The sequence below is a fragment of the Eublepharis macularius genome, chromosome 5, assembly GCF_028583425.1.
Source record: "Eublepharis macularius isolate TG4126 chromosome 5, MPM_Emac_v1.0, whole genome shotgun sequence".
NCBI classification, from domain to species: Eukaryota; Metazoa; Chordata; class Lepidosauria; order Squamata; family Eublepharidae; genus Eublepharis; species Eublepharis macularius.
The window spans coordinates 167,068,080-167,212,258 of record NC_072794.1 but is presented as its reverse complement, the minus strand read 5'-3'; the positions used below and the strand labels follow the sequence as shown (position 1 = coordinate 167,212,258).

The 144,179-nt window shown below is 46.9% G+C and overlaps 1 protein-coding gene across 2 annotated transcripts; it reads right to left on the bottom strand.

The window, feature by feature from the left end:
- Window positions 1-74,835: 74,835 nt before the first annotated feature.
- SAMD10 (sterile alpha motif domain containing 10) lies at window positions 74,836-141,456 on the bottom strand. 2 transcript variants are annotated; one of them, XM_054981254.1, is made up of 5 exons: window positions 141,261-141,456; window positions 104,775-104,959; window positions 83,384-83,552; window positions 77,800-77,940; window positions 74,836-76,388 (listed from the first exon to the last, which is right to left on the bottom strand). In XM_054981254.1, exons 1-5 carry the CDS (start codon window positions 141,289-141,291, stop codon window positions 76,366-76,368), a joined length of 549 nt encoding a protein of 182 aa, XP_054837229.1. In that variant the 5' UTR covers window positions 141,292-141,456; the 3' UTR covers window positions 74,836-76,365. The 2 variants fall into 2 exon arrangements, with proteins under 2 accessions (XP_054837229.1, XP_054837228.1); XM_054981253.1 differs by lacking the exon at window positions 141,261-141,456 and adding an exon at window positions 140,937-141,011.
- Between the last annotated feature and the right edge of the window lie 2,723 nt (window positions 141,457-144,179).

Below are 144,179 nucleotides of genomic sequence, written 5' to 3'. Positions count from 1 at the left end.
CAGGGAGAAATACACTTGCCATTCAAGTGTCATTCGTCACTTGTAGCTTGGCCCTCAGTGTCCTCAAATGATTTCTGGTCCCACTTGAACTAGTTCCATGGATAAGAATCGCATCTGTGATAGGACTGGCAGTATGTGCCAGTATGCAGTACCAGCGCCTCTTTCCGCAGTACCAGTATCTCTTTCAGCCAGCAGGCTTAAGCCCCCAAGGTGGCAAACGTTATCCGTATCAGCCTCTCTCTCTTTTTTAAGAAAAAAAAAAGCACTGGCCAGAATGTATTAAAAATCCACTTGGGAGGGTGATACAGATCAGCGTTGCGGCAATGGAGTCGGGGGGCTTAGCTCTTTCCCAAGCAATTTCCCTGATCAAAACTGCTCCCCCTTCCATAATTGCTTTAAACCTTAGTGGGGAGAATTAGACGGGCATTTTTCCACTCCACTCTGTGACCGGCTGTTCGTCTCTGGGAGAGCAAATCCCAGGAGCACACAGGTCCAATTCAGCCTTCCCTTCTGTAATGTTTTCCTGACTTAAAGCAGGATGGCTTTACATAAGTTTCCCAGCAGGGCAGAATAAGGGCTTCCTTGGACCGGGTCAGGTCTCAAAAATGCTCTGGGGTGGAAAGATTGAGACCCCTTTCCCCTATAATCCCAATCTGAATTAGGTTCCAGTGTACCTGGGAATTACATTTTCAGAGAGCCAGGGAAGTTAGCCGTAGTTGCAAAATAGGAAAGAGTCCAGTAGCACCTTTAAGACCAACCATCTTTCTTGTAGCATAAGCTTTCGAGAACCACAGCTCTCTGACCACATCTGATGAAGAAAGCTGTGGTTCCTGAAAGCTTATGCTACAATAAAGTAATTGGTTAGTCTTAAAGGTGCTGCTGGACTCTTTCCTGTTTTCAGAGAGGAAGTCCCAGGACACGTCTGATAGAAACATATAAGATCTTATAATGGATGGATTGACCCTGAGTTTCTGGGGCCTGCCTTTGTCCTTTCCCTTATAAACACTGTGACAAGACACTATAATTGTTGTTGTGGATTTTCCGGGCTGTATAGCCGTGGTCTTGGCATTGTAGTTCCTGACGTTTCGCCAGCAGCTGTGGCTGGCATCTTCAAAGGTGTAGCATATGCAAAAGAACCTCCTCAGGATACAGTGAAGCCTCCCTCCATTCGCATTCCACACCCTGGGAAACTCTTACAGGATGACTCAGCCCAAACCCACCTTCCTGAGTAGATATAAATTACCTGCCAACTTCTTTTCCACACTGTGACACTGAGAGATCTCTGTCTTTTGGTGCTACACCTCTGAAGATGCCAGTCACAGCTGCTGGCGAAACGTCAGGAACTACAATGCCAAGACCACGGCGATACAGCCCAGAAAATCCACAACAACCATCATTCTCCGGCCGTGAAAGCCTTCGACAACACAAGACGCTATAAGACTATCCATAACATTATCTCGGGCCCTTTTAATATGCTTGCTTATAAAGGCGCATGCTCCGGGAGGCAGCCAACCCTTTATTGCTCACAATTTTATTGGGCCTTCCCTGCGAGTAGCTCAGGGCAGAATATCTGGCTCTCCTCTCCCCATTTTCGTCCTTGCAACAACTCAGTTAGAAAGGGCCAGAGAATGACTGGCCCAAGGGCACATGGTGAGCATTACAGCAGTGGCAGGATTTGAACACAGGTCTCCAAGATGACTGACACACTAACTGCTAGCTATGTTGTTCCTGATACACCTGAAAACGTAACAGCTGCATTGTGTGTGTGTGTGTGTGTGTGTCTGCGAGACAGATAAACATACCTTATCCTAGGGTTGCCATCCTCCAGGTGGGTCCTGGAGACCTCCCAGAATTAGAGCTGATCTCCAGATGACAGAGGTCAGTTCCCATGAAGAAAATGGACGTTTTGGAGGGCAGATTCTACGGCATTATACCCTACTGAAGTCCCTCCCTTCCCCAAACCCCGCCCTCTCCAGGCTCCACCCCCAAATCTCCAGAAATTTCCCAAACCAGAATTGGCAAACCTATTTTATCCTTTTGCGCTGTCTGTAGGTTTGCCAGATCCAGTTTTGGAAATTCCTGGAGATTTGGGGGGAGGAGCCTGGAGAGGGTGGGGTTTGGGGAGGGACTTCAGTGAGGTATAATGCTATAGAGTTCACCCTTCATACCAGCCATTTTCTCCAGGGGAACTGATCTCTGTGGCCTGGAGATCAGTCGTAATTCCAGGAGATCTCCAGCTACCATCTGGAGGCTGGCAACCCTATGCAACCTATACCAGGGAGATGGATTGGCTGCTCTTCCTCGTCACATGCAGACCCTGTGGCACAAGCGTGCGTTTGCGGCCGTATGACATGCACGGTGGTTCTCGGTGACGTGTTTCAAAAGGAGAGGGCAGGCAAAGCTTGTACAAATAGACCTGGAGAGCAGCCAAGCTCCAGCCCGCTGGTGGAGGGGATGTAAACTGAAATAGCATCCCATAAATTCAACCACAATTGCTATTTTCTCAAGCCACACTGAGATTGAAAGCAGGGTGGGAGGAAGCGAGGGAGGGGGGTCTTTGAAGAGGTGAACTTTGCCAAGAACAGTCAAGTCGGAACAGCTGCCGCTGGGAATGGCAGAAGCAGGGAGGGGGTGGGGAGAGAAAGCAAGGAGGAAAACTTTGCAGGGGGAAAGCTGAAGGGGGAAAGGAAGTTCCCAAGGCTGCCATGGCGCAACTGCATGTTCCACACGTTTGCTGGCCCTTCGAAAAGTGGGGAAGTGAGATCATCGGCGCATGCATGCGTCGTGAACACCATGTTTTGGCCTGGGACAGCTTGTACCATAATAAATCAGTCTTCCAGGTGCCACAGATTTCCTTCTTGTTTTTGCCACACCAGCCCCGTAGGGCCACCCTTTTAAAGGGAATAGGCTATGGGGAATTCGCAGCGGCAAAGCAAACAAAATGAGAGATCCTGAAAACCTTTTGTGCAACCCAACCGCTACAATTGTTCTGAGATCAGGAGGGTAACTTAGCATTGCTAGGTGAGGTGGCAAAGTCCCTGAATTTTGGAAGCCTCTCTCTTCCTCCCCTCCACCTAGGGACGAGAGGAACCAGCCAGTTTGCCTTTGAAATCTTTTTGGTTCTGTAGGCCAAGCTAGTAAGGTTGTCAATTCTAGGTTGGGGAAATGGGGGGTGGGGCCTGGAGATTTGGGGTGGAGCCTGGGGAGGGCGGGGTTTGGAAAGGAGAGGGTCCTCAGCAGGGTATTATGCCATAGAGTCCATCCTCAAAAGCAGCCATTTTCTCCATGGGGACTGATTGCTGTCATCTGGAAATCGGTTGTCATTCCAGGAGATCTCCAGCCACCACCTGGAGGTTGGCCATGCTGCATACTAGACTTCCTCTTGTTTTCCCTTGCTTGACCTCCTGACGGGGAAGTTAGGAGGATTTGAAGCACAAGCGCCATCTAGGAGAAATTATTTTTGCTAAACTGATGTGCCAGGTGTGCCCCGTGGCGCAGAGTGGTAAGCGGCAGTACTGCAGCCCAAGCTCTGCTCACGACCTGAGTTCGATCCCAGCGGAAGCTGGGTTCAGGTAGCCGGCTCAAGGTTGACTCAGCCTTCCATTCTTCCGAGGGCAGTAAAATGAGTACACAGTTTCCTGGGGGTAAAGTGTACATGACTGGGGAAGGCAATGGCAAACCACCCTGTAAAAGTCTGCCAAGAAAATGTCGTGATGTGACGTCCCCCCGTGGGTCAGTAATGACTCGGTCCTTGCACAGGGACCTTTATCTTTACCTAATGCTATAAAGACAGAAGTTGTTGCTAGTCTAAAAGAAAAATCCAAACACCCAGAACACAGTCCACATAATGCCTTTTATTAGGGTCTAATAAACAGCACGTAACAGTATGCATGACAGTGAAGAAAGCTGACAGGAAGAAAATTGATTCATTTGAAATGTGGTGCTGGAGGAGAGTTTTGCGGCTACCCCGGACAGCCAAAAAGACAAATAAGTGGGTACTGGATCAAATCAAGCCAGAAACCTCCCTAGAAGCTAAAATGACAAGACTAAAGCTATCGTACTTTGGTCACATCATGAGAAGACAAGATTCTCTGGAAAAGTCAGTAATGCTAGGAAAAGTGGAAGGCAGCAGAAAAAGAGGAAGACCCAAAACGAGATGGCTGGACTCAACAAAAGAAGCCACATCCTCCAGTTTGCAAGATCTGAGCAAGTCTGTTAATGATAGGACATTTTGGAGGTCTTTCATTCATAGGGTCATCATAGGTTGGAGGTGACTTGACAGCACAAAACACACAACAGTATGCAAGCTTTTGATCTCTCCTCCAGGCTCGATGTTACAAAAAAAAAATTGACAACCAAATTACCAAAGAACTGGAAGGAACTGCCATTGGCAGAAGCCATCAATCATATCCTTTCCCCTTTTCCTTTCGCCGTGTGTGCGGGTGATATGAAACCGAGAAAAGCATTTTCGCCAACCCAACACAGACTTCTTTGCTGCTGTCCCTTGACACCATCTCTTGTGCCAAATCCAGGGACACAAGAAGAGGGACTGAGAGCACACCCATTAGAAATGGTCACATTAATATATGTATGCGCGCGCCCTCAAGTTGCAAGTAATTTATGGTGACCCGAGCTTGCAAGGCAAGAGACGTTCAGAGGTGGTTGCCCGTTGACTGCCTCTGCATAGCGACCCTGGTCTTCCTTGGCAGTCTCCCATCCAAGTACTGACCAAGGCCAACCCTGCTTAGCTTCCAAGACCTGACAAAGTAATTGCACGCCCCCTTTCCTCCCAATCACATTAAAGGGCCTCTGCTAATTGCAGTCCAAAGGGCAGGAAGAAGCGGAGCAAAAGGCCTCTGTAAATCTGCAGGTCTTGCAGAGAAAGCTGCAGCTCTGCTCGGCCTGGGAAGGGGAGGAACGTTGGCCCCGAGCCCCTCTTCGCTATCGCTCTCTCCTCATCCGGCTGCCCTTCTTTCAGCTACTCCTTGCCTCCCTGAAGCAGCGTCCCCGTTTCGAGGGGAACCACACGCGATGAAAGGAAAAGGGGAAGCGAAGTGAGTGACGGCTTCTGCCCATAGCTGCTAACCTTCCAGCTCATCGGTAAACTGGTTGCTAATTTATGAATGACGAGCCTGGGCGGACGTTCCTCGTTCCAGGATAAAATAAAGCAAAGGGGGTTCGTTCTGAAAAACGGGTTCTTTCCTTCTTGTGCATTGTTATTTCTCCCATCCTTTCTGTGGTTTCCCTCTTCCCTTCTGTGGTTGCCGTTTAAGTGGTTTCCCATTCTCTTCTTTAGCCTTGTGACAAGCCCGTTAAGAGAGGCCAAAGTGAGACGGTCACCCAGTGAATGGCACTTAAACCCGTCTCCCAGGGCACTTCAGCCTTGGCATCCCTAACGTGGGGTCTGTGGGTGCCATGCTTCCCACTGACCGTTTCTGGTGCCAGCCAAGTGTTTTTAGAAAGTGGGCAGAGCCAAACACGGCTTGTGAACAGCAGGCCTTCTGGTTGACTAAAATCCAGAGAAGTTAGCTGTGATAGTCTGTAGTTGCAAAATAGTAGAGTCCAGTTGCACCTTTAAGACTAACCAACTTTATTGTAGCATAAGCTTTCGAGAGCCATAGCTCTCTTCGTCAGATGCATTGTCAGACGCATCTGACGAAGAGAGCTGTGGTTCTCGAAAGCTGACGATGCAGCTGATGAAGAGAACTGTGGTTCTCGAAAGCTGACAATGCATCTGATGAAGAGAACTGTGGTTCTCAAAAGCTGATGATGCATCTGATGAAGAGAACTGATTCTAGAAAGCTGACAATGCATCTGATGAAGAGAACTGTAGTTCTCAAAAGCTGATGATGCATCTGACAAAGAGAGCTGTTGGTTCTTGAAAGCTGACGATGTATCTGATGAAGAGAGCTGTGGTTCTCGAAAGCTTGTACTACAGTAAAGTTTGTTAGTCTTAAAGGTGCTACTGGACTTTTACTGATCGACTAAAAAATTGCTTTGGCAGGAGCTGCCACCACAGCACAAGGATATTCACTGTATGACTGAAGGGGAGCTCTGTGTATGCAAGAAAATACGTCCACTTTGAAAGACATCCTTGACAGCTTCTTCCTGGAATGCTGAAGGGTCATGGCTGGAGTTATGCACGACCTCGCTCCCTGAGATGTGTGGTTGGCTCTGCCTCCTCCAGCAGCCACTTGGTGGCAACCATTTTGTAGCTGTGCCCCTCACCGTGGGTCAGAATTCCAAAAGTGCCCACAGGCTTTAAAAGGTTGGGGACCTCTGCTCTAACCACTACGCACACAGACTCTTGTAAATGGCAAGTGGCTTATTCCGATCTCGAGGTGTCTGTGGGTGAGACCTGATGGCGACTGGAGTAAACGCAGGCATACAAACATAGCAACAATAATAGGAGTCTGGTAACCCGCATTCTCGGCTCGTGGGCTTTCTGGAGGCATCTGGGAGAAACACCCTGTTGGTCTAGACGAAACGTGGACGAATCGAGCATGGCTTTTCTTATGCTCTGATGAACGCATGCTCAATCCCTGTTTATCTGCCTTTCCACATTCCTCCCAGGCATTTTGTAGCCTGCAATTCAGTTTAGACTGTAAGCTTCTTGAGGCAGGGACCTTGCTGTGTTTCATGTTTCATTATGCCGCATGTGAATTCATGGTGCCACATACGAAACCGTAAAAAACAAAGACGCGAATATCGGAGCAAAACCAAAATCCTGTTCCAATTCCAAATTGAGCAGCTCACGTGTAACATTTTGGATGTCACTTCTCTAAAACCTGTTTTTAAATGTGACTTTCTGAGCATCAAGGTTTAGGGTGCAATTGAGGCCATAAAGTTCGCTTATCTGAAAATTTTGCACCAAGTTGTTTTAAGCTCTGGTCCAAAAGAAAGAGACGTACCAACAGGAAGCCTGTCTCTTTCTATAATGGGGTTCAAAACTGCCTGACAGAGACATTTTTGGTTGGAGGAATGGTCTAGGGGCAAAGGATTACACACACCCCTTTCCCCAGTCAAGCATTGACACTTCAACATCTTAAATATTTCATACTGTGAAATATCAGCATATTTGTAGGCATCCAAGATGGCTGAGAGTCTTTTAAACCAGCCCACGCAAACAGGTAACTAGGTTAAAGCCCCCAATTTGCATTTGCTGAATGTCTGGATTCGCATTTGCAATACACCAGTGCCTAGTTGTGCTCAGGAAAGAAAACAACAACAGTATTTTATTGCTGTTTCTGGCATCCCTTGGAAAACATCTTAATAGCCCTACCTCAAGGGAGGGAGGGATTTCTGTTGAGGATTTGTGTATTTTCAACTAATGTGGTATTTTTTTTACTTGCCTATGTGGAAATGTGTGTTAAAATTCAAGCAGAAAATAGAAAAAAAATAAAACTCAAAATACAACCCCCACACAGAGAGATTATGTTCTACTATGCATTCAAAGTAACCCTAAACATGCTGGTTCTGGGATACCTTAGAACAGAGTTGTCAATCGCAGATACCGCAAATGGCCAGAGTGATGTGAAGGACATTTCCTTTAGACCTCGGAGAGCTGCTTCTAGCCAGAGTTGACAAGATTGACCTTGAAGAGACCAGTAGGCCGACACAAGAGCCCCTTCCGCACTGGGGACCAGGAGTGTGCACCTGAAAACAATCTGGAATAACTCGAATCCCGAAGCGGCAAGCTGCTTCGAGATTCAGGTATTTAAACCGTTTCGGTATGCTCCGAAGCTCGGTATGCACACTGAAGCTCAAAGCAGCATTTGGTATAGTCCTGGTATAGTCCTTCAGAGCTCCAAACCAGCACTTTGAATTGGGCCCAGAGAAACAAAGTGGTAGCCAATCTAGATTTTTAAAAATGGGGATGGCAGGCTGTTGATAACTGACCCAGTTGCAGGGGAGGGGGGGAAGGCTGCTGCATTTCTGAACCACTTGGAGCCCCCAAACTGTTTTCAAAATCAGCCCCTCTTACAGTGAAAGAAGCTTGTTGGGGGAAACTTTTTTTTTACCTCTGTTTGGCAATTACAAAATTTCCTAACAAAGCTGAAAAACCAGCCAAAGCAGGAAAACATGCAGAGATTTGCCTTTCTTGTTGTACACCTGGTTCTGGACCCCCAAAGCTGTAAACCTGTTCCTATAAGGGGAGTGCTACCCCATGCTGAGCAAGCTGCGTCCCATTCCCCAATCTGCACCTGGAAGAATTTAGTCTTATATGGATTGAACTTCAGTTTATTGGCTCTAGTTCCAGCCATGGCTGCATTTAAGGACTGTCTCACCTGACCCAGGAGACACAGAGTTGTGTGTAGGGCTGCCAATCCTGACTTGGGAAATTTCTGAAGATTTGGGAAGTGGGATGTAGGGAGGCCAAGATATGTGGGGAGAGGGAGGTCAGCAGGGATGTAACGCCATAGGGTCCGCTCTCCAAAGCTGCCATTTCCTCCATGGTCATAGATCCAGAGGAGTTAACCGTGTTAGTTTGTAGTTGCAAAACAGTATAGAGTCCAGTAGCACCTTTAAGACTAACCGGCTTTATTGTAGCATGAGCTTTCGAGAACCACAGCTCTCTTCTGCATCTGATGAAGAGAGCTGTGGTTCTCAAAAGCTTATGCTACAATAAAGTTGGTTAGTCTTAAAGGTGCTACTGGACTCTTTACTGATTGATTAAAAAGTTGATTAGTCTTAAAGGTGCTACTGGATTCTTTACTAGTTCCTCCATGGAAACTGATCTCTGGCGTCTGGAGATCAGGTGTAATACTGAGAGAACTCCAGGCCCTGCAAAGATTTTGGTAATCCTAGTTAGGGTTTCATTTACCCGGTTGGAGCAAGGGAACTCCTGCCTCCACCCCCTCCTCCCATTGCCCACCTTTGCTTTAGTGAGCAGCAGAGGAAAAATGTGGGAGCTTCCCCAGATCTCATGACATCCTTTCCCACCGTGTAACAGGATGTGACATCAGCATGTCATCAGCCACTCTAGTGTTCACTCAAAAACCATAGTTTTGAATGAATGCTACAGCAATTGGCAACATGATGACATCACTTCTGGTTCCGCAGCTGAAAATGATGTCATGATGTCAGAGGATGCTCTTCTGGTAAGTCTCAATCTCCCAGAGTCTCCCAGAAATTGCCAGCCAAGGGCTTGCTTCCCTAATCCTAGTTGTGTCATCAGCAGGGCTTTTTTTCTGAGAAAAGAGGTGGTGGAACTCAGTGGTGGAACTCAGGACCGCACAATGACGTCACTTTGGGTCAGCTGCAACAAGGCGAGAGTTTTTTAAAGTTTAAATCGCCCTCGGTGAAAATGGTCACATGGCCGGTGGCCCCGCCCCCTGATCTCCAGACAGAGGGGGGTTTAGATTGACCTCCGTGCCAGTGGTGCAGAAGGCAATCTCAGCTCCCCTCTGTCTGGAGATCAGGGGGCGGGGCCACCAGCCATGTGACCATTTTCAAGAGGTGCCAGAACTCTGTTCCGCCGCGTTCCAGCTGGAAAAAAGCCCTGGTCATCAGTATTTGAAGAAGGGTATCTGAAGAATCTCTTGAAAGCTTATATTCTATAAATCTTTTTAGTCTCTAAAGTGCCACTGGGTTCATATCAGTATACTGGTGACACCATGATACATTTTAAAAAATATTAAATGGAATTTTAAAACAATCTTTCCCTGGAGCTTGCATAAACATGCAACCTTAGGAAAACAGCTGAGATTTTTACGAGTGTCATCCTCTTCAGTCATGAAAGAGGTAAATTGTTTGTGTTTACTTAGAGACAACTAGTTTGCGTGAGACCAGTTAGATGTCCAGTTGTTCTTCCTGCCAGAGTAAAAGAGAAGTTGCATGCTTAATGAACAAAACTAGGATTGATTATTGGCTGACCAGTTTTACTGGGGGGCAACTGACATTCTTTCCTTTTCTCAGGACGCCATTGCTCTCCAGTTAGTTAGACCATTACCTTTAGATCATTGGGATGTAATGATATAGGAACTAAGATAGGTATTCTTTATTTTATCTCCAATGTACCCTATTTCTCCCTGTATGTAGTAAAGATTTATTCTAGAAGCTAAAACACACGCATCTGTGATTCTTTATCTGCGGTGCATATTCTACTCTGCAACAATATTTGTCCAACTAAAATTCATCCCTTCTCGCCTTGGAAAATGTGCACACCTGGACACAATAGTTTGGTGAGGGTGCCAAGAATGGGCTCTTTGGGGTCTCTCACCTCTTCCATATAAAAATACGGTCCCCCTAACTTCCAGTAGAGTCAGCAGGGAATATATTAAACCAGTTTAAAGTCTATCTTGTAGATGTGCCCCCTTTGGAGTTCTGGAAGGAAAAAAATCCCGATGAAACAATGTCATCCAACATCTCGCAGTTCTGTGCTTGTGGCCCAGCGGCCCCGAAGTGTTTCTGCAAAGTAGACCGTGGTGTATCCTTTGAAGTGCAACATCTGCTTGCAAAAGCAAATAGGTGTTAAAAACACTTTGGGAACCTGCTTTCAAAGCCTAACTGCTCCTCTCCTATTATCCTATTTGGTAAGCAGGTAGTTGTACAGTGAATAATTCTCAAATGCATGTTAATACCCAACAGGCTGTGAACAAAACCCTTTCTAAGCCATTAACTTTGTTAGAACAGAATAGAATTTGGATTTATAAGGAGGCTTTTGCTTCTCTCAAGGCCCGTTGCCAAGTGGTGCTCAGTACAGAGCAGTTTTCTATCAGCAAAAAGGAAGATAATTTGGGCGAGTAGCTAGACCAGTAAGAATCAGCTTTGGAACAAGAGAGGTGCTGTATGCTAGGGTTGCCAGCCTCCAGGTAGCGGCTGGAGATCTCCAAGAATTACAACTAATCTCCAGCCCATAGAGATCTGTTCCCCTGGAGAAAATGGATATATAATATAGAGATTAATATAATACTCCTGAACACAAACCAACTAGTATGTTGTAGAAGTAAACTGACTGAGCTATACCAATTCAGATCGCAAACAGGGGCTAGCAGAATGAAACGATTTCCATTTAAAAGGTATTTTCTGTCCGTACATTTCTCTTTGACCTAGGTTTGCCAACCTCCAGGTGGTGGCTGGAGATCTCCCAGAATTACAACTGATCTCCAGGCCATAGAGATCTGTTACCCTGGAGAAAATGGCTGCTTTGGAAGGTGGACTCTATGGCATTATACCTTGCTGATATCTTACCCCTCCCCAGACCTCGTCCTCTCCAGGCTCCACTCCCCCCCAAATCTCCAGGAATTTCCCAACCTGGAGCTGGCAACCTTATGTCCCTTTGATAGCTAATAATCACATTTAGCATTTCTGTAGTGCTTGCAAGAGACAAAGACCATTAAGGTTCTGTAATCCTTAGAACAACCCTGCGAAGTAGATCAGCAAACAACTGCTCTGAAATTTGCATGGGGCGGGGGGGGGGGGGAGTGAGTCTGAGCAATAGTATCTTATCATGAAAAGCAAACACTGAGTTCATGGAAAGGGCAATGTTCAGATTAGGAATATCCAAGTTTGGAGAAGCCCAAAACAGGGACTTTAAATAACAGCCAGGCATGGTAGCTCATTGGATTGGGCCCAGGGGAGGGGTGGTTGAAGGATTTAGCCCTTTCACTCCCAGTCCCTCCCCACGGTTTTGCAAATAGAAACCAGGCTTCCTACATTTATAGTTGAGGTTGCCAACTCCAGGTTGGGAAATTCCTGGAGGTTTGGGGGTGAAACCTGGAGAGGGCAGGGTCTGGAGAAGGGAGGGAACTCAGCAAAGATGAGATGCCGTAGTGTACCCATTGGAGCTGCCGTTTCCCCCTGGGGAACTGATCCCTGTAGCTTGGAGATGGATTGGAACACTGGGAGACTCCAGGCACTACCTGGAGGTTGGCAACCCCAAGCACATTTCTTTTTTTTCTTTTAAAACAATGAACGACTGGGCTGGGAGGGGCATGGCTTTGATTAATGCAACTGTGCAGATACGAAAGGGCTTTTAAAGTTCTAAACAGCCATGGGAGTCCATGCAAACCCCCCTCCCCAAACAAGAACAAAATCTGTTGGCTGTAATAAAACAGATTTTGATGTATTTACGTTATTTATACTCTGCCTTTCTCACTGGGACACCAGTTGGATGACACAGAGTAAATCGATACAGTCAGCATGTTGGGATATCCAGTAAGTTTATGCAACAGGACTGAGATCCTGAGAAGTTAGCAGTTAGTCTGGAGTAGCAAAAAAGAGTTCAGTAGCACCCTTAAGACTAACCAACTTTATTGTAGCATACGCTTTTGAGATCCACAGCTCTCTTTGTCAGATGCATGCATGCAGTTAGTCTTAAAGGTGCTACTGGACTCTTTACCAGGGGTCATTTCGTAGAAAAATAGCTGGAGGAACTCATTAGCACAATGAATTAGCATAACTCATTAGCATATGCCACACCCCTTGACATCACCAGAAGTGGTTTATTAGCATAACTGATTTGCATATGCCACACACCCTGACATCACCCATCCTGGCTGTTTTGGACCCAATCCTGGCCATTCAGGGCCAAAATTGGGCCCAAAATGGCAAAAAGGGGCTGAAAATGGCCAAAAAGGGAACCAAAATGGTTAGGATCAGACCGCTACTGAGTGGGAGAGTGATCCACCACCCGTCAGAGGCCTGATCTGGGCCGTTTTGGCCCCAATCCAGGCTGAAACGGGCCCAAAATGGCCAAGAGTCAGGTGGGTGGGGCCACCTGACATGATGTAACCTCTTTGGGGAACTGCCGGAACTGCGTTCCTGTGCGTTCCCCCTCGAAATGAGCCCTGCTCTTTATTGTTTTGCAATAGGACTGGATTGCAGAAATCGGAAAGCAGAATTGAAACGGCTGATCTCTGACGATTCCCCTGAAGAAAATGGCGGCTTCAGAGGGTGGATTGTACAGCATCACGTCCCTGCTGAGTTCCCCAGTTCTTGTGAAAGGGGTCAAGCCCCTCTGCCCCCTTAGGGGCGCCAATCCCATCCAAAATAGCAGAGTGCAGTAGCACCTTTCAGACCAACCAACTTTATTGTAGCATAAGCTTTCGAGAGCCACAGCTCTCTTCGTCAGATGCATCTTTACTATTTTGCTACTCTTTACTCTTACTCTTTACTATTTCGCTACTACAGACTAACACAGCTAACTCGTCTGGATTTAATCCCATCGAAGGCTTGGTGCAAATGCAATTTGCTTCGAAGGCTAAGGGAAGGGCGGCACCCTCTTCCATGTAGGGCTGCCAACCTCCAGGCAGGGCCTGGAGATCTCACTGAATTACAACTGATCGCCAAACTACAGAGGTGAGTTCCCCTGGAGAAAACGGCTGTTCGGGGGTTACACTCTACAGCATGGTCCCCAGCTAAGGTCCCTGCGCCCCCCCAGGCTCCAGCCCCAAATCTCCAAGAATTTTCCAACCCAGAGTTGGCAACCCATCCTGTCTGACTAACCAGCCACTCTGCTTTTCACTTTCCTGTCTTGTTTCTCCGATGGCGCCAACTGCAGTGCAGCCCCTTCCAAGGGCTTTTTATGCCTCTTCCTTCCCACTCAGCAGAGTTGCCAGCTCTGGGGTGGGAAATTCCTGGAGATCTGGGGGCGGAGCTTGGGGAGGGCAGGTGTAGGTATAAGGGAGTGACCTCCGCAGGTACCACGCCGTAGAGTTTAATAGGAGATGTTATGGGCTGAATCTTCTGCATGGAGAGCAGGGGCTTTCCCCCTGAGCTACCAAAACAGATTGCTTTCTTTCCTCTAGCTAGGGTTGCCAACTTCAGGTTGAGAAATTCCTGGAGATTTGGGGGTGGAGCCTGGGGAGGGTGGGATTTGGGGAGAGGAAGGACTTCAGTGGGGTATAATGCCACAGTCCACCCTCCAAAGCAGCCATTTGCTCCAGGTGGATCAAGATGGGTAGCCGTGTTAATCTGTCTGTAGCAGTACAAAAGCCCTGTCAGTCTGGAGACCAGCTGCAATAATTCCAGGAGATCTCCAGCCACCACCTGGAGGTTCAAGATTCGACTCCAGCCGCATCTTAAAGTTCCCCTGGAGGAAATGGCTGCTGCAGAGGGGAGATCAACTAAATTCCCAGGGAATGCGCTTTCGAGAGTCAGAGCTCTCTTCCTCAGATACGAAAGGAGCTGTCTATAAATCCTGGAAATCTAGTAGAGTCCAATAGCACCTTTAAGACTAACCAATTTATTGTAGCATAAGCTTTCGAGAACCACAGATCTCTTAATCAGATGCAACTTTATTGTAGCATAAGCGTTCGAGAACCACAGCTCTCTTCGTCAGCTGCAGCTGTGATTCTCAAACGCTTATCCTACAATATAGTGGGCTTGTCTGAAAGGTGCTACTGGACTCTTTTTACTATTTTGTAACTACAGGCTAACACAGCTAACTGCTCTGGATCTATGACCCGGGAAATCTAGCTAGTCTTTGCGGTGCTAATGGACCCGAATCTTGCTCTTCTACTACACATCTCCAACCCCCTGGAGGTTTGCAACCCGACTTCCCAGAGAAAGCTGCCTTGAAGCTCCCGGGGGACGTGAATCCTAATGGTTAGCTCCGCTGGAGCGGGCTTTCCTTTCTTGCAGTCCCCCGAGCGACCACCCGAGCGCCGGCACGCGTCTGCTGGGGCGATGACTTATGGCCAGCGGAGGAGCGAGGAGGCGCGGCCGGCCGGCCCCGCCGCGGCTAATTGCCGGGAAACGGACGGCCTGCCTCCCTCCGGCCCATGAATCAAGCCCCGCCGCGGTGGATGAATGGCGCGCCCGGCCCCCTCTGCCAGCCGGCTTGGGGCGTAAATCAAGCGCCGACGGCTGCAAAGCGGGGAGGGAAGGGCCGCCCGCTAATCAAGACGGATGGGGCCGTAAAGAGCCCCTGCAGCTAGCCGGGAAACGCGCCAGGGGAGGCCCCTGAGCGGTTGCCAGACTCCCGGCGGGGGCATGCGATCTCCCGGAACTGCAACTCCTCTCCAGGCCGGAGAGATCAAATCCCCTGGAGGAAATATTTACTTTGGAAGGTGGACTTGGTGGTTGCCAGCTCCTGGTGGGGAAATTCCTTGAGATTTGGGGCGGGTGGAGCCTGGAGAGGGGCGGGGGTTTGGGAGGGAGAGGGCCTTCACCTGGCTATAAAGCCATAGAGTCCACCTTCCAAGACAGCCATTTTCTCCAGGGGAACTGAGCTCGGTCACCCGGAGATCAATTGTGATTCCAGGCGATCTCCAGCCACCACCTGGAGGCTGGCAACCCAAAGTCTCTTCCCCCATAGAGTTGCCAGCCTCCCGCTAGCTTCAATTTCAGGAGGGCCTGTAGTAGAAGAGCAAGGTTCCGATCCAGTAGCACCTTAAAGCCCAGATAGATTTCCAGGATATGGGATCTCCTGGAATGGCAACTGATCTCTCCAGGCCAGAGAGATTAGATCCCTGCTGGAAATGGCTGCTTAGGAGGGTGGACTGGGTGGTAAATAGCATCACTTAATGAATCACAACCCATCAGGCCTCTATTAAGGGGACAGGACATTTTTTCCCTCCATGTATTTAGCATCCCTACTGCTTTGTGAGAATCAAGCTGTAAAAGTGGGCTTTAGGCCTTGAACACCTATGCTAGAATAAGAGGTGGTTAGTCTAAAAATACGAACCTTGAGAGCCAAGCAAATGAACATTCCAGTTCCCCTGAACACCTTGTTACAGATTTTAAAGTAACCATACTTCAACAAAAAAAGTTTTAAAGGAGACTCCCCTGTGAAATAGTGAGTTGCAATTCCCTTGAGAGACAGTGTGGGGCAGAGGTTAGAGCAGGGGTTTTTTTCAGGGGGAATGCGGGGGAACGGAGTTCCGGAACCTCTTGAAAATGGTCACATGGCTGGTGGCCCCGCCCCCTGGTCTCCAGACAGAGGGGAGTTTAGACTGCCCTCTGCGCCATGGCGCGGAAGGCAATCTCAACTCCCCTCTGCCTGGAGATCAGGGGGCGGGGCCACCAGCCATGTGACCATTTTCTCCGAGGGCAACCGACTGAGTTCCACCACCTTTTTTCCCAGAAAAAAAGCCCTGTGTTAGAGCGTCAGACCAAGATCTGGGAGACCCAGGTTCGAATCCCCACTCTGCCATGGAAACTAACTGGTGCCCTTGTACCACTCACACACTCAGCCTAACCAACATTACAGGACTGTTGTGAAGAAAGGTGAACTATGTAAACCACTTTGGGTCCCCACTGAAGAAGATAAATTTGCAAATTTGACCTTATCAAGCAGAATAAAGTCAGGCAGTAGCTAGCTCATTACAGTATCTTTCTGTAATGTACAGGAGTCATCTTGCTTTGCCAATCTAACCCTAGTCTGGAATGAGCGGCACGGAGGGCAATCTAAACTCCCCTCTGTCTGGAGATCAGGGGGTGGGGCCACCAGCCATGTGACCATTTTCAAGAGGTTCCGGAACTCCGTTCCCCCGCGTTCCCCCTGAAAAAAAGCTCTGATCTTAATGAAATAGATTTAGGGTTTTCTATTGGGCAACCTGTTTATTGGGGGGGGGCAATTAAGTGATGTTATATACTGAGGTTTTATTGCTCTTGTCTCACTCAGTTGCCTTTCTAGCAAGATGTAGTCAGTTTAGCAATTTATTATTTTCCTCCTATGTAACCCTATTTTTATTCTTTAGTAAAGTATTCTTACAGAGCTATACAGGAGTGTGTGTCTATTCTCGTTCATTCCAATGCGCAATCTTTGCATTAACTCTGTTAATTTCCGACACGAAATTAACTGGAGCTGTAAGGGACTGAATTTGGGACCGTCTTAGCATGTAAAGCAGATCTCTAAGCCGTGGCTCCCTCCTCCTCTCCTCTCCCACATTTCTTCTTCCTGCTCTCAGGACATTCATTTTACCACTTCACGCATCCGACAAAAGTGGACACAACTCCTCAAAACAGTTGATGCCACGATAAAATCATTAGCATCCAAGGTGTGAAAAGATTCCATGCTAGTTTCACTACAACCTTTCTGGAATGTTGTCTCCAAAGTCCATGTTTGGATTGCTATTTTGGCTTAGAACTGCAACCCAAATATGTTTAGTCCAAATACAAGAAAAACACCTTTTCACCTCTAGTATGTTGCACTTTCACCTGCTCCCTGAATTTGAGGAGACTCTTTTGTGGCAGTCTGGTTGACAAACAAATGGATTTGTGATGACTGTTTAGACAGAACCAAAGGACACAAACATAAAGGTCTTGCAGTCTGGGGCTGAATCATTCCGTAAACTGATTTTGTAAAGATTAACCGGTCCCAGAGCGGGAGCCCAGGCTAATCTATTGAAGCAATAATTCTAAAGGGTCTGGCAGCACTTAAAGCAGGGAGGAATCCATCAGAATGTCTGCACAGGCCAAATCAACTGAGGGGCAAATCTTGTGAAAGTATGACATCACCAGACATGACATCATCAGGCCTGGCCCATTCATTTGGCAGTCCTTGGCTTCTAAGAAATGAGATCAAGCTCACTTCCGTAGATAAATTGCAGTTTCCTGTAATCTCAATTTGTTTCAGGGTTGCACTGGAAAAGGAGAAAGGATTTAACCTTGGGTGCTTTGTATATACTAATAGCAATCATAAAACTATAGACTAATAGTCATATAGACTATAGTCATAGTCTATAGTCATATAGACTATAGACTATAGTCATAGAACTATAGACTAATCATAGAACTATAGAACTGTATACTAATAGCAATCATAATTATTATCATTATTGTTTTAGTGAAAGTTGAAGAATTCCCACTTTTAATTTCAGGGTTTTACTAACTTGCATTCTTTTTATGAGCTAACTGAAATGAAATCCTGCTATCAAGTAATAGTTGACTTATGGCGCCCCCTGGTGGGGTGTTCATGGTAAGAGAACTAACAGAGGCGGTTTGCCATTGCCTGCCTCTGCAACCCTGGTCTTCGTTAGGTCTCCCATCCAATTAGTAACCAAGGTCAACCCTGCTTAGCTTTCAAGATCTGTTGAGATCGGGCTTGCCTGGGCTATTCAGGTCAGGGTATGAACTAACTATGTAAAATTATTAAAGTGGAAAATAAAGTTTGTGTCTGAAAGCTTTTAATATCAGGTCTGTTACCTTTTTTTTTGTATAAAGAAGAGAAAAAGGGGAAACCAACCATTAAAAAACCCTTCCAAATGTTAGAGCGAGTGTTAAACAACACTGCGGAATTAAACGCCGAGCTGGTCAGAGAGGCAAAAAGCTTTATTTGAGGAAGTTACATACTTGAGGGAAAGGGGAGAGAGAGATCCTTGCTATCTGACTACATCTTGCAGAGAGAGAGAAGAAGTGTGGCAGGAGAGAGAAGAAGCAGGATATTGCCCTGTTTAGCCCAATAGGAGACAAGACAAGGAAATGACCCCCAGGAAACAAGAGAGGTGCTACTCTCACTGTCCTAACTAAGTGATCCTTGCTGCCCCCTGCATGGTAGGCTCTTCTTACTTCTTGCTGCTGCAGTACACCAGACATTGTTATTTCTAACACCAAAATCATCACAGAATCACAGGGTTGGAAGGGATCTCTAGGGTTATCTAGTCTAACCCCCGATGCCTGGAATTTTGTCAGCTTCATTTATCTGGGGGCATAGATGGTACAATAACAACATTTGATTTATATACCGCCCTTCAGGACAACTTAATGCCCACTAAGAGTGGTTTACTAAGTATGTCATTATTGTCCCTACAATCACCCTGTGAGGTGGGTGGGACTGAGAGAGCTCTGAGAGAGCTGTGACTGACCCAAGATCACCCAGTTGGCTTCATGCGGAGGAGTGGGGTATCAAACCTGGCTCTCCAGATTAGAGTCCTGCCGCTCTTAACCACTACACCAAACTGGCGAGAGATGTTGGTGCAGGGAACCAAAAATCCAGATGACAAGACACCATGATAGAAACTAAATATTGGGCATTAGGCTGTTCTTGAATGGAAAGTACCTCCCACCCCTAATTTACTAACTTGGCTAATGCTAAGGCAGAACAAGTTCTGGGATTTGGAAGGTGGTGTGTGCAATCGTTGGAAGTTGCCTGCGGTAAGTGGAGACCACAATTTGTTGCATTGAGTCAGCATTTGTGAAGGTTGTCAGAGCAGGTCGAAGTCCTCCCCAGAGGATGCGGAGATGCAGAAATCTCCAAATCAGGGTCTCACACGGATTGCCACCTTTTTAATGGAAGGCATTAGCCTTGCTTCAGTACATTTCAATTAAGGAACCTCACCTACATTCGATGCCAATTAACTGGCCCTCGGCATCTAATGAACATGGCATTACAGATCTATTGGGTTACAGCTCTCTTGCTGCAGCAGCCCTTCTGATAGTTCTTTAAAATGGTTCTAAATTCTGTCTGGCAAAATACCCTTGCCAGGTTTCATGTTTTGCCACCGAGAGATGAAAAATAAAATCTACAAATCTCAGCTTCTCAACCGGGGAGTACGGCATCAGGACACGCCATTCTCAACTTTTGAGCGCAACAACCTTTTTAGAAAGATGTAAGACCATAAGAAAATCCCTGCTGGACCAGGGATCCGGTATGAACATTAACCAAGCAGATGTCCAAGAATGCCCACAAAGCCACATCTCTGCTGCTGCCCCTCCCCCACAGCAGGCATTCAAAGAAAACACTGCCTGTGCCCATGAAAATCCTGTTCAGTCATGGCTAGTGGCCATTGGTGGAGTTTTTTCTCCATAAATGTTTCTAATCCACTTTTAAAACCGACTGAGCGAGCGGCCATCACTCCATCCTGTGGCAGTGAGTACCACAAGTCAGTTATGTGTTATGTAAAGAGATCTTTCCTTTTACTGTTCCTGAACCTACCACCCAGCAGTTTAATTGGATGCCTCTGTGTTCTAAGGACTGAAAAGCCCCAGTGTCTTTATCCCTTCCTCCTGGGGAAGGAGTTCCAACCTGTTGAGCATTTTCTCTTAGAAGATTCTCCCCCCTGCCTCAAGTGTTGATATCAGCCACTGATAGGGTTGCCAACTGCCTGGAGGGCGGAAAATGTCCAGTCTTTTTAGTAGAGGCTTAACGGGACATTCTTTACAAGGTTGTTGCAGTAATACAGATTGAAGCACATTGCGCTAAGCAATACTAAGCAATACACATGTATTCTAAGTGAACTTCTGCACTTTGTATGAACTGTCTCTGTGTTTTTTTGTAACTAACACAGGTGTGCTTTCATCTTTGACAGCCAATTAAAAATAGTGGAATAGTAGATGAATGTTCTCCAATCGCAGAATGGACCAATGGTGATCTACCAACTTAACTCTTTCTGTCATTTCTCAGAGATTTATAGTTTTGTTTTGCAAGTTGGGTATAACATCACTTTTTGGCTAATTAGAACATTACTCTGTCACCAAGGGGGAGATACCTCCTACGGAGACTAGAAGAAGATATCCAAATAATTCATACAATATTTATATCAAAAAGTGCAAGAGTTCTTAGTGCAATTTAAAAAGTGCATGTAAATTACAATATAGTGATGAGGGTACTCAGGGGTCATTTCATAGAAAAAGTGTTGCAGGAACTCATTAGCATAACTGATTTGCATATGCCACGCCCATTGCCATCACCAGAAGTGTGTCATTAGCATAACTGATTTGCATATGCCACACCCCCTGACCTCACCTACCCTGGCTGTTTCAGACCCAACAGTGCCGAAATTGGGCCCAAAATGGCAAAAAGGGGCTGAAAATGGCTGAAAAGGAGCCCCAAATGGTCAGAACTGGGCTGCTGCTGGGCGGGGAGAGTGATCCACCACTCATAAGAGGCCGGATTCTGGCCATTTTGGGACCAATCCTGACTGTTAAAGCCCAATCCTGGCCATTTTGGGCCCAATCCAGGCCAAAATGGGTCCCAAATGGCCAAAAATCAGGTGGGCGGAGCCACCTGACATGCGACCTCGTTGGAGAACTACTGGAACTGCGTTCCTGTGCGTTCCCCCTCAAAATGAGCCCTGAGGGTACTTAACATATCACAACATTCAAAAATCATATCGTTTCTTTCTGGTTGTCTCTCTCCTTAACAGGCTAGTCAGACTAGTTCTTTGTTGTCCAACCTGATGCAGGGTAAGTCCACAGTAACGATGCAGTCCGCTTGCAGAAGTGAAGACTTAGCAATGAGATTTCCTCAAATGGAAAGTAATCCCAATGGAAGAGCTGGCAAGAAGTTGACAGTTGGCAACGGGCTTGCTAGCTAATTGACCTGCCCGTTTCGGGAATCTTTATCATTGGCCCATAATACTATTCTCTTTCATTAATACAAACATTCATGTGCTCCATTGGTAGAAATGGGTAGAAATCTGAAGATCTACAATTCAGGCTGGGTGTGACATGCTATGAGCAGATACTCATGCCAGAGCCACACTGGCTGGGGTTGCCGACAGGGCTGGAGAAAATTATCCTGTCCCTTTTGTAAAGGCTTGGTGTGTGGAAATGGGGCGGCTGAAGTTTTTCATGGTATAACATCATCTTGCAACAGAGTATATATACCCATGTCTTCACTAAGGGGTCACACCCAGTCTGGATTTATTTATTATTGATTGATTGATTGATTTGAGTTATACCCAGCCCTCCCCACAAATGGGCTCAGGGTGGCTAACGACATTCATAAAACACAGCGAATTAATCACAAAAACATGAAATCAATAATAATCTTTAAAAAGTCATTAAAATAGTCCAGGCGCAGGCTATTTAAATAAATATTTGGGAGTCTGTATATGGGCATAGTAGATGGTTGAGGACAGCCCCAGAAAAAGTGGTGGTCTTAGATGGAAGAAGGGGGACACCCGCTGGCACTCAGCCAAAGGCCCGGCAGAACAGCTCCATTTTACAGGCCCCATGAAACTGTAACAGGTCCCACAGGGCCCGGATTGCGCACTCCACCTCTTTCATGACTTTTGCAACTGCTTTACATTTACGTGGCCCTCACTCCCTGCACCCTCTCCCCCCTCCCCTTACCACTTCAAGGATCAGGAAATCCTTAGTGTCTAAGTGAATGGTTTTATTGTACCACTGAGAATTTTAAAGTTTATACTATTGTATCATGAATGATTTTACCCAGGTATTGTGAATGGTTGTATTGGTGTTTTATTTTCTTCTGTGGTACCTTTTATTGGTGTTTTTGTAAATTGCTGGTCATTGACCGTGGAAAATAAACTACTACTACTACTACTACCACTTATATATCTCTGGCCAGTTTCTTCATACCCTCCATGCATCTGACGAAGAGAGCTGTGGCTCTCGAAAGCTCATGCTGCAATAAAGTTGGTTAGTCTTACAGGTGCTACTGAACTCTTTAGTATTCATTCTTGAGTACTGGCTTTTTTGTTGTTGCTATTTTTGTTTTATTTGGGAGGGGAGGATAATTTTAGTTTTAAAGGAGGGTGAGTTTTCTCAAAAGATTTTCACTGTTATTTTAAGTGTGACATTATTGCCCGTGAGCGCTTGTTGAAAGGCCAGTCAATGAACAGAATAAAATACAATAACACTTTCATCGTTTTTACGTCCCAAAATGTGTCTGAGAGAAAGCACCAGTGTTTCTTGCCGAGATATATAGTCTGTGTGAATGAAACTCTCGGACTGCTGGTCAGTGATGTGAATGAGAGATTCTGTGAATTTGTCAGGGCAAAGCAGAAGAGCTGTTTCTGTGTGTGGATTCTATTCCGCTCGTCCCCGAGCATCAGCTTAATTAACAAGATAAAAAGAAGGACCTCTGAGGGAATCTTAATTATTTTATCAACCTAGCTCCAATGGCAACAGATCTATTCCGGTCGCTGTTCTAAGTTCATTAGCAATGAACTGAGATTGATCAGATCAGACTGTGTTTGTTAAAGGTATCCAAAGTTTGGATCCATTCATGTGTTGTGCATAAAGTTTTGATTGGGAAACATGATAATTACTGCGCTGGGACCTTGATAATAATAACAACAACAGCATTCAATTTATATACTGCCCTTCAGGACAACTTAATGCTCACTTAGAGTGGTTTACAAAGAATGTTATTATTATCCCCACAACAAACACCCTGTGAGCTGGATGGAGTTGTGAGAGCTCTGAGAGAGCTGTGGCTGACCCAAGGTCACCCAGCTGGCTTCAAGCGGAGGAGTGGGGAATCAAACCTGGCTCTCCAGATTAGAGTCCTGCCGCTCTTAAGTGACTGTCCCAAGGTCATCCAGCTGGCTTCAAGTGGAGGAGTGGGGAATCAAACCTGGCTCTCCAGATTAGAGTCCTGCTGCTCTTAAGTGACTGACTCAAGGTCACCCAGCTGGCTTCAAGTGGAGGAGAGGGGAATCAAACCTGGCTCTCCAGATTAGAGTCCTGCCGTTCTTAAGTGACTGACCCAAGGTCACCCAGCTCGCTTCAAGTGGAGGAGTGGGGGATCAAACCTGGCTCTCCAGATTAGAGTCCTGCTGCTCTTAAGTGACTGACTCAAGGTCACCCAGCTGGCTTCAAGGGGAGGAGTGGGGAATCAAACCTGGCTCTCCAGATTGGAGTCCTGCCGTTCTTAAGTGACTGTCCCAAGGTCACCTAGCTGGCTTCAAGCGGAGGAGTGGGGAATCAAACCTGGCTCTCCAGATTAGAGTCCTGCTGTTCTTAAGTGACTGACCCAAGGTCACCCAGCTGGCTTCAAGCGGAGGAGTGGGGAATCAAACCTGGCTCTCCAGATTAGAGTCCTGCCGTTCTTAAGTGACTGACCCAAGGTCACCCAGCTGGCTTCAAGCGGAGGAGTGGGGAATCAAACCTGGCTCTCCAGATTAGAGTCCTGCCGTTCTTAACCACCACACCAAACTGTCTCATCTTGATTCGACAAAAAAACCTGCATTTGCCTTAATGACCTGATGTTTTCTTCTTTAATTTTTTTAACTTCTCTAAACAATATATGGGATACAGAAAAAAAAGGAGAATCAGGAATACCCATTACACCAAGGGAAGACAGAGATACCCACTACATAGATTATTTAGAATACAACAACCATATATCATTTGAATATACTATTCAAGTTTATAACAACCATTCTCTGAGACATTTCCTCTCTCTCTTTTACTGTCTCACTATTAAATCAAATATTAAAAATATTATCCAATCCAATCCTAGCCATTTAATCGTGTCCGATCCTTGGCTACTCTGTAGATCGTATCCCTCCAGGCCTTTCTGTCTCTTACTGCTTCTTTCAATTCCTTCATGTTCAGTCCAGTGTCTTTCATGATGGTATCCAGCCAGCGGGTTCTTGGTCTTCCTCTCTTCCTCATTCCACTCACCATTCCTAGCATCATTGATGTTTCTAGCGAGTTGGCCCGCATTACGTGCCCGAAATAGCTGAGCTTCTGCTTTGCAATCTTCCCCTCCAGAGACATGTCAGGTTTTATGCGTTCCAAGACAGCTTGGAAATATTATATTTCCAAATATTATATTATATATTATATTTCCAAATATATTCCACAAATATTATAGTGTACTATAAAGTATTTAACAATATTTGCTGTTGTACTTTTCTCAGGCAAGAAGAAAAAAATGGGAGGTGGTGGCTTCAAAGATAGCACAAACAAGGAAGTCCAAGAAGCCACAAACACAATGATACGACTTTATTGGGTCTATACCTTCAGAACCCACGTTAAAGGCACCATGTACAAACAAAAAGCCAGTGAGTCAATACAAATAAAGCTCCTGGCTGGAGTTGGCAACGGGCTGGCCGGCTGAGGCTTTAATCCCGTTTCACACTACTTGCTTCCTCAAAAGCCACCTACAACCTAATTGTATAAAACGTATTATGATCTGTACGTTTTTAATACTAGCAATAATACGCTATAATACACCAAAGTATGCTAACTATGCTATATTAAAAAGGTAAAGCACTGTGCAGGCACTGAGTCATTACTGACCCATGGAGGGAAGTCACATCATGACGTTTTCTTGGCAGACTTTTTACGGGGTGGTTTGCCATTGCCTTCCCCAGTCATCTACACTTTACCCCCAGGAAACTGGGTACTCATTTTCCCGACCTCGGTGATGGATGAGTGCAAATAATGCAGCGGAATTATGCTGTGCTGATTAAAGAGCAAAAAGTTTTATTTGAGGAAGTTTCATACTTGATAGTAAAGAGGAAAGAGAGAGATCCTTGCTATCTGACTACATCTTGCAGAGAGAGATAAGAAGTGTGGCAGGAGAGAGAAGAAGCAGGATATTGCCCTGTTTAGCCCAATAGGAGACAAGACAAGGAGATGACCCCCAGGAAACAAGAGAGGTGCTACTCTCACTGTCCTAACTAAGTGATCCTTACTGCCCCCTGCATGGTAGGCTCTTCTTCCTTCTTACTGCTGTTGTACACCAGACATTGCTGTTTCCAACACTCGGAAGGATGGAAGGCTGAGTCAACCTTGAGCCGGCTACCTGAACCCGGCTTCCACCAGGATCGAACTCAGGTCGCGAGCAGAGCTTGGGCTGCAGTACTGCCGCTTACCACTCTGCGCCACGAGGCTCTTTTATTATATTAGTCAAATTAAATAATATATGTTCCGATAGAACAGTTTGGAAAATTTGAGACTTAAAAATTATAATATTTCTATAACCTCTGTTAATCTGAGCTCCTGATGTTTTCTGATCACCTGGAAATCTCTCACCACTTCCCTTTGGGTTCAGATTTGCAGTTACAATTGATAAAAATTAGAGTTTGGAACTGTGAATTGGCTGAAGGTGGGGCACAGGGGCTCTTTCTCAAAAACAGGATTAGTTGACGTGCTGTCTACAGCAGGAGCGTCTGCTTGCGTCCAATACTTCCTGCTTGCATATTTTACAAGAAAACAAATATTACATAGACACCATATGTCTCTAATGCTCTGCCATCCAAAGAAAACACAAACCAGTTGTGCTACTGATGGACTTCCTTACCCCTTAGAAAATAGGAAGTGTAGACAAAAGTTTCCTTCCATGTTTGCAATTGCAACGCTTACTGACAGGTAACAAGAAGACTCTACAGTCTATAGGTTCTTTCTGTGACTTACTTGAAAGAAAGCTGAACAGTTAGGCAGGCAGTGTGTGTGTAAGTTACGTGCCGTCAAGTCGCCTCCGACCCATGGGGACCCTATGAAAGAAAGATCTCCAAAATGTCCTATCATTAACAGACTTGCTCCGATCTTGCAAACTGGAGGATGTGGCTTCCTTTATTGAGTCAAGCCATCTCTTTTCCTGCTGCCATCCACTTTTCCTAGCATTATTGACTTTTCCAGAGAATCTTGTCTTCTCATGATGTGACCAAAGTACGATAGCCTTAGTTTTGTCATTTTAGCTTCTAGGGAGAATTCAGGCTTGATGTGATCTAGTACCCCACTTATTTGTCTTTTTGGCTGTCCATGGTATCCGCAAAACTCTCCTCCAGCAACACATTTCAAATGAATCCATTTTCTTCCTGTCGGCTTTCGTTACTGTCCAACTTTCCCTTCCATACATAGTAATGGGGAATACCATCGTTTGGATTACCTTGATCTTGATTTTATTGGGGTGCAATTGTCATTCCAGAACGGACACAGGTCGCCATCGCAGTTCAGCTGTTGCTTTTAGTCCCTCAGGATGAAGAGATGTAGAAGCTGTTAGCTATTCTTTATTTTCTAACCAATGTAACCCTTTAACCAAATATGTAGTAAACTCCTTTTTTTAAAGCTAAAACAAACACACACATGTCTGTGCTACTTATTTCTGCTGCGCAACTTAACTCTGCAACCACTACTTTCCAACAAAATCACTATTCATATCTGCCTCTCTCCGTTTGCACCACCATGACAGCTTTGCTTATCTGAGCAGGGCCTTCTGCAGATGTCACCCCTCAAACAGGCAAGATCAACAGCCACCAGTACACATGTGGTTCTCGAAAGCTTATGCTACAAATAAGTTGGTTAGTCTTAAAGGTGCTACTGGATTCTTTACTATCTTCCAAGTAAATGGTTAATTATCAGCTTGGGGGGAGGGTGGCTTTTAAAAACTTCATAACAAGCTAAGCCACTGATTATTTTTTCCATTTTGTTATGATCATGATTCTGTAACCATGATATTTTGATAAGTCAATAAATAAACGAAATTGTGACCAGTGATTTGAGCTTTCTACAGGGTAAAAAAGAAAAGACAGCGTGTCCCCCTTTTAGCTGCTAATTAACTGTTTGTTCGTGACAGTCCCAAGAGAAATGGCTGGAGAGAACAGAAAGTAATTAATTAGGATAATCACAAAGGTATGAAAGGAAAAATAAAGAGAGATCAGGGCTTTTGCTAGAGGATATTTACTTCTGAGTAGTTATATCCTAGGCTCTTGCTCTTGGTGGAAAATTTTTTAAGGGCAATATTGCACTATGGTTGTTTCCACATATACTTATAGGGACAACCCACTCATGGAACGCTGGTGGCTTTTCTCCAGGAATCCAGACGTCCCTGTTTGCAAAACGGTTGCAGGCTGTTTGGTTTCCATTTTTTGGCACCTTTTCCGGGACTGTGGGAAAGTGCGGTCCCAGAAAAGGCACCGACCGAACGGCCTGCAACCGTTTTGCAAACGGAGACGTCTGGATTCCTGGGGGAAAGGCGCCCGAGTTCTGTGAGTGGGCCGTCCCTATAAGGAAGTGTGGAAACGGCTTAAGGCCGCATCTGCGCATGGATTCCCTCCCCCCATGTGGAAAAGAGGAGGCTGTTGCATTAAAGGGGGAACATTCACATGACATTCTGCCCATTCTGAGCACAATTCACAGATCTCCCCTTTAAAGAGGATTCAAAATGAACTTGCGTTAATCTGGATCAAAGGAAAATCTGCAGAACAGCTGCAAAGAGCATCCATGTGCATACATTTGTGTTGAATGCTTGTAACGCCTCTATGTTTGTTTTCTATTGTGATCTGAATTCCTGTTATCTTTGTCTCCACAACTCTACCATCACAATAAGCTTGAAAACCAAAGGTCACTATGAGTGATTCCGCATACATTGGATAATGCACTTCCAATCCTCTTTATAGATCATTTGGAACAGGTTTTTGTGTGTGCGGAACAAAAAAATGCACCTCAGACGATTGATAAAGTGCCTTGAAAGTACATTATCCAACGTGTGCGGAATCAGCTTGTGTCCCAAAGTACTGGCCATCTTCAGCACGCTTCAGCTTGATTTGCTCTCCTTGTTCTTTGTGATATAAGGGTGGTCGCTCAGATTTTCTACCCAACATGGACTTTTGTAGGAATTTTGATTAGCAGAGTAGATTATTGCACATTAGAACATAACAAGAACAGACTCCCATTTTTAGCTCTAGAAAAAAACTTTATTAAAAGGTTACATTGGTGAGAAAATAAAGAATAGCTAACTAACTGGCTTCTACATCTTGAAGGTAAGACTTCGCTTACTTGGAGTAAGTCTTAGACCTTCTGTTAGATTTACAGTCTCAGACAATGAACAAAGAGCAATAAAACCTTAGTATGTATTGCTAGCTAATTGCCCCTCCAATAAACTGTTTTCCCAATAGTAAATCCTAGATCTTCTTCATTAAGCATAAAGACTCCTCTTTCTATGGTCAGTTTGGTGTAGTGGTTAAGAGTGGTGGGACTCTAATATGGAGAACCACTTTTGATTCCCCACTGGTGACCTTGGGTCAGTCACAGCTCTCTCAGAGCTCTCTCAGCCCCACCCACCTCACAGGGTGATTGTTGCGGGGATAATAATAACATACTTTGTAAATTGCTCTGAGTGGGTGTTAAGTTGTCCTGTAGGGTGGTATATAAATAAAATATTATTATTATGGTGGGAAACTTAACTCGACAGCTAAATGGTCATATGCAAACTAATTGACTGAAGAATTGACAACAACAATTTAATACTTTCGGGATGCAGCGTAGACCACTTGCTAAAATCCCAACAACTTTGGTGCTTTGATGAACCAGTTCTGGCCATCACCAACTTTGGTGCTTTGATGAACCAGTTCTGGCCATCACCAACTTTGGTGCTTCGATGAGCCAGTTCTGGCCATCACCAGCTTTGGTGCTTTGATGAGCCAGTTCTGGCCATCGCCAACTTTGGTGCTTGGATGAACCAGTTCTGGACATTGCCAACTTTGGTGCTTGGATGAACCAGTTCTGGACATCGCCAACTTTGGTGCTTGGATGAACCAGTTCTGGACATTGCCAACTTTGGTGCTTGGATGAACCAGTTCTGGCCATCACCAATGACTGGCATGACAATGCCACATCATCCTGGCTGCCAGACAGTCTCTTACAAAACACTCCACCATTTCTTGAAGAGCGTGATTAGCTTCCACTGGTGTTTTGCGTCAGTGGTTGTTAACAGACTGTCCATCACCAGTATCAGAGGAGTTAGCCGTGTTAGTCTGTAGTAGCAAAATAGTAAAGAGTCCAATAGCACCTTTAAGACTAACCGACTTTATTGTAGCATAAGCTTTGAGAACCACAGCTCTCTTCGTCAGATGCATCTGACGAAAAGAGCTGTGGTTCTCAAAAGCTTATACTACAATAAAGTTGCATCGGACGAAGAGAGCTGTTGTTCTCGAAAGTTTATGATACAATAAAATTGGCTAGTCTTAAAGGTGCTATCAGACTCTATACTATTTCATCACCAGTATGTCACCTCTTCAAGAAGCCACAGCCTTCTCGTCCCATGGTTCAAGTCTGAATGGCAACAACCGCCCTCTGTCTCGAAGCTTGCCTGCGTCAAGCCACTTTCAGCAATTTTAAAATTTATTTTGTGTGTTCATCACACGGCACTTTAAACATGCTGACAGCTCCCTCCAACCAGAGTCAATTGGACTTAAAAGTATTTAACTTGGTCTGGGTTGTGCCTTTTGATTTCAAGAAGTGTTTTTTACTTTTCTATTTTTAGATCTCAGATTTTTCCGTTACTTTATTGTTCCTTTTAAAAAACAGTCTCCATTTCATTTAGTTTGTGTATGTATGATTTTCTTTTGATGTCAGTTGTCTTAACTGTGCTGTTTAAATTTACACACCACCCTGATCATTCTGGTAAAAAGACGGTATAAAAATGTTATCAATAAAAAATTACTAATTAAATGTCTGCAGATTTTAAGCCTGAGACTTTGGTATGCTGCCGAATGTCATGATCTATACTTTGCAATCAGCTATGTGACAAGTCTCTCTATACGAGACATCTGACAAATGAAGAACATGTGTCGGGAGATGCAACGATAGCCAGGAAGGGTAGTTTAAAAAGACAGAACCAGCAGCAGGGCAAAGGTGTGTGAAGGGGCTGTGAAATGCCAGAAAGGAAACTTCAGCCCATTATAACCTTTCCATGTCCAAGCCTGGAAGGCAGCTCCAGCCCATTTCCATTCCTCTCTCCCCTCTGGTTGCGATCCCACACAGTTTTAGACTGGAGATTGACAGAGGCAAAGATGAAAATAACAAACTCTCAGGGGAGCAATCTCTGCCGGCTCTGTCTTTTAAAACTATGCTTCCCGGTGAACATTGCATCTCCCTACACTTGACAAACACATGTAGAGAAACTCTGAGACATACATTTTGGATTTGCAATGGAACTCTGGCCACGAAGGTTTTTAAAAGCCTGCACTGCCACAGGAAATGAAAATATAGCCAAGATATGGATCCTAGGAGTGAGCGCAGCTAGTGTAGCTGTTCAGAGAGAATTGAGACCGAGACGCAGGTGGGGGGGGGGGAGGAAGACCTGATCCTGATTGTAGTTTGTATTTTATAAGATCTGCCAATCTAATAGCATATGAGAAAGTTTAACTTTAAAGAATTGTATTATGAAGGGAATTCAATACTTGTAGTTGTAGTTTATGTTCTTATGTTGTTTTTTACCTTTCCCCTTGTTTCCTTTTTCCTTTTTCTGTTTGTAGTTTGGTTGTAGTCTGGATGTTAGTAATTAAAAATAAAAAATATTATAAAAAAAAGATATGGATCCTAGGTGTACATTTTGCAATAATGAATTCTAACAATGGTTAAAGTCAGTTGCAATGCAAAGACTCCTGATATCTGCTGCTCCCCAAAGGCCGAAGTTTTCCTCACGGTGTTTACAAAGCTCTGAGTCCCCCTAGACCATCCTTACGGTGCACACTGATTATATTTCCATTAATGTTTTTCCAAAGGGGTGTTTTCATTGTTCCCTGTTTTTAATCTTGCCTGCATCTGAAATCTATTAATCCAGGTTTCATTGTCTGATTTGTTTGTTTTGGGGAAGGGCCTGGAATGCTATTGGCAGAGAGGCGCTCAAGAAATAGAAGGCGATTGCTGAAACCAAAGACTTTTCTGCTAGGAATAACAGACAGCCAGTTGGAAAAAAGCGTTAGAACACTGTTTTTATATTTTATTACAGCGGCAAGAGTACTTTATGCACAAAAGTGGAAAACTACAACATTGCTTACAGTGGAGGAAATGGATAACAAGGATTTGACGACATCTGCATTTATGGATTAAGAAACATGAACAATAGAAAAAAGAGGGGGTTTGTGACCAACCTAGAATAAGTGTGACTCTAGAAATGTTATACTGGTTGCGGAGAAAATCGGAACTCAATCTGTAGTGTAATCCAGAGTTTTTTTCTTGTTTTCTTTCCTCTTTTCCTTTTAATTACATAGCTATATGTATTGTTAGTGTGTCATGTTTAGAATTGTGTGTTTTTTCTTATTCTCTGTGTTTATTGTTTATTATGTTACGGTGTACAGTTTATAGTTTATATAAAGAAAATTTTTAAGGAAAAAAAACAGAAGGCGATTGCAAGCAGGGAAGCTGTAACTGCAAGAACAACATCACTGCACATAATAATGTGGGCAGCGGGAGGCTCGTGGAGGCGAACTGGTTTTTCAGGAAGGTCAGTGACAAAGTGGCGTTGCAGGCACAAGGCTTCAGAAGGCAGCTGGTGAATAACAAGCATTGCAAAAAGACAGAATTGTTCTCCAGATGAATATGGGGTTAGCGGAATGGACGCGTGGCAATGCAAGCCAATTTCCAATTACTCTATAATGCTCTCTGGTGGCAAGTGTTTATTATCAGAAATATATTTTCTGTACATTCAGCGGCTGGGAAAGGCACAAGAAAATGCTTCATACAATGCACACTTAATGTATGAAAGCCACAGCCTTCTGGTGCCAGGGTGCAAATCGGAAGGACTTCAAGAGCCCTAAAACAGCCCCAAAACTGGAGAAAATAGTGAAGACTTGACTACTGATGAAGGTTAAAGGAGAAAGCGCCAAAGCAGGATTACAGCTGAACATCAAGAAGACAAAAGTAATGACTGTTGAGGGATTACACAATTTTAAAGTTGACAATGAGGAAATTGAAATTGTTCAAGATTTTTTATTCCTTGGCTTATCAACCAAAATGGAGATTGCAATGAAGAAATCAGAAGATTGAGACTTGGAAGGGCAGCTGTGAGGAAGCTAGAAAAGATCCTTAAAGATAAAGATGTTTCTCTGGGGACCAAGATCAAAATAATCCAAACTATGGTATTCTCCATTACTATATATGGATGTGAAAGCTGGACCGTGAAGAAAGCTGACAGGAAGAAAACCGATTCATTTGAAATGTGGTGCTGGAGGAGAGTTTTGTAGATACCATGGACAGGTAAAAAGACAAATAAGTGGGTACTAGATCAAATCAAGCCCAAATCCTCCCTAGAAGCTAAAATGACAAAACTGAGGCTATCATACTTTGGTCACATCATGAGAAGACCAGATTCTCTGGAAAAGTCAATAATGCTAGGAAAAGTGGATGGCAGTAGGAAAAGAGGAAGACCCAAAACGAGATGGCTGGACTCAACAAAAGAAGCCACATCCTCCAGTTTGCAAGATCTGAGCAAGTCTGTTAATGATAGGACGTTTTGGAGGTCTTTCTTTCATAAGGTCGCCATAGGTTGGAGACGACTTAACGGCTCATGACACACACACAACAGCTCTCTGAGTCAAAGCTTGTGCTATGTGCAGTGTGCCAGGGCAGTACCAAAAATGTCAAACCACAGTCCTAGATGTCACACTGGTCCGACTTTCAAAAAGGGAGCAGACAAAAATAGGGACCCGTCACTTCTCGAGTGGCATTTGCGAGAGTCCATTGCAATAAAGCTAAGCAGGAGTTGTGCTGTACCTGAAAGAGCAGCAAAACGTTATTGCACCAGAGGCTTTTGTAGAGGCATCATTTAGCCATCATGGGTTTCCCAAAAATGGGTGGTCTCAGTTTCAGGTGTTGGTCAGTAGTAGAAGAGCAAGAACTTTCGAGAGTCAAGGCTCCCTTCATCAGATATCTCACCAGGGCCAGGCCAGGGGCAGTCACCACTCCCTGTGAGGCAGGAAGGAGCTGTTGGTGCAAACTGGCTGCCCAAGTCCTGGATGAATGGAGCGGGAGTAGCTGTCAGTGGGAGTAGAAGGGCTGAGCTCCGGACAGGAAAGGTATGAGTGGCAGCAGCGGAGCTTGCTTGCTTTCTCTCTCTTGCTCATCTGTGTCTCCGTCCGCCCGTCATTTATAGTCCGCCTTTCTCACTGAGACTCAGGGCAGATTGCATAGTGTGAGATTAGCACAGTCAATATCAAGTGATGAAATATTGTTGAAGGCTTTCACGGCTGGAGGACGATGGTTGTTGTGGATTTTCCGGGCTGAGAGACACTGAGAGATCCCTGTCTTTTGGTGCTACACCTCTGAAGATGCCAGTCACAGCTGCTGGCGAAACGTCAGGAACTACAATGCCAAGACCACGGCTATACAGCCCGGAAAACCCACAACAACCATCAATATCAAGTGACGTTTCAGAAAACGTCCTTGATAGGGTAAACGGGTGAAGGTCTGTCTAGAGATGGGTGAAGGTCGGTTAGTTGGTTGCTGTGCCATTATCATTATGTATATATATATTTAACTGTGTAACTTTGACTGTTTTATGGTTTTAACTGGTATCAATTATTTAATGTATTTTAATTGTATATGGTTGTAATCCGCCCTGAGCCTGCTGGTGTGGGGAGGGTGGAATATAAACAAACGAACGAACGAATGAATGCAAGTTTACAAAGACATAACATTAGCAAAAATCCAATACCGAGTTGAAGAAATGCTCTAACAGAGCATAAGCAATTCGTGGACTGACATTAGACAACACAGAAGTACCCAGTAGGGTCATACTTAAAACAACAGGTAGTACATAGGAGCACATACTTAAAGCAATATCATATCATATCATATCATATCATATCATATCATATCATATCATATCATATCATATATCATATCATATCATATCATATCATATCATATCATATCATATCATATCATATCATATCATATCTTTTCAATAATATCATTTCATTAATATAATTAATATAAATTCAGATGGCAGCAATCAATAGAAGCAAACACAACTTGACACAATAAGGTGGTGGATAACCTTAGTAGGGAGAGGTTCAGATTTTATACTTCTCCATTTTTCATTTTTCAGCTGGTGGAGGCCAGGCCTGACCTCAACCATATGCCTGGCGGTATATCTCTGTCTTACAGGCCCAGCGAAATGATAACACATCCTGCCGAGCCCTGGTCTCAGTAGACAGAGAGTTCCACCGGGCTGGGGCCAGGACCGAGAATGCCCTGGCTCTGGTTGAGGCCAGGCAGGCCTCCTTGGGGCCAGGGACCACCAATAGATGTTTCTCTCCCAATCAGAGCATCCTCTGGGGCACATGTGGGGAGAGGCGGTCTCGTAGATACGCTGGTCCTAGTCCGCATAGGGCATTATAGGTTAGTACAATTTTAATTCAGGGCCAAGCTACAAGTGACGAATGACACTTGAACGGCAAGTGTATTTCTCCCTGTTCACTTGCCCTCCACTCAATCCACTTGCCGTTCAAGTGTCATTCGTCACTTGTAGCTTGGCCCTCAGTTTCCAATTTTAATAACTATTTTCTACCCAACTCACTTGCTGGTAAGCAGTTGTAACTCTGTTGCTGTTATATTGCAGGCGGTTGTAGCTCCGTTGCTGTTTAGTTGTTGGTAGAGTAGTTTTAACTCTGTTGCTGTTCAGCCTGCAAAGTTTGCGGTTAAGCGTAATAAAGTTGTTTTGAAGAAAAAAGGGGAAAAATTAACCTGATTAAGTTCCTAATGTATATCTGCTCTTAAAGGCACAGGAATAGGACCAGTTGGCAAACAACAACAACAACAACAACAACAACAACAACAACAACAACAACAACAACAACAACAACAACAACAACAACGTGGTAATTCCAGCTTCCTTTTAAGTGGTGTCCAGCATTTGGAAGAACCAGGCATTTTAAACAATCCTTTCTGCTGTTTTCCAACATTCTGGCACTGCTCTTCATTTCTAGCCTTTGCCGCTTGCCTTCAAGGGTCAACTTGCATTTATTAGCGAGATTCTGGAAATGCGTCCACCAGGGCTTGCACCACGAAGCAGCAAGGTTGAGCATTTGCCAGATTTCCAGGAGCGTGGAGAGGTGCATTTACTTGTCCACTGCCTCACGCAGGACTCTGGAGAGGGAACATAACCATTTCCGAAATCAGTAACAAATGAATAAATAAACAATTGCCCCAGAAGTCCCATCATTTCACTTTGCACAGAATACCTAAGGAAGTCAGTCGCATCAAGGGGGAAGCCTTGGTTTCCGTGTCCCACCAAGGTTGAGGCAGCTTTGGCCGAAGTTGCACCCCCTCCAAATTCATAGAATCATAGGGTGGAAGGGACCTCCAGGGTCATCTAGTCCAACCCCCTGCACAATGCAGGAAATTCACAACTACCTCCCCCTCCCCCTCAGTGACCCCTGCTCCATGCCCAGAAGATGGCAAACCACCTCCAGGATCCCTAACCAAATTGGCCAGGGGAAAATTACTACCTGACTCTAAGTGGTGATTGTCCTTACCCTGGGCATGGAAGAAGGGACCACGTGAACTAAGCCCTGATGTAACCCTTCCTGCCCTCCCTCTCATGATATGCCCAGGTTCACAGAATCAGCATTGCTGTCCGATGGCCATCTAGCCTATGCTTAAAAGCCTCCAAAGAAGGAGAGCCTGCCAGCTCCCAAGGAAGCTTTTTCCACTGAGGGACCACTCTGTCAGGAATTTCTCCCTAATCTTTAGCTGAAAACACTTTTGATTTAATTTCAACCCATTGGTTCTGTGAAAAGCTGCTGATTCGAACGTACTCTCTCGTACTGTTTTAATATACAAAAAGGAACCCAACAAACAGGGTCAAGCTGCTTGCGAACAGCCGAAAAACCTGTTGAAAAACCGGCTCCCTCCTTGCAAACAGCAAGCAGCACGCCAGCAGAACCAGCTGCATGTTCAAGCATCTCTGGTTTGGTCTTGATACACACATTACCCAAGCAAGGCGGGAAGCTTTTTAAAATAAATACAGAAACAGACCAATGAGTCCTAAACCAGATGTGCAGCCAGTAACAATTCAGACCTAAGACTTTTCCTTAAAAGTGGCCACAAGGGGCATTTGGAGAAAAGGCTGATTCCTTCCCCCATGCCATTCCCCTTACACACACATACACACCCTTCCCAGGGCTATTCATTTTGCTGAGAAGAAGTCAGAAGAAAATATGGGTGGATGAGGAGATCTATCTATTTTTAGCTAAGCAAAGCATGCAAGGAAGGAAAGCTACACTCTTCCCTTTCTGTGATTTACTTGGATGCACAAAGCTCATGTGAGGTAGAGCTTAGAGAACTGGCTTAGGATTTAAGGGATCTGAGTTCCAATGCTGCCTCAGTCCTAAAGGTGTCTTGGCAGATGCGTCCCTCTCTCCTGCTCTGCTGCTCTTTATTATCTTGTTTCAGGCATATCAGCTCACTAACCAATGCTGCAGCCTGATGGGTTGATGCTCCTCTCACATTTTTAAGCAACCTGAGGGTTGGATTTTGTCCAACTTTGTTCTAAACTCTCCAGGGCAGCAAGTCCTGTCACACAATGAGCTTCGACTGGAGTCTGGAACTGTTGCCGCTCGGAAACGTCCTGACACCTGATCTTTTGCCATCTCCTTTGAAAGAAACGGCTCTCCCTATTGCCGCCACAGCTCTTTCTCCTACCTTGAATGTTGTGAGACATGCCGTACCCTCCAATCACAGTCCAAGCCCATCAAGGGGAGCAAGCCACCTGCAGCACAATTCAGGAGGAACGAACATGCCTGGAAAGGACTGTGGGTAACCAAAGACCTCTAGATGGCATCAGAGCTGTTTGCATTCGTCTCCTTGGGTGACGACCATGAATCTCTATGTGCGAATGAGAATACAGAGAAACCCACAGCACATCCACTGACATATATTGGAAGAAAGGAGGATCTATCCCCCAGTCCCCGATCCCATGATCACACAATGCAATCCAGTGGAAAAAAAAGATGGAACGCTCAGGACTCACACAATAGAGACAGAGCAAGATTTGTGTCCAGTTGCACCTTAGAGACCAAACAGATTTCAAAAGTCAAAGCTCCCTTCGTCAGATACAGAAGAGACAGGGCCAAACTACAAGTGATGCCTGACACAGGTTGGACACTTGTCAGCTTCCCTCAAGTTTTGATGGGAAATGTAGGCGTCCTGGTCTCGCAGCTTGGCTCTCCGACTGCTGTCCAACGGACTTTTCAACTGTCACTTGTCCAACATCCACCAAGCTGCCTACATTTCCCATCAAAACTTGAGGGAAGCTGACAAGTGTCCAACCTGTGTCATTCGTCACTTGTAGCTTGGCCCACAGTCAGCGTGTATCTAGGGATTCCACAAACCTCATGGCCAGCAGGCAAGCCACGGTCAACGACAGCAGCCATCTGTAGGCAGAGCCTACATCTCCCCTCTTGCCTCTGGCAATTGTCATACGGCTCCGTGTCTATGTAGAGGATACAGTGATCTGGTTTCACCTCCTTGGTGCAACACCCATCCTGACAATCGGCTGGAAGGTGAGTAGAGGAAAACCGAGGCATCTTGAGATTGCATGTCCCAGACCCCCCCAGGGCTGTGGCAAGAAGGAAGCCTGGTGCCAATCAGCTGCTTGCCAGCCTCCAGCTGGTGACTGGAGATCTCCCAGAATTACCACTGATCTCCAGGCCACAGAGAGCAGTTCCCCTGGAGAAAATAGATCCAGAAGAGTTAGCCGTGTTAGTCTGGAGTAGCAAAATAGTAAAGGGTCCGGTAGCACCTTTAAGACTAACCAACTTTATTGTAGCATAAGCTTTCGAGAACCACAGTTCTCTTCATCAGAGAGCTTGCATCTGATGAAGAGACCTGTGGTTCTCGAAAGCTTATAAAGTTGGTTACTCTTAAAGGTGCTACTGGACTCTTCACTATCCTGGAGAAAATAGTTGCTTTGGAGGGTGGATTGTATGGAATTACACCCTGTTGAAGTCCCTTCCCTCCTCAAATCCAGGGTTTACCCTGAATGAGGGCACCCTATATAAATCAAATGTTATTATATTATTATTATTTACCCCCCCTAAATCGCCAGGAATTTCTCAGCCTGGAGCTGGTAACCCGAAGGCCAGCCCAACGGCAGCTCTGGTGTTCACTCCTCCTGTGACACGAAGAAGAGTTGGAGCTACCCAATTCCGGTCTCATGGACAGACATGAAAGGCACATGGAGATAGATACCAGTAACAATTCTCAGCTCAATAATCTTGATTTGATTTCTCGGCTTTTAATTATGTGTCTGGGGACACTGCAACCAACACAGAGAACAAGATCTAGGTGAAACCTCTCTCATAAAGATTTTGAGCCAGGGGGAAACGGAAATTAGTTCTTGAAGGCTCACTTAAAGATATACACACACTAGGCTTTTTTTCAGCTGGAACACGGTGGAACGGAGATCTGGAATCTCTGGAAAATGGTCACATGGCTGGTGGCCCCGCCCCCTGGTCTCCAGACAGAGGGGAGTTGAGATTGCCCTCCGTGCCGCTCGGTGGCGCGGAGGGCAATCTCAACTCCCCTCTGTCTGGAGATCAGGGGACGGGGCCACCAGCCACGTGACCATTTTCTCCAAGGGCAACCCACTGAGTTCCACCACCTCTTTCCCCAGAAAAAAAGCCCTGTACACACACATACACATACACACTTCACAGATGCATCTAAACGATTCACTGGACAGCTGGCACCCTGCTTGCAACTGGTGAGTAGGATATGAGCTAAACTAGTGACTGATTGAACTCGGCTCCTTTTCCCTGCTAAAAATGGCCCGCTACTTGCAAAAAGGTACTTTTACACAATACCTTTTCCATTGTGGCTGGGAAAGAAGATGGGCAGCTGGAGCTTTTCATGCCGGGGAGATAAATACATCCCCGGGTCAATAAAATCCCATAAAGCCTCTCTTTTAAAAGGACAGGCCTTTTTTTCTCTCCAGGCAATTGGCAACCCTCTTTTGAGTGCTTCCCCCACCTGTGGTTTGGAGCTGTGGCCATTTTGGTGTCTTCCACGTGGAAATCTGACTGCTGCGCTCGCATTTTAGAGGCTGCGTTGTATCTTCTTGTTCTCTTCTTCCCGGTGCAAAACGGTTGCTAAGCTCACAGCTGCCATCGAGACTTCTGTTCCATTTGCGTCTTAATTGTTTTAAAATTGATTTTTATTGTGTCTTTTAATCTGACTGGAGCTGCCTGGTGTTTGAGCTAGGATGTTTTTGTCCCCCCCCCCCCCGCCCTGTTAACGACAACCATTTCTGTAGCAACATAAAGCAACATCTCTTGACAGGATGGCATGCTTCTATGGGGGGGGGGTGCTATTCTGGTAACAATCTGTGGGGTAAAGGAAGCTGATGCAAATTGACCTGAGAGTGTGATAGGGAACCAGACTAATAATAATAATAACATTCGGTTTATATACCGCCCTTCAGGACAACTTAATGCCCACTCAGAGCGGTTTACCAAGTGTGTTGTTATTGATGTATTGTCGAAGGCTTTCACGGCCAGAGAATGATGGTTGTTGTGGGTTTTCCGGGCTGTATTGCCGTGGTCAATGCCAAGACCACGGCAATACAGCCCGGAAAACCCACAACAACCATGTGTTGTTATTATTTTATTTATTTATTCATTTATTTATGTCATTTATAGTCCACTTTTCTCACTGAGACTCTAGGTGGATTATACAGTTTGGTGTAGTGGTTAAGAGTGCGGGACTCTAATCTAGAGAGCGGGGTTTGATTCCCTGCTCATCCACTTGAAGCCAGCTGGGTGACCTTGGGTCAGTCACAGCTCTCTCAGAGCTCTCTCAGCCCCACCCACCTCACAGCGTGATTTTTGTTGTGGGGATAATAATGACATATATTGTAAACCGCTCTGAGTGGGCATTAAGTTGTCCTGAAGGGCGGTATATAAATTGAATGTTATTATTATTATATTATTATAGTGTAAGATTAATAAATTTGAAGGACATTTCCATAACAATGTCATAGGGTAAATAAATGCAAGTTTACGAAGACAGAGCATGAGCAAGAATCCAATACAGAGTTGAAGAAATGCTGAAACAGAACATAAGCAATTCTAGGGCTGACATTCGACCACATGAAGCACAAGTAGCTCATAGGAGCCCCACTCTACTGGTTTTCCGCAAACAACGAAAAACCGAATGATTCAAAATGGCTTTTTACTCAGACAGGAGGCCTGTATTGTAGGGAGGGGCTCTCAGGGCCAAGCTACACATGACGAATGACACTTGAACGGCAAGTGGATTGAGTGGAGGGCAAGTGAACAGGGAGAAAGACACTTGCCGTTCAAGTGTCATTCGTCATGTGTAGCTTGGCCCTCAGATGCTTTGCTAATGAGTTAGGGGCCATATACTTCACCACTATGTTGCCTTACATATTATCTGTTGCTTTACATACGTACTCCTATATATTACCTGTGCTTTATGTTGTCTAATGTCAGTCCTATAACTGATTATGTTCTGTTTCAGCAATTCTTCAACTCCGTATTGGATACTTGCTAAAGCTATGTCTTTGTAAACTTGTATTTATTTACCCTATGGCATGGTTTATGGAAATGTCCTTGATACTGTATGGAAATGTCCTTGCTACTGATTGTACTAATCTTACACTATGTAATCCACCTTGAGCCTCAGTGAGAAAGGTGGACTATAAACGCCATAACATACATACTACATACATACATACATAAAATAAACTTAAAACAACAGATAGTATGTAAGGCAACGTAGTGGTGACGTCTACGGTCCCTAACTCATTAGTGGACCATCTGAGAGCCCCTCCCTACAATACAAAAGCCTTTTTGAATAATTCAGTTTTGCATCATTTGGGGAAAGCTGGGAGAGTGAGGGGGGTGGGGGGGTTCTCCTGACCTCCTCAGGCAGGTCATTCCACAGGGTAGGGGCCACCACAGAGAAAGCCCATGTACGGGCTGCTGTTGATTTCACCCACATGCAGCCTGGCACATGCAAGAGACCCTATTCAGATGAGCGAAGCTGCCGTGGAAGAACATGGGGAGGGAGGCAGTCCTGTAGGTATGCCAGGCCATGGCTGTGAAGAGCTTTGCATGTAATAACCAATAACTTGAACTGAGCACGGTAGCTGATAAGTAGTTGACGGAGTGGCTGCAGGATGGGGGTGATGTTCATGCTCCGCTCCTGGTAACAGTTGCCCCTTTGCTCCGGTCTTGTGTTTACTTTCTCACTTTTTCTTGCACAGCAGAGTTATTTCATTTGGGATGTACGGGCAGGCATAGCTTTGCCATTCCTTTATTCGTTTATTTCATCTCTATCCTGCCTCTCTCCCCAGCGGGGAAGCCGCTTATATCGTTCTCCTCTTTTATCTTCATAACAACCTTGTGAGGTAGGTTAGGCGGAGAGGATGCGATTGGCCCAAGGTCACCTCGCCAGCTTCCATGGCAGAGCAGGGATTCGAACCTGGGTCTCCCAGATCCTAGTCTGACACTCTTAAGACTACACCACACGGGCAGAGTAAAAAGCGGCAGCGTCTGAAAATCTCTAATCTGTACAGTTCTTAAAGACATAGGATGCTGCCTCTCCTTTGCACCAAAGCACTTAAGTTACCACTGGAACACACCTTCTGGTCTAGCAAGAGAGACAGTGGTGTGTAGTGGTTACAGACTGGGACCCGAGAGACCCGGGTTCAGATCTCGATAAACCTATGAAAGCTGATGGGTGATTTGGGGGCCAGGCATTCTCTCTCTCAACTGACCTACTCCACAGGGTTGTTGTGGGGATAAGATGGAGGAGAGGAGAATGATTGATTGGTTACATTTATAGCCCTCCCTCCCCGCAAGCAGGCTCAGGGTGGGTTACAGCAACGGACAGAGTACAGAATTAAACAGATAAAACAGTAAAACAATAAAATCAAATCTTATATAGCAGCATACATTTCAGTATCCCAGATGGGGCGCCATTCTCCTTTCCCTGTACACCATACACAGGGGGGAAAGAGGGCGGAGGTGTGGGTTGGTAAACTCCAACTCCCCGGCACATAGGGGCAGATGGGCCATATTACCCCCCCCCCCCACCACCACCACCATACACACTAGTAGGAGACCGGCAGGGAGGCTAATTAGATGGATCCAGTGTTGGCCTCAACCATATGCCTGGTGGAACATCTCTGTCCTACAGGCCCACTGAAAAGATATAAGGTCTTGGTGGGCCCGAGTGTCTTCTGACAGAGAGTTCCACCAGGTCGGGGCCAGGACAGAAAAGGCCCTGGCCCTGGTTGGGGCCAGCCGAGCCTCCCTGGGTCCAGGGACCACCCGTAGGTGTTTACCTGCCGATCTAAGGGCTCTCCGGGGTACATATGGGGGTACTTATGTTTGCTGTCCTGAGCTTGTTGGAGGAAGGTGCCAGGCAGCTTGAAATGCTTTGCAGCCTAGGAGAAAAACTATTTTTGCTGCCCTCATCCCACCTCATCTGCAGGACAATTTTTCTCCACAACGCTGAGTACCGAACTCATAGTACGCATCCGGTTACCGGAACTTAGGGAGGATGCAAGAAAAACTTAATGTGCAATTAGGCTGCACACAGCCATGAAGCTCATATCTGACCATAGGCCAGTTGTTCCCTCCCATCCTAACCTACCTTACAGGGTTGGTGTGAGCATAAAATAAGGGAGGGAGCAGTGTTCACGCCACCCCCCTGAGCTCTTAGGTTAGAAATGTACTAGACAAATAGTACACACTCAACTCTCAGTGAAGGCCTCCCGTTTCCGTTGGTAGTAGTGGAAAGTGTTGTCAGGTCATAGCTGACTTACGGCAACCCCTGGTGGGGTTTTCAAGGCAAGAGGTGGTTTGCTATTATCTGCCTCTGCACAGAGACCCTGGTCTTTGTTGGAGGTCTCCCATCCAATTACTAACCCTGCTTAGCTCCTAAGAGCTGACGAAATTCAGCTATCCAGGTCCCCTTTTCCCTTACTGCAGTGAATACCCATTCGAAGGGAAGTCTCTAAAGCAAACAGCATGGGGGATGGGGAAAAGTTACATCCTCTTGCCCCCGGCTAAATTGGGCCTTTTCTGGCTGCTTTTAATGTTAAAAATATGTTGGGAAAGCCGATCAGGCATTTCCTCTGCAGTTGGCCTGGATAGCTAAAGTCCAAAGAATTTCAGCAACCCTGGGGGAAAGAGGCTGGTGAAAGGGTCTTGCTGCCCTCTTGTGGAACCTGAAGAATTTACACGTGCCGCAGCCCTTCATTTGCTGCCCTTTTTGCTAAATCAAAAAGAGTCCAGTAGCACCTTTAAGACTAACCAATTTTATTGTAGCATAAGCTTTCGAGAATCAAGTTCTCTTCATCAGATGCATGGTACAGAGACTGGTCAAATATAGAAGAGGAGGGGGGAGGAGAGAGAAGAGGCAGTTAGGGGGGGGAGAGGGATGTAACCAAAACATTCCTTTCCTAGTTTTGGTTACATCCCTCTCCCCCCCTAACTGCCTCTTCTCTCTCCTCCCCCCTCCTCTTCTACATTTGGCCAGTTTCTGTACTATGCATCTGACGAAGAGAACTTGATTCTCGAAAGCTTATGCTACAATAAAATTGGTTAGTCTTAAAGGTGCTACTGGACTCTTTTTGATTTTGCTACCACAGACTAACACGGCTAACTCCTCTGCATCTATGCCTTTTGCTGACTCCCGTTTCTGTTCAGTTTATACCCTCCAAGAAAATTTTCAGGTAAAGATGAAGCAGGGAGATGCACTGGGAAATGGTTCTGTGTTCACCTTGAGAAGCAATATCCTCTATGTCAAGACTCAGCTGACTGGGTCATCCTAGAAGGACACGTCACACGTTGTGAGAGACAAACTTGGGTTTGCCGCTGATTGTGTATTTAATAGGCTAGGATCTGAATTCTTGTTGAATGGATGTGTACAAGGCACCTGCTGGTCACATCTGTTCATTGTACTTCTCAAAACAAAGGTAATGTTTGAAGTTGCAGACACTCGACCCCTGTTACAACGTTTCTACAAAAGCACGTTTTCCCCTCTCTTTCCCCTATAATACTTGAACTTGCGGGTTCAAGACAGCAAGCTAATTATGACGACTTCCTTTTGGAAACTGCAGTAATTAAACTTGTTGAATTCATTGCCGTAAGAAATGAGTCTTTCTACTTGAGATACCTTTCATGAGGATGCTCAAGTAAAGGGGGATGCAATGGGAGCCAGGAAGCGTAGTTTAAAAAGACAGGCGAAGGCTCTGTCAATTTCACGTCTCTAAAGGAAGGTAGTTTTAAAAGACCGAGCCTTTGGCTTTGTCTTTTTAAACTACGCTTCCCAGCTAACATTGTATCCCCTTGTATATGCCTCGGAGGGAGCTGAGATTGGTAGGTAAACACCTACTGGTGGTCCCTGGACCCAGGGAGGCTCGACTGGCCTCAACCAGGGCCAGGGCCTTTTCAGTCCTGGCCCCGACGTGGTGGGACTCTCTGTCAGAAGACACTCGGGCCCACCAAGACCTTGTATCTTTTCGGCGGGCCTGCAAGACAGAGATGTTCCGCCAGGCATATGGTTGAGGCCAGCACTAGATTAATCTAATTCGCCTCTCTGCCGGTCTCCTGCCAGTGAGGGGGGGGCATATGGTCCATCTGCCCTCCCCATGCCTGAGGAGAGAGTTTCACCAGCCCACACCTCCACCCTTTTCTTCCCTTGTGTATGGTGGGCAGGGGAAGGGGAAGGGTGCCCCATCTGGAATGCCGAAATCTATGTTTGTACTGAGATGTATTTTATTGGTTTTATCTATTGTAATTTATTTATCAGCAATCAGTGGGTGGTTTCCCCAGCGAAATGGCCTTTGACCACAACTGCTAAATGTCATTAGTGCATTGGTTAGCCTTTGAGCGTAGTACTTTGGATTCTCAGAACAGTTTCCGGAGCAGTCCCAAGGACTGTGTAGAAGTGAAAATATTTTGTCCGAATGGTGCTTCCAAGCAGCTGACCTTGTGAACCACCAAGTATCGGAAGGCACGTCAGCCTTCAGGATCACTTATGTGTAAGGTACACAGAGGGCTCACTTGGACAAAATCCTTTTCACTTATCTGAAATTTAATTTTAGTGAAGAAAGGGCTGGACCTTGCACAGTTCATTATAGGTTTTAACCTATAGAGCCCCTGGGATGGGCGGTATATAAATTGAATAAATAATAATAAATAATAATAAACGGACTGGGAGCAGCGTACCTGAGGGACCGCCTCTCCCCATATATACTCCGGAGGGTACTGAGATGGGCAGGTAAACACCTGCGGGTGGTCCCTGGCCCCAGGAAGGCTCAACTGGCCTTGACCACGGCCAGGGCTTTTTCGGTCCTGGCCCCGACCTGGTGGAACTCTCTGTCGGAAGACACCCAAGCCCGCCGAGATCTTTCATCTTTTCGCCAGGCCTGCAAGACAGAGATGTTCCGCCAGGCATATGGTTGAGACCAACAATAAATCTATCAAATGAGTCTCCCTTCCCATCTCCTACTTACCCACCTCATGCATGAACAGCCACAAGATCCAGACCTTCACCCTTTTCATGTATGGTGAGCAGGTGAATTCCTGAAATGTTGTGTTGTGAAATTTGTGATTTTATTGTACTCCTGTATTTTACCCTTTTATTGTAACCCGCCCTGAGCCTGCTCGCAGGGCGGGTGGGCTATAAATTTCTTCTTCTTCTTCTTCTTCTTCTTCTTCTTCTTCTTCTTCTTCTTCTTCTTCTTCTTCTTCTTCTTCTTCTTCATCAGCAGCAGCAGCAGCATCATCATCGTCATCATCATCATCGACATTGCAGTTCCTGGGGATGCCAGAGTCGAAGAAAAAGAACAAGAATAAATGATTAAATATAGAGATCTGGCAATAGAAATCACCCGACTATGGAAGAAGAATGCAACAGTAGTCCCTATTGTCATCGGGGCACTTGGAAGTATCTTGAAAAACTTTGCAATTCATTTGGAAAAACTGCAGTTTTCTGTCACAACACCTACAGAACTGCAAAAGACGGTGCTACTTGGAACAGCGTACATATTACACCAATATCTGGTTGATATTTGGGTCTCCAGCGGAAACCCGTATCAGCTTAGCAAGGCCAATCAATAATATGCTTATTGCTGATTGTGTTTCGGATAATTCAAATTTTATTTATTTTATTTATTTATTTATTCAATTTATATGCCGCCCATCCCAGGGGCTCTGGGCGGTGAACAGTTAAAATTGATAAAAACAAAACTAAAATCAATATACAAATAATAAAACAAATTAACAAGGTGCAGTGGTGGGGAGAACCTTCCCCACCCCAAAGGTGGGAGGCCGACATGGCACCGCCCCCTTCAATCACCAAACGCCTGGCGGAACAGCTCTGTCTTACAGGCCCGGCGGAACGATAATATGTCCCGCTGGGCCCGGGTTTCCATTGACAGAGCGTTCCACCAGGCTGGGGCCAGGACTGAAAAAGCCCTGGCCCTGGTTGAAGCGAGGCGGGCTTCCTTAGGGCCGGGGACCACAAGTAAATATTTATTCGCTGATCGGAGCGATCTCCGGGGAACGTACAGGGATTGCTATTGTTCGAAATAATTCGAACAATAGCAATAGCAATAGCAATAGCAATAATAATTCACTTGAGAGTCCTTGTGTAAGATGTCTTGTGATGGCCATTTCATTGGCTTTAAATAGAGGTTATACAAATTCATCCAGAAAGGGCACATTGATGGCTATTAGTCATGACAAAATAGAACCTCCATGTTCAGACGCAGTAACCCTCTGGGCTAGATAAGCTATTGGTCTTTTTTTTTGAATTTTGAAAAAAATTATTTGAAAGGAAAATACAAATAACAGTAGAAAGTGCATAGAAACGTATACAAAATACAGAATGCTGAATTTAAACTACAGCAGAAAAGTATATTAAAAATGTGTGGTAACGCAAAGAAATTTTGAAATATTTCCTCTCTCCCTCTTCTGAGTTGCTTATACCTAAAAATTTCATATCAGTAATCTTTAATCAATAACCTATTTCGTAGTTACACAACATTTTTAAGGTCTCTATTTTATAAATAATCTATTTCCATATTAGCTCTTCTTAATTTTTCTTAACTTCGAGCTGCATAGTAAAAAAAAAAATCTTTCCATTTTTTCTGAAATTCCGATGTTGGTCTGTTATGCATGGAGGAAGTTAGTTCAGCCATCAATGCATATTCATACACTTTATCCATGATGACTGGTTTTATCAAGCTCAGCTGATCATATGTTCTATGTTTTCCTACAGCTGGAAGCAAATTAGGAACAAACATTGAATAGCGCCTCCTCTTCCTCCATCTCCTCCCACTCCCAAATCTGCACCCAGAACTACCTGATGGTTGTCTGTTGCACTCAAAAGATTCAATTTTTGAGTCCTTGCAGTACATAAATGCAATCAATTAATTGGTTAAAAGCCAGGCAGTCAATCTATAACGTTTTGAATTGGCTGACGGGTCCCAGCTACCCATCTCTGAGCCTGAGAGGCAAGATGGGTGGTAAAGCTGCACGAATAAATCTTGGGGTAATTGACAGTTTGCTCACAGCTGCAGCTGCTCTTTTTTTCGGGAGACTGCGGGGAGGTGGAGACCTTGAAGCGATGCATGTCCCAAAATTAGGAGTAGTGGGGTGCGGTAAACATTCTGTGCTTGTTCCACCGTGGGTGGCCCATTAAGCCTTTAAAAAAAACAAAACAGCACGAACACTACCACAAAGAACAAATAATTCTGATAATGCAATACCTACTTGTTTTCAAAGGTGCACATTTTGTTCATCTGGGTGAAGAGGGGGGTTGCTTTAAATCTAGGAAAGGGTGGGGCCAAACCTTGAATATAAGTCTAAGATGCAGCTAGCAAAAAGAGCTCAAAAACAATCAAGAAAGACAGCACTTTATTGTGTGTTATGTGCCATCAAATCACCACCAACCTATGGCAACCCTATGAAGGAAAGACCTCCAAAACTTCCTATCATTAACAGACTTGCTCAGATCCTGCAAACTGGAGGATGAGGCTTCTCTTTACTGTCTTCTCGTTTTAGATCTTCCCCTTTTCCTACTGCTTTCTATTTTTCCTAGCATTATTGACTCTTCCAGAGAATCTGGTCTTCTCACAACGTGACCAAAGTACGATCGCTTCAGTTTTGTCATTTTAGCTTCTAGGGAGAATTCAGGCTTGATTTGATCTAGTACCCCACTTATTTGTCTTTTTGGCAGTCCATGGTATCCTCAAAACTCTCCTCCAGCACCACATTTCAAATGAATCCATTTTCTCCCTGTCAGCTTTATTAAATAAGCTAAAAACAGACTCTTAACTGGAGTGCCGTTTCTTCCACCCCGAATGCATTCCTTTGAACTGAACACATGAAGTTGTTTTTTCCTGAGTCAGCCCATTGGTATATCTGTGTATTCTGACCTGCGGCAGTTCTCCACGGTTTCAAGTGGAGGTCTTTCCCGTCGCCTGCTACCTGATCCTTTTAACTGGAGGTGCCAGAGTTTGAACCCGAGACTTTCCACATGCCATGAAAACGCTCTGCCACTGAGCCACGGCCCCTCCCTTATTTGTGCTCTCTGTAGCATGGGTGCACGGGCTCAAGTCCATACTGAAATTTCCCCTTTCCCCTTGTGATAATGATAGATGTTTTGGTACTTTGATTCTAAACGCACCATGGCTTCAATAAACCGGAAGTGACGCAGAGCATATGGCATTCCATCTCAGTCTAGTACAACGTAATTATCCGTGGAAAGTTGGGTTGTGAAGCATTTCCCCCCCACATGGAGTGGAATGCTCACAGCTTCGTTACATAATCCACATTCCACCAGAACTCATGTCCAGGAATACCTTAAATTACAACAAAGCTTTCCAGGGGATAAACTTCCCTGAGTCAAAGCTCCTTATGTCTGTAAGGTGTTGCTGGAGTTGAACGTTCTTCTACTACTGCAGACTACCATGGCTACCCACCTGAAACATTCCACCATGGACTTCTTGCCATTCGTGGTGCCTTGACCCAGAGCCCCCCCCCCCACCTTCTGTGAAATACTTGCATAGTGAAAACATGCCTTGCTGGGTTTGACCAGTAGTCCATCTAGTCATAGAATCATAGAATCACAGAGTTGGAAGGGGCCATACGGACCATCTAGTCCAACCCCTGTCCAGTGAAGGACCAGCCTAAAGCATCTCTGACAAATATTCATCCAGCCTCTTCTTGAAAACTGCCAGTGAGGGGGAGCTCACCACCTCCCTAGGCAGCTGATTCCACTTTTGAACTACTCTGACCGTGAAAAAGTTCTTCCTAATATCCAGCCGGTACCTTTCTGCATGTAATTTAAGCCCATTGCTTCATGTCCTGCCCTCTGCTGCCAACTGGAACAGCTCCTTGCCCTCCTCCAAATGACAGCCTTTCAAATACTTGAAGAGAGCAATCATGTCCCCCCTCAACCTCCTCTTCGCCAAACTTAAACATTCTTAAGGCCCTCAGCCTTTCCTCGTAGGGCTCAGTCTCCAGACCCCTGATCATCCTCGTCGCTCTCCTCTGCACCCTCTCGGTTTTGTCCACATCCTTTTTGAAGTGAGGCCTCCAGAACTGCACACAATACTCCAGGTGCGGCCTGACCAAGGCAGTACGCTTGGTCACTAACCGGTTACTCTGGAGGGCCAACAGCAGGGCATAGAGCCTGAGGCCTTCCCCTGAAATTGCCTCCTGGAACTGGCATTCCGGTTAAACTGCTTCTGAATGTCAGTATGGCTAGTAGCCACTACTAGCCCTGTTCTCCATGAATCAAGCCATCTACGCCTGTGGCCATCGCTACGTCCTCTGGCAGTGAATTCCACATTTTAATCACCTGTTGAGTAGAGAGAAGGACAATACAGAACAGAGCAAAGTTTACTAACCAACTCAGAGCCAAGCTACAAGTGATGCCTGACACAGGTTGGACACTTGTCAGCTTCCCTCAAGTTTTGATGGGAAATGTAGGCGTCCTGGTTTTACAGCTTGGCTCTCCATTACAGCTGTAAGACCAGGATGCCTACATTTCCCATCAAAACTGGAGGGAAGCTGACAAGTGTCCAACCTGTGTCAGGCGTCACTTGTAGCTTGGCTCACAGTGGCCCAGCCTTGATGGCTCAAGGCAAGATCCAGGATTCAGAAAGAGAACTGGAGCCGCGGGTGAAAACCTTGAGAAGGGGCATCTCTGCAGGGACCCTGTTGTGTTCAGAGCTGTTCTCCAAGCCAAGAGGGAAAGAAAGAGGCGAAGCCACTTTCTAGCAGCCCAGGAGGGCGCTGCCCAACCCCAGCATCAGAAGATGGCAGGCTTTTGTTTTCGATGGGCAGTCTAACCCAAATGACCTGGCTGTCAGAACGTGTTTCCGGTAGACAGATGTTGTGTTCTTGTTTTCCATAGACAGCAGCACGCCAGAGTTTCAGATATCCAGTGTCTGCTGTTATCCAATTGCTGTTATCCAAACTGGGGAGCCAGTTTGGTGTAGTGGCTAAGAGCGGACTCTAATCTGGAGAGCCAGGTTTGATTCCTCACTCCTCCGCTTGAAGCCAGCTGGGTGACCTGGGGTCAGTCACAGCTCTCTCAGAGCTCTCTCAGCCCCACCCACCTCACAGAGTGTTTTGATGTGGGGATAATAATAATAATGACATACTTTGTAAACTGCTCTGAGTGGGCATTAAGTTGTCCTGAAGGTCAGTATATAAATCCAATGTTGTTATTATTATTATTATTAAATGCACCTGGCAATGTACGAATGTTGAAAATGCAGATAAAAATCTGTGTCCTAAAGTTGTGTATTGAAAGCCACAAATCATATATATATATATATTTTTTTGGACAGCTGAGCCGGTGCCAAAAGGACAAACTTTGCAGTAGAGTCTGGAAAATCAGGCGACCGAAGTCAAATCCATTTGCAAATACGTTTGTAAAAAGAAAGAAAAGCAAATGACTCAGAATAGAGAGATCGTTGTAAATACCTATTGCAAAATGCCTACAGTAATGCCTGCTGGCACGGGTGAACAATTAAGTGAACGAGGTCACATCCCAAAAGCACTCTGCACGTGCTCCGAGGTATTGTATCCTCAAGTCCAAATATGTGGGAGCAGAGATGAACTCCCTATTTTGCGGTACTGAGGCTGGTCCCGTTACAGCGGTTCTACTCAACCATGCCATGCGACATCCTCGCTGATATTTTCTGTAGTTAATATCTAGCCAGGTGAACTGACTGACTGGTCTCACCGCCCAGAAACACTCTGCATTTCTTCGGAGCTATTGTTCCCCTCGGTCCAGGCAATTGTACATTTCTGATGGCAAACACGACAAAAGAAAAAAATAACCTGCCCATCACAGAACTGACAGGTAGGTCTTTTGGTTGTGCTGAATAACAGAAACGGTTGCCAGGCAGCTAAAATGGGCAGGTGGTCGTTTTCGGTGGTTTGTTAAACAAGAACAGCTACTCTGCAGTAGGTAATTTTAACAGGTAGGGATTTGTGTGGTTTTTTTGCTATCAGTTGGCAGGTGGTTGTTTTTTGGCAGTCTGTAGAGCAAAATCAGCAACTCCACGGTAGGCAGTTTTGACAGGCTGGCATTTTCCTTGCCCCATACAAACACAAAACGCTTTCAAGTGGCTAAAATGGACTGTTTTTGCCCAACAGTGCAACAAACTGGGCAGATCTACCAAGCAGTTTTGGGAAACAAGTGTTGCATGAATGTGTATGAAAGATACACCTGCTGTTCTCGCTTTAGGTAGATGCCACCCCGAGGCCACCCTCGGTTTGCTCTGGTAGTTCAAAAATTCGTATCAGCATCCCCACACGTGTTTGCACTGACTTTTGTCGTGATCTCAGCAGCGCCATCATTTGCCATGACTTCCCTGCACTGTCTCTCTTTCCCGCTGCCTCTCTTCGCTCTCTGCCACTCGAGAATCCATTTGGGTAGCAAGAATAAACGGCTTTGCTTCTTTGCTTCCCTCGGCAGGTTTGCTGGACCACCGTTCAGAGTGTGACCTGCGACCGACTGAAGACTCAAGAGCAGGGGTGGCCAAACTGTGGCTCGGGAGCCACATGTGGCTCTTCAAGACATATTGTGTGGCTCCCAGAGGTCTCTGAGTATTGCCGTGGCCATACATTTTATTTTATTTTATTTCCCTCCCTTCCCTTCTTTCTTTCCATGTCTTTCCCTCCCACCCTTTCCTTCTTTCTTTCCATGTCTTTCCCTCCCTTTCCCTTTTTTCTTTCCTTCCTTCTTTCTTTCCATGACTTTCATATTTTCAATAAAAATGTTGGAGTTGCCGGGTCTGACTCGGAAAATATCTGGGGACTTTGGGGGTGAAGCCGAGCAAGGATGTGACATCATTTTTGTGATGTCACTTCCAGCACACTGCACCAACACCCCACCCCTTCCTGTGATGTCACTTTCAGGACATTCCCCCAAACCCGCCTCTTCATCTGAAGTCACTTCAATGCATCATGTCTTGCGGCTTTCAAATATCTGACGTTTATTCTATGTGGCTCTTACACTAAGCATGTTTGGCCACCCCTGCTCAAGAGCTTTTTACTCAGACCCACCCTCCCCCTGTTGACCTTTCAGCAGGCATTTTCCCAAGTGGCTAATTTTCACAATGGCCACTGTTGCATGCTGAAGCTTCAGCGGTACAGTTTTAGAGTCCGTTGACGGAGCAGGCCAAAGGGTCAAAATGTGTTACTTGGGGTGAGGAGTGGTGATTTGTGATCAGAAGTCCCGAACCATTTTTCTAAGACTTAAAAACAGCCATGGAAGAAGGAGAGAAACTGGATCGGGGCCATGGTTCTGGTGTGTGTGTAATTTTCCCCTGCATTGTTTCCCTGACTGAAATTGCCCTCTTAAGCCGCTGTTAGACTTCATGTTGTATTTGACCTTTCTCTGCTCTGTGGTAAATAGCAAATTCTCTCTCTCTCTCTCTCTCTCTCTCTCTCTCTCTGTGTGTGTGTGTGTGTGTGTGTGTGTGAGAGAGAGAGAGAGAGAGAGAGAGAGAGAGAGAGAGAGAGAGAGAGAGTTTCAGTGGGGGAAACAGCAGGGGATGGGGGAGACATAAATTTTCTCCCTTGGCACTTTGTCCTTGATAGAGTTTTTGCCCTTACCCCAGCTGCTTCAAAACCTTCAAAAATGTCAAGGGATCCAGTTGCAGCTCTCCTGTATCATTTGCCCCCAAGCAGGGCCAGTGCCAGAGTTTCTGGCGCCTGAGGCTGGGGGCAGTTTCAGGGCTGTTGCTGCTCCCATGCACACTGTCGGGGTGAGGCCCGTTGTCACGCAGCATGCCGTTGCGAGCCGGCCCCATTAGCGCAGCAGGCAGCTGGGATGGCACGTGGGTGGCCCCCAGTGACCTGCTATGCCTGTCCCACAACTGCCTGCTATGCCTGGCCCACAGCTGCATGCAAGCAGTGGTGGCAGCATGGGGCAACTGAGCAGACAGGCTGGGAGGCTGCCCGCTCAGACTGACCTGTGCTGCCGCCGCCAGCATACACTCCCGGCCAGGCACAGCAGCTGCGGGCCAGGCACAGCAGGAGGCCGGGGCAGTGCACGGGCGGCTTCCTAGCCCTTCCACTCAGCCGCCAGCGCTGCCACTGCTAGCTCCACGGTGCGCCCCCTGCCCCCCCTCCGGTGCCTCAGTGCGCGAGGCAGTTGCCGGCCCTGCCTCCATGGACGCGCCGGCCCTGCCCACAAGAATGGTTTGTTGCCAGTGCTTTGAGACGACAAAGCTACTGTCAGTTACTGAGAGAAAATTGGTATGAAATGTTCTCTAGACGGGACACTTCTCCCAAAGACATTGTGAGAATGAGTAAGGATTACAGTGGACACTGTTGGAAATGTCAGAGCATGGATGCAATATTCTATCATATGTGGTGGACCTGTAAAATAACACGAAAGTATTGGATAAAGATACATGAAGAGATGCAGAAGATCTTTAAACTTAGATTTGAATTCAATCCAAAAAATATGCTCTTAAATAGCCTGCCTATTAATGTTAAAGAAGAGCAGGCAGATCTTTTCCATTATATGATGACAGCAGCATTTACACAACAAACCGATAGCCGAATTTTGGGGGGAAATGGAAGGATTTCTTTGACTACTTAGGTAGAAACTAACTTTAATTAAGGCAATTCAGCATAAAGACAAGAATTAAAACAAAAAAGCCAATATAGTAGTTTGTATAGGCAAAATTAACCAAGGAGAGGGAAGGAGATGGCAAGAGAACTATTATGTAACTGTGTTTAGGTATGGCAAATTTCGAATGTATCCTTGTATTAGTTTAATGAAAGTTTAAAGGCAGTGCTGGTCCAAGTCTCTATATGTATTGTTTATATAGATTGTCAGGGGTCATTTCGTAGAAAAAGAGCTGGAGGAACTCATTAGCATAACTCATTAGCATATGCCACCCCCTTGCCATCACTGGAAGTGTCATTAGCATAACTGATTTGCATATGCCACACCCCCTGACATCACCTATCCTGGCTGTTTTGGACCCTATCTTGGCCATTCAGGGCTGAAATTGGGCCCAAAACGACAAAAAGAGGAGGAAAATGGCCAAAAAGAGGCCCAAAATGGTCAGGATCAGGCCGCTGCTGAGTGGGAGAGTGATCCACCACCTGTCAGAGGCCCGATCTAGACCGTTACAGCCCCAATCCAGGCTGAAACAGGTCCAAAATGGCTGAGAGTCAGGTAGGCAGGGCTACCTGACATGTGACCTCTTTGGGGAACTGCCAGAACTGCGTTCCGGCACGTTCCCCCTCGAAATGAGCCCTGTAGATTGTACAAGTCTCAATTCAACTGCCAACCTAGTATGTGTATACTCTTTTATTATGCACTTCCTATTTTTCACTTTCACATATTTTCTTTTTTAAATAAAATCTTTTAAACAAAAAAAAGGGAGAGATGGCAAAGCTCACCCCCTTCGGCACACGATGGGTGAAGTCCCTTTGGCCTGATTCAAAACTGGCTTAGTATTTATGAACTTTCTTGGGGACTTCATGGAGGGATTTGAGTCCGGTGGCACCTTAGAGACCAACAAGATTTTCAGGGTGTCAGATTTCAAGAGTCAGAGCTCCCTTCTTCAGAAACAAGTAGGAATGGATATCCCCAAGCCTTTATATCCCTGCCAGAAGGTGAGTGTGGTGTTACAGGGAGGGTGAAGCTTTGCTACGTCCGGGCCTTCGAAGTGTAGCAGCACATTCATTGAGAAGTGATATGATAGCTGTCTTGAACACTCAAAGGGCTGTCACATAGAAAATGGAGTGGAGTGATTTTCTGTTGCCCCAGAGGGTTGGACCAGAACTAACGGGTTAAAAGATTTTTTTGGATAAACATCAGGAAGAACCTCCTGACAATTAGAGCAGTGTTTTGCCAAGGGGCAAATTATTCTTTTGGATCTGAAGACAATATACACACAAGTGTGGAAGGAAATCAGATTTATTAACCCCTTCCAGTAAGGAGCAGGAAAGAAATAAATGCCAAAGCAACAGAGAAAAGACACAGAACTTATGTTTGCGCCCCTTCTGCTATTGGAAACCCCTGGAGATGACAGCAGGTGGACCCTGGTTCTGGCCAGTTGCACGGCGCTGACTGCAGTTCAGCTTGTACTGAGGTTCAACAGGGGAGGGGGTTTCTAAGACTTAATTAGACACTAAGTTACATAGAGCCAAGCTACAAGTGACGCCTGACACAGGTTGGACACTTGTCAGCTTCCCTCAAGTTTTGATGGGAAATGTAAGCATCCTGGTCTTACAGCTTGGCTCTCCATTTAATTGAAGTTTACAGAAACCCACACACACACACCCAGCGGAGGGGAAGGGGGGGCATCCTTCTAGGCATGTTCTCCCTCCCATAGACTGCAGCTCTGTAAACCTCAATTAAATGGAGAGCCAAGCTGCAAGACCTGGACGCCTACATTTCCCATCAAACCTTGAGGGAAGCTGACAAGTGTCCAACCTGTGTCAGGCGTCACTTGTAGCTTGGCTCCAGGTTACACCTGGTACTCTGCTTTCTGCTTCTGAGACGATGTATCAGGGCCAACTGATAAGCTGTGCCTCTGGCAAGCATCCCAGATGAAGAGTGCTCCTATCCTCCTTAAAACTCTCGTACGAGCTGCTAATCTAAACACCTCACTCCTAAATGCAATAGCAGAACACTATGATTACACAAATGGAGCTTAGAGTGAAAAACTTTAAGAGAAAAGCACTTTACAGTGGCAGAAAGAAATGTTTAGGCCCAGTCTGCAACTGGGCAGAAGATGGAGGGACTGTGGCACAACACTCGTTCTTCAAGATCCCAATATTCTTCTGCGAGGTGCCGCTAAAAGTGGTTCCTCAGTGGAACAGGCTTCCTCAGGAAGTGGTGGGCTCTCCTTCCTTGAAGACATTTAAGAAGAGGTTAGCTGGTCTCCTGACATCTCTGATGATACTATGACTCTATATGAATTTAGGAAGATTGGGAGAGGGAGGGGATGAGCCGGTGCTGGGCTCTCGTGGCTCTTTCTTACGTGCCCAGGGTAATGCCAATTGCCACTTTGGTGTCAGGAAGGAATTTTCCTCCAGGGTAGATTGGCTAGCGGCCCTGGAGGATTTTTGCCTTCCTCTAGGCATAGAGCAGGGATCAGTGGGAGAATGAGGTGAGGTAACTGAATTTCCTGCATCGTGCAAGGGGCTGGACTAGATGACCCTTGGGGACCCTTCCAGCTCTATGTTTCTATGCTTGCTTGCCTTAATCAGATCCCCAGTTCAGCCCCTGGCATCTGTCCCAAAGACCTCTGCCTGAGGCTCAGAAAAGTGTCCAAAATATGGCACAAGAGACCCAAAATCCAATGGCACAAGCAACGGAATGCAGACTCTGCCCTCTCATTCTCTGGGGCTGGGAGAGATTCATGTTGAAATGCACAAGAACTGCACTCCGCTTGGCTAGTTGGACTGAAGCCCCATTGATTTAAACTCTCCCATTGATTTTAACTCACACGTTGCAATCTGTGGTATTTTCGGGTGTTCAAGTGGGCCATGCCCAGCATTTGTTGTGAAGAGCGACGCACTTCTGGGCTCTGTTGTACTAACAAGTGGTGGTGTTTAATGTAGACCAAGTGGGAGATCAGGATTGTTAATGGTTGTTGTGGGTTTTCCGGGCTGTATTGCCGTGGTCTTGGCATTGTAGTTCCTGACGTTTCGCCAGCAGCTGTGGCTGGCATCTTCAGAGGTGTAGCACCGAAAGACAGAGATCTCTCAGTGTCTTTCGGTGCTACACCTCTGAAGATGCCAGCCACAGCTGCTGGCGAAACGTCAGGAACTACAATGCCAAGACCACGGCAATACAGCCCGGAAAACCCACAACAACCATCGTTCTCCGGCCGTGAAAGCCTTCGACAATACAGGATTGTTAATGTCTGTGGTTTGCTCTGAAACCACCAATTCAACTTCCCAACCTGAGGTTCTTCTAATAGCTGGCGTGTGAAGGTTCACTGGGCCCTGGCGCAATGCGTATTTAAAGAAATAAAATGCTGGGCACTCCGTTCATGGAAATCCCACAGAAGGGTTGCCAGCCTCCAGGCAGTGTCTGGAGATCCCCCGGAATTACAACTGGTCTCCAGGCCACAGAGATCAGTTCACCTAGAGAAAATAGCTACTTTTGGGGGTGGACTGTATGGAATGATGCCATGCCAAGGTCTTTTCCCTCCCCAAACTCCATTTTCTCCAGGTTACACCCCCGACCCAGATCTCCAGGAATTTCTCAACTTGGAGCGGGCAACCCTATCCCACAGCCATGTCTGCTTTGTCCTTATGACCCCCCCATATTACATACAAAATTGGTAGGCAGCAGCAGCAATCAGCACTAGGGTTGCCGGGCCCCCTCAACCTCCCGGCGGGGGATTGGGGTCTGGCACTTATCTGAGGGAGTGGGGGCCCCGGATTGGGGATGCTGCAGAGGGTGGGAAGCTCTCCTCCCCTGCACAGCAGCCCCAAACACGCCCGTTTTGGCCCAGATTGGGCTAGTTTCGGGCCCGTTTTGGTGCAGATCGGGCCCATTTTGAGCCGCCGCGGAGCTCAAACGGGCCTGATCCAGGCAAAAATGGGCCCTTTTTCAGCCGCTGCAGAGTGTAGGGGCGCTCCCACGCTCTGCAGAGCTTCAAGGGGGCACCGTTAGCAGTGTGGCTGCAACCTTTCCTCCTTCCCCCATCCATCACTCGCTATAAATGCGCAGTCTGTTAATAAAAATTTTTTCCTACAGCCCCGTAAAACAAAATAAACCCAGCTGAGATTTTTGCTGCTCCGTAGAGAGAAGCAGAATTAAACAATCCACCAAACCAAGACGATCAAACAATTCCAGACTGTATCGTTGCCATTTGGGGCTCTCGTGAGGGGTGGGGGTTGAGGGTGCATTTCTGGAAAAGGTCAAAAGGCAGCGGAGAATGAAATCCATATTTCAGAATCCTCGAAGGGCCGATTCAGTGTTTGTTTTCCCTTTTCTACTCAACAATGAAGATCGGGTTGTTTTCTGGAGACGAAAAACAAGGAAGTTTCCATTCAGTCATGCAAAACAATGAGATTCCCTGGCTGGGGGGAACCCACGTATGGCAATCTGTATGGTGTGGAGCCGGGGAGTCAATAAGGCCCAGGATTTGAACCAATTCTCAAAAATGTGGCTGGCTGGTTCAATTGAGGTGGGAAACGAAGGCTGCCTGGGTGGCCCTAGGGTTTCCAACCTCGAGGTGGGGGCTGGAGAGCTCCCAGAATTACAACTGATCTCCAGGCCACAGAGATCAGTTTCCCTGAGAAAATGGCTGCTTTGCAGGGTGGACTTTGTGGCATTATAACCTAATGAGGTCCCTCCCCTACCCAAACCCCGCCCTTTCCAGGCTCCACCCCCTCAAATCTTCATGAATTTCTCAAAACTGGAGCGGGCAACCCTAACTTGGACTTTTTGCCCTCTTGGGCTTGCCAAGTCACAACTAATCAGGGCTGGCGCCACCATTGAGGCAGTGAGGTGGCCGCCGTGGGCACCGGGGCGCCAGAGGGGGCACCGGAGGGGCTGCCGGGGGGCAGAGGTGTGTGCCCTGCAGCTGCTTCAAGCTGGCCAGCCCCACACCACCACCACCACTGCCACATGCCCTGGCTGGGCGCAGCAGCCGCGGGGCAGGCGCGGCAGGTGACTGGGGCAGTGTGCAGAGCACGGGCAGCCACCACGTGCCGCCCCAGCCACCCGCTGGCTAATGGGCCTGGCTTTGCCGAGTGATGACGTCATAACATGATGATGTCATCACGCAGTCTGGGGCGCGCGCACACACATTGCGTGCGCACGCACGCACGCGCATGGGGCTGGCCACGGGCACAAGAAACCCTGGTGCCGGCAGTGCAACTAATACTATGGTCATGATTGAAATCACAAATGGCAAGATTCCCCCTCACACTGAAAGGCACCCCCCAGACTGCAGGGCCCCCAGGACTCAATGAACCCCCCTTTTAGCACAGTTCTTCAAGCTGCTCTGTGCAGCTTTGTCTGGCACTGCCTAACTGGCATCTGTGGTGAGCAACGGAGCAGCAGCCCAGAGGCTCAGAGGTCAAGAGCATGAGCTGTGAGCCAGGCACCCCCCAGCTCTATGTTGGGAAATTCCTGGAGATTTAAGGGGTGGAGCCTAGGTTGGGCAAGGTTTTGGGAGGGGACTCAGTGGGGGTATAATGCCATAAAGCCCACCCTCCAAAGCAGCCATTTTCTACAGGGGAATCTCCCCCGGAGACCAGCTGTAATTCCGGGAGATCTCCAGCCACTGCCTGGAGGCTGCCAACCCTAGCATCTGCAACATCATGTGGAGAATCACAATTCCGCCCTCCTGTGCAAAGCCGTTGTGAGGTTCACACAGTCCTGTGTGTGAATGTGCAACATAAATGCCTGCATGGCCCTTTCCTGGCCTCTCATAGCCAACAAGGCCGGGAAAGGCAAGAGTTCCACAAAACAACCCTCGCCTGGCTGCCTAGAAGGATGTTTTCCGGAACTGTGTTTTAGTGGCTCCCTGGGGAAGGCCAAGCATTTGTTTCCTGGAGCCACCAGCCGTGCTGTTCTGTCACGAACAGGAGAGTAACGGCTCTCTCCCTGGGCTGAAGGGACTCCAGAAACAATGAGCTCTTTCGTGTGAGTTAAAGCCTCTTGCCAAGACAAGAGATGTGGGACAGTTTCGTCAGTACAAAATGTGTACGCAGGAGGCCACACTAGACGTTCCAGAAAATATAAGGGCCAGGTCTCTGGAGTGTTTTTTCAACACACAAACAGCAGATACGAGAGCTGGTCAGTATGGATGGAGAAATGTCTGGGGAGAGGGAGGGAAGGAGAGGTCGGAATGGTGCAGATGTATTAGTTAAGAGTCTTGGACTAGGAGAATCAGGTCTGAGTCACCACTTGGGGCTGAAACAGATAAGAGGAAGATCACGCCTCTGATTCCATCTATTAAATGCAATCTGCAGGTTCACATAGCCTCAGTTTGCCTTGGGTGTACGTGCAGGGAATGGAAAGGAGCTTTAACCCTTCAGTTTCCACTTGGTTTTGCTACTTGAACCCTTGTTAGAGTTTGAAAGAAGCCCCCCCCAAAAGGATGTTTTTAAAGGCCATGCCTTCTCACCATTAAGTAAAGAGTCCAGTAGCACCTTTTATTGTAGCATAAGCTTTTGAGAACCTCAGTTTTCTTCATCAGAAAGATCCTCGGGATCTTTCATCATTAGTGGAGTGAGGGAAGCTTGTTTAGGAGAATGGGGACATTCAAGGGTTAACCCTCCTTTCCCTTCCTGCACTGTCCCGGGAGAAATTGAGGAGGCAACGAGCTGCAATTTGCTTTGCCTAGTGGTCTAAGAGCTAAGCTACAAGAGACTAATTACATGAGGACCTGCACATGAAGGGAGTCGCAATGTTAGCCGGGAAGCTGAGTTTTAAGAGAGATCGGAAGGCTTTGTCGATTTCTTTTGGGATTTAGCAAGTGTTTACATTTCAGTCATGAAAGAGTTAAACTGTTTGTGTTAGTTAGCGAAACTTATTTGCATGTAACCCCTTGGGCCTCGAGAAAGGATTCCTGCCAGAAAAAGGGGAGTCCCTAGTCTTAATGAAGTAGAATTAGGATTCTCTATTGGGTAACCTATTTTATGGAGGGGGGGCAATTAAGTGAAGACAGGGCTTTTTTCTGGGAAAAGAGGTGGTGGAACTCAGTGGGTAGCCAGCACAGGGGGAAACTCCCGGTGGGAGGTGGTGCCCCAGATTCCATATGCGCACGCGCAAAGCGTGCACATGTTCCCGGGACTGCACAGTGACATCACTTTGGGTCAGTTGGAACAAGGGGGGAGTTTTTAAAAGTTTAAATCGCCCTCAGTGAAAATGGTCACATGGCCAGTGGCCCCGCCCCCTGATCTCCAGACAGAGGGGAGTTTAGATTGTTCTCCATGCCACGGTGCAGAGGGAGATCTGAACTCCCCTCTGTCTGGATCAGGGGGCGGGGCCACCGGCCATGTGACCATTTTCAAGAGGTGCTGGAACTCCGTTCCACTGTGTTCCAGCTGAAAAAAAGCCCTGCGTGAAGATATATACTGAAGTTTTATTGCTCTTTGTCCAGTCTCTGTCCTGAGTCTTGAGTTACCTTCTACTAGCAAAGATGTAGTCAGCTAGCAATTTGTTATTTTCTACCAATGTAACCCTATTTTTATCCTATATGTAGTGAAGCATTTTATAGAGCTAAAACTGGAATGAGTGTGTGTCTGTTCTCATTAATTCCAATGCGTATTACTGCTAGACTCTGCTGATTAAGTATTAAGTTTATTAATCGCCTACAATTTCCCCTCTCTACAGAATCAGCAAAGACCGCTCTTCAGATGGTTTATTATTTTCCTCTTTGCCTCCTGAAGGCTCTATCAGTTTCACCTCCCCTTCTAGGAGGCAAAGAGGAAATTAACTCTGAAGATATCTTTGCAGCTCTGTAGAGAGGGGAAACTGACAGAGCCTCCCGATCTCTTTTAAAACTCAGCTTCCCGGCTAACATTGCAACTCCCTTCACGCACTCCTCCTCGTGTAATTAGTCTCTTGTAGCTTGGCTCTAAGATGCACCAGTTTTGTTTGAATCCTCTGCCATGAAGTTCACTGAGAGCAAAGCTACAAGTGATGCCTGACACAGGTTGGATGCTTGTCAGCTTCCCTCAAGTTTTGATGGGAAGTGTAGGCATTCTGGTCTTGTAGCTTGGCTCAATTTAATTGAAGTTTACAGAAATCCCCCCCCACACTCAGCGGAGGAGAAGGGGGGGGTGCCTGGCAAGAGCCTGATGCCTGCACTCCCCTCCCGACCACATGCTCTCCCTCCCATTGACTGCTGCTCTGTAAACTTCAATTAAATGGGGAGCCAGGCTGCAAGACCAGGACGCCATTTCCCATCAAAACTTGAGGGAAGCTGACAAGTGTCCAACCTGTGTCACGCATCACTTGTAGCTTGGCTCTGAGTAGCCTTGGGCCAGTCTCCTCTTCCCCTGCAGCGTGAACTGCCACAGAGTGGGTTGGATCAAGCACACCATGGCAGATGGTGACAGAGGTATGGCAGATGGTGACAGATGTATGGACTATTAGCTATAGGGATGGAGGGATTGCACTGAAGAGGGGGAAGGGGAAGAAATCACTCCTCATACCTCCGTAAAGATAAAGATGTTTCTCTGGGGACCAAGATCAAAATAATCCAAACAATGGTATTCTCCATTACTATGTATGGATGTGAAAGTTGGACGAGGAAGAAAGCAGACAGGAAGAAAATTGATTCGTTTGAAATGTGGTGCTGGAGGAGAGTTTTGTGGATACCACGGACAGCCAAAAAGACAAATAAGTGGGTACTCGATCAAATCAAGCCTGAATTCTTCTTAGAAGCTAAAATGACAAAACTGAGGCTCTCGTACTTTGGTCACATCACGAGAAGCCAAGATTCTCTGGAAAAGTCAATAATGCTAGAAGTGGAAGGCAGTAGGGAAAGAGGAAGACCAGAAATGAGATGGCTGGGCTCAGTAAAAGAAGCCACGTCCTCCAGTTTGCAGGATCTGAGCAAGTCTGTTAATGATAGGACGTTTTGGAGGTCTTTCATTCATAGGGTCTCCGTAGGTTGGAGGCAACTTGACAGCACATAACACACACATACCTCTTCTCTCAGTGTAGGTGTGCTGATGGAAGACTTTGGAGGGATAGTTTCACCCTATTATCCCACCCCCACCCCCCTGCAATAAAGCCCTCTAACCGATATGTCAATGTGGGAAAGACTGGCATCCATCAATACGTTCCACTGAGAGAACATCAGATCCAACCCGTGGTTGACAGGAGGATAAAATGGGGGAGAATCAAGAATATTGCCATGTTGGAAGAAGAGTGCCTTTCCTCTCTAAACCCACTCCAAATAGACCCCCCCCTTTTCAATCAGCAGTGGAAAACAGACAGATACATACTGTTACGGATGGATGAATCTACAGTTAGAATAACAGGCTAATCTGTTTGAAGCAGGAAATAAGAGCCCAAGCTACATTCCAGGAAAAGGAGTTGACATTTTTATTCTGATGGATGAGCCAAGAAGTGGTAAAATCAACATGCCAAGTTTGAGGAACTGCCTTTTTGAGTAATCGGCCTTAATTATCCTGGCTTGCAGATTGCCCCCAAATAGCAGAGCATCCTAGAATGTGCACATACTTGGCGTGCATGCACGCATGCCATTAAGTTGCAGCCAACTTACGGCGACCCCAGCAAGAGGCTGTCAAGGCAAGTCAGAAGCAGAGGTGGTTTGCCACTGCCTTTCTCTTCGGAGTCCTCCTTGGTGGTTGCCCATCCAAGTACTGACTCTGCTTAGCTTCTGAGACCTGGTGAAATCAGGCTATACCATACAACCTTCACACAACTTTTAAAAACCTGATCTCTAGGGTTTTGGAATTGGGTTTCTCGGGATGGGACTTGCTCACAAACCTTTGAATGGGTTAGTTGTAGGCTTACTAGGGAGTCAGTGCTGAATTTCTCTGGCATAGAGAAAGGTGGAGGGATACGAATCACTGTTGCTTCTATACACACTCTCACGTTTTGCAGGGTTACCCGTTTGTTTGGGGAAGAGACAGTTGTGTCAAGGACCGATTTGGCCCAAAATATTCTGCTAGTTGTGGCAGGTCCACGCAAGTTCATCCCAAGAGAAAAGGAAAAAGCAAAAAGTTTAACACAGACCTAGGTCCTGACTAGACATGGGCACAAACAGCATTACGAGCGAAAAAAAACCCACGAACAGCCCCTTCATCTGTTCGCGAACAAACCATTCGTGAGGCCCCACTGTAAATGAACAAGTGGTCGTTGCAAGCCTCATTCGTTGCCTTCGTCAGCCGTTCGTCAAGCCAGACAGTCTGGCACCTGCAATCAATCCCCTTGGCAACTGGAGGCAGGGAGGGACTGAACTCTGTCTGAACTCCTTCTGGCTTTCCTTCTGGCTTTAACCCTTCAAAGTACTTCCAGCAGAGAGTCCCGTTTTTGCTACTGTGAAAATGACAGCAAAGTGGGAGACCCATGAATCATGCCTTTCCTGGGGTGCAATCTCTCTGAAACTTGGGGTGTCTTTGGAGGACTGTGAGGACTATGTCCCCTGAAAATTTGGTGGGTATTGGACATTGGGAAGGTCAGTTTGTAACCAAGTAGCTTCCAGCAGAGAGTCCCGTTTTTGCCACTGTGAAGAGAAAATGACAACAAACGGGGAGACCCATGAATCATGCCTTTCCCGGGGTGCAATCTCTCTGAAACTTGGGGGTCTTCAGAGAACAGTGAGGACTATGTCCCCTGCAAATTTGGTGGGTATTGGACATTGGGAAGGTCAGTTTGTGGGGTGTTTAAAGGTAGAAGATCGGTCCATGCATCTTAAAAAAGGTAGAAGATTGGTCCATGCATCTTTTATATAACATCTAGTTTGGCCCATAAGGAGCAGCTCTACACAAGCTGAAATGGATTTTGGAGACAGCCAAGATTGCTTTTGGAAGGCCTGTGGGTTTGCAAGATCCAGGTCCTATAGCACTTTAAAGACCAACTAGATTTCCAAGTTACAAGCTTTCGAGAGTCAAAGTTCAAGGGAGCACCGAAACAAATCCACAGGCTACCCACCGGAAACTGCCCGTGGGTTTGTTTCTGTGCCCTTGTTAACAGTGGCTGAACCTCTATTTTTGCAATTAGGTCTGGTGGGGTGGAACCAACCATCCTCCAAGTAGCATTCCTCGAATGTAAATGGCTCTTCCTCCAATGGAAGAGGCATTTAAATTAGAGGAAGGCTCCTTAGTTTGGGGGAAGGCTCCAAACTTGAGTCAGAAGGAAAGGTGGGGTATAAAAATTTAATAAATACATAAATAAGCTTTGCTCATTGGAGTGGTAGGAGAGGGGTAGGATCCACCTCTGATTACAAAGAACTAGGGGTCTCCAGTTCTTAAACAGCCAATGGAAACCTAGTATGGAATGCAAAGTCATTATTTTCCAGATAGCTTAAAGCTGTTTGGAAGAGGTAGGATTGCTTGTGTGAAGTTCACTCCTCCTGCCGTTCAAGCTGAGGCTACCTTTGAACATGGGGACCTGGTTGGCTTTTCACCAGTTAATGTTCCAAACAGCTTCCGAGGGCAAGCCCCTTCTTGTAGTCTAGACTTGAGGTGGCACAAGCATTAATGAATTGAAGCCCCAGCCAAGAAACCATCAACCGGTCCATCGTGTTTTCATTTTAAAGAACTGGTTCGTTTAATTCGGATCTTTGTGTCAAGTACAAAAACCAAACCAAAAAAGCTTTGTTGTTCTGTTCACATGTCCCCCCCCGCCCCGCCCACCCAACCCCCAGGAACAAAAACACAAAGACAGTCCCCCCCTTCTCCCCCCATTCCCAACACGACATAGTAAATTCACACAAGTAGGAGCACATACAGTAGAGAAAGAAGGATAACTCGGAGGAATTATCTACATGACAAACGTACACTGGTTTTGATAACACTTGGAACGGTCATGGCTTCGCCTCAGAGAATCCTGGGAGTTGTAGTTTGGTGAGGATGTGAGGGTCCTAGCAGAAACCTAACCCTCCCTTCTGAGAACTACAATTCCCCAGATTCTGTGGAAAAAAGGGAACGAGTACCAGACTGGTTTAAGTCTGTAGTGCAGATATGCCCAGAGACATCTCAGCATAAATCGGTTTCTTTGAGACACAATACATTCAAGAAAGAAAGATGCACGTTATTGCATGGCGTCCTGCAGATAAACAGTCTCTTGGGGTCAACGGGAACTACAATCAGTGGGGCAGGGCATATTCCAGGGACGCACATCTTTGAGACCTGCTCCATGGTGCTTGTTGGAGTTAGTTGCCCCCCCGGCCATGATTTCAGGACGTGTGCACCAGAAAGCTGCCTCCTCTATGTAAAGGACTGTGATCCTGTCCAGAGTTCCAAGCTACAGCTACAGGGAAGGATGCTGCCACCTGACAGCTCCCTCCCCTCATGTGAAGAACTGCAACCTTTTATAAGGATGTAGATCCAAAGGAGTTAGCTGTGTTAGTCTGTATTTGCAAAGTAGAAAAGAGTCCAGTAGCACCTTGAAGACTAACCAACTTTATTGTAGTGTAAGCTTTCGAGAGCCACAGCTCTCTTTGTCAGATGCATGAGGCATCTGACGAAGAGAGCTGTGGTTCTCAAAAGCTTACGCTATAATAAAGTTGGTTCGTCTTAAAGGTGCTACCGGACTCTTTACTATTCTATAAGGAGGGGGTGAATGAAGAGAGAACATTTTGAAGAAACCCTACAGATAACCAACAAATGTAAAAAGCAGTTCACGACATTTTGTCAATTCCAGCATGACCAGAATACTGAATTGAAACTGCAGACTTTGTAGATAAGGAGGGGCTATGCAGATAAGAGCATGCTCGAGTCTCAGCGACTGGGGCCACCAGAAGTAGAACACAAGGTTCTGCTAGATACTGTGCACTTGTTTTGTGTGTGTTCAAGAGACGGGGGAATTCAGTTCATGGAGCCTAATAGCCCAATCCTATATAAGTCAGACTGAATCAAAGCAGGTTTATTCTCAAACTAGCATCAGAGCCTGGCCCTAGAAAACCCAGGAACGCTGGGCTTCCCGCTACCACAGCTCTTTCCAAAAGGGTGGGTGGGCTCGCCTGGACGTCCCATGGCGGTGCTGCCTTCCGGAGGGGTGGGTCGGCTCGCCTGGATGTCCTGCCACAGCGATGCTCTCTAGAGGCCGCACTGGGCACAATGCATTTTTTATCCTGGCACTCCTGCGCCGGCACACCAGGATAAAAAGTGCATTGTCGGCAACACAGTTTGCCTTTTATGTAAAAAGATGCGTGTGTACAGCATCTCACTGCAAATCTATCCTTTTTTTGTGTTGGCAGATTTGCAGGAGATTTTTTTTTAAATCACATTTTTAAGGATGTGGTTTAGGGTTGTCAGCTCCAGCTTGGGAAATTCCTGGAGATTTGGGTAGGGGCAACATTTAGGGAGGGAGCTTAGCAAGGATGCAATGCTATGACGAAGACGACGATGATAACGATGAAGGAGGAGGAGGAGGAAGAGGACGAGGGGTATCAAGTCTCACAATTGATTCATGGCAACTCCTGGTAGTTCTACAATGTGGATTCTCAGCTGTGGGGATGGGCAGTGGGCTTTTATGCTGAGATCGGAAGTGCTGCGGAAATAATTTTTTTTCTTTTTCAACGGCAGCCTCCAGAGTTGCTTTCTCAAAGGAGAAGAACAGCACAGTGAGAGGAGGGGAGAAACGTTAACCCTTTTGTCCCCCGATATCGAATCACTAAAACCCGCCACCCTCAAACTGCTTTTATCCCTGCTTTTGAGGGGGTGGCTTTAGGTAGTATCTGCAAGTTTTCCACAGCAGGAGTAAAAACAGCTTGAGGACGGCTCATTCTAGTAAGACAATATCAGGGGAGGAAAAGGTTAACATTCACCTCTCTCCCACCCACCCCATACCCACTCTCTTCCTTGATAAAAACAATCTCAGCAGTTAAATTTGCAAAGAGAAAAACAGTCATTTGAAAGAAATGTGCAAAGAAACTGCAGCCTGTAGCTGAATCCTAAATACACAAATACACACGTAGCTGCCTTAGACTACGTTCATCTTCCTTTGAGGATGCAAGTTTTAGATGGGCAGCCGTGTTGGTCTCCTGTTAAATAGCAAGACCTCCAGGGTGCGAGCTTTCGAGAGTCAGCGTTCCCTTCTTCAGACACCTTTAGCAAGGCAAGTTCTTCCCTACTGGATCAGGGGAGGGCTTATCTTGCGCTCTCTAACATTAGTCAGCTTTCAGGAAACCCACAAGCAGATCAGGATAGCAAGAGCATTCTCTCAGCAACTGAAAGCCAGTTTGGTGTAGTGGTTAAGAGCGCGGGACTCTAATCTGGAGAGCCGGGTTTGATTCCGGACTCCTCCACTTGAAGCCAGCTAGGTGACCTTGGGTCAGTCACTTAAGAATGGCAGGACTCTAATCTGGAGAGCCAGGTATGATTCCCCTCTCCTCCGCTTGAAGCCAGCTGGGTGACCTTGGGTCAGTCACTTAAGAATGGCAGGACTCTAATCTGGAGAGCCAGGTTTGATTCCCCTCTCCTCCGCTTGAAGCCAGCTGGGTGACCTTGGGTCAGTCACTTAAGAATGGCAGGACTCTAATCTGGAGAGCCAGGTATGATTCCCCTCTCCTCCACTTGAAGCCAGCTGGGTGACCTTGGGTCAGTCACTTAAGAGTGGCAGGACTCTAATCTGGAGAGCCAGGTATGATTCCCCTCTCCTCCGCTTGAAGCCAGCTGGGTGACCTTGGGTCAGTCACTTAAGAGTGGCAGGACTCTAATCTGGAGAGCCAGGTTTGATTCCCCTCTCCTCCGCTTGAAGCCAGCTGGGTGACCTTGGGTCAGTCACTTAAGAGTGGCAGGACTCTAATCTGGAGAGCCAGGTTTGATTCCCCTCTCCTCCGCTTGAAGCCAGCTGGGTGACCTTGGGTCAGTCACTTAAGAGTGGCAGGACTCTAATCTGGAGAGCCAGGTTTGATTCCCCTCTCCTCCGCTTGAAGCCAGCTGGGTGACCTTGGGTCAGTCACTTAAGAGTGGCAGGACTCTAATCTGGAGAGCCAGGTATGATTCCCCTCTCCTCCGCTTGAAGCCAGCTGGGTGACCTTGGGTCAGTCACTTAAGAGTGGCAGGACTCTAATCTGGAGAGCCAGGTATGATTCCCCACTCCTCCGCTTGAAGCCAGCTGGGTGACCTTGGGTCAGTCACTTAAGAGTGGCAGGACTCTAATCTGGAGAGCCAGGTATGATTCCCCTCTCCTCCGCTTGAAGCCAGCTGGGTGACCTTGGGTCAGTCACTTAAGAGTGGCAGGACTCTAATCTGGAGAGCCAGGTATGATTCCCCACTCCTCCGCTTGAAGCCAGCTGGGTGACCTTGGGTCAGTCACTTAAGAGTGGCAGGACTCTGATCTGGAGAGCCAGGTTTTTATGATCACAACAATCCTGTGAGGTAGTTCAAGATGAGTAGCTGTGTTAGTCTGTCTGTAGCAGTAGAAAAAAGCCAGAGTCCAGTAGCACCTATAAGACTAACAAAATTTGTTGTAGGGGATGAGCTTACAGCTCACTCCTTCAGATACCTGAACTAACATGGCTACCCATCTTGATCTCTCTCCATAGAAGGCACCACATTTAGCCATACAGAATGGAAATCCATCAACCTGGTGAAGAAAACTGTGAGGTAGGTTAGGTTGAGAGAGAATCACTGGTTCAAGATCCTCCAGAGACTTCTGCGTAGCAAAATGAGGGTCTGAACCCAGGTCACCCAAATCTTTGCCCAACACTTCTAAGCACTACAGCACAATGACTGAGAGCCAGTTCGATGTAGTGGTTAAGAGCGGCAGGACTCTAATCTAGAGAGCAGGGTTTGATTCCCCACTCCTCCACTTGAAGCCAGCTGGGTGACCTTGGGTCAGTCACAGCTCTCTCAGAGCTCTCTCAGCCCCACCCACCTCACAGGGTAATTGTTGTGGGGATAATGATAACATACTTTATAAACCGCTCTGAGTGAGTGTTAAGTCACCCTGAAGGGTGGTATATAAATCAAATGCTATTATTATCATCATTATTGTTGTTTACCCCTTCTATCACATGGTACTTTGAGGTATACTTCTACTGAACAGGGAGGCTCCATTTAGCTGTTTTGGACAGTGCTGATCACTAGACTTGATCACAGAGATTATGTGGAAACATTCCACTCCTAGAAACATTTTGTTCCTTTGACTGGACAGGCACTTTGAGGAGCCAGAAGGTACAACTGCTAGCCAGAACCAATCCACTGGATCAAGCCCATGAATCTGTCTGATTCACCCAAGCTAGCGGCCACTGCCAGATCATTAGGAGAAGAATTCTGGAAGTTAACTACGTACTGGGCGAGCATTAAACCTGCTTGCACGTGCCCAGAACTTTGCATGCACTCCAGACATCAATGTGGTGTCTTATGAGCCCGGAGGTGAACCTAGCTGGACAACAACAACCCCCTTAATCTCAGAGATCCAGAGGAGTTAGCCATGGCAAAATAGTAGCCAAGTGGCAAAATAGTAGCCAAGAGTCCAGTAGCATCTTTAAGAATGACCAAGTGGCAAAATAGTAGCCAAGAGTCCAGTAGCACCTTTAAGAATGACCAACTTTATTGTAGCACAAGCTTTCGAGAACCACAGCTCTCTTTGTCACATGCCTCTGATGAAGAGAGCTGCGGTTCTTGAAAGCTTATGCTACAATAAAGTTGGTTAGTCTTAAAAGCACTACTGGACTCTTTACTATTAATGTCAGAGGGGCTTGCTCAGGAGTCAAAATCTGATGGCCAGGTGACGGCACCTTGAAGCTGTAAGGGCTCTGCCTCAGTGGTGGAGTCTCTGGTGTGCATGCAGAAAATCCAAGGTTCAGTTCTCTGCATCTCCAGTTAAAAGGCTTGGGTAAGAGGTGATGTAAAGACTTCTGACAGCTCCTGAGGGCTTCTCCAGTCTTTATAATGAGCAGACAGCGGGTGGGAGAACACCCAACCATCCAAAACCAAACAAACCCAAAATGGGCAGCTCCGCATTTTCATTCCACACAGCAAGCTCCCTCTGGAGCATCAAAGGTACCAGGGAGAGCTCTAGCTTTGAAGACGGCTTAAAAGACGGCAGACGTGTTTATGGAGGACGAGACACTCAAAGGCTATTAGCCATGACGACCACACGGAACCCCCGTGTTCACTGCTGGTGCGTGATGACAGGGGAGGGGGCTTCGGCCTCTGTGCCGTGCTTGATTTGAGTCCAGCGGCACCTTTGAGACCAAGGGCCAAACTACAAGTGATGCCTGACACAGGTTGGACACTTGCCAGCTTCCCTCAAGTTTTGATGGGAAATTTAGGCAGCTTGGCGGAATGTTGGACAAGTGACGGTTGAAAAGTCCATTGGACAGCAGTCAGAGAGCCAAGCTGCAAGACCAGGACGCCTACATTTCCCATCAAAACTTGAGGGAAGCGGATTCGGTTTCGCTTTCTCAGCCATGCCGGACGCTCCTCTCGGCCGGTCCGGGAGGAAGCGACCGGGCACCCTGACCGGGCGGCTGATCTGCAAGGATTAGCCCCCAGGACTCCCAGTGAGGGAGGCAGGGTCCGGGACGCTGCGGGAAGAACTCCCCAAAATCAATGCGGGGGGGGGGGGAATTGCCCGTTTGTCCCTATGGAGGCCGGCAGACGTGCGCGGCGCCTTGAGTGCTGCCGGGCAACGAGAAACGGCAAATAAAAGAAACAGGCGGAAGCCTGTAAACAAGCGAATCCCTTCTGTTTTACAAGCGTTGGTGAAGGAGAGGTTGATCTGAAGAAGACTCGTTCTTCCCCTTCGGTGAGTTCCAGAATTTTGTTGGCGCCCCCCCCCCCCCAAATGGCAGCAAAGAAGCAAAGTCCCGCTCTCGGTAAGTCAATCTCGGCTACCTTGCAGAAGGGAGAGTCGCTCGAAGAGTTGGTGCGCAGGGCGGTGGTGGAAGCCATAAAACCCTTTGTTGACAAGCTGAACGAAACTGATCAAAGGGTGGGCTTAATTGAAAGCGAAGTGAAAACCATTAAGGCAGCAGCGGGGGGGGCAGAGAAGTCTGCTCTGGAAAGTGCGTCACTTGTGAAGGCTACGAAAAAAGAGCTGAAGCTGGTCGAGAACCAGCTGATCGGGCTACAGGTGGAACGAACGCAGACAACTTTGCGTCTCCAAAACGTGAAAGAGGAGGAAAATGAGGATCTGTGGGATTTGGTCTCGGAACTATTGGCGATACCCGCGAGGACAACCAAAGAAGAGGTTAAAAGCGCCATTTTGGAGGTCCGTCGGGCTTCTTCCAAATATGCAACAAAGCGACAGCTGCCTCGCGAGATCATCATTGACTTTTCATTTAAAAAGATTTGGGACACTATCCTATATAACTCATACAATGCGGAATTGGACTTTATGGGTCTTAAAGTCAAGATTTTGAAGGACGTTCCATTTCTAGTCCGGAAAAGACGTTTTAAGTATAAAAAGTTCGCAGCTCTTCTGAGGGACCATGGAATAAAGTATAAATGGTTACTTCCGGAAGGAATATGGTTTAGACATAAAGATCAAGCCCATAAGATATTATCAGAAGATCAACTAAAGGATTTTGAGGATAAAAACCCGGAATTCCGCTGCACCAAGAACGAAGAAAAGGAGAAGCCTGAGGGGGGGGAGGAGAACACCGCAGTTGCGGTTGCACAGAGAGAATTGCGTCCGGGACCTAGAAGGGGGAGGAAAGTTTAATTAGAATTTGAAATGTGTATTTTGTATGATTAACCACCCCATCATCATTTTATTGAGCTATCTTTTTCTATTATGGCAGTATGAAGGGAAAACATTGAAGTGTAGTGTTGAATGTAGTTTATCCTTCCCTTTATGTCCCTTTTTCCCCGCCCCTTCCCTTTCTAAAAAAAAAAAAAAAAAAACCTTGAGGGAAGCTGACAAGTGTCCAATGAGTGTCAGGCATCACTTGTAGTTTGGCCCCAAGATTTTCAGGGTGTATGCTTTTGAGAGTCAACGCTCCCTTCTTCAGATACAGAGCCTGCATCTGTAGAAGAGAGGTTTGACTGTTGAAAGCTCAGACCCTGAAAATCTTGTTGCTCTCAAAGGTGTCACTGCATGCAAACCCTGCTGTTCCACTGCAGACCAACCCAGCTGTCTACCTGAAACGATGCCATGCTTGTAGGCCTTTGTGTGGCACTGAGTTAGCCACTCAGTGACACAGGATGCTGGATTAGATGGACTACTGGCTTAGATATGCTGCTTTTTTGCACAATGCTTAGAATTATAGAATTGGACAGGATGGGTTGAATGGGGCCTCCAGGGTCATCTAGTCCAACCCCCTGCACGATGCAGGAAATTCACAACTACTCCCCCCCCCACCATACCCAGTGACCCCTGCTCCACACCCAGGAGATGGCAAAACACCGTCAGGATCCCTAGCGAAACAGGCCTGGGGCAAATTGCTTCCTTACCCAAAAGTAGCAATCAGCATTACCTTGGGCATGTAAGAAAGAGCCACGAGAACTAAACCATCAAGTCATAGTTGACTTACAGTGACCCCTGCTGTTTTCAAGGCAAGAGACTAACAGAGGAGGTTTGCCATTGCTTGCCTCTGTGTAGCAACCCTAGTCTTCCCTGGAGATTTCCCATCTAAATTTGGTGTAGTGGTTAAGAGCGCAGGACTCTAATCTGGAGAGCCGGGTTTGATTCCCCACTCCTCCACTTTGAGCCAGCTGGGGGACCTTGGGTCAGTCACAACTCTCTCAGGGCTCTCTCAGCCCCACCCACCTCACAGGGTGTTTCTTGTGGGGATAATAATGACATACTTTGTAAACCACTCTGAGTGGGCATTAAGTTGTCCTGAAGGGCGGGATATAAATCAAATGTTGTTATTGTTATTATTATTACCAACCAAGGCCAATCTTGCTTAGTTCCGAGATCAAGCTTGCCTGAGCTAGATTCATCCCTAAACAAGCAACCCAAATAAATGTAAAATATTGACCAGAGACAAGCTGGGAAAAAAACGGGAGGTGTCTCTCGAACTTCATGGAACATGAGATCGTGGAGAGATACTACTGGCTGCTTCCACACACGTTGGATAATGCACTTTCAATGCTCTTTAGTGATCATTTGGAAATGGGTTTTCATGTGTGAAACACAAAATCCGCTTCTAAAGGATAACTAAAGTGCATTGAAAGTGCATTATTCAACGTGTGTGGAAACGGCCACTATCCGTCACAACGGGCTAGATTGGGGCAGGCACATTTTGTGCTAAGAGGGCCACCGTCTTTGCAGCTGGAAAAAGGAAGCTCCACTCAGAGCCCTCAATAGCATGCAAAGACCCAGACGTGGCCCTCTCCCCCATTCCACTCCTCAGGACAATTTTTCATTTTTCTGGGGTGTTGCACTGCAAGCTGACCCTGCAGTCTGGTAGGTCTATGCCCCCCAACAAACTGCAAAGAAACTGGCCGGATGAAAAACCCTGAAGGTTGGATCGGGCCCTCCTACCATAACTGACCAGCGTTTGGTGTGAGCTCCATGGGCCAAAGCTCTGACTCAGCGTAAGGCAGCTTCATCTGTTCGTAGCAGGCCCTCTCAAGCAACTAAATAAATATCTAGAATTTTTTTTCGGATTTTTTGGCACACGAGAAACAAGGGGCTACATTCACGACAACGTGCGACTGGGGAGGGGGGGGCAGATTCTTTCTAAACATGTACATTTCACTGTAGACAGGCCTTGCTTAATGACCAAATGTGAGATGGGGGTGTTAAGACGGAGCACAGAGATTTGGAAAGGGTTAAGATCAGCCGCCCGGTTGTAGTTCACAATATCTGTGCGACAGTCCGGAGAACAATGCAGAGCTCAAATTCCTGGTTCTTTCAGAGCTGGTGTGAGAGAAAGAAAGAAAGACTAAGAAAGAAGAGAGCCTGCAAGGTCCCTAGATTCAATCTTGCTTCTCCCACGGAGGACTTTGCACAGACCACCCTAAGGGGCACCTACGTTTCTCGGTATTGTGCTATCGCTGCGCTATAGCAATCTTTCACAGCTGGGTTACGCTGGACAAGCCAATCCTCTTGCAATCAACTGCCCTAGCACAACTACAGCAGCACGGTTTCTAACGATGCGCCAATGCAGCCAGAAGCCACAGCCTCTCATGTGCAATGCCAACCCACTGTAACGTTTTTTCTCTTAAGAAAGGGTTATTTTGACTCTCATGAAATAACGACAGTTTGCATTTACATGGAACTCTGGAATGCTCAAAACGCTTGGAACGTGTTATGCTGCTGATCCTAAACCATCACTCTGCAAGGCAGGTTAGTATTATCCACAAATCGAAGATTTGGGAATGCTGAGGTCTTCTTGCTTATGTTCACGGAGCAAAGCCAGGATTTTGGCCAGGAGGCTTCTTGAGGGATTGCTCCGAGACTATGCCGCTCACATATTCCCTGGCCATATCATGAAACCGACAAAGAGATGGAGACCTTTGCAGACTCTACTGGCTAAGAAATCAACCACGTCCTCCAAGAGGAAGAACATCTGCGTTCCCTTCCCCCTTCCCCTGGTTCTGGCCAAAGAGCACTTGCATGCTGTGTGCGGATCCTGCACGGCTGAGTCTCATGAGTCCGGGGAGGGGGGCACTCTTGCTTCCGGTGGCATTCATTTAAAGTCCGCTCTGCCACAGAGGATGGCTGGTATCTAGATGGGAGAATGAAAAATCAAAGGCGGCGATGGGGGGAGAGAACGGTCGCCCTCTGCATCCCCCGGAGTCAATCTGGAGTGGTCCGTTTCTCTTCTCACACATGCGGTTGAGGAGTCCTGTTCTGTGGTCCACAGAGACTCTCATCCCAGAGATGTTTCAGGTCACAGTGTTGTGCCAGTCTGCTGCCAGACAGCTGGATGGGTTAGGAGACATTCCCGAAAGATGCTGGAAAGGGATTGGGGAGGGGGTGCAAAAGAAACACAAAAGGGAGTAAGTACAGGGACTGTCAAGGAACACCTGCAACTGTTGAAGCACATGGGCGGGGTCACTGCAACGGTGGGGTCTACAATGCTTGGGGCAAGATCGCCGGCCACTCCCCAGGGCCTGTAGAAAGGGATTGCGGGTTTGGCCCCCCCTCGGCTCCGGATCTCTCAGGCTGATATGCAAGTTTTCAGAAAGGCTTTCCCATTGTGAAAAGAGCAGGAGCCCAGTAGCACCTTTAAGACTCGCAAAATTGGTGGTAGGGTACGAGCTTTCAGGAGCCACAGCTCACTTCTTCAGATGCCATTCTGTGACTCACGAAAGCGCGTACCCTACCACCAATTTTGTTAATCTTATAGGTGCTACGGAACTCTTGCTCTTTTCTACTGCTACGGACAGACTGCCCATCTTGATCTTTGCCATTGTGGGCCCTGATCCTACATCTGGAACTGCAGAATTGTAATGAAAGCTTTGATCTAGGGGAGAACATTCGGGACGCTCGAACACCCTCCTGTGGCTTTCTGCGTTATTTAGTCATTATTTATTTAGAAAATGACTGGGCCACCTCTCTGGAGACCTGCTGGAGCCAATTGATGACTGAAAGCGAAAACAAAGGCGACTGCAACAAACGAATAAAATGTCACAAGTCCCACCAGCAAAGTGCCATCGACTCAGGCAAAAATAAAGGCAGCAAAAAAAAAAATTCAGGTTGAAACAACATTAAAAAAACAACCAGCACAAAGCCATCCCAAGCACCGTTTGTAAAAATAACAGGCCATAAAAGAAAGACATACAGGGAGGTCTGGAGGGAGACTCAACTGGGAGGTGGTTCCCAAGGTGAGGTGCCACCACCGAGAAAGCCCTGCCTCTGCTCATTGTCCACCTCAGTTCCATGGACAAGATGGACAGAGCAGGGCTTGGGTAGAAGATCTTAACGGGCAAGCTGGACGGTATGGGATGAGGCAGTCCTTTAGGTCCCCAGCCCCTCCAACACCATTCATACTTGTGGGTCCCCATTTCTATGATACTCAACTAAAATCCTAGAAAATACAGCTGAAAAATACACTTTTATGCTGCTTCATCTTGCCTGCCCCTTCACTGCAGGTTTCCTTTCTCCCCTCCTATCAGAACTCCACCTTTGTCATTAAGGAGGTAAAAATTCAACAGGTGGAGCGGATTCCCCCAACAACACATCTTATCACCAAGAAAAAAGGCATCTGTTGGATTTCTCCCTGTCGTGCAGTTCTGAAAGAAACTGGAGCCCAGAAGGTCATGCGCTTGATAGTTTGGGCCCTCTACACAGCATCCCTCTGTACAGGCACAGAGAGGAAGCCGCTTGATGCCACGCCCTCCCCTCTCACCTGCCCCACCCTACCTTGACTGAGGAGTTGGAGGTTGCGCACCTCTTCTCGCACCTGCAGCTGCAACACCTGCTGGAGGACTTCCTGCCGCTGAGACTCGTGGATAATCCCCATGCGCTGCAGCTTCTCCGCGTTCAACCGTAAGAGTGCTCGTCCTGCCAAGAAGCAAGCCAAACTCATTCAGCTAGTTTGGTGGCTAAGAGCGGCAGGACTCTAATCTGGAGAGCCAGGTTTGATTCCCCACTCCTCTGCTTGAAGCCAGCTGGGTGACCTTGGGTCAGTCACAGCTCTCTCAGAGCTCTCTCAGCCCTACCCACCTCACAGGGTGATTGTTCTGAGGATAATAACAACACACTTTGTAAACTGCTCTGAGTGGGCATTAAGTTGTCCTGAAGGGCGGTATATCAATTGAATATTATTATGTTATTATTATATTCAGTGGAATGGGTTGGCACAACTGTGATTGGGTTAATTCCACTAGGAGCCAGTTGGAGTCCAGGTTCATTACGACCCAATCAGAACAGGCTTCTAACTAGCTAAAGAAGTTCTCCGAAAATTTCAAATCCTATTTGCAAAACAACTTTGTGTGTGTGTGTGGGGGGGGGGGGGGGCACATGATTGCTTTTTTGAAAAAAAAAATCCTCACGCACAGAAAACTATCATATCAGAGGGAAAATTTTTTGTATTGTCGAAGGCTTTCACGGCCGGAGAACGATGGTTGTTGTGGGTTTTCCAGGCTGTATTGCCGTGGTCTGGATAGTCCAAGACCACGGCAATACAGCCCGGAAAACCCACAACAACCATGGAAAATTTTTTATCCTAGCCTTCTCTCTGACATGCTCCTTTCTCTATTTATTATCCCCATATTGCAGAAAGGAGGCTGGGATGTCTTGCTTGCCGAAGCCAAACAAAACATCCATGTTTCAGATGGGATTTAAACAGAGGACGTTTTGACTCACAGTTGTCAAGTCAATTGTGCACAGCAGCAGTCTTGCACAACAGTGTGTACCACCAATCACTGTTGGCCCCGCCCTGTCTCACTGGAAACTAGAAAATCAAATCCATCAAACTGATGGATCCAAATTGATAGATTTCCTTAATCCAACTGGAAAACAAGAAGTGTGTGTTATTTGCGCACTTCTACTTCAATGCTCGTTCCCACACTCTACTTCCAAAACCTTGAAGAAATCTGTTATTATTGGCAACAAAGTCCGGGGGGGCTAGGCAATGGAACATTCTTCTCCTATGGAACTACACGCCCCATTTTTCTTGCTGTTTTTGAGCCGCTGTGAAATGGGACTTTTCGGGTGCACCACCAAATTATGCAGTCACCTTGCACTCGCAATCTTGGCTCACTGCCGACGCTCAGACGCGGTAATAGCTATTTTTCAAAAATCAAATGCTTTTAAGCATATTCGCCGTCCTCGATTGGCACCAGCGATGAAAAATCAACCTCCCAAAGTACTGAAAAGGCTGTCAGTGGGTGTGCTCTTACGGAAACTTCGGCTGAGCTCTCCCCTACACCAAACAGGTGATTCTGCAAGCGAATCAAAGAGCAGGGATCACACAGCCGGAACTTGCCACTTGCAAAACTGAAAAGCCGCTTGCTCATTTTAATTGTCAAATGGCCCAGCAGTGACTTGACCCACAGACAGTACAATTGGGAAGATGTTTTGTTTCCTGAGGCTGGCGTTTGCGGTCTCTTCAATCCCCCTTCTGCTTCAGGACACGTGTTGTTTTGAAAGCCCCTGTACCCATTGGCAGGATGATGGGAAATTGGCACAGCCCCATCGGAATGCATTAGAGTTTCCCATCAGCCACCTCTTCTCCCGTTCAGGGAAGAGGGGGGTTGTAACCTGCTTTGTTCCCATCTCTGGGGGGCACGATTGCTAATGCGTCCTTTATTTCTCACACAGGAACCTGAGCCGAGCTGTTCCATTAGTGTTTTACCATGCCTTCAGGGCCTGAGGCGCTAAATTATAACCTTCATGTCTCCAACCTTCCCCCCCCCTCCGCTATTTCCATCTCCTTCTGCATTCCTGCCTCTCAAACTGGGACACAGACAAGTTACCCTCTAGTGGGTGAATAGAGGGGGTGGGTGGGAATGGAAACAGGCTTTTGACCTGTCTACTTTTTTGTTTCTCGCTCCCCTTTCCAAACCCTCGGCAGGCACACCAGACAATGTCACTGCACTGATTATCGGCTATTTCCTCCTGCTCAAGACAGGTGTACGCTCACAAGACTTGTATATCCACCCTGAGCCCGTGAAAGCAGGGAGGACGGAATATAAATATAATAAATTAAATTAATTAAATAATATTAATCCAGAGATTTCATGTTTTGTCTGCCCTGATGTTCCTTGGCAAAGATCCCTTTGTTCTTCCCTTCCAACTGTCCTGGATTTACTCTTTTGAGACAGCCTAACAACTTTTGAAGGACACTATTTGAAAAGACTGATCCAGGTACATACCTACCAAGAAGGCATAAAGACACAAGGACTCTGGCTGGCAAGAAAGAAAGTGACAAGGTGGAAGCACCAACCCTCCAGGAAAATAACGGCAATAAAGGTACGGCTGCCAAACTGCAATTCAGAGAATCATAGTATCATAGGGTTGAAAGGGATCTCTAGGGTCATCTAGTCCACCCCCTGCACAATGCAGGAAATTCACAACTAGACATGGGCATGAACAGAAAAAAACATGAACAAGGAACAAGGAACATTGATGAACATGATCCTGTTCACGAACATGTTTGTTGTTTGTGGGGGCCAGCAGGCTCTCCTCCAGCCATCAAGATCCCTACTGCACCACTCCCAGAAACCCTACCTGAGCAGGCAGCAGGAAAGGTACCAATAATAAATAATAGCTTGGCCCAGAGCCTGGCAGCAGCCCTGAAACCTAAAGGGGTAGCTCCCTATCCCACCACACAAAGAAAATTCAAGCTCCAATGCACTCACCCTGTCCCTCTAATAGCAGCTGTCTCTCCCTGAAAGCCAGAGCTGGGAGCCCCCCTCCCCCCTGGTCTTTTCCTCTTGCAACAAATTTGGAGCTCCACACTTGGAAGGAAGACCTGCCTATCAAGCTAAATTGGGCTTAGATTGGGGTTTCCAGGGCAACAGCAGGAGTTCAGTCAATCCCTGCCTGAGTTGCCATGGGAATTGATTGCAAGTGCGAGACTGTCTGGCTTGACGAACAGCAACGAACGAGGCTTGCAACGACCACCTGTTCGTTTAGAATGGGGCTGTTTAGAATGTTGGCGAATGTTCGTTTAGAATGTTGGCGAACAGCAGATTGGGCTGTTCGTGGGGTTTTTTAGTTCGTACTGCTGTCTGTGCCCATCTCTATTCACAACTATCTCCCCCTCTTATACTTTTAACAGTCCTGATACCGCAAGAGAAATTTTCTCCTGCCACAGTTCTTAAGCCCACCCTCTTTGCTGAAACAAGTCAGACTTTAATTCTGCCACACATCAAAAGGGAGAGAACCATGAACAGAAAAGGAGAGGCTGCAGCAGAATCTGGACTCTTGCAAATAAAGGCAGGTTCTTTGGGTTGTGCTCTGGCAGCTCTAGAAAGAGGACTTGGCCCCGCCTGCTGCCCAGTCAGGGCCGAGATGCTGAGGAAAAGCCAAGTGAGAGTCCCAACTGGTAGGAGGCAGAATCGATTTCCCCTCTGCCACAAATTTGCCAGCCCCATCTTCCTCTGTAATAGGGTGAAACAACCTCCTTTCCAGGCTGGTTATAAGAACAACAGAAATCATGAATGTGAAATGCTTTGAGATGCGGTATCTGAGAATCTCGCTACACGCGACACCTGACTGGTGAAGAATACATGTTGGGAGATGCAATGGTAGCCAGGATGGGTAATTTAAAAAGACAGAGTTGGCAGCAGGGCAAAGGCTTTGCTAAACACTGGAGCTGTGTGGAGGGGCTGTGAAATGCCAGAAGGGAAACTTCAGCCCATTCTAACCTCTCCAGATCCAAGCCTGGCTCTGGAAGGCAGCTCCAGCCCATTCCCATTCCTCATTGCCCTCTGGTTGCCATCCCACAGTTTTAAACTGGAGAGATGAAACTGACAGCCTTCCCGGAGGTGAAGACGAGGAGCGATCTCCACAGGCTCTGTCTTTTTAAACTACGCTTCCCGGCCAACATTGCATCTCCCTACACTTAATGAACACACGCCGAGGTGTCTCGTGTACAGAGAGACTGAATACTAAGGCTTAATATTATCATTTAACTTTCTTTGTTTAATTGAACAAAGGGCTTCCTCTGCATGCAAAAAAGGGCCAACGTTACAATTAAACAACAAGAGCCAATCCTCTACAAGTGGAAATCGACATGATCCTGAAGTCCAATGCAGGAAGAGACGGGTGCTCTTTAGCTCCCCAGAAGATCCCACAATCAAGGACTAGGCTGTTGGGAAAATGCCATTTTTACTGCCTTTTGGGAGAACCTACTCTCATGTGCATACAGTAGAAAGAAAGGGTGCCATGTCTCCTGCATCTCTTTGCCTGTGTGCTGAGAAGTGCAGCAGGCGAGATCACTCACTGGTGGAGGGGATTCTTCCAAGTCTTTCTCCCTTGCTGATTCTCACTATGGGTCCTCTCCTGGGGTTCAGTTTGTTTCCTGACCCCGGCTCTCCTGGTCTGCTGCCCACGGTCCTAGCCTTGACACCAGTCATGTCCTGACTCTGTCCCCCTTCATGTTACATGACTGATAGAATCAGGGTTGGAAGGGACCTCCAGGGTCATCTAGTCCAACCCCTGCACAATGCAGGAAATTCATAACTACCCCCACCCACACACACACACCCAGTGACCCCTGCTCCATGCCCAGAAGATGCCAAAACGCCTCCATGATCCCTCGCCAAACCAGCCTGGGGAAAATTGCTTCCTGACCCCAAGGTGGTGATCAGCATTACCCCGGGCATGTAAGAAGGGGTCACGAGAACCAAGCCCTAATGCAACCCTTCCTGCCCTCCCTCTCATGATCTGCCTCGGTTCACAGAATCAGCATTGCTGTCAGATGGCCATTTAGCCTCTGCTTTAAAACCTCCAAAGAAGGAGAGCTCGTCACCTCCTGAGGAAGCCTGTTCCACTGAGGGACTGCTCTAACGGTCAGGAAGTTTTTCCTAATGTTTAGGAGTTCCCATCACATGCTCGTAGCTTTTCTGGGAAAAGAGGTGATGGAACTCAGGACCACACAATGACGTCACTTTGGGTCAGCTGGAACAAGGGGGGGGAGTTTTTTAAAGTTTAAATCGCCCTTGGCAAAAATAGTCACATGGCCGGTGGCCGCGGCGCGGAGGGCAATCTAAACTCCCCTCTGTCTGGAGATCAGGGGGCGGGGCCACCAGCCATGTGACCACTTTCAAGAGGTGCCAGAACACCGTTCCACCACGTTCCATCTGAAAAAAAGCCCTGCTCGTAGCTCAGTAGGTCCAGAAGGGTTGAAGGCCACAATTGTAAGCTGCTTTGGTAATCACTGGTTGACTAAAAAAATGGAATGAAGTCAATAAATAAATGCCCCTTCGTAATCATCAACAATACTGCAAAGTTGCATACTGACTGCCCTTTTCCCCACAGCCTGCTTGGACGGTACCTGTGATGGCATGATGAGAAAAGGCCTCCACGTAGATGAGATAGTTGTGCGGGCAATGCTTCTTGAGCCATTTGCACACATCCTGCTGCGTCCACAACACCACCGGCTTCGTAAGGCTGCCTAGTGTTGGGCTGGTGTGGTAGATGCCATAGTGGTCATAGTTCCGCCCCTAAAGGTGTTGGAAAACAGGAAAGGAAGTATAAGTGTTAAGTGTGTTTTAGGTGGCTACAAATCAAGGAAATAGGGATGTAGTACATTGGAACGGTTTGACGGGTTCCAACAATTCTGCAGTGTGCCGAACTGAGTCTTGTAGACCATTTATTAGGGCTTGCCAGTTTGCTGTAGTGGGTAAGAGCAGCAGGACTGTAATCCGGAGAGCCAGGTTTGATTCCTCACTCTTCTGCTTGAAGCCAGGTGGGTGACCTTGGGACAATCACAGCTCTTCCAGAGCTCTCTCAGCCCCACCCACCTCAAAGGGTGTTTTGTTGTGAGGATAATAACAACACACTTTGTAAACCACTCTGAATGAGCATTAAGTTGTCCTGAAGGGCGGTATATAAATAGAATGTTGTTATTATTATTAGAGTGAACAATACTGACTTTAATAGATCAATGCTCTGATTCAGTCTAAGGTAGCTTTTGCGATCATTGCATAGAATCATAGAGTTGGAAGGGGCCAAACAGACAGACCATCTAGTCCAACCCCCTGCCCAGCGCAGGATCAGCCTAAAGCATCTCTGACAAGTATTCATCCAGCCTCTTCTTGAAAACTGCCAGTGAGGGGGAGCTCACCACCTCCCTAGGCAGCTGATTCCACTTTTGAACTACTCTGTTTTTGAAGAACTTTTAAAAAAGCATGGTGGAAACGGCAAGCGGTGTTAGTTAGCTCCTACGTCAATTATTAACAACAGCCGATATTGGCTTGTTGGCCTCTCCACCACTGAGGTGCCCAGGCCCCTTTTTCCCTACGCTTATTCTCCTGCCTGCACCGGCATCCCCAAATAGCAGGGAGAATAAGAATTCACTGCAAACTCACAAGGAGAGAGGCACCTGGATTTCTCAAGTCTTCTGCTATCTTTTGAAGTTTGCAAAGAAAAGGTTGGCTGAGGCTAATTATGAGCGCAAGGAAATTGATGGCAAATCTCTGCAGGTCACATTTGGCCCTTGCTGGATTAGAGGCAATGCCCCCTGGGGCTGAAGGCCCCACGACCCACCTCAGAGCAAACCCATTTCTCTCTAGCGCCAGCACTCCTTCCTCTCAAATCCCCACGGAAGCCCTCTGGCTTCTCCAATCCACCTCCCCCTCCCCCGCCATTTCATTATCACACAATTGGTGCCGCACCGCTGCTCAGGCCAACCTGTCACTTGGTCTTATCCTTCCACCTCACGACAAAGTGTATGTGGCATTACAGGGAAGCGTTCTCTAAAGTCATCCCAATTGTCTGTGCTTTGCTACTTAAAAAATCCAATTACCAGGATTGCTCAAGGTTACAAGGGGCCAGGAAGAAAGCGATTGCACTCTCCCCTCCAGCATAGTGGTAAAGTGGTCCAGCTGCGAATCAGTACCCTGCTGGTTCGACTCTCACTCCTGCCATGAGCTCAGCAGGTGGCCTTGGGGAAGCCACTACTTTCAGCCCCAGCTCCTCAGCTGTATTGTGGGGATAATGATAACATGGATGTTGTTCACTGCTCTAAGTGGGACACTAATCTGTCTAGAAGAGCTGCTGTAGCATAGGGGTAAAGTAGTTGGGTTGCGAATCAGCACTCTGCCAGTTCAACTCTCACTCTTGCCACGAGCTCAGCCAGGTGGCCTTGGGGAAGCCAGTCCTCTATTATCCCCTATTGTGGGGATAATAACAACACTGGCTTCAACGGGGCACTAATCAGTCCAGAAGGCTGGCATATAAGCACACTGTTATTCTTCTTATTATTTTCCATTTTATTGCCTCGGTAAGGGGTCCACCCAGGTTGCCAAATCCATCTTGGGAAATCCCAGGATTGTTTATTTATTGGATTCACTATCCGCTCTCCCTGTGAACGGGCTCAGAGCAGATCACAACACAGATAAATAAGCTTACAATAAAATCAGCATTAAAAGCATAAAAACCATGTACACAATAAAAAATGGCGGCCATCCATATTGCTCAGCTCTGACCCAAAAACATCCCCTGAGATGGGAGTGAGCAGATAATATTGATATATTGATGCATAAACTGGGGGTGAAGGGTTTTTTCTAACCCCCTCAACAGGAGACCAGGACTGAGGGAAGGGGAAGTTGAGAAGAGATTTCACCTAGAATCAATGCTTTGGTTCACTTGCTCGAGCCACATGTCATATATGCCTGTCTGCATATCTGCTATGAATATATTATATGTTATGTACTGGTCCTCTGAGGGCATGAGAAGTTTCTTATTGATGTTCAGGCTGTAGGTTATCTCACAAGTGTTTACTTTCTCTTTCCCGGTGCCTCTAGCAAGAGTCCTAGAAGGCTAGCTGCGGCCGGCTCAAAATGTGTCCTTCTTGGGAACGGAGATGATTTCATTCTTTGTTCTGTCTAGCCTAAACCTAGCTTCTCCTCTTCACATACACACCCCGGCTTCTCCGCGCCCAAACTTTAACTATCTTGATGGTGGGAACCTTCCCTATAACTAACACTACCGACCCTATCCACGTCACTCCTGCCAATTCAGTTGTCTGAGCACCTTGTACTTGATGGATCTCTAATAAAATTACTTCAACAAGTACACCTGCGTGTTTGCTGTGGTGAACTTGGGGGATCTACCTGCCAAGGAGCGACATTATACCATAGAGTCCGCCCTCTGAAGCTGCATTTTTGTCCAGGGGACCCGATCTCTGGCCTGGAGATCAGCTGTAATTCCAGGAGAACTCCAGATCCTTTCTGGAGGTTGGCAACCCGAGGCCCACTGCATTCGGGCAGGGGCTTCTCCCTACACATGCATTCTCTTCCCGTCCGTTCTAGGGCACAAAAGACTTCCCACAATGACATAATATTTCATGTTACGGAGCTGCACCCCAACAATGTTTCCTTCTAAAAGACTCAGCAGACAGACTGGGTTTTCTGATGAAGGATATGCCTTGCTTGAGCCACATGCACCATGTTTGCAATGAGCTTGCTCACACTGGGACACATATTCTGGCTTGCGCCGCACAGTGTGGATCTTGCTACGAATTGCAAAACAGCTCAGCTCCTCTGCCAGGGGATGAGCTCTCAGCAACAAACAGCAGCTCCTTTGCAAGCAGACTAGCACCTTGCTCCTCGCGTTCTAAGGCTGACCCATTCTGCACCCATCACCCTGTCCATCACAGAGATCCCAGATCTCCCCCCGTCTTTAAAAGGTCAAATGCACATGGATACACCAGCAATCCGAAGGGGGAAAGGTGGGAAGAAGAGAGGGAAGTGAACCTTTCACCTCACATTTTATTAATTAAATTTGTTATTAGCATTTTAAAATGGGAGGGGTTTTACAAAGGGGAGGGGCTTTACAAAGGAACCCTTGAAAGGAAAACACATCCCAATGGGACACTGAGGATTTCCAGGCTGCAGAATTTAGGTTACGCCCTCACATGCCTCTTGAACCTTCCTGCCTCTGGGCTCCATTTTCATCACTATCAAATAGGTCTAGACTATCAGCGATCCCAGCAACTGGTTTTCTTGGCAAGTAACAACAACAACAAAAACTGTGCTTATATACCGCTGTTCTAGACAGATTAGTGCCTCACCCAGAGCAGTGAACAAGTTAGTGTTATTATTATTCCTTCAATACAGCTGGGAACCTGGGGCTGAGAGGAGTGGCTTACCCAAGGCCACTTACTGAGCTCATGGCAGGAGTGGGATTCGAACGAGTGCTGATTCGCACCCGAACCTCTTAACCACTGTGCTACAACAGATGAAAGACGTAGCAGCTTCTTAAGAGAAGACAGTGTTTCAGATGCATTAAAGCTTGCATTCTGGCTGATTTGGAAGTCCTGGAAATGAAGGGCTGTTAAGATTGGCACCAGCAGTGAATAGGAGCCAGGCCAGACCAAACCTGGCTGCCAGTCTGTAGCTGTCTACAGAAGAGGACCCTTTTCTGTGAAAAGCATAACCGGAACAACTTCCTACCAAGGAAGCTGTTCTTTAATATAATGAAATATTAGCATCTCCTGATGTCTGGACTTGGAATCCACCTTTAATGGCATTCTGGGAAACCTGGGGCTCGATCCTGAAAATAAATCAATCTTGATCACACAATCTTTAGGTGCATTGGAGCATATTCCCCATGAGTAAATGATATCTGAGGCTAAAAGAAGATAAGAGGGCTGCAGTTTGTTGTTAGCAGTTGCTTTGAAATATTCAGGCACCTCTCGCTGAGCTTCCCTGAACATCTGTAGAGTGCCTTTCCCCCGAACTGAACAAAAGGGTTTTTCTTAAAGGAACCTGTGAGTAAAGTGCTTCTAAGGCCTCCAACCAACAGCAAAAATATTGAAGTTCATCAACCCCACCAAGAAATACATTCTTTCCTGGCTAGCATGTCTAAAAAGGCACATACGCATGTATGCAATTTCCCGCACTGGAAGGGTGCTGCTTACCACAGTTACCACACACGTGTAGCATTTTTTGTCAGATTCAGGCAGAACTTTTAAATTTTCTGGTCTGATGAGAAGCTGGATTTGCACGTATCTGATTGGCTGGAGCTTGTTTCCTGTGACAAACAACTCCCCCCTCCTCTCTGAAAAGGCTAGTACACAACCCTGATTGACTAGGCTCTTGTGTCAACCCTGATTGGCTAGGCTCTTGTGTCAACCCTGATTGGCTAGCTCCTCGGTCAGTCTGGAAACCATCTCACAACTTCAAAGTGTGAAACAGGGAAAACTATGAATGGATAAACCAATCACTAAAGCATCAAAGAAACGTTTGGTTAGATGAACATGCAAGCTGCCTGGGGAGAAAAGAGGTGGCTCACCTGAAGCAGGAGGAATGACTTTTGGCTTTTGATCTGCAGCCAGGTTAGTATGCCGTTTCAGGAGAGAAGGCTGGACCTACTCCTGTTTCTATGAGGGTCTGTACACAGACTGGGAGGGGCAGCGAGGCAAGTTTTTCTATTGCATTATCTACCTTGCAGAGAATGATACATTTGGACTTAAAAACTCACCATTTGTATTGCTCTTTCTTAGCCAAATCAAACTCACGAGCCTTTCCCAACATGCTGCTTTCTGTTGCCTTGAGGCGTATTTCCCCCCATTATTTTTTTTAAAAAAATATTTTGCATCAGTGGCTTAATGGCTCATGATGTATGAATTTGCAAAAAATGTTTTTAAAACCCCCAGCCCAAAAGACTCAAAAGAAAGAGGAACACCAGCAATGAAAACAGGCGGAATCCAAAGGTTCACAATGAGGGCAAAGAGACAAAGGAGACCTTTGTATGTTTCTCAGCTGGACCGATCCTGCCAACCTGCTAGCGGATGGCAGAGAGCAAAGCCAGTTTGTGCGGCAGAAGCCGGGAGTCGGTCTGATGCCAGGTTGCTCATTAAAAGAGTGACGTTCCCGCAGCAATTTGGAGCCCTTCCACTCAAAATGTCACACCAATTAGGGTTGGGGATTTTTGAAACAGGTTTCTTGTATTCTTCACATGCAGGTGCTGATACGGTGAGCCAGAAGAGTGGAGCCCTAATAGAGCATCAAGAGACGGAGCTCATCCCGGCAATTATCTCCACCACGGTGAATGCCCGGTTACCCAGCGGACTGTTTATTTGGAGCTGCGTGTGGTTGAAAATAAATGCAGAAGCATTAAACACTTTTTTTAACGACTATGACTGAAAAGAGGGAAGCTGGAGAAGTACTGCCTGTCCATGTCAGCCAAATCGGGATTTGAGACGGGCTCAGGGGGCCTTCCCTCTGAGAACGAGCTCCAGGAACAGTGCAGGGTAGTGAACAAAGTAGAAGCACTTTGGGCATGGAGCAGGGGTCACTGAGGCTGTGTGCGGGGGGTTAGTTGTCAGTTTCCTGTATCGTACAGGGGGTTGGACTAGATGACCCTGGAGATCCCTTCCAACTCTATGATTCGAGGGAAGGAAAATTGGCAAAAAACACTGTCCTCTTCTCTGCAGATGGAAAACCTCTGGAGAAGAAATCCCACTGGAGCCAGGATGAAATAATAAACAGCACCAGGGCTCAATCCTGCCTCTTGGTCTTGAAAGGACTTTCTGCTATTTCCAGACAGGTGAGGCTGGCTGTGTGATGAGATAACAATGTGTGTGATCGATCGCACACTTCTTTAAGGGCGCATGTCACATTCTGGGGTCCCCTGGTTCTAAGCCTGCATCCCTTGCTGTCAGACCAGGGAACTCCAATATGCCACCTATTATTATCAGGGCTTTTTTTCAGCTGAAACGCGGTGGAACGGAGTTCCGGGAACCTCTAGAAAATGGTCACATGGCGGGGCCACCGGCCATGTGACCATTTTCGACGAGGGCAATTTAAACTTTTAAAAACTCCCCCCCCCGTTCCAGCTGACGCAAAGTAATGGTATTGTGCGGTCCTGAGTTCCACCACCTCTTTTCCCTGAAAAAAAGCCCAGATTATTTTTATTAGGTAAAAGTAAAGGTAGTCCCCTGTGCAAGCACCGAGTCATTACTGACCCACGGGGGGACGTCGCATCACGACATCTTCTTGGCAGACTTTTTGTTACTGGTTGGTTTGCCATTGCCTTCCCCAGTCATCTACACTTTATTCCCAGGAAACTGGGTACTCATTTTACTGACCTCGGAAGGATGGAAGGCTGAGTCAACCTTGAGCCGGCTCATTTTACTCATATGCCTGGCACCACAGCAATCTCTGGTGTCCAACGAGCTTTTCATAAAGTGGGTGGGGTCTTTGTAAAGCAGGGCTTGCTATTAGCTGCCTTCATTCAAATAAAGGGGTTTTCCAGGGATGCGATAACAGCAGCCACTAAAGGATTAATTGGACTGGTAAGCAAGCACCCGGGTTTGTGGTTTCATCCCCCCCTTCTGGCTTCCCTTTTCATTTTCCCTTCTCTTTCTCCCCACCCCAGGTTTTCTCTCATTTATTTTTATTCCCCCGAGGAGGGAGGAGTTACATTTGGCTCCACCTTCTGGGGCAGCCATTTTGGGGTGGAGCTCATCATCCTCTCTCAAAATTCCACCGGTGCCCTCTGGATCAAAAAGGTCAAGGAAAAAGAATGGAGCAAAGCAGAAAGAAACTCGGAAAGTAGACAAATCCAGGAACAGAAGACTGCTACAATTTAACAGAAGTGCAACACACAACAGATGCGGCCACCGATTTATCACAGCAGTCAGAGCTTTCAAATCTCCTCTACTGCCATGGTTTTGTCTGTTTACAAATTCAGTGTCCAAGCATCAAATGAAATGATGGGCCTATACACTCAGACAAAGCCTGGGCTGATCTTGAACATGTAAACTGACCCCAGCGACAAGCTTCCAAAGTTTCTGCACCAAGCCAGTATGCAATGGTAAAGGCACTAAACAATTAGTACGTGTTCAAGAACCAACCTTGGACAATTTGATGGCGGTGGTAGGCTTTCAGCAATCATTGGGAACATGCTCAGAATTCATGAAAAATTTAAAACTGGAGCGCAAATATTAAAACATCTATGCAAACCTTAATGCCAATATTAAAATAACTAATGAATGTATGCAAATATTAACGCAAAGACTAAGATCTATATAATGAAGGTAGTCAAATATTAAATTAAATTATCTTAGTAGACCGCCTACATAAAGTTTCCATAATTCCATAATGTCCCTTACTTATCGACCCATGACCTTACGACAGTGATCCAGGCAACGGTCACCTCCAGATTAGACTACTGTAACTCGCTCTACGCGGGGCTTCCCTTGGGCTTGATCCGGAAACTGCAGCTGGTTCAGAATGCAGCTGCACGAGTGGTTGCCAGAGCTCCGATCATGGCGCATATAACACCCATCTTCCATCAGCTGCGCTGGTTACCGGTTGAGTACTGGGTCCGGTTCAAGGTTCTGGTGTTGACCTATAAAGCTCTATGTAGACTGGGCCCAGCATATCTTCGGGACTGCCTCTCCGCATATGTTCCCCGGAGGTCACTTTGATCAGCTAATAAGCAGTTGCTGATGGTCCCTGGCCCCAGGGAGGTCCGTCTGGCCTCTACCAGAGCCAGGGCCTTCTTGGTCCTGGCTCCAACCTGGTGGAACTCTCTGTCTGAGGAAACTAGGGCCCAGTGGGATTTATCTTTCCGCTGGGCCTGCAAGACGGAGATGTTCCTCCAGGCATTTGGTGGGGGCTAGGCTGTCCTCTCGCCGGCCATACCACTGAAGACCGTCCACCACCCATGCAGGAGCTCATAAAGTGTGACGCAGGGCAGGATGCAAGAGCCAAGCCCTGTGTCTAAAATGCTGTATTTTAATAATTATATCTGCCAATTGAGAAACTTTTATTGTATATGGAATAGTGTTTTAATGTTTATTTAAAATGTTTTATTGTTTTTAAACTGTACGTTACAAATTGTTTGTTGTTACACCGCCCTGAGCCTGTCTGATGGGGAGGGTGGTCTAGAAATGCAATAAATAAATAAACAAACAAATAAATAAATTGAAGTCCCTCCGTTCAGTCATACTGGTCATGCTGGCCGTACGAAGGAAGGGTGCGTGAAAAACCTTGTAGCCCCTATCTAGGATTGTGCAGGCCAGCCATGGAGATTCTCTAGCTCTAAAACTGTAGGGGGCGCTCTGTCCGCCCAACACACATGCATGGGTGTTTTCCCTCCTAAACGAAGCATTGCAGAGCGGAGCGCCCCCTTATCAGTTCTCCAGAACTGCCGTAGGTGAATTTTAAAAAGCACACATGAAGCGGGGCAGGAAAGAGAGAATGTGTGCCTGCGCAGAAGACACTAGACGCACAAGAGTTATAGGTAAGCGCAGCTTTGTTTTCGTCGCCAGGCTTCTGTGCAGTCCCATGTTGGGAGTATGACAAGCTACTCACCAATGGAGGAGAGTGTGAGAGAGCTAGCTGAAAAGTGAATGCAGGTAAAAAGTCCCAGGTTCAAACCCTGGCATCGCCAGTTAAAAGAACCAGATAGGAGGTGATCGGAAAGACCTCTGCTTGAGATCCTGGAGAGATGCTGCCAGTCAGAGTAGATAATACTGACTTTGATGGACTGATTCAGTATAAGGCAGCTTCATGCGTATTCGGGATGCAACTTCTTTTTCTATGGGGACCACTTCTTGCACTTTGGGAGAAAGTGGATGGCAAGGTGTTTTTCTCCCGCTCCTAAAACCCCAACTCTAGTTGGAAATAAGCCAGTTTGATGTAGTGGTTAAGAGCGGCAGGACTCTAATCTGGAGAGCCAGGTTCGATTCCCTGCTCCTCCGCTTGAAGCCAGCTGGGTGACCTTGGGTCAGTCACAGCTCTCTCAGAGCTAACCAACTCACAGGGTGATTGTCGTGAGGATAATAACAACACACTTTGTAAACCGCTCTGCGTGGGTGTTAAGTTGTCCTCAAGTGCAGTATATAAATTGCATGTTGTTGTTCTTATTTAACCTGAATTCATGCCCTATTTGTAGGTGTGGAGAAAAGATGGACGTCTGCAATGAGAGCCAGTTTGTTGTAGTGGTTAAGAGCGGCAGGACTCTAATCTGGAGAGCCAGGGTTGATTCCCCACTCCTCCGTTTGAAGCCAGCTGGGTGGCCTTGAGCCGGTCACAGCTTCTTGAAGCTCTCTCAGCCCCACCCAACTCACAGGGTGATTGTCATGAGGATAATAATAACACACTTTGTAAACCGCTCTGAGTGGGTGTTAAGTTGTCCTGAAGTGTAGTATATAAATTGAATGTTGTTGATCTTATTTAACTTGAATTCATATCCTATTTGTATGTGTGGATAAAAGACAGACATCTGCTACGAGAGCCACTTTGGTGTAGTGGTTAAGAGCGGCAAGACTCTAATCTGGAGAGCCGGGTTTGATTCTGCACTCCTCCACTTGAAGCCAGCTGGGTGGCCTTGAGTCGGCCACAGCTCTTCTATAACTCTCTCATCCCCAGTCACAGGGTGATTGTTGTGGGGATAATAATGACATACTTTGTAAACCGCTCTGAGTGGGTGTTAAGTCAACCTGAAGAGCGGTATATAAATCGAATGTTATTATATTATTAAGTCCCAACAAACAAAACGGGACTGCTCCCAGGAAGTATGCATGAGATTGCAGGTGTCTAATACAAAAAGCACAGGGAGAAACCAATGTTCTCTCTGGCTCTGTTTCGTCCCACCCTTCCTCCCTACAGCTCCGGGCAGGGTAATGAGTTCTCCCCTCTATTTTTCTCCTTAGAACAACAGCAAAGTAGGTTAGAGTGAAAAAGGCTGATTCGCCTGCGGTTATGCAGGGGGTAAGGTTGCCAAGTGGCCTGGAAAGGCAATGCTTTGTCCCTTTAAAAGAGGCTAATCTGTGGAAATGGGAAAGCAAAGATTTTCACGGCATGGAAGCAAACAACCTCATATGGGAGATAGTAGTAGTGGCATGTGCTGTCAAAACTGAGGTTGTCGCGCTTTGGTCACATCACGAGAAGACAAGATTCTCTGGGAAAGTCAGTAACGCTTGGAAAAGTGGAAGGCAGCAGGAAAAGAGGAAGATCTAAAACGAGATGGCTGGACTCAATCAAAGAAGCCATATCCTCTAGTTTGCAGGATCTGAGCGAGTCTGTTAATGATAATGTGCTGTCAAAACTGAGGCTATCGTACTTTGGTCACATCATGAGAAGACAAGATTCTCTGGAAAAGTCAATAACGCTTGGAAAAGTGGAAGGCAGTAGGAAAAGAGGAAGACCCAAAACGAGATGGCTGGACTCAATAAAAGAAGCCACGTCCTCCAGTTTGCCGGATCTGAGCGAGTCTGTTAATGATAGGACTTTGGGGAGGTCTCTCATTCATAGGATCACCATAGATCGGAGGTGACTTGACGGCACATAACACACACACACATGTGCTGTCGAGTTGTAACAGATTAATGGCAACGGCAGCAAGGGGCGTTCAAGACAAACGAGCACAATAGATACAAAGAAAGGAATTCACAACTACTTATGGATTAAGAAATCATTAAACATTATTCAAACGCAAGATGGCACCCATATTTTGAGGGATGGACTATTAAGAATACGGTTCCAATGTAGAAACAGGTTAAGCCCATCGACTTTGCCACTGACATCACCAATAGATGCCGATTACGATGTTACTACAAGAAATAAAACAGACCATATGAATTATGAATATATGTTTGATAAGCAAGGAAAAAATAAAACATGGCAAGAAATTCAATCACAAGGAAAAAAATATTTCATGGCTAATGTATTAATTGGTATCCAAACTCAAAGAACAACTATCCAAAGAAGGTGGCCGATTAAGAGTGAAAGCAAGGTTGGACAACTAATTAGTGGAGAATCAAACATCTCTTGGGGAAAATATACAAACTAGCACCAAAGCCCGTTGTGGCAAAAAATACAACAGGCTCTAAAAAGGGCCGGGGGGCCGGGCTGGGCATTGCCCCCTCTCTCACGTCCCAATTGCGGTGGGTAGAGGACAGGGCAGCAAGGCTGGGCATGGATGCCTCCCCCATGCCCTGATCATAGCGGGGGAGGGCAGGGCCAGGCATTGCCCCCTCCCCAGCACCTTGATCTGGGGTGGGGGAGGAGGGCAGGATGGCGGGGCCCGGCATTGCCCCCTTCCCAGAGCCTCAATTAGGGTGGGGAAGGGCTGGGAGTTGCAGCCACATGTCCTGCTACCTCCTTGTCCCAAGAGGACTGCTCTGCAAGTCCACATGCCCTTCCCTCCACTGGCCAATCAGCTGAGGAGGGAGGCTGCTGGCTCGCCCACTGTCCCTTCTCCAGCCAATCAGCTGTGCAGCCCAGCTGGCTTTTCCCACCACTAGCGCCAGCCTATCACAGTGGGGAAAGGCTAGGAGGTGGGTCCGTCCTTCCTGCTGGCAGGCAGACTGTGCCTGCGGCGCATAAAAGATGAGTCGTCGGGAATATGTCTCACCTTTTATGTTTAAGGATTCTACTGCAATATGCCACAGAATTTGAACAAGTCAAAAAGTGTACGAGCAGCAGAGATGGTTTGCCATTCGGTTTTTCAACCAAGTCTGCCTTAGTGGTCTCCCATCCAAATTCCAACCAGGGCCAACCCTGCTTAGCTTCTGAGATCAGGCTGTACCACGCCGCCTTCCCTCCACCTGGGAAATAGCATCCTATTAAACCTCTATTCAAGAGGCAGGGTGTTTTCTTTCCAGGCTGGGTGGAAGCCCTACCAGTGTGATGGATTTGAAACTGCTTTCCCGGTTTCCTGGCCAAACACTCTAGCCACTACACCACACTAGCATGCTAAAGTGTTGGAACAGCAGCAGGCTCCGGACTGACAAAAGAATCTACTCCATCACACATACGCACAAATTAACTTATGGAACTTACGGCCGCAAGACATAAGGATGGCCACTAGCTGCTGTGATATTTTAAAGGGGTTGGTCTATGAAGAGCCACAGCAGCTTAATAGAACCTCCATATGCAGGCAGTGTAATTCTGAATGTCCAATGCAGCGGCCTTCATGCTCTACTTCCAAGCTTCCACAGGAACGTGCCTGGTCACTACTAGAACCAGAGTGTTGGCGGAGAGGGACCTTCAACTTGATTCTTCTTCTCCTTTCGGTATTCTTATGCCAAGATCCCAACTAGGGAAGCTGTTGTGTGAACAAGGCCAAAGACAGGACAAAGATAGCTAAGGAAGGTTGGAAATATGAAAAAAATGGTGTGCCATTGGATTGGAAAAGAGATGACTCATATTAAGTGGCCCCCTGGGGAGTATTTAAATCCGGAGGAAGTGTCGATCGAGGTGCATAACAACCAGGAGACACTCAGAAGGTCAGCGGTGCATCACACCACAGCCAATGTTCCTGTGTGTGAACATTGGCTAATTAAGCATGCCTAATTAAGGAGCTGCAGCAATTAGTGCAACAGGAACGCCAAGGCCTTCCGTGACAGCCAGAATTGCTTAATGGCGTGTCCTCAAGAGAGGCCAAAAGTCAGCGCATGGGAAGAGGCCCCGAAGCAGAGCCCCTGCCTTGCACCTAGGAGTCAGTTCAGTTGCTTGTAGGGATTGTTCCGTGGCTTCTACTGGGATGCATTTGGCATTGTGAAACAGACAACGGGACCAAACGAAACACACACATAAAGCACTTCCAACCTGCACCTGGACCATATCGGAACGCTGTTTTACCCAGACTGCCAGACTGGAATGACGGCTTTGGGGGGAGCTTGGTGGGGAAGGGGGGGGGGTGGAATAAGCAACAGTTTTGGATTCTAACAACGTTCGATTTATATACCGCCCTTCAGGATGACTTAACATCTACTCAGAGTGGTTTACAAAGTATGCTATTGTTATCCCCACAACAAAACACCCTGTGAGGTGGGTGGGACTGAGAGAGCTAGAAGCTGTGACTGACCCAAGGTCACCCAGCTGGCTTCAAGTGGAGGAGGGGGGAATCAAACCTGGCTCTCCAGATTAGAGTCCTGCCTGCGCTCTTAACCACCACACCAAACTGGTTCTCCAGGTGATTTTCCAGGGGATAGCTGTGTTGGTGTAGTAGCAGAAAAAAATCTGAGTCCAGGAGCACCTTAAAAGCCAACGAAATGTTCCAGGGTATAAGCTTTTGTAAGTCAAAGCTCTCTCTATCAGATACAAATGAGAATTTCATTTGCATTTGTATCTGACAAAGGGAGCCCTGACTCATGAAAGCTTATACCCTAGAAATAACATTCTGGTCTTTAAAGGCGCTCCTGGACTTAAATTTTGGATTCTAGATGGGTAGCGATGCTGTTTTGTACTGACTATGCCGCTGCACCTCTGGCTAGTTATTTCACATACGCTTTTTGTAAATGAGGAAATCCACTTCATACTTCTTGGGTCTATATCCTCCAAAGCAATTCTGTTACCCATTATTATATTAATTTGATTCCTTCCTTACCCTTATCTCTAGGAATAGCTGCACTTTAAAAGCACAGGACAATTTAAATGTAAAATCTAGGGGGAACCTACCACTCAGTTTGAAGTCCCCCTTCTTACATGCCCAGGGTAAGGCCAATTGCCACCTTGGGGGTCAGGTAGTAATTTTCCCCAGGCCAATTTGGCTAGGTTATCCTGACAGTGTTTCGCCATCTTCTGGGCATGGAGCAGGGGTCACTGGGTGTGTGTGGGGGGGGGAGGTAACTGCATTTCCTACACTGTGCAGGGGTTGGACTAGATGACCCTAGAGGTCCATTCCAACCCTATGATTCTAAGTTCAATCTACAACATCTCCAATTAAAAGATCACCGGCTGTATGGCTGGAAAAGGCACCTGTCCCTGAACCTATGAAGCTGCTGGTAGTTAAGGTAGTTTATGCCGGACTAGATGAATCAGTGAAAGGTAGCTTAACCGACAAGGAAAAATCGCACCATAACTTGCTAACTATTAAGAATTCAAAATGAAATGATATGCATAATTATATCAACAGAATGAATATTGTAATGTACAAACATGGTTCATAATAGGCACATTACAATTGATGTTGACAAACATTGGTAGAGGAATACCAAAATTTTTAGTATCGATATAGGTTACATGAACCACCAATATGTTCAATGAAGTGACAAAGTGCGAGCATAAATTAACGTACAAATAGAGAATCTCAGGGTCACAAACTGAATGCACATCAATCAAGATAAAGCGTTCCCAAAACGATGTTAGGTTGTGTAAATCTCAGGTGCGTACAACGAAGTGTCTATGTGCAGTAATCCTTCAGTGTCATTAGCTCCTGTTCTCTTTTCCTTTGGCAGGGGAGAAGACGCCCTTGCGGCTCCGCTCGACGAGGGGCTGGCTTGCAAAACCTGGTTTCCAGGGATTTTTATCAAGAACATGCCATTGTTTATAGCCCGCTCTCCATCAAGTATATTGTTGAGTCTGTGCTTACAGATAATTCTGAAGTGTGTTTCTTCCTAAAAGACCACCTTGGTCAATGAAAGGTAGCTTGTCATGTCCAGCACACACACGCATGCGTACACACAAAGCCCAGAAGGAGGGGATATGTAGAGCAAAGGTAATTTATAGAACACCTGCCAAACTCCAGGCATTCCATTCCAAGTCAAACAAGAAGGTCCTACAGCCTCGAGGAATCATAACAGATCACTCTAAAATTCTCTAGGGAGGAAGGAGAGCAGCAGCCAAGATCCCTTTTCCTCAAGGCTGACTTTATCTACAACATTTCCAAGAGAGAGAAAGACTGCATGAGCGGGACAGTGAAAAATGCCTTCTTGGTTGCTCTTAAAAGCTATGGTGCAAAAGGCTTAGCAACGGCTTGCGGTGTTCAAACTGTCTGATCACGGAAGCCAAATGACGGGTATATAAATGCAAATTTGCAAAGATTTAAAAACCGGCAGAAATACAAACCAAAGAGCTGAAGAAATGCTGAACAGAGCATTAGCAATTCTAAGACATGTTAAACGACGTGTCCTCTCCAGCTCTCCGATATCTTGGCCTTCTAAAGGGAGGTTTAAAAAAACCCTTCAGGCACTGTTCGGCTTCAGTGTTCGGGACAAACAAAATTTATCCCCCCTATATTTTTAAAAACAAAACCCAGCCTTTAGTGTGTGTGTGTGTGGGGGGGGGCACAGTATGTTATTTCTCACGGAGAGTGTGGAAATCTGTCCAGGAAGCCTGTGCCCAGAGTGACGGCATCTCTTTGAAAAAAGACGCTGAGCCCACATCAACCATTATCCAAATCACCCTCCTAGCGACTGCTTAATAGGTACCCAGCAACCAGCAATTTCCCCCAGACAGAAGCAAACTGTGTATTACTTCTCGGTGTTTTCATCTCGTTTTTGCAAATTGGCAAACTGTCTCCGTTCGTCTCTCTGGGCTTCTCAAAAAGATTGCTTCAGATGTGACCCATAAAGAGAACAGATGCAGCGCGGCACCTGGAGGCGATTTTTCCGCCTGCTGAAAGGAAGTGTTTTCCTGCTTTCCCCTTCCAGTCTGGAGCCATCCCATTCTCTGTGCCCCATTTTCCTGACAATCCTGCCTCAATGCCATCCCTTCCTGCAAGACAATTAAACTTGGGTCTGAATAGGCTGTGAGGAAGAGCAGGAAAGATGAAGGAATGGGGCTTTATCCTGGCTGGCAGTCCTGGGGTCTGGTTTCCAAGGACCACTGCAGATTGGACAAAAATTCCTGGAGAAAAAAACCTTTTCTCCCCTGTCATTTCCTCACTCTCAGGGGGCCAAAAGTCTCTTGCCCTGAAAGCAATTCCCACAATTCAACCTAGACGCCTTGCTTCTTCTCTGAACACGTCTCACACCTCTCTTTTTATCCAAATCTCATTTTTTGCTGCCTGGCCCCTGGATCGCTTTTCTTCGTTCTCATTCCACCTATCGCCCTGGCAGCCTGTCTTTTCTCTAAAGCATTCAGGAGGGCCCACGTGGTTCTCCTCTCCATTTTAATCTCACAACAACCCTGCAAAGTAGATTAGGCTGATAAATAATGACTGGCTCAAGGTCGCCCAGCAAGATACGTAGCAGAGTATGGATTTGAACTCGGGGCTCCCAGAGTCTAGTGTGACCCTCAAACAACTTCACCAAAGCGACTCTCAGCGATCACTTCCTGGGTCCACAGTCATAGATGCAGAGGAGTTAGCCGTGTTAGTCTGTGGTAGCAAAATCAAAAAGAGTCCAGTAGCACCTTTAAGACTAACCAATGATACCTTCTAGCTTTCTCAGATCTTTTCCACATGGCTTTTGCAACCGTTCTGGTCCCAGGCTGTATCGATTTCTCTCCAGAGTTCTGCACACATGGTCAAAATACCCGGATTCAGTCTCCGAACTGCTTCCCAGATTTTTTTGCATTCCACAGGGGGGAAAGCTGCAACTGCCACAGAATCGATCATTCCTCAGGTTTTCTGCTGCTTTTCATGCCTCGATGTCTTTTCCCAGCAAAGTCAAACCAGGGCTTTTTTGAAGTTTCTTTGGTGCGAGGCCTGGCCCTGTCTTTCGCCCTCCCATTTACTCCCCTGCATCCTGACTGGTTGAACAGCAAGCATGCCAGTTTTTTGCCTGATTTTTAAAAAAATAATAGCAACGTTGCAACGTTGCAAGGTCGTGCCATGAAAAAAGACAAAAAAAGCTCTTTGTAAGTTTCCTCGGCAATCAGCTGAAGAAACTGACAAGTCTTCAGTCTCTCCAGGGTGGAAACTGACGAGTCCTCAGCGGAGGAAACGGAGAGCCTCGCTACAAGTGACATTTTACACGTGAAGGATAAAGGATCATTTTCGCAAGTCTTTCTGGGAACTGAAGTTCCTCTCCCCCACCCCTTTCCCTTCTTTTCCTTCCCCTCACTGCCTGAAGAGACAGAGAGAGCCTACGGCAACATCAGCTTTTGCAAATCGTCTTGCTGGTGGGTGGGGGGCAGGCTTTCTCTGTCTCTTCAGGCAGCGAGGGGAAGGAACAGAAGGGAAAGGGATGGGGGAGAGGAACTTCAGTTCCCAGAAAGACTTGCGAAAATGATCCTTTATCCTTCACGTGTAAAATGTCACTTGTAGCAAGGCTCTGACAGTCCTCAAAGCAGAATCACGTGTTTTCCTACTGCAGAAATAAAAAACATACGCCACTTCAGTTCAACTCTTTCAAAGCGTACAATTAAAGAACTGAAGCAGTATGGGGCCAGAACCGATGGATAAAGTGGATCCAATCCTCATGGGCTGAATACACAGAAAGCCCGATGTAAAGTTTACCAAACGAAAGGGGCCTCTTTCCCTCCTCTCTTTGTTGTTTCCCTTATTGCCTATCTTAGCCCCGATCCACATAGGCAGAGATCGTTCTGTTTTAGCATAGGAAGCTGTCAGACATCATTGGCTCTGTATGCACGACTGAAATCAATCATTAAGAAGAAACTTTCAGGTAGGCAGCTGTGTTGATCTCCCAGTAGAAGAGCAAGATTTGATTCCAGTAGCACCCAAAAGACCAACAAGATTTCCAGGGTATACGCTTTCAAGAGTCAAATCGCCCTTTGACCTGTACGAGGAAGGGAGCTTTGACTCCTGAAAGCTTATGCCCTGGAAATTTTCTTGATCTTTTGAGTGCTACCGGACTCCAATTTTGCTCTAAGATTAAAATAGCCATGATCCATATGCATAAGCTTTCGAGAGCCACTGCTCTCTTTATCAGATGCATCTGACAAAGAGAGTTGTGGTTCTCGAAAGCTTACGCTACAATAAAGTTGGTTAGTCTTAAAGGTGCTATTGGACTCTTTACTATTTTGCTACTGCAGACTAACACGGCTAACTCCTCTGGATCCATGATCCATACGTTGACTGACATGTGTGGGAACTGCACACGCATGCATTTTTGCTGGATGCTGTGAACAGGGCATTTGAAACTGGGCTAGGTTTCCAAGCGCATGCAATGGAGCATTGGGTGCATGCTATCTCTCCTTCACAGGTCTGCTGGAGTTCTGTCAAAGCGGACACAGCCCTCAGAGCAGGAGAATGCAGCCTGCTCGTGCTCAGACGTTCTGTCTTCTTCTTTAACTCTTGGAACCAGAACACTCGAAGCAGTTTCAGAGTTCATTTCTGGCCGTCTTCAGCTCTTGAGCAAAACAGCCCCCCCCCCGAACATGCATAAATATCTACTATGCAGAACTCCAGTTCACGGATTGGTACTCTCAAGTGGGGCACAGGGCTGCTGGGATGTACTCACATCTAGTCACTGGAGGGGGGTGGAGTTATGCATTTTGCAAAGATACACTGCTGACCAGGGGTCATTTTGTTAGAAAAAGAGCTGGAGGAACTCATTAGCATAACTCATTAGCATATGCCACGCCCCTTGCCATCACTGGAAGTGTGTCATTAGCATAACTGTTTTGCATATGCCACACCCCCTGATGTCATCTATCCTTGCTGTTTTGGACCCAATCCTGGCCATTCCGGGCCGAAATTGGGCCCCAAATGGCAAAAAGGGGCTGAAAGTGGCCGAAAAGGGGCCCAAAATTGTCAGGATCTCGCCGCTGCTGAACAGCCCCAATCCAAGATGAAATGGGCCCTAAATGGCCGTGAGTCAGGCCACCTGACATGTGACCTCTTTGGGAAACTGCCAGAACCGTGTTCCTGCACATTCCCCCTCGAAATGAGCCCTGCTGCTGACACTAGGGGTGTCATAACTTAGTTCTCAGTCCATGTGATTTTTTTTTAAATGGTAGTTAGGATTGCCTCCGAAGCGGCATCACAGGCAGAAAGCCAAGCAGTGTGGATTAACCCACCCCTGCGTCTCTGTGCTAGGAAAGAACTGCTTAGCTTGTTGACAGCTTCCTTGAAGACAAGGGAACAGAAGACCCAGGTGCGCCGCAGCTAAAACTTACCCTGATCATTTTTTTTTCTTGTTAGCTTGACAACCTCAATGCCTCATTCTTGGGTCTTTCCCTAGAGACTGTCAAACACATGTACACTGGAACTTGCAGGTAAAGCTTAAATTCCCTGGAATGCGGAGCCTGATTGGGGCATGACGCATGGGTAGGGGAAGAGATGTAATATTTATTAAAATGTTTCTACCTCCCCTTTCCCCAGGAATCAAGGCAGCTTAAAATGCATAATTAAAACACATTAAAAAAAATCTATCCCCTTCCCCGAACGAATAAATTCAGGGAAATGCAACCTACTCTCCATTACAAGCTGTGGTCAGTACAACAACTTTGTACACCACGTTCCTAACCTGAAAAAATCCCACTTGGATCAGGCCCACGGTGCGCAGAAAGAGGGGGTCTCTTGTCACCCCCCTGCAATGCTGTGGAATGGCTTGCCTGAGGAGGTCAGGAGAATCCCACTTTCCTAGCTTTCCGTGAACAATGCAAAACCGAATTATTCAAAAAGGCGTTTGTATTGTAGGGAGGGGCTCTCAGATGCTCTGCTAATGAGTTAGGAATCATAGTCTTCACCATTACGTTGCCTTACGTACTACCTGTTGTCTTAAATACGTGCTGCTCTAGCATAGTGGTTAAGTGTTCGGGCTGCGAATCAGCACTCTGCTAGTTCAGCTTCCACTACTGCCATGAACTCTGCACGTGGTCTTGGGGAAGCCGCTCCTCTCAGTCCAGCTCCCCAGCTATATTGCAGGGATAATAATAATAATGCTGACTTTGTTCACTGCTCTGAACGGGGCACTAATCTGTCTAGAAGAGCACAGCTGTCGTTGTTGTTAAACGGGAAACGGGAAAGAGAATTACATCTAGCTACTGCACTTGAGAGTTACTTTAGATACCTTAGCATCCTTCTGGATGGGGGCACAACTTTTTGAAGACTCAGAGCCAAGCTACAAGTGATGAATGACACTTGCCTGGCAAGTGGACAGACTCACATGTATTCCTCCCTGTTCACTTGCACTCCACTTGCGCTCCACTTGATCCTCTACCTCCCCCCTCTAGTTCATGGATGAAGAACACAACATAAAAGACTGCAGATCTTTTAAAACCCTTCTTAAGAGAGATGGATCCTGCTCCATTCCTGATTTAGGACTAGCCCCCTCCAGGCTCCATAGGCAGGCCAAACTCTGGTTACGTCACACACAGAGCCCAGGTTTTATGATGCCACAAAAAGGATGGAAAAACATCAATTTCTCAGAATTTATAGCAATGCCCAGGCCCCTTTTACTGTCTCTTCTCCCTGAGAAAAATAGCAAAGAGTCCAGTAGCACCTTTAAGACTAACCAACTTTATAGTAGCATAAGCTTTCAAGAGCCACAGCTCTCTTTGTCATATGCATCTGATGAAGAGAGCTGTGGCTCTTAAAAGCTTATGCTACTATAAAGTTGGTTAGTCTTAAAGGTGCTACTGGATTCTTTGCTATTTTGGTACTGCAGACTAAAACGGCTAACTCCTTTGGATCTATCTCCCTGAGAAAGATCAGCTTACCCAGGGCCTGTGTCAAAAGATGAATTAAAAGTCTAACTTGATATCTAAAGGTCAGTTTGATATCTCTTTAGCATGACACCAAGTTTCATTTGGAAGCTTCCAGCACATCTCTGCTCAGCAGTGCCCAGAGTAGACCGGGGAACAATGTACTAGATAACTACACTTTTAATTTTGAGACTGGCTCAACATGCTTCAAAATTTTGACACGTTGCATCCTGACCTGTGTGAGAAGGCAGAAGATGGTGGAGTCGCAACACCGGCACACACGGGGGGAAATTGCCTGGACTTTCCCATGACTGATTCTGCACCCTGAGGGAAGCCATGATTGGACATAAGACCTTGATTTCTCCTTATAGTTTGATTGCAATGCCCCCCTTCCCCACTTGCATGCCCCCCCACCTGACCTCGTACCTGGGAGCCCTCAGTTCCGGGCTGCTGAAGGAGTTTAACGGTCCTCCCTCCCGCCGACTTCTGGCTCCGCCCATCGTGCCAGGTCAGACTGGCCCCCGAGGTCTTCTGCAGGCGGTAGTTGAGGTTCTCTGCTGACACGGTGTGTTCTAGAAGGTTCTGGCAAAAGCTGAAGTGAGTAGCCGCGGCTGTGGGGGGTGGGAAAAGAACGGAGCTGAAAACCATTTGCGAACACCAGGGCCGTTTCCACACCACTCACCTTCATCCGGAACGCTGCGGAATGTCACGAAAAAACCACAGAAGATAACGTATTCTCGCGTGAGTTTTGCGCAGTATCGTGCAAAACTCGCGCAAGATGACGCTATCTTCCGCCGCTTTTTCGCGACGTTCCGCAGTGTTCTGGATGAAGGTGAGTGGTGTGGAAACGGCCCAAACTTGAATATTAAGAGCAATTCACAACCATCGAAAGGAGCAAGAGTCCTGTAGCACCTCTAAGACTAACAACATGTGTGGTAGGGTATAAGCTTTCATGAGTCACAGCTCACCTCTTCAAGAAGTGAGCTGTGACTCATGAAAGCTCACACCCTACCACACATATTGTTAGTCTTATAGGTGCTACAGGACTCTTGCTCCTTTCTACTGCTACACACAGACTAACATGGCTACCCATCTTCATCTATCACAATCATAGCTTACTTGCAAAGCGCTCCAATCATTTCACACACATGACATTTGCCAACTTCATCCTGGGAAATTCCTGAAGATTTGGGGGCCGTACCTGTAGAGGAGGGAATCTGGGAAGGATTTCACCTAGAATCTATGGTACACCATAGAGTCTGTTCTCTAAAGCTGCCACTTTCTCCAGGGGAACTGATCTCCGTGGTCTGGAGATCAGTAGTAATCCCAGGAGAACGCCAGCCCCCCACAGGAGGTTAGCAACCCGATCATCCTTACAAAAGGACTTTGTCCCCCAACTGCTACCCCTTGTCAACCCCTGCCTCTCAAACTTCCCACCTTTGTTCACCATCTCCACCCCGACCTGGGACCCAGGGTCGCTACTATTCCTTCCCTCCCTGTTCCTCAACTGTCTTTAAAGACGGCAAACTGCATGTGCCCAAGACAGCTTCCCAGGTTTTGGCATCTGGGGAAGAAGATGAAACAGTGTTAGCAGCTCCTCCTGGGGTGCAACAGTGACGGGGCCAACCTCGACAATCACGGGGGAGAATTCCAGGCAATGCTACTGAACGGAGCAGGCCCTATTCCACCTTATACAGAGTAAAACTTTGGCTCAGGCTTCACGCCTGTAAGAAATCTTACCAGGCCTGTTTGCTGAGACAGGCACAGCCTTTGCTGATTAATTGCCGCTGGGCTCTCTCTTGCTTTGAGAGTGTGACCTTGGAGAGGCCTGGAGCCTAGCCTTGGCTCTCAGCTCTAGCCATACTCCCTAAACTTTCTCACTGAGGTTATGTCCAATTAAGTAACAAGCCCTGATTTGTTCCTTCAGTGGGCTGATGCCTCCACCACTTTGAAGAAGCCTCTCTGTTTCTAGGCGGTTTATCTCTTTGCACCGTTCCAGACTTGACCAGCTACGCTACCTTGTAATCACTGCCAGCTCCCGGCTAGGGAAGAAGAGGGCTTCTAGCTCCACGCCAACTCCAGGGTGCCCAGAGTGAGCTGGCATGGATGGACTTTGGTAAGAACAACCAGCCTTGGAACCAACTCAGAGAACGCTTAGACAGCTAGCCAGCAAGTAGTAGTTTAGCTAGTTAGAACACAGATTAGCAAGCTGTTATTTGTTTTTGCCTTGCCTAAATGCTTTTATGAGCGCCCAACACACGCCCAACACACGCTCCTATGTTCTTTTTATAATAAATTCCTTCCATATTTTACCAGCCTGTCTCCGGTGTTGCTTGCTAAGGAGGTACACACACTCAGGGTCAAGCTACAAGTGACGCCTGACACAGGTTGGATGCTTGTCAGCTTCCCTCAAGTTTGGTTGGGAAATGTAGGCGTCCTGGTCTTGCAGCTTGGCTCTCCGACTGCTGTCCAATGGACTTTTCAACGGTCACTTGTCCAACATTCCGCCAAGCTGCCTACATTTCCCATCAAAACTTGAGGGAAGCTGTCAAGTGTCCAACCTGTGTCATTCGTCACTTGTAGTTTGGCCCTCAAAAAAGAAGCCAGCAGCAAGGGTGCTTCAAACTAACGACCTCTTAGAGGCTCCTAGGGGTCCTGTGCGGTCTGGAGAACCGGCAGGGACGGGGGATGAGAGGCTCTGGGTCGATACAGCTACCTATTAAAATCCACAGCCCAAGGCTTACTGTGGAGCCAGACATTCTTACAACAGGCAGGCCAGTGTATGTTTACCACACATGAAGCCGCTTTATACTGAATCAATGCCTTGGTCCATCAAGGTCAGTATTGTCTGCTCAGACCGGCAGCAGCTCTCTAGGGTCTCAGGTTCGAGTCTTTCACATCACCTACTGCCCAGTCCTTTTAACTGGAGACGTCAGGCATTGACTAAATTGCAAGTGGAGTGGTGCCTGGGCAGGTTGAAAGCCATGCATAGGGTTAAGTGCCCCTGTCTGGATGGCCCAGACTAGCCTGATCTTGTCTGATCTTGGAAGCTAAGCAGCGTCAGCTCTGGTTAGTACTTGGATGGGAGGCCTCCAACAAAGACCAGGGTTGAGGAGGCAGGCAATGGCAAACCACCTCTGTTAGTCTCTTGCCTTGAAAACCCCAGCGGGGTTTGTGATAAGTCAGCTACGACTTGACAACACTTTACATACACGCACAGAGCTAAGTATGCAGTGAAGGTAACTGCAGGGATCTCACAGATCACAATAGACAATAACACAAAGATCACAAATCAAACTGCCTGAGAAGAGGCGTCAAGCTGCTCTGAAGAAAATGATAAAACCTTTCTTCTTAATCCTCTACGATTCCATCTATCCCTCAACCTCCATGAAATCAGTTGCCCTATTATCTTTCATGTATTTCATGCACTGTATACTTTGTACAGTGTACACTTTGGATTGGGGTCATTTTTACCCCAGTTTCACATATGAGATGACACACAAAAAATGCTCTGTTCCTTAACTGTATTCTATTTTCCTCCCCAATATTCTATCATTCTACTGCTGAGCTGCCAAAGGGAAATGTTTAAAGGACTGATTTCTTTTCCTGGCATCTGGTGGCATGCCTAATAACTGCCAACCCTTTTTTTTAAAAAAAAAAAATTTCTATGGTTTACTCTCTGAGGTTTACTTGATCCCCATACTGGATTAGGAAAACATTTTTTAAAAAACAACAGAGCCTAGAACGAGTTTAGTGGAACTTACTCCCAAGAAAAGAGTGCATCGCTGTATCAAATTGCCTTTGTGGGCAGGGTATGTGGCTAACCCAGCCCTGCTCACTGGAAACTCTCTCTGATCACAGGGCCAATTTCATTTAAATGCCATGCAATCAAATTTTATGTCCTAGCAATTAAAAGCTTTATTGGAGGGGAGGGGGGCAGGGCCGTACGGAAGGAGTGACCCAAAGGGATGAGCCGGGCTGTTAGTAACAGTTCCGTGTTCATAGCCTCAGGGCTTGCTCTCTGCATCCAGCAAAATCATTATTGCAATTAATTTCTACAGTGTGTTTCAGGATGCAAAAAGCTTTACAGTTCTGATCACCTCCAGCCATCCGAGTGAGTGATGTCAGAAATCTTAACACGGCATGAAGAAGAGCCCTTTCCTACGGACGTCCACAAAATTGCCTTTACACTACATTGGCCCAGGTCAGAAGGAATAGAATAGAATAGAATAGAATAGAATAGAATAGAATAGAATAGAATAGAATAGAAACCACTGGCTCTCTGGAAGTGCTTGGCCAATCAGGAATCAGCCTCGGGAACACCTGTCCTTCCCCCTCCCTGGTATGAATCTTGCTTTTGCAGCGCACGTGCAAGGACGCAAGCCCAGTGTTCCCTGCACGAGGGCTGCCAACTCCAGGTTGTGAAATTCCAGGAGGTTTGGGGGGGGGGGTGGAGCCTGGGAAGGGCGAAGAGAGGGGAGGAACTTCAGTGGGGTATAACGCCGTCAAGCCCATGCTCCAAATCAGCCATTTTTTTCCAGGGGGAACTGATCCCTGTCATATGGAGATCAATTGTAATTTTGATACATCTCCAGCGTCCCCTTGAAATTGGCAACATTTGCTGGAAGTGTGAGAAACATACAGGAACATTTTACCATATGTGGTGGTCTTGCAAAGAGGTACCTAAATTTTGGATAACGGTGCCTAGATTCTTACAAACAAATTTTACAGATTACACTTCCCGTTAAACCTGAAATATTTTTGTTAAATTGTGTACTGGAAGAGTTGGATAAAGATCAGAAATATTTTTATCATACATGTAGTGACAGCGGCAAGAATTCTACTAGCGTTCTATGGGAGACGATCAGTAATACATCAGCAGGAGGAATTAACAGCGAAGATAATGGAAAACGCAGAAACGGACAGATTAACCTCATGAATGAAAGGACAAATGGAAGATGATTTTGCTGCCCCGTGGACCCCTTTTTACAACTGGATGAAAAACAAATATAAAGACCGTGAATTTAGTAATCAGAAGAAGGCAATATTGTAACTTGTTACTAGTAACCACAGTTGAGTGATTGGAAATGTGAAATATGTAGATCCGTTTCAAGCAGAATGTATGATTTCCTTGTTCTTTTCTATCCCCCCTTTCCCGATCCCTATTGCTAACAAGAAAACTAATAAAATACTTAGAAGGAAGGAAGGAAGGAAGGAAGGAAGGAAGGAAGGAAGGAAGGAAGGAAGGAAGGAAGGAAAAGAAAGAAAGAAAGAAAGAAAGAAAGAAAGAAAGAAAGAAAGAAAGAAAGAAAGAAAGAAAGAAAGAAAGAAAGAAAGAAAGAAAGAAAGAAAGAAAGAAAGAAAGAAAGAAAGAAAAAGAAATTGGCAACTCTGCACCTGTGGTTGTTGTGGGTTTTCCGGGCTGTATTGCCATGGACAATACATCTGCACCTGTGGTTTGGCATGCTTACTTCAAGCTGTGGTTTTAGGGTCAAATGAGAGCATCCCTTTATATTTATCCAGAAGTGCTCCTTGGGTCACACAAAATGGGGGTCTATTATTTAACAGAAAGCCGAGAAAGTAGGTGAGGGGAGTTAAATTCTCCCCCCCCCACATCTTGTAGCATTTTTCTTATTTCTAATATTGGAGCTGAGCTTGAGGAAATATGCTTGGAGTTGCACAGTGCCGTGCTGCAAGGAGAGGACAATGTTTGGCTTCCTTGGTCACACGCTCCGTTTTTGTTAAAAGAAATACACGAATCATTCTGCCAAAAGAGACCATCGGTCCATCAAGGTCCATATTGTCTACTTGGACTGGCAGCAGCTGTCCAGGGGCTCAGGCAAAGGTCTTTCATTTATATATATTTATTTATGTCACCTATAGTCCGCCTTTCTCACAGAGACTCAAGGCGGATTACACAGTGTGAGATTAGTACAGTCAACATCAGGAACATTTCCATAAACAATGCCATAGGCTGAACAGATACAAGTTCACAAAGACAGACGATTAGCAGATCCAGAGGAGTTAGCCGTGTTAGTCTGTAGTCGCAAAAGAGTAAAGAGTCCAGTAGCACCTTTAAGACTAACCTACTTTATGGTAGCATAAGCTTTTGAGAACCACAGCTCTCTTCGTCAGATGCATGGAGGAGATGAAAAAACTGGCCAGAGTTATATAGGTGGTGAGGGGAGGGGGGGAGCAGATGCAAATCTGTTGCAAAAGAGGTGGAGTGCACAATCCAGGCTGGGTGTGACCCCTCCCCTCCATAGCTGAATCTGAATGGAACGCCTGAAAGGCGGTTACTTCTGATAATGAGATAACCATCCAGAGTCTCTATTCAATCCAAGTCTGACTGAGTCAAATTTACATATGAATTCCAATAGCATTCGCAGGAATCTGATACAACATAGTGGTGAGGTTTATGGTTCCTAACTCCTTAGCGGATCATCTGAGATCCCCTCCCTACAATACAGCCCTCCTATCTGAGTAAAAAGCCTTTTTGAATCATTCAGTTTTGCACCTGTTTTTAACTGGAGATGTCAGGGAGGAAACCTGGAACACGGTATTCAGAACTGATGTTGTAACACTGAGCCACCTTGCTCACATGTAAACAGGAAGGCATGCATGTAAACACACGTGGTTTCTTCTCATCATGTCTGGTTCAGCCCTCCATCTCTGGTTTATGATGGAACCACTGACGGCCTTCAAGAAGCAAAAGCATGGCTTTGAAAAACCAATTCCCCTCACACATGCGCCCTGCGGGTTGCACCCACAACCCTGAGTTAGGTGTCTGCTTGACCAAATATTTTATCTGATCCTTCTTCCAAGGAGCTCAGGGTATGTCATCCCCCCTTCTTTCATTTTATCCTCACAACAACCTTGTGAGGTAGGCTGAGCTCAGAAAGGCTGCCTGTCCCAAGGTCTCCCAGTAAGCTTCAGGGCACGACGGGGATTTGAACTCGGGTCTCCCCAGTTCGACACTTAACTAGGACATCCGCCCCCTCCCCGTTATGCCTGTTTTTGTCCTAGCTTCCTCGTGGCTCTTGGGGTGGTGTGTGAATCAGCTACTGACAGGACAGCCTACCAGGCCTGGTGAAAGGTAGTTTGCCATTCCAAGAAGGTACACACATCAACACACCTGCCTCTCCCCTCACCACTTACTCACTTGTCCATTTTCTTTAAAAATCAGCTCAATATTATTCTCTATGCAGCCTTCTGAACCACAGTGGCAAAAACACCAGGCGATCCGTAAACAAAACCTCAGCCGGGACTTCCCGTTTCCAGCTTTTGTGTCAGTTCAGATCGTTGCCGGAACGCTCTCCTCCCTTCTTTCCGACTGACAGCTGAACAAACCCCCAAACACCACCGGTACTATTGATTCACTCCAAAGCAATTCAACAGATAGGACCGAGACGGCTGCTCTCTAGATGCTCTTTAGGGGGGGTAGACCGCTCAGCTGCCAGCTTTCACACCAGATGCAAACAATTCACCGTGCCAAACGGATGCGCCGGCTGGGGCGGGCCTGTCTGCTTGAATAGATCCGGATTTTGCGGTTCCATTGACAATAACGCAACTACCGGTACATCATTCCATACCAGCTGGAAGTGATCAGCAAAGATACACAATGAGGAAAAAGATCAAGATGAGCAGCCGTGTTAGTCTGCCTGTAGCAGTAGAAAAGAGCAAGAGTCCAGTAGCACCTATATGACTAACAAAATTGGTGGTAGGGTATGAGTTTTGGTGAACCACAGCTCACTTCTTCAGATACAGCTAGAATGTGAGTTCATCTGTCCTTGTATCTTGGAGAATTGAGTGATTACAGAAGCTGAATAATAGCTGGTGAATGACAATAGCAAGTGTGATTGAATAGGCACGTCATAGAATCCCACCTGCCATTACATTAACATCGTTCAAACCATTCAATTCCTATAATGCACGCATTTGTATAGACTTGCCTTATATATTCCTGGTTTTCCACTTCTATTTCAATATTTCTATTCTACCTTTACCGTCTATCTTCTTCCCCAATTATGATTTTGTTATAAACGTATATTCGAAACATATATTGCCCATCTCTTCGCCTGTTCTAGTTTAAAATTTAAAATTCTTACTTATTCTTGATTTTTAACTAACTAGTCAAATTGCATTGTTTATTGAATGTCCCAGCTGTAGCTCCTATCGACTTACGCTGTGTAGTCCACCTCGAGTCTCAGTGAGAAAGGCAGACTATAAACAGTGGTGCAGCGTGAGTTGGCAGCACCCGGGGCAACTCCTGGCTGGAGGTGGTGCACCAGATGTGCGCGCACTCCTGGGACTGCTCAATGACATCACTTCATTGCACAGGGTACGGCCGCCCCCCCCCCACCGTGAGCTCTCCCATGATTTGAGTTGCTCGCCGCCCCACCCCTTACCAGGCAGCCCTCCGCAGCAGCTGCCCGTGCCACCGCCGCCAGCTTGGCACGCTCCTCAGCTGCAGGACGGCCAGGGCAGCTCAGTGCCCAGCGAGTCGGCCACCACATCGGCGTGGCAGGTGGCCAGGGCGCCCAGCGGCCTCCCGTGGATACAACGCAGGTTCTCCTGGGTGCGGTGTCCCCTAAAAATTATGCACCTGGGGTGGCCACCCCTCTGCCCCCTCCCACGCTCCGCCACTGACTATAAATATTGTTAACTATAAATAAAGGAGATGGACTAGCAGGTAACGAAAAGCTCATTCTTGGAAGAAATGGTACGGGGGGGGGGAATGGTACACTGTAGAGCAGAGGATTTTGCGCCAGCTCAGCATTTTCCTACACACAGACTGCACCAATTTTGCCCTGTGGCCTATGGCTTGTCAGTCTCTGATGCTCTGAACCAAAGCACAAGCTGTATCTTGCAAAAACAAAAAAATCCATGGACAATCATATTAAACAGCTCCACGGGTGGCAGGATGTTAAGGAGGAAACCCCTTTATAAGTGATTTGTGCGTCTGCTTCCCCTGGATAAAAAAAACCCAGCCGGCTTTGTATCAGCAGCGTTGATCCAGGCAAGTTAGAGGAGGTGCTCGGGAAATGAAAGCCATCAATCTATTGTGTGCTAATTCCGTTGACCCTCCAGCTAGGAGACCCCTGGCCAAAGCAGGCGTGTGAAATCTGCCAGGGAACAGCGATGCCATCGAAGACAGGTGAAAAATAAACATGACCTGCCTGCAGTATTGTCCCATTACAGAAATGAACCTATCCAAGAGTCAGAATAGAAAGGAATTGATTGGAGGAAAGGCAAATGGGAAAGAAGGAAATGGGTTGATCAAACCATTCACGAAAGCAGGCATATTGCTTCCACACAAGGGGAAAATACTCTTGATTGAAATGCTCCAGCTAGGGCCGCCAACTCTGGGTTGGGAAATTCCTGGAGATTTGGGGGCTGAAGCCTGAGGAGGCTTGGGGAGAAGAGGGGCCTCAACAGGGTATAATGCCATACAGCCCACCCTCCAAAGCAGCCATTTTCTCCAGGGGAACTGATTTCTATTGCCTGGAGATCAGCTGTAATTCCAGAAGATCTCCAGCTTCCAGCTGGAGCCTGGCAACCCGAGCTCCAGCTGGATTTTAAAGGGTTGCGCCACAAAATGATTTGAAATGTTTCTCCCTTGCACTAAACACAGCTCTCTCAATTCTACCGTGGTAGCAATTCAAGATTTCTCATGCCCTAAGTTTGGGCAATTAAGCTGAAGGACCGAAACGACGTACACGCTTTTATTTGAATATACTTCGGGCAAAAAAGTACATCTCTCTCACACATATACAGCATACAGCCAGAGAGATCTGAGTGCAAGAAGCAGGATTCCATGTGCACAGCTGATATGAAGATACGTATCACTTGGGAGGTACACTCAGTTACATACAGCAAAACTTCAGTTCATTAGCGGGATGCAGAAAAAGACGCGCTGCCTGCTCCCCAGGCCTGCTCACGGTGAATGTCAAACTGTCACTGGACAGGGCCACAGAGGCCTTTGAAGCTGTGACTAGGTGGTTGAAGCAGAGTCAGTTGAAATTAAATCCCACAAAGATGGAGGTCCTGTATGTGGGTCTGGGGGTCATGGGCACGGGACTCTGACTCCCTGTTCTTGATGGAGCGCCACTTGCGCCGGTTTTCAGAGTTAGGAGCCTGGGGGTGATCCTGGATGCCTTGCTGACTATGGAGGTACAGGCCGTAGCAGTTGCCCGGTCTTCACTTTTCTATCTAAGACAGGCCCGGCAGCTTGTCCCCTACCTATCAACCCATGACTTAACTGCAGTGATCCAAGCAATGGTTACCTCTAGACTAGACTACTGCAACTCGCTCGATGCAGGGCTTCCCCTGGGCCTGATCCGGAGGCTACAGCTGGTCCAAAATGCAGCTGCACGAGTAATTGCAAGGGTCCCGATTAGGGAACATATAACACCTATACTATGCCAGCTGCACTGGTTACCAGTTGAGTACCGGGTCTAAAGGGTTCTTCTATACCCAGGCTTTTAATTGGAAATTTATCTCACCTGTCTGAGTATTTTAGCCATCTATTTAGTTATTTACTTAATTTATACCCAAAGTGGCTTACATATAACACCTATACTACGCCAGCTGCACTGGTTGCCAGTTGAGTACCGGGTCCGGTTCAAGGTTTTGGTGTTGACCTATAAAGCCCTATTATGTGGACTGGGCCCAGCATATCTGCAGGACCGCCTCTCCCCATATGTGCTCCAGAGGATGCTTCGTTCAACAAATAAACAACTGTTGGTGGTTCCTGGCCCAAGGGAGGCCCGCCTGGCCTCTACCAGAGCCAGGGCCTTTTCAGTCCTGGCACCGACCCGGTGGAACTCTCTGTCTGAGGAAACCAGGGCCCAGCGGGATTCGTTATCTTTCCGCCGGGCCTGTAAGACAGAGATGTTCTGCCAGGCATATGGTGGAGGCTAGGTTGGGCCCCCACTGGCCACACTAAAGACCTGTCCACCATCCTATATATGAGCCTATATATGAGCTAGGCCCTGAAATGTAGTATTTTATTGTCGCCATCTGAAGAGAAGCTGTACTGTATTTATTGTATAAAGTTGTTTTAATATTATATGTATAACATTTCATCTGTTTTTAACTCTTATTTATGTAAATTGAAATGTACTCCACCCTGAGCCCGCCTGGTGGGGAGTACGAACTAATAATCTAATCTAATAAATAAATAAATAAATAATAAAATAAATTTAGGCAGAGCCCTGTGACAGAGGCGAAATTCCAGTCAGTGTGACAGATGCTGGCTATGAACTTTAGAGACCGGTTCAAGTCCCAACACGGACAAACCATTCTCAGCCTGTGAAAAATGGGAACAGTAATAGCCTATGTCATAGGGATGCTGAAAAGACAGTAAAGCTCTTGGTTTTTCTTTTCATAAACCTGCTCATGGGCACCTTCCGTGATGATGAACCTCTTATTTTTGCACAGACTCACAGCCAAGCTACACGAGACGCGTGACATGTGGAAGGTTCGTGCAAGTTTACCCGGGAAGTGTAGTCGGACGAGCAGCAGCAGCAGCAGTGCCAGAAGGACAGCAGGGAAAGACTCAGTGACGGGAGCCTTCTGCCTGCTAGCTGCCTGCCAGTTTTGCGCTCCCCTCGCTGACCCTTTTCCTCCCTTCCAGGTGCTCAAAGGGAAAGAGTCGGCAAGGGGAGCCAGAAGCTGGCAGGTGGCTAGTAGCGGCAAAAGGCTCTCTCTGGGCTCCCCTCGCTGACTCTTTCCCTCCTGACCTTCTGACCCTGCTGCTGCTGCTTGCCCGACTACACTTCCCAGATAAACTTGCATGAACCCTCCACGTGCCAAGTGTCTTGTGTAGCTTGGCTGTCAGGCTATTTGTGTACCATGATGCAAGAGGCATTTGTTGTGCCACTTCTAGCATCTGTCACACACACAAAAAATAGGTGCCTTTGTTTGGTGATGTATGTTTCATAAAGTCGCCTGGATATTATAAACAACCCGCTGCTAAAGTCCCCAAATTTCATTTAGGAGTTCTTGAAATGTTTAATTTAAAAACATGCATTTTCCCACCATAGAATACAGATTTCTATAATTCAATACTACAGAATTGGATGATGTACAAGGTTGTAACAACCTAGCTCCCAGATCACAATTTTGGAACTTCAAAAACTCAGGATATACTAGTTAAGCGGATACTCTACCAGCCCTATCCTTTACAGTTTCAGGTTTGGGTACCAAACCACAGAGCACCTGTGCCTGGATTAGACCTGGACAGAAATCAGGTAATCAGTGGGAAGTGTGGGGGCTCCTATGTTTTTCTCTTCAAATGGAATTTCAGATTATTTATCACTAGCAACAAAGTCTTGTTGTGGCAAAAACTACAAAGGGGTCTAAAAAGGGCCAGGGGGGCGGGCATTGCTTCCTCTCCTGTGCCCCGATCCCAGGTGGGGGAAGGCAGGGCAGCCTAGCTGGGCATTGTCACCTCCCCCTTCAGGTAGCTTTCACAGTGGGTGGAGGGCAGGGAAGTCGGGCCAGGCATTGTCCCCTCCCCCGATCCTTCCTCTACACAGAGGAAGTACAGCTAGCACAGTCTGAGAGAGGCTTTCAGATTTATATACCTTCCAACTTTTTTTGGAAGGAAAACAGATAAAACCAGCGGTGGTAGAAAGAAAGAGGTCCATGCTAGATTCTATCAGTATCTCAAACGATGCTGGGGGCTGCTTCTCAGATGATATGCTGGTTATGGGCTGGAATGAGTCTCTCTACATGAGTCATCTTACACGAGGATGCTCAAGTGTAGGGAGACGCAATGTTAGCTGGGAAGTGTAGTTTTAAAAGACAGAGCCCTCGGAGATTGCTCCTCAGAGGGTTTGTTAATTTCATCTTTGCCTCCCCAAGGCTCTTCCAGAGGCAAAGATGAAATTAACAAACCCGCTGAGGAGTGATCTTCATCTGCTCTATCTTTTTAAACTACCCTAGTGCAGAGAGGTGAAATTTAAACTACACTTCCTGGCTAACATTGCGGCTCTCTGCACTTGAGCGTCCCCGTGTAAGATGTTTCATGTAGAGACACTGAGGTGCGTGGTCCAAGAGGTGCACCTCTCTTATGCCACCGCAACTGCACTGAAGCACACCTCTCCAATAACTATTAATGGATCATCGCATAATCCAAGAGCTATATTCTCACTGACAGTTCGCAAAGCGCATGGAAATTGGTGCACTGACCTGGAACAGGTACCAAAAAGTCAGGCCCATTCTAGATTTAAAATGGTATGATCAGAGACAGCGGATATATATTTGCCAGGCCGCCTGGAATGCCAGAACCTCTCACTTTAAAAGTTAACTGCTGGAGGCAGAGGAAGAGCGTCAAGGAGAGATGAAAGAAAAAGCAAGCCCGGGAAAAAATAAGCAGTTTCTGAAATGGCAAGATAGATGTGCCCTTTGATGAAAGAACACAGGCTTGCTGTGGTTTTTGACTCTCTCGTTGTACAATGGGTAGAAATACACGATACTATGTACCTAGGGATGCCCAAGTGAACCTCATTTCACATGTCCCCCTTCTAACGTTCCATACACTCGCTCGCACACACACTTCAATTTGCTCCGCGTGAACACATTCACGTGTTTGATAGCAGTTCCTCCTCTGTTGCTAAAAATATCCCAGTTTCCCCCACCTTCCACATGCATTCATTGAAATGCAGATCTTGACACTCTCTCACACCTTAAAGAAAGGCAAATCGGCACGTCAAAGGAGCCTACAGTACTTGTTCTTGCAGCGAAAACAGAACTGAATTGGCGCTCTGCCCTCCGGACACACTTGCAGATACAATCACGCAAAGGGAGCTCCCATGAAAGCGACACGCACATGTGCCGAGCAAGAACAGCCTGTACATGAATTGAGGGCCTCACATAAAATCCTGTACTTAAGCATCCTCAAGAAATTTGCAACGTTTGGCTTGAACACAAGTGTGAGCTTCTCCCATCAGGTTTTCAGAACCAGAAGGGGGCGCTTTTGCCAGGTTGACCCCCCCAATCAGCTGACTCAGGACAGGCCTCAGATTTGGGGGGAGGAGGGGGGTTTACTGCACCCGCTGCCCTCTCTCTCCTCTCTGGCTCCACAGTCTCTCTGGTCTCTCTCTCACTCCTCCTTGCTCTCTCTCTGTTCCTTCTCTCACTGGCTTCCCCAGAACTCCTCACAGGCCTCCCTGTGGCTCACCATCTTAGCCACCGGGTCATGGGCTCCAGCGCGTCCCACAGTGATGGTCCTCTTCCCAGACTTGCCAAGCCACAGAGATAAGACCGGAGGGGACGGGGCTGCCGACCCCGGACAACAAGAATGCATGGATCTGCCTTAATCCGAACGAGAACGTTGGTCCTTCAAGGTCAATATTACCTACTCAAGATTGACAGAGGTTTTCCAGGGTCTCAGATCTTGCCACTTGCTGCCTGGTTCTTTCAACTGGAGTTGCTGGGTACTGAACCTGTGACCTTCGGCATGCCAAGCAGATGATCTACCACTGAGCTACAGCCCCTCCTTTGAGGGCAAAGGAGGGGCTGGGACAGCCACCAGGATGAATAGCCATGAGGGATTCTTCTTCCAGACCCTGGCATTACTGCACAACACCCACCCAGGAAGAAGATCAGAACCGGTAGGGTGGGTAGGCTTAGCCGACGGGCAAACGGGCAACTGTCCCGAGGCCCTTTGCGGAGGGAGGACAACTGCCAATAGCCCCATACGGATGACAGCATAAGGGGAACTGCTTTATCTTAGGAAAGGGCTGACATTTATTGAGATTGACTGGCTACCCTTGGGCTGGGAAATCTCATCCTGCCGGACAGGTATGGTCTTATCCTACTGGAGAGGCAAGGCCTTCACATAGGGTTGCCAGCCTCAGGTGGTGGCTGGAGATCTCCCAGAAATGCAACCGATCTCCAGCAAACAGAAATCAGTTCCCCTGGAGAAAATGGCTGCTTTGGAAGGTGGACTCTTTAGCATTATACCCCACTGAGGCCTCTCCCCTCCCCAAACCCCACCCTCTCCAGGCTCCACCCCCTCCAAATCTCCAGGAATTTCCCAACCCAGAGTTGGCAACCCCATCTTCACAGCCAGGAGTGAAAATATGGGATCTCTTTGATATACTAGCATTTGTCTTAGAGTTGCCAGGCACTGGCAACCAATGGGAGGGTTGCGAGGAGGACAGCATCCTGGGAGAAAAATTAAAAAGGGAAATAAGTCCTTGTCTACTTACTGGAAGTTCTTACCACAGAGTTCTGGCAATTCCTAGAGCCACCCGGAAGAAACAAGGGTAGCTCTAGGAAATGCTCTATGGTAAAACCAGATGTTCTTACCATAGTTTTCAGGTAGCTTTTAGCAGCGGCGGGCAATGAGAACAGGGGTCCCCTGTTCCTTGGCAGCCCTAACCTATCTATTGGAAGGAAGCGCGGTTTGGAGTCTGAGAACTGAATAATCGAACAGGGATCAAAAGAGCCAAACCTTAGGACCTGTATTTATGCGCAGAAAGACTTAATATATGTTAGAGTTTATCAATATAACTTTGTGTGCAAAAATTGTATTTCCATAAATGTAGGCTTGGGTTCCTATTTGCTATGGGAAGTTCAGGCTCCCTTAACTCTTAGGGGGCATCCACATAAGAGCATTCTCTGTTTTGTATTCATCATGCTGGCGATGGAGCGCCCACATGGGAGTTTCCTCTACACGCTTTTCCGTCAGCCGCCATTTGCTCTGCATTCCCCACCCCGCAGTTCCACCAGAGGGCGTTTAGAGGTTCTTTTTGTGAAACTGGTCATTGCTACAGCACTACAGCATTATACTGCTATAGCAATTAACAGTTTTTTAAAAAGCCCTCTGGTGGTATGGCAGGGAAAGTGACAGTCCCCAGGGACAGACAGAGGGAAAATCACACCAATGTAGCCTTCGTTTCCGCCTCCTCAGCATTTCTTCCTCACATTAACCCTGCAAGGTTGCTTAGGTTGAGAAAGAGCATCTGGCCTGTGGCAAAATGGAAGTCTGACTCTACATCTCCTTCCTCCATAGGCAAACACTCTAACCACTATACACGACCACCAGAACTGCCAAACACTCTAACCATTATACAGCACCACCAGAACTGTCAAGATTTCAAAAAAGCTGGGGATGGAACAGAGTCAGGAAAGAAATGGCTGATCAGGGCCTAGGAAATCTATTTGGTGGGTCAACCAGCTGAAACCTGACAGCATAGGGGTGGTACAAAGAGGGACCCAGTGGATTACGGCTACAGAATTTGGAGTGGCTTGGCTTCTCAGACCACAGTCCTGCTTGCCTGCATTTTACCAGCTTGACCAATAAGCATTTTATTGCCTGTCAAATTTAAGGGAGAGAGGGACTGTGGGAACACAGAGGGCCTGTATTGGGTAGCCTGGCAGAATCTGCTTGCTCTCAGTTCCTTTCCAATTCTGTGCAATCCCTCCATCTTCCCCCCCTGTCCGTTTCTTCCATCATTCCGTACAATCAGCGGTCTGTCCTCTCCTCCTTTCCCGCGCCCTCGCTATTAGGAAACTACCTATCCAGCCCATAATTAACAGAGGAGGATTAAGATCTTGGCATCCTTTGCGTGTCCACACAACGCTCTCCCGCTGATGGCTCGGCCTCCCCTGCCTCTCCATCTTATTGTCCTCCCCATAGGATAATCCCCTCCTTTCCCAACCCCTTGCTGATCTAATTCATTCTCAAGGCAGGCGACGCAAAATGGGAGACAATGGCAAAGGATGAAAACAGCTAAATCCACAACGCTGCCAGACTTCTAAATCTGCCGGCCATTTCCTCTGCCCAGCCCCTCTTAATTCCATGTCAAGTGGGGATTTGAAGCTACTTCAATACACCCAGATGTTCAGCCCCGGATGAACCCCAATGCCTCGTTCAACGCACCGCCTCCTTAGTTTGCACGGCTGCAGGAAATCCACCACTTGGCTGGTCAAGTCGTGTTATCAAAAGTGCATTAATGGTTGCAAAGATGCTCAAATGAATTCTGCAACAATCTTTCCTAGCTTGGCTTTGCTCCCAAATATGCCAGTGCATGTCCTTCTCAATTGGATTATTTTACAACATAAAGTGATTTTAAAAAAAAATCTTTCGGTTGATTCCTCATTTAGGTGACTAATTGGCCAATCAATTAAATCGAGATATCCTCAAATAATACAGGGCGATTTTGTCCTCTTTGTAATGTGTAGCTTTTAAGAACAGTTTTGAGGTCTGGATCTCTGATGATCTCAGCATTGGATCTCCTGAAAAAAGACTCCAAATTCACACCCGCTACTTAAAAGTACATTCCAGTTCCTCTCTCTCCTTGCTGTAGGGGCGGCAACAGAAATTTGCCTGTATTGCATTTCAGAATTGACTGACGGGAGTTCTGACTCTCGAAAGCTCCTACCCTGGAAATCTAGTTGGTTTCTTTGGTGCTACCGGACCTGAATCTTGCTCTTCTACTACAGACAAACCCGACCACCCACCTGAATCTTACAGCTGTGCCAGACAGATGATTTACAATCATATTTTCAACCTCTCTGCTTTACAATACATGTGCAGTTTCAGACAAAGAAGACTAGCAGAGAGCAGGACAGGTATAAACACACAGCATCTCCTTACGCTGGAATGATAAAAACAAACAAACAAAATACCAAGACTGCTGAATTGCAACTGATAAAGAAGCAGAAGACAATGCATCCACCTGGACTGAATCAAGACCTGGGCTTCCTGTCTCATTACCAATGCTAATTCCTCCACACTCACTACCCCTCTGCATATCCTACTCTATTCAACCACGTCTGCCATTGTCATTCACCAGCTCTTATCTCTCGGCTTCTGCAATCACTCCGCTCTCCTAGATACAAGGACAGATGGACTCACATTCAGGGCCAGCGCGCCCATTGAGGCAGGTCCGGCCCCCGCCTCAAGTGCTGAGGCGCCAGAGGGGGCACCGGGGGTGGGAGCGCTGGTGGCTGAGCAGGAGAGATGGGAAGCTGCTTGTACACTGCCCCGGCTGCCTGCCATGCTTGGCCCGCAGTTGCTGCAGCCTGCCAGGCCCCACCCCGCCGCTGCCGCCAACACCCCCCCCCCCGGCCGGGAGCAGCAGGTGCAGCAGGTGTCCGGGGCAGCATGCAGAACAACAGAGCAGGAGGGCTGGGAGGATACACGTGCACCTCCCCAGCCACCCACCGCTCCCAGTCGGGTGTGTGGGCAGCCTCCGCCCACCATCCCAGCCACCAACTGCAGTTAGAAGGGGACTCTCTCTACTGGCGACAATATTTTCCAAATCAACAGCTGTCACAGTCACTTAAAGGCTTCGCAACACATAAAGCAGGGTTCTTCAACATGGTGCCTTTAGCACCCACCAGTACTTCCCTTGGCCCCCACCAAGCTTTGCAGAAAGGGGGTGGTACCATTGTAAGGCAGAGCTTGTTTACTGACTGCATTGAATGTTTATTCCAACACGGGCTTTCGTGAGTTGAAGCTCATTTGTTCATTCGGGGAGCATCTCTGTAGCAGCACACAAACTTGCCATGTTCCACTGGTGGCGTGGGATCCCCGATGCCAGCACACACTTTCTGCTGTCGCTCAGCTGGGCGGCAGGAGAAAAATGGAAGGGGGGGGGATAAGCAGCATTCCGACATGAATATGTCAGTTCCTGTGTGCCCAGAAGTGATGTCAGCATGTTGCCAGGGATATTCTAGCATTTAGACAGAACTCTATGGTTAAACTTGGAGTTTAACCAAATGTGACAGCATTCTGGTATTCTTGGCAATACACTGACATCACTTCTGGACTCACAGGGAGTGATATCAGCATTACCTTGTCAATGCAAGGCCTCCCACCGTGTTGGTAAGTCTCCCACCAGTTGCTGCCTTGTGCTCATAATACATCCAAAAGTCCAAAGTCTCTTAGTCCAATTCAAACAAGGGACTCAGGGCCCTATTCCAATGCTTTTTTAGGAACAAGATGGACACTCCAGGTGTAAACAAAACAGCAAGTTTGTAACCAATACTGTATTTGCACATGTATTGAGGATGATAAGACATGCTAATACTGTGGAATCTCATACCTTAATATATAGATATATGTTTCCACTTCCTGGGTGGGTTTCCACTTTCTCTACAGCTGTCTATACCGGGATTTGCCTCGTTTCCTTACATATTGTGCCTTGTGCTGGCAACCGTACCTCCATGTCTGCTCGAAGTCCTTTGGAAAAGTGATCAGATCGCGATCTCTCGGCCAAACCTGCTGACCTCACAGGTCTATCGTTAAGACTACAGCACAATAGCCTCACGTGCGCCATTCTGAACCCCTTGGCAGAAAAATGGAAGGCAAATAAGGTAAGCGTGCCTGCGATCCTACGCACCCTTACCTAGGAGTAAAGCCCCACAGAAGGGCACAGCGCTCACTTTCTAGTCAAAGTGTCTTAGGGTCAGGCAGCAGGTAAATAAGCACGGTGAGTGCTTTGAGAGACAGGTATCAGCCTGCCGAACATGCCCCGCTTGCTCCAACGCTGTGTTTTCCGTGCTGTGAAGGGAAAGGCCGTTTAGCAGCGCCCGGTGAACGATTTATTTTCAGTCGGGAGAATGGATTTGTGGTCAGGACTAACTAGGAACCGGGTGCATTTCCTTCCCCGCTCATAGCAGGCAGCGTAAAATGAAAGGTCCTCTGGGATTCCTTTGGAAAGGTGAATCAATCAACCGAACCCTCCCCTCCTTTTTCCCCTAGCTTTTTCCATTCGAGGCGCAGGCGAGGCACTCCATCAGAGCGAGACAGCGCCCAGCCCTCGCTCTGTTCCGACCTGCTCTGCTGATTGTGTTCTGGCAATCTCTCTTCCGTGACAGGTGGCAAATGCAGAGACGATTTTCCTTCTGCAAAAAGAACACCTGGCCTCTGGGCTGCCAACCTCCAGGTGCGGCCTGGAGATCTCCTGAAATTCCAAATTATCTCCAGACTAGAGACATCAGTTCTCTTGGAGAAAATGGCTGCTTTGGAGGGCAGACTCTGCGGCATGGAGCCCTGGGCAAGGTTGTTCCCTCCACAAGCTCTGCCTCCAAATCTTCAAGAATTTCTAGAGTTGCCAACCTTCAGGTGGTGGCAGGAGATTTCCCAGAATTACAACTGATATCCAGGTGTCAGAGATCAGTTCCCCTGGATCAGTTCCTCTGGGGAAAATGGCTGCTTCAGATAGTGAACTTTATGACATTATAACCTGCCAAGCTCTAGCCCCCCCCCCCCCCGCAATCCTGTCCTTCTCAAGCTCCACACCCAAAATCTCCAGGTATTTCCCTATCTGGAGCTGGGAACCCTAATTCCCAACCAGGGCCGATTCCAGACGACTAACCTTAAATCGCTCCATGCCGCCCTCTTCCGGATCGCGACGGGGAAAATGCGAAATATCGCGTTTCCTCGCGCGAGTTTTGCGCGACGACGCGCAAAACTCGCGCGAGGAAACGCGATATTTCGCATTTTCCCCGTCGCGATCCGGAAGAGGGCGGCATGGAGCGATTTAAGGTTAGTCGTCTGGAATCGGCCCTGGATTAAAAGGCCTAGTTCTCCCCAGGAGTCATTTGGTAGAAAAAGAGCTGGAGGAACTCATTAGCATAGCTCATTAGCATATGCCACGCCCCTTGACATCACCAGAAGTGTATTATTAGCATAACAGATTTGCATATGCCACACCCCCTGCCATCGCCTATCCTGGCTGTTTTAGACCCAATCCTGGCCATTCATGGCCAAAATTGGGCTCAAAATGCCAAAAAGGAGCCCTAAATGACCAGAAGTGGCCATTTTGGGCCCTTTTGGGCCTGGTTTGGGGCTGAAACGGCCCAGATCGGGTCAGCTGGGCAGGGAGGGTCCAATCCAGGCTGTTTTGGCCCCAATCCGGGCCAAAATGGTCCCAAAATGGCTGAAAGTCAGGTGGGCGGGGCCATCTGACGTGTGACCTCTTTGGAGAACTGCCGGAACTGTGTTCCTGCGTGTTCCCCCTCGAAATGAGCCCTGGTTCTCCCTGAGTTGTAAACCCATGTCTCGAAAATGGCCCTTTTCACACATCTCGGCATACCACTAAACTCACAAAACGAGGGTGTCTTCACGGTGCAATTATTGACATCATTGCACCACGATTCTGTTTCCTTGGCGTGATGATGTCAGAAATCGTGCCTTGAAGACGCCCTCATTCCGTGAGTTGAGCGCTATGCCGAGATGTGTGAAAGCGGCCTGTACCACTTCAGACTTCAGGTGGAGGTGCAGGTGACAAGAATGTTAAAATACAAATCCCCTCTGCACTGAAAAACAAAAAAGGCAAAGCTAGAATCCCTCTCCGTTTTTAAAAAATATGGAAAGATTTTTTTAAAAAAAAGATAGGGTCACTTGGTTGTGTGGACCTGCAGCTACAGCCCGGACTGGTACAGCCCGTTCAAAGGTTAATGATACAAGGTTATACTGGGGAATTAATCACTGGATCTCCAGACCAACTGAATAGCCCTGAGTGGCAATCGGGATTAAAGCTGCCATAAGATTCAAATATCCACGGGGAGATCCACGCACCGATCTGCAACGTATCGTATAGTTTGATCCTCAGTCCAGGAGTTAGCCGTGTTTGTCTGTAGTAGCAAAATCAAAAAGAGTCCAGTAGCACTTTTAAGACTGACCAACTTTACTGTAGCATAAGCTTTCGAGAACCACAGCTCTCTTCGTCAGATGCATCATCAGATGCATCTGACGAAGAGAACTGTGGTTCTCGAAAGCTTATGCTACAATAAAGTTGCATCTGACGAAGAGAACTGTGGTTCTCGAAAGCTTATGCTACAATAAAGTTGCATCTGACGAAGCTTAAGCTACAATAAAGTTGCATCTGATGAAGAGAGTTGTGGTTCTTGAAAGCTTACGCTACAATAAAGTTGCATCTGACGAAGAGAACTGTGGTTCTCGAAAGCTTATGCTACAATAAAGTTGCATCTGACGAAGCTTAAGCTACAATAAAGTTGCATCTGATGAAGAGAGTTGTGGTTCTTGAAAGCTTACGCTACAATAAAGTTGCATCTGACGAAGAGAACTGTGGTTCTCGAAAGCTTATGCTACAATAAAGTTGCATCTGACGAAGAGAACTGTGGTTCTCGAAAGCTTATGCTACAATAAAGTTGCATCTGACGAAGCTTAAGCTACAATAAAGTTGCATCTGATGAAGAGAGTTGTGGTTCTTGAAAGCTTACGCTACAATAAAGTTGCATCTGACTAAGAGAACTGTGGTTCTCGAAAGCTTATGCTACAATAAAGTTGCATCTGACGAAGAGAACTGTGATTCTCAAAAGCTTATGCTACAGTAAAGCTTATGCAACAATAAAGTTGCATCTGACAAAGACAACTGTGGTTCTCGAAAGCTTCTGCTACAATAAAGTTGCATCTGATAAAGAGAGCTGTGATTCTCGAAAGCTTATGCTACAATAAAGTTGCATTTGACAAAAAGAACTGTGGTTCTCGAAAGCTTATGCTACAATAAAGTTGCATCTGACAAAGAGAACTGTGATTCTCGAAAGCTTATGCTACAGTAAAGTTGGTTAGTCTTAAAGGTGCTACTGGATTCTTTTCGATGTCGATCCTCAATGAGCTCTACGCCTTCATGAAAATGTATTTACTTCCACAGCTATAGATTTAGAAAGTATTCAGGTTAGGCATTCTGGTTTTCGTTTTAAGCTGGTTCTCTTCCAAACTGTTTCATTAACAGCAAATTTATCGATGGTTGTTGGGGGTTTTCCGGGCTGTATTGCCATGGTCTTGGCATTGTAGTTCCTGACGTTTCGCCAGCAGCTGTGGCTGGCATCTTCAGAAGAGCAATCAAACCCAGGATGAATCAAACAACCAAGGAAAAACAGTCACCTACAGGAAAAGTGTTTTTGCCATATATCAAAGGAATTACTGATCAGATGGGAAAGCTTATGGAAAAGCATAACCTTCAAGCAGTATTCAGACCCACCCGAAAAATACAACAGATGCTACGATCAGCAAAAGACAGCAGAGACCCCCTCACCTCTGCAGGAGTATACCGTATACCCTGCAGCTGTGGACAAGTTTACATCGGGACCACAAAGCGTAGCATCCAGACAAGAATAAAAGAACATGAAAGACACTGCAGACTTGGACAGCCTGAAAAATCAGCAGTGGCTGAACATAGCCTAACTCAAACAGGGCACAGTATCTTATTCCAGGACACCAAAATACTGGACAACACTTCCAACTACTTTGTCAGACTGCACAGGGAAGCCATTGAAATTCACAAGCATAAGCAAAACTTCAACAGGAAAGAAGAAACCTTAAGAATGAACAGAGCATGGGCTCCAGTTCTGAAAAACACCAGGCCAACAAAACACTCCACACCCGACAATAGCCCTGCAGAGAAGATTTGCACATCAAGCACCAATCCATATGCAAAAGAACCTCCTCAGGTTACAGTGAAGCCTCCCGCCATTAGCATTCCACACCCTGGGAAACTCTTACAGGATGACTCGGCTCAACCCCACCCCTCCTGAGTAGATACAAATGACCTGCCAACATCTTTTCCACATTGTGACACTGAGAGATCTCTGTCTTTTGGTGCTACACCTCTGAAGATGCCAGCCACAGCTGCTGGCGAAACGTCAGGAACTACAATGCCAAGACCACGGCAATACAGCCTGGAAAACCCCCAACAACCATCGTTCTCCGGCCGTGAAAGCCTTCGACAATACAGCAAATTTATCACTTGACACTTTTCCAGGCATGCAGACCAAGTGGTGGGATAGATTCAATTCTGCATGTCAGGCTATAATTAAAGGATCCGTGCCAAGGAAGCACTGCGGGGTGAGACAGAGGTGAAGAAGTCAGTGTGGGAACCAGGGTGGGTCTCAAAGGCCTATGCATAGGTATATTCAGAGACAAAAGAGTCCTTAACAGGTCTATGGAGAATTCCACTGCAGTCTACTCAATGGGGCTTCGCTCAGGAAGGTGCTGTTAGGACTGCATGATAAACAGTAAAAACAAAACATGTACCCAACCTCAATGTACTCACCCACAATGCTAAACTACTTAACACTAACGCGGACTCTGGTACCAAGGCCTGCAACCAACCAAGATGCCAAATTTGCTCTCATACTGATCCGAGCAACACCATCAGTGGACCCCACAACATCAGCCATAGCATCTTGGGGTCATATTCCTGCTCATCCTTCAAAGTGATTTACGCCATCTGGTGTCAGAAATGCCCCTCCACTCTCTGCACTGGACAAGCTGGCCAGCTCCTTTGACAAAGAATTAATGGACGTACGTCTGACATCAGAAACCATTCAAAAACCAGTAGGGGAACATTTCAACCTTCCAGGACATTCAGTTGCTGACCTAAAAGTAGCAGTTATCCTGCAGAGGAATTTCAAGGGGAGATTAGAAAGAGAGATTGCAGAATTGCAACTGATAATGAAGCTCAAGACAATGCATCCACCTGGATTGAATTGAGATTTAGGCTTCCTGTCTCAATTACCAATGCTGATTTCTTCACACCTACTACTCTTCTGCATACCCCACCCTATTCAATCACGCTTGCCTTTGTCATTCACCGACTATTATCGTTCGGCTTCTGTAATCACTCCACTCTCTAAGATACAAGAACACACGGACTCACATTGTAGCTTGTACCTGAAGAAGTGAGCTGTGGCTGACGAAAGCTCATACCCTACCACAAATTTTGTTAGTCTTATAGGTGCTACTGGACTCTTGCTGTTTTCTACACGTACCCGACCTGTGCATTTTGAAAAGCTCTGCATATTTTGTAATCACAACAGCAAAGTTTATCTGCACAGTTCGAGCAATACCTCCCCCCCACACGCACACCTTTTAATCAAAAGGATTTATGCCTTCGACGATGGCACATCATCCCGTTCAATTGCTTATAACAATAGTTAGCGAAAAGAAGTAGCAAGCTGGCCAGAAATAATCGCAGGCATCTCAAACTGTGCTGCCTCGGAGAACATCTACTTACGGAGCCCTCTGGCAGAGTTGTACTTTCGTCCTCTCTTCAGGCAAGACCTTTTTGGATCATCGCACCAATTCTTTGGAACGGGAGAGAGTCCAAGTTCACTCATCTTTAAAACTATTCTCTTTCCGAATGCCTTTTTGCTGCAAAGACTGTTAGGTCTCTCCAGACAAAGGCCATAGGAATGATCTTAGGGTGAGCTGGCTGTATTTATAACAATGACTGACGGTCTGTTTGCCCTCGAAGAAAACTCTGACTTTGGCTGGTATTACGGTTGCTAACGATTCGGAGGGGAAAAAATGTCCTGTTTCTTTACCTAAAGGTAAAGGTAAGTCCCCTGTGCAAGCACTGAGTCATTACTGACCCATACGGGGACGTCAGATCACGACGTTTTCTTGGCAGACTTTTGTTACGGGGTGGTTTGCCATTGCCTTCCCCAGTCATCTACACTTTACCCCCAGGAAACTGGGTACTCATTTTACCGACCTCAGAAGGATGGAAGGCTGAGTCAACCTTGAGCCGGCTACTTGAAGCTGGCTTCCGCCAGGATCGAACTCAGGTCGTAAGCAGAGCTTGGACTGCCGTACTGCAGCTTACCACTCTGCGCCACGGGGCTCTTCATCCTGTTTCTTTAAGGGACACTTAATAGATACTATTTACTTCTAGGGCATGAAAAGCTTCACGTCTTTAAGTGTCTATTAAAGGGGCAGGGCATTTTTCTCCAGGCCTGTTGGCAACTCTAGATGGTACAGAATGTGCAGATTAATAACTGTCAAGAGCTAGGTGGGGCAAGCATCTTACACACCTTAAGATGATTGCGACTCGATGGCACGTACGGCCATCCCATCTAGCTCCTGACAGCTATTAAGGAGAGGCTATCGTACTTTGGTCACATCATGAGAAGACAAGATACTCTGCAAAACTCAATAATGCTAGGAAAAATGGAAGGCAGTAGGAAAAGAGGAAGACCTAAAACAAGATGGCTTGACTCAATAAAAGAAGCCACGTCCTCCAGTTTGCAAGATCTGAGCAAGTTTGTTAATGAGAGGACATTTGGGAGGTTTTCCATTCACAGGGTTGCTTTAGATCGGTAGGGACTTGACGGTACGTAACACCCGGCAGAATTTACTGCGAGTTTCAGCAAGAACGGTGGACTGTAAACAAAGTTTAAAAAAATGAAGGTTCTTTATACCACATCGGGCCATTGGTTCATCTCTTTTGGTACCATCTCCCCTGAGGAGCCACAGTACCTAATCACAGGATGAGCCCAATCAAATCGTCACACAGGCAAATCGGCAACATATGGGCAATTATCACATTTAATATCTAGATGGCCTTCGGACAGCAATGCAGATTGTGTGAACCGAGGCAGATCACGAGAGGGAGGGCAGGAAGGGTGACACAGGTGCTTAGTTCTTGTGGCTCTTTCTTACACGCCCAGGGTAATGCCAATCTCCACTTTGGGGCCAGGAAGCAATTTTCTCCAGGCCAGTTTGGCCAGGGATCTTGGAGATTTTTTTTGCCACCTTCTGGGCATGGAGTAGGGGTCACTGGGTGTGTGTGGGGGGAGAGGTAGTTGTGAATTTCCTACATTGTGCAGGGGGTTGGACTAGATGACCCTGGAGGTCCCTTCCAACTCTATCCTACCCTACTATAGAATTCCCTTAGCGGGTTTCCGACGACTCACCCAGTAACCCAGAGCGCAGGTGCATTAGTGCTCCTAGCGGAGATAAAGGGGAATCGCTCTTTGCCAGCGTCACCAGATCTGGCCCTAAAATGGCTGGACTGGCTGTTACACTTGCTCACTGCTGGCCGCCTGAACGGGCACATGAGGAAGCCAGGCGCCTGCCTCCTCCCCCACCTCTGCACCCCCAGCTGGTTGCCCGAATGGGCGCATGAGCGAGACGGGTGCCTGCCTCCTCTCCCCCTCCCTCAGTGTTCCCAGCCTTTCCAGCCGCCTGGGCCAGTTGACCTGGCCCCTGTTCCCTCAGTGACCAGGTCTACCTTCCCCTGACTTAGCTAGGCTGGTAAACTTGACCTCTGTAATCCCGGAGGCCAGGTCTACCATCCATAGCATTCCCAGGGTGGTAGACCTGGCCTCTGCTCCCTCAGAAACCAGGTCTTCCTGCCATAACTGCTGGATGGGTGGACCTGGCTTCTGTACTCCCAGAGCCCAGGTCTAACTCCCATTCTTGTACAGGGCTGGACAGACAGAGGCCAGGTCTCCCCGCCACAGTGTTCCTCACGTCTGCAGGAACCCAATTTGGCCCCAATCAGGGATGAACCAGGCAGCTGTGGGGCACCAGAGCGCACCAAGGCCCTTGCTGCCCCCCCCAGTGCTCCCCACTTTGTAGCTGATTGTGGGGCGCTGGAGCGTGCTGCATCCCTTGCTGCCCCCCAACAGTGCTCCCTGCCTCTGCAGCTGGCTGCGGGGCCGGATCATGTGACTGTGGGGTGTAGGAGCTCACCAGGTCCCTTGCCACCCCTGGCAGCACTTCTAGCCTCTGGAGCTGCCCAATGCGGGCCACGGAGGCAGCGGAGAGGCCCAGCATGGCAGAACCGTCCCCCCAAGGCCCCGCAGCAGGGCCCTGCCAAATCAGTTTTCTAGAGCCCGTTGTATTTTTTTCCCCACAACGGGCTCTGTTGCTAGTGATTCTGTGATTCTTAACATTTTTCACACATTGAACTGGTCAGCCCAGGTTTGCCAAACTGGTTGGAACCAAACTGACCCCTTCCCCTCAACATACCAGTTGAACCAGAATATCTAATGGTATCTAATGGAGTTTTGACGCTTGAAAGCTTAGACCCTAGAAGAGATATAACAATGGAATCATGGGAGTATCTGTGGAAAAATACATTAAAAATTTCAACTTGCACTAGTATTAAGGAGAATGTTTACAAAATGATATATAGGTGGTATGTGACGCCTAAAAAAATAGCGTATGGGAATGCTAAGATGTCAGATAAATGTTGGAAATGTAAAAATCATGAAGGATCATTGTATCACATGTGGTGGACTTGTGAGGTGGCTAAACAGTACTGGGGAGATATTTTAGAAGTGATGAATGAAATTTTGCAGATATCGATAACAAAGAACCCAGAACTATTGCTACTGAACTTAAATATGGAAGATGTTCCTATGCAACAGAGAACATTATTATTTTATATGACAACAGCGGCAAGAATATTATATGCGCAGAAATGGAAGGTGCAAGAAATACCATCTATCGAAGATTGGATACAAACATTGCTGTACATGGCAGAAATGGATACAATGACAAGGCGGCTGAGAGATCAGAGCTTAGAAGAATTTTTTAACGAATGGGGGAGGTTAAGACAATATTTAGAGAAGAAGTGGGACGTAAAGGGAAAACTGTGGCAACTGGAAAGTTATTAAATTTGGAGATTAGGAGATATGAATCTTTATCTGATAAAGGGAAGTTTTAACTATTGAGTTAAAGATTAGAATTTGATCTGAAATTAATAGATATTATTTAGTATAGTAAAGTAAAATGTTATAATGATATGTAGAAAAGAATAGATAAGTAAGTAATAGATTTTGTTATTGGGTTGGAGGAAAGCTGTTGGAAGTCTTAGAAAAAGGGGGGAGGGAAAGGGTGGGGGAATATAGATATTAAGGATTTAATAGATAAATGTTATTTGTAAATCATGCTCACCTAATAAAAATATTTTTTTTTAAAAAAAGAAAGCTTAGACCCTAGAAATATTGTTGGTTTTTAAATTGCTACTGGTTTGAATCTCGTTCATCCAATGGCCTGATGCTCGATCGCCCTTCCCACAATACTTTATATCCTTTTTGATAGCGCAGAGTGGTAAGCGGCAGTACTGCAGCCCAAGCTCTGCTCACAACCTGAGTTCGATCCCGGCGGAAGCCAGGTTCAGATAGCCGGCTCAAGGTTGACTCAGCCTTCCATCCTTCTGAGGTCGGTAAAATTAGTACCCAGTTTCCTGGGGGTAAAGTGAAGATGACTGGGGAAGGCAATGGCAAACCACCCCGTAAAAAGTCTGCCAGGAAAATGTCATGATGCGACGTCCCTGCCATGAGACAGTAATGACTTGGTGCTTGCACAGGGGACTACCTTTACCTACCTAATGGAAGATATTCTCTTTGGTGCTATGGAGGTGCAAAGATGGGTAAGAAAAAAGACAGAAGAGCAGAGGGAAAGGAGACGCTCACGGATGAAAGAGATCAAGGCCTGTGGGAAGTGTTCACTCAAGCGAGGACGGCTGAGCGCTTTGCACTGTGAAGGATATATATATATATATTTAAAGTCAAATTAAATGTCATGATCTTGATTGATTGGTACGGGTCTGGAGTATTTCCCACTGGCTCCCCGAGAATATGCACACACAGCGAGGAGGAGAACGGGAAAACCACAAGATGAATTGGCGAGGGTGCCTTGGCAATGACAGCTCCTTTGTTTAATGCGTTGAGTTATTCGGTCTGGGGCAGAAACAAATGTGCTGGCAATCTTTCAAATCAGCTGCAAATGAGACGGGAGGAAAAAAACATTCCGTTTCCCTCTCTCGTCTCACCCAAAAGGCCACTGGAAAGGGGGCAGTTGTCTGAAGGCAAGAATCGGACAATGGAAAGTATGGCCCAGGGGCGGTTTCAGCCCATTCTCTCCAGGGCTCAGGTCTGTCTGTAGCACCTCTCTCCGCAAATGGTGTAAGGACATCTGCCCGCCGCTGCTTCTGCCAGATCAAAGCCTTTTTTGCCAAGAGAACAACTGGGCAGTGTTTGTCAGCCAGCCGCAGAGGTGCGATCAAAAAAAGACAAACTCAACACTTTTCTGCGACCTTTCCGTCTGAAAAAACAACTTTGCATCCGCAAGATCTGGCTTGCCAACTTTACTTTTCCCTTAGGTCAATATTATGACAACCTCTCTACATTTTTTTGTAGGGAGGTTAAGACAACCGGCTTAATGCAGAAATCTATTCCAATTCCATTTCAGGAAATGCCGAGGCCCAAAAGACCACATGCGCAGACTCAGCTCTGACGGTTCGATTAATAATACAAAGGAAGTGTTTCTGAGCATATCTAGAGTATGTTTCCCTTCCCCACCACATTATCACTGATCTGGGATTAACAGAATAGCTGTCAGGTGGGAAATGTGACTTTCACATAAGCGTCTCCATAATTAGCAGAGTTGCCATCTCCAGGTTGGAAAATTCTGGAGATTTGAGGGGTGGAACCTGGAGAGGCTGGGGTTTGGGGAGAGGATGGACCTCAGCGGGGTATAATGCCATAGAGTGCACCTTCCAAGCAGCCATTCCCTCCAGGGTAGCTGATTTCTACGGCCTGGAGATCAGTTGTAACTCCAGGAAATCTCCAGCTATCATCTGGAGCCTGAAAACCAAACACAAACCGCACTTGGGAATAATTTAACGTTCAATGAATAATATTCTTTCCATATACGAAGTGCTCAGTGCAATAAATATATATATATATCTTAATTACAAAAATATCAATTTATATACAAAAATTCATCCGTCGACTTAAGAGATAGACATTGAAATTTATAACAGACCGTATCCTTCCAAAAAAGTCTGTGTTGGAAAATGAAGTCTCTCTCAATTTTTAGGATGTTTGTCCTTTAATTCACAAATAGTTGCCAGCACACTGGAGACTCCTGTGCTGTTCACTATTCAACAGGTATGCGGGTGTTAAAGATGTTGTGAGGATACAATTTATCCTTTTGTCTTTTGCAGACGGAGAACTGGAGGAGAGTGAACCGAAGGTACCCACTACTTCACTTGTGGCCGTGAACAACCCTAATAATTAGAGATATATTTCCTCTGGATATGGAGGCTCCGTTTTGGCTATTATTTTAATAATAATATATATTGGATTGATATTTTTATTGATATTTTCAAGGAAACTTAAAGATCTTGACTTAGGACAATATATTGTTGATTGGGGGAAATTGAAACAATTTTTGGGAAAAAAGTGGGATGTAAAAGGAGAACTGTGGCAGTTTGAAAATTTTTAAAAAAAACAATGTTGCAATGAGAAGAGAGAAGGGATCTTACCATTTAGGGGGAATGTAATTATAATCTAAGCTAATATAATATTTAAGGGAATTTTACATTGAATATATGAGATAATGAGAAGGGGTAAATAGATATCTCAATGAGGTATACTATATATGATATATAACATAAAATAACGGGTTAGTGGATCAGACTTTATATTATAACATATTATGTGGTTATGCTATACGGTGTTGTGTGCTGTGCTACATTGGTGGCATAGCATACTATATATATATAATATATTACTATAATATATACTATATTGATAGTATATTTGATGGAGTATTTGCCTAAAAGAAAAGAAATAGAATAAGTTTAAAGTAAGAGATAGTGCGATCCCTGCTATATATTATACTATATTGTTATGTTATATTGATATGAGATATACTATATTGATAGTATGTTTGATAGAGTTTATGTAAAAGAATAAGAATGTGCTTAGAGTAAGAGATATTATGATTCAAAGTTGGTAGGAAAATATAAATGAAATAGATTTAAGTAACAAGAAGGGTTAAGGGTTGGAAAGCTGTTGGAAGTCAATAGGGAGGGGAGAGGAAAAGGGTGGGGGACAGAGTAAGGGGAAAAAATGGGATTATATGTGTTAAATTTGGAAAATTTTCTTTTGTTTTTCCACTCACCAATAAATTTTTATTTTAAAAAAAAGATATTTTTATTGATATTTTTAGTCATCTAGGCTAATATATTAGGCAGTTATTCTAGGGTGGTTTTTTTATGTGTTTCCAATATCTGGTAATCAGAGGTATACTTCTTCTGGATATAGGGGCTCCATTTTTTGTTACTAGTTTTAACCTCGATTGGTTGGTCTAATCCTTTAAAAAAATTAGTTTAACAACCAAAACCACACCTCTTGGCAAGATCTGGGATCCGAGATCTCATGAGCGTTGGACTTGCTGGGTGGCTTTTCTGTAAAATGGGGATAATACGGGGCTGAGTCACAATGTTGTTATGGCGACGAACGGGAGGAGCTCAAAGATTGGATGAAGAGATTGCTAAACTTGCTCCACAGCAGGGTGTGGTTCGGGAAGCAACCTCTATCCATCAGCACCTGCTTATGAGGGACAAAGCAACACCTGGGAAAATCATAGTCCGCCATGGCAAAGGAAACAAACTCATTCGGGGAGGATCTCTGTAGCAGCACATTTACGTGGCATACAGAGGGCCCCAGGTTCCAACCCTGCCATCTCCAGTTCAAAGGACCAGGTAACACGTACTGTAAAAGATCTCAACCTGAGACACTGGAGACCTGTCTCGGAGCTAAACTACAAGAGACGAATTACACGAGGACGCTCACGTGAAGGGAGTCGCAATGTTAGCTGGGAAGCTGGGAAGAGATCAGAAGGCGCTTCTCAGAGGGTTTGTTTATTTCCTCTTTGCCTCCCAAAGGCTCTGTCCCTTTCACCATGATCTTTGCCACTCTGTAGAAAGGGGAAATTGACAAAGCCTTCCGACCTGTCTTTTAAAACTCAGCTTCCCGGCTAACGTTGAGTGATTCCGCACACGTTGGATAATGCACTTCCAATCCTCTTTATAGATCATTCGGAACGGATTTTTTCGTGTGCGGAACAAAAAATCCACCTCAAACGATTGATAAACTGCATTGAAAGTGCATTATCCAATGTGTGCGGAATCAGTCATTGTGACTCCCTTCACGTGAGCGTCCTCGTGTAATTCGTCTCTTGTAGTTTAGCTCTGAGTAGACAAGACAGACCTTGAGGGACCAAGGATTGGGTTTTGAGGATCGGGTTGTGCAAATATGTGCGCTGAATCAAGGATGTTGTTTTAATGACAGCGTACTATTGATGATTTTATTCTGTTTTATGCTATGATTGTTTTATCCTCTTAAGTATTTGCCTAGTGTTATCTGCTCTGAGCCCGCTTGCAGGGAGAGCGGACTATACATTCAATAAAATAAAATAAATAAGAAGTCACAGCAACCATGTGAGAAAGTCTATGCGCCTCCCCCTAGCACATTTTTATCCCACCCTTTCTCCAAGGAGCTCGCAGCGGCATACAAGGTTTATTCCTTAGTTTATAAATATAGAGCTGGGAGGTACCTCAAGGGTCATCTAGTCCAACCCCCCGTACAATGCAAGAAAATTACAGTTACTCCTCCCCCCTCCAATCCCCAGTGACTGCTTCTGTATGCCCAGAGGAAGGCAAAAAAAACCCTCCAAGGTTCCTGGGACAATCCAACCTGAAGGAAACTCCCTTCCTTACCCCAAAGTGGTGATCGGCGTTACCCTGGGCATATAAAAAAGGGCCATGAGAGCTGAACACCGACTCAATCATAGAATCAGAATTGCTGTCAGAAGGCCATCTAAGCCTCTTCTTTAAAATCTCCAAAGGAAGAGAGCCTACCACCTCCCCTGGAAGGCTGTTCCATTGAGGACCCTGCTTATTTTCTCTTCACAACAGCCCTTCGGGTAGGCTACGAGAGACAGACTGGTCCAAGGTCAACCAGTGAACTTCACAGCTGTCAGGATTTGAACCTAGGACTTCAGGTCCCAATCCAACACTCTGATCATTACACTATACCCACACTAGCTTTCTTCATTGCAAGTTATGTTGCTAATCACCAAGAGATGGTGGAAGACTCATCGGTTTAAATCTGAGCCTGCCTGAACCAAGTCTAAAATGGATCTCTCTCTTTTATTTTTCAAGGAAAAGGAGCAAAACTTTTCCCCTGCTCAAGCTGAAATCTCCTGCTCTCTAAAAACTGGCTCCTAACTTTAGACACGAATGGGAGAGGCCTAAGTTGAAGCAAACAAATTTGCTGCCATTTGGCCCGGAGAAGAACTGGCTCCAAGCAGCATCTGGTTTGAGAAGGAGAATTTTCAGCCCCTTTTGGAGCTGTCTGTTGCTTTTCCTAGTAGCTTTCCGCTGGGCCTGCTTTGCTTTGCTCACTGAACATGCCTCTCTGCAGCAGGCAAAGAGCCACGTTGTACTCTCTCTCTCCTATTAACCCGTCTGCATACGTGGCAGATGCATGCAGAATGCCCTCTACATGCCAGCATCCTGAGAAAACTTGGTCGAAGCTCCAAAATTATGGTTCAGATCTTATGCTGCCAACAGACCTATGGAGTGACCTGACGCAAGACACCAGCAGTAATGTAGCTCTGGGGCGAAGACTGTTCTGTATAAACACTCGGCAGCCAAAGAGAGTAGTTGGGAGAGAATGGTTAAGCACGTGACCTGTGAGCAGAAGCAGATTTTGGGATAAGCAAGGTAAGCTGCCGTTCAGAACCGCGCAACAGGAACCTGTAAATAAGAAAAACCACGATTCTACTTTTTCTTTGCTTGCAAAACCCAGAGTGTTCGTAGTGAGGTTTTCCATGCCATTCCTGTGAGAATAAACTATTATTTTGATCGTGTGACCGCTTTCTGACATGCCTCATCATAATTTGGCCCTGGCTAGGAGCTTAAAAAGACTGCCACATTTCCTGCCAACCACCAACCTACAAGCATCCCAACGCTGAGCTACCTGACATGGGATTACTGAAATAATGTACATAGCTATCTTGCTGTCCTGGTTAAAAATTAATTCATGCATTTTGTCTAGGTAGAGCTGAATTCAATCATGACGGTACCGCAAGAAGTTGTAGCCTCTTTCCCCTGTTCCATGCACACAAAAAGAAGGAATTTTTGCTCCAAAATAACGGAAAGGAGAGCTGCAACCCCACAGCGCAGATGCCCCACGGCACGATCGCCCCCAAGTCTCTGGGGCAAGAGGACTTCTAGAGGATTTATTCTGCTTGCCTGCAGCTTCAACCCCTCCAGTTCTCCTGTTCCGCTGCCTGTCCCACCTATTGCACACGGACAACCTCAACTGTACACAAAGCTCCTTAAATGCTCCATAGCCCTCTATCAAAGCTGAGAAACTGCAGAGTAGCTGTCACTTCACGTCAATCGCTAAGGCTGGAAAAGCCGCATTTCACTCCCAAACATGCATGTAAACGGGGTTTGGGGGGGGGGAACTAACTTTGTCCCATCACAGCTCAACAAGGTCTTGAAAGTGTCAAGGAACAAGTGTCATACATCTGACGAAGAGAACTGTGGTTCTCGAAAGCTTATGCTACAGTAAAGTTGGTTAGTCTTAAAGGTGCTACTGGACTCTTTCCTATTTTGTCAAGGAACGACGGATGTGCATTACAAGATCTTGAATGTCTTCCATCCCCTCCTCCTAAGGAGTAGCTGTTGGTATTTGTCCTGTGCTTATATGGAAGTTTAAATGCCATCCGCACACATCCCTCCATCCTTTGTAATTAATTCCGGTGCTCTATCACCTGCGGCGCCATCGAATGCAAGCCAGCCCTGCCAGCGGGCACAGGTACGCAGCCCGAGGCAGATCAACTGACGGTCTACTTCTAAGCATTTTTACCTGGAAGTAAGCCACGTTGATCTTGCGAAAGATCTTCCAGAATATCAAGGATCAAGGCTGCCTGGGCAGTACTCTTGCTTAAGAGTAACACCCATTGAGATTTGTGGGCGTTATTTGGAAGAAAGCACGGATAAGATCAGAGCGCTAAATCGGTTGGTTGTGCTAAGGCGAGGACTGTGCGAATTCTCCCCACTCCTTATTTCTCTATCACGGTGCTGGTACGTGATTCTGTTCTCTACTCTCATAGCGCTCCAAAGACAGTACAATCGGAGGCACCGCTATCTAGGACTCAATCCCTGGACCATACCAAATAGCTGTAAAGAAATCAGCGCCTCTGAGCGTGTGCAGAGGGATAATTGCTTTCCAGAGAGTAAATGCAGCTTCCCTCTGAAGGTCACCCAGGCAAGCAAAGGTGGCTGCCTTCAAGGACGGTTTTAAATCAGTCTTTATTTTTAAATGGCAGGTGGTCACAGCCCATGCCCCCCCACTTGCGATCCCAGCATTCAAACTCACCACCCATCGTGCATGCCAAAGGAGCCTCATTCACTCTCCACCCGAACCTACGCCTGCCAGCGGGTAAGCAGGTAATCTGGACGCTCAGTGGGACTTACTCCCGAGTAAACGAACCCCTCTGTTTCTCTTTTACAGTCCCAGAGCATGCAAAAACCACAGGCACAAACCGGTCTGTCTTTTCAGCGGCAAAGCCCGAGAATCACGAGGGGAGGAAGCCTCTGAGCTTATGCAGAGCGCCCTAGTGGCGCTTACTCCCGAGTAAACGTATCGGGACACGCAGTTCTTTGTTTCTCTTTTGCAATTCCCGGAACATGCAAAATCACACAGACACACAAAGCGGTCTGTATTTTCAGCGGCAACGCTCAAGAATGGCAAGGCAAGGGGGTCTCTGGGCTTAGGCAGAGCGCCCTAGGAGGGAACGGCCGCGGGCAACCTAGTGGGGCTTACTCCCGAGTAAACGTGCCGGGGCACGCAGCCGTTTGTTTCTCTTTGCAGCATGCAAAATCACACACACAAACCGGTCTGTATTTCCAGCGGCAACGCTCAAGAGTCGCAAGGCGAGGGGGCCTCTGGGCTTACGCAGAGCGCCTTAGCAGGGAGCGGCCACGGCCAACCTACCCCGGCGAGGGCCGCAGGTTCCCAGGTCGGCCATCTCTCCCGAAATCCGATTCCTTCACGCTGGGGCGGGCGAAGGTCCCCCACAAAGCGGGCGCCAGAGCGGCCGCCCCGCAGCCCTCCTTCGGCGGGCAGCCTCGCCCTCCATCCTCGCCCGCCGCCGACACGCGTCTCCCCCTCCCTCCGTTCACACGCCAGCCGCCAACGACGCGCGACTTCTTCGCAGCCAAGCCGGCTTGCGAAAGCGGCCGAGCCGGGGCGGCACCTCCCAGCCCCGCGCCGCCTCCTCCGCCTCCCGGGCGGCCTCACCTGCGCCGCGCCCCTCACCTTCCATCTCCTTGGGCTCGCCGCAGTTCATCGTCCTCCTCCCTCCGGGCTTCGATCCGCCAAGGCGCCGGCCGGCATGCAAGCGCGGGCGGGCGGGCGGACGCGCGTCGGGCGGACGCGTTCAGACGTGCGGCGCGCGCCCGCGGGTCAGCTTCCCCGCCCCGCCGGCTGGGCTGCTGCAGAGGCGCCTCCCGCCCGCTTTTGTCTCTCCGGCTCGCGAGTCAGCGGGCGGCGCGGGAGCGGGGAGGGAGGGAGCGGCGCGCCGTGCCCGCCCCCCGCGCCGAGGTCAGCGCCGCCAGACGCCGCCGGCATCCCGCAGCCCCGCCGGCCGAGCTCCGGAGCCGAGCCAGCGTCCCGGCCGCAGAGGCAGGTCTCCTCGGGAGAAAGGGGCGGCTCCGGAGCGGGCCGGTGCGCTCCGCCCGCGGCTCAAGGCGGGGAGGGCAGGGCGCGGCCGCCTCTCCGCCGCCGGCCCCGGCCCGCGATCACGCCCACCCCGCCGCCTCCCGCGCCCGGCCCCGCCGGCTGCTGCGCAAGGGCCGCCCGCTCCCCGCAGGCGCGGCGTTGTGGCGCACACGCGGCGCTCCGCCGCCGCCGCCGCCGCCGCCCGCGGGGGGCTTTGCTGCATTTTCCAGCATGTATTTCATTTGTTTAAAATCTTTTAAACCCCTAGCATTTATTTCATAGCATTTATTTCATTTATTCAAAATCTTTTAAACCCTTTAAAACCATTTTTTTACCCTTTGACCATCCTCTTATTTCTGCCTATTGTTCAACAAATGCGTATCCCGAGTTCTTAATTTAAAAAATAAATAAATCCGGGTGGAATCAGAAAAATTCACCGCAGAAGCCAGCCGGCCGAATCCTCACGTTCTCTATTGTTCCAGGCGTTTCCTTTGTATCCCGCCCTACCTCCAGGAAGCTGGCGCTGGAGCCTGCGACTTAGGTTTAGGATTGCCAACCTCCAGGCAGGGCCTGGAGATCTCCCGGAATTACAGACAACAGAGATTATTTATTGATTTATTTGATTTATAGTCCGCTCTTCCTGTAAGATCCTAGATGGGGCGTGGAGATCTTCCGGAATTACAGACAACAGAGATTATTTATTTATTTGGTTATTTAGTCCAGTCTTCCTGCAAGATCCATTCCCCTGGAGAAAATGGCTGCTTTGAAGGGTGGACTCTATGGCATTATACCCCACTGAGGTTCTCTCTTCCCCAAACCCCACCCTCTCCATGCTCTACTCCGAAATCACAAGGAATTTCCTAGACCTATGTTGGCAACCCTAGGGCTGGAGTTCTGAAATTACAACTGATCTTTTTGACTACTTTGGAAGGTGGACTCTATGGCATTATACTGGGCTAAGATCCAGCCCCTCCCTGAACCCCGCCTTTCCCAAGCTCCACCCCTAAGTCTCCAGGTATTTCCCAAGCCAGAACTGGCAACCATAGTAGGTTAGGCTAACTGAATGTGATTAACTCCAGATCACCAAGCAGGCTTCATAGCTGAGTGGGGGATTGTTCTTGGTCTCTCTACTAATAGTCTGATCCTTTAACCACTATACTACACCACCTCTCTATCGGTCTGCTGTTCTGGTTCCAACCTCAGGCTCCAAAACTGGGTCATTTGGACCTGCAGGGGGCCACAGCCAATCAGGAGAGACAATACTGGCCAGGGTGGATCATCATTTGACTGATCAGCTGCTATCCCCTGCAGGATATAGTGATGGTTGCCGTACAGGTGGCTTTAAAAGGAATTAGACAAGTTTATCTCAGCTGCTATTAGCCATGATGGTAAATGGAACCATCATGTTCAGCAGTAGTATACCTCTGGATACCAGAACAATAGGAAGAGGCTTCGGCCTTGTGCTCCTAGTTCCAGATGTTCTGGGACATTCAGTTAGCCACCCTGGTGGAGTTGGGGGAGAAAACGGGATACTGGGCCAAATAGAGCATTGTAAGCCAACTGGGCTTTTTATGGCTATAAAAAGATCATGATTTTCTTTTCCTTCCCTCCCTCCCTCCCTCCCTCCCTGTTTTTTTTCTTTCTTCTCCTCCCTCCCTCCCTCCCTCCCTCCCTCCCTCCCTCTCTCTCTCTCTCTCTCTCTATCTAATCTGTCCAATTGAAAAACAGAGATGTGTTTGAACTCATTGAGTTAAAATTTCAGTGTCTGGCTCTTTCTGTTAACACTCACTAATTCCAAGAGAACTCCAGACCCCAACTGGAGGTTGACAACCCTACACAAAGTTTTCCTTAGAACGTGATCCTGCAAGCACCATCCGAGGAGGCTCGGAGTCGCTTCTCATGCCAACCCAGAGGCTATGCTAATGCCGTCAATGTCCACGGCGTTATTGAAGGATTGAATTTCCTCTCTTGCTTTATTGGACGTGGCACATGCAGCGTGTGGCAAGGGGAGCGGATAATGAAGTTGTGCTGACGACAAATGACTCCCTGTGTGCTCGATTATTGCAAGAGGCCTCTACCAAAGCCCATAAATAGCAATAGAACGCAATGTGGGAAGTGAAGTATTATGGCTTCTTCGAGCCATAAAAGTGATTTGATAGTGTCTGAGCCGTGTGTTTAAACACAGAACTTCCCCAGCTGCATAGAAAGTGTGTGTATGATTTCAAAAGCCGGTGGGGTGCATACCTGTAGCGCAGAACCCTTCCCGTGGCTTCCCACCCTGTACCCTCTCTCCCCAAAGGCCAGTTTGGACTATGGCTGCCAGCTCTGGGTTGGAACATTCCTGGAGATTTGGGAATGGAGCCATTTTCTCCAGGGGAACTGATCCCTATGGCCTAGAGATCAGTTGATATTCTGGGAGATCAACAGGCCTCGCCTGGAGGTTACAAGCCAAAAGAGACCGCTCTGGGAAAGACTGAAGCCAAAACAGGGCGTGTGCCCAACCAACCGGTTGGGACA

Bases quoted from the DNA above. Each gene is read 5' to 3' on its own strand.
- SAMD10 (XM_054981253.1), bottom strand. From the start codon at position 140,970: ATGGCCGACCTGGGAACCTGCGGCCCTCGCCGGG. The intron at 83,553-104,774 runs GTACGAGGTCAG...CAACACCTTTAG, and splicing joins CCGGAACTGAGGGCTCCCAG to GGGCGGAACTATGACCACTA. The intron at 77,941-83,383 runs GTACCGTCCAAG...GCTTCTTGGCAG, and splicing joins TTCTCATCATGCCATCACAG to GACGAGCACTCTTACGGTTG.